Here is a 116,163-nt window from a genome sequence, read left to right as displayed (position 1 = left end):
CAATGGTTAACAAATTATTCATAAGTAGGGGTATAGCTACTGCCATAAAGAATATTTGCCAGGCTTGTACTCTTTGTGCCTATAACAACCCTGGGCAAAAGCCATCCCTGCCCCCACTGATAGAACCTATTCAGCGAAGAGGGACCTATCCTGGAAAGGACTGACAGATTGATTTTACCAAAATGCCTCCTTGTAAAGGATACAAATACTTACTAGTCCTGGTAGATACCTTTACTGGGTGGATTGAGGCCTTTCCGACAAGGACAGAGAAGGCCACAGAAGTAGTAAAGACTCTCCTAAAGGAAACAATACCCTGGTTTGGTCTTCCACAATCCCTACAAAGTGATAATGGGCCATCCTTCACTTCTAGGATCACTCAAGCAGTTTCTGGAGCTCTAGGCATAAAATATTATCTTCACTCTGCTTGGAGACCACAGTCCTCTGGAAAGGTAGAACAAACAAATCAAACTTTAAAGAGGACATTAGCAAAACTTCGTCAAGAGACTTCTGAAAATTGGGCTAAGTTGCTACCTATAGCCCTCATGAGAATTAGGGGCTCCCCTAAGGCCAATACTAAGCTCAGCCCATTTGAAATGTTATATGCCCAGCCCTTTCTGACTCTAGATCTAATATTTAATACGGAAACCCATCAAGCAATTAAGTATATAACAAACTTAGGACAAGTGCAGAAAGCTTTACAGGAATATGGAAATAAAGTTTTACCAGCCCCAAAAGGGAATTTTCAAACTACTATATCTCCGGGAGACTGGGTACTCCTGAAAACCTGGAAGGAGGGGTCACCAGCAGACCAACTCAAACCTAAATGGAAAGGGCCTTACCAGGTAGCCCTGAGTACCCCTATGGCTGTGAAACTCTTAGGGGTCGATAGTTGAGTTCATATTTCCAGGGTAAAACTAGCCCCCACGGATCCCAATCTGACTCAGGACCAGCTGGAGACCCAAAGCCCAGACTATACCTGCGAGCCACTGGAGGACCTCAGGTTCCTGTTCAAAAGGAGGAAGCCCTAAAAAGATAAGTAATAATAACAGTGCACTAAAATCACCATTGTTCTGGATAGTTGCACTTCTTGAAAACTTCCTATTCATATTGGTTCTCTGCTTCATATAAAGGCTTACTTACTTCCTTCTGGGTGGAATCATATCTATGATTGTCTAAAATGAAAATATCTTTGTTGTTTCTATTAACCATTCTCTACTCGCCTGCACCCTGCATAACGGAATTGGATGAAAATTTTCTAGTGAATGCTTCTTGAACCTTAGCAGCAGGAGAAAACCTGGCCCAATGTTGGATATGTCATCCTAACCCAGAAACTCCTTCCAGATATAATACTCATATAAAAGCCTACCCAATAGCTAATGAATCCTTAATCAATGCTTTGAATTCCTCCGCCAACTACACACGTTCCTCTTTTTCTTTTTCTTTAAGAGTCAGATGGGAGCAAAACCCTCCTTTGTGTTTCCGTATGACCCCACTAGAATTAAAGCCATTTAATTACTCCAGCACTTCTCTTAAATGCGACAGTATGATAGGATGCACCCCATGTTATAATAATACTCATACAAGGGCCATTAACTCATTTGAAGCCCTGGCCTCTTTCAAGTTCCAGCTTTCTAGAGAATCTTTCTGAGGGAGAAATTTTCAAACATTTAAATTGGTCACATATAGTATGCCACCCGAATTACGATTCTAACTGTATTCCTAATAGTACCCATTGCTGTTTTGACAAAACTCACAATGCAGATACAAATGATACTTCTAAATGTGTTACTTGGAAATTGAACCAATCCCTTCAGGGAGTATTAGCAAAATTTCTACCACCTCCTGCAGGGGGCGAAGATCAGGGAAATAACTTAGGCCCTTTTAAGGACTGCCTTCCCCCCTTGCCATATGCCCTCCTTAACAAATATAACTCCACCGATGCCACAGTTATTGCAGCACCCCCGGGCCTCATCTGGCTATGTGGGACTCCCAATAACTGGCTAATGGATCATTCAGAACTTGAAGAAGCTATTGCTTATACTCATCTCAGCAACTCTAAACATGGGGGTGGCTGTACCTTAGGGACCTTGGCACCCCAAGACCTTACCATTATAAATATAACCATGGGTCCTAGGGAGTCCATCTCTCAGCAGAAAAAAACGAGCTTTTGGTCTAGTAGTGGCTGGAGCTGCTGCCACTATAGCCGCTGCGGCCCCCCTGGGGAGGCTTTGCCTATCATGAGGCCACTCTAAGGGAACTCACTAAGATTATAGAAGAAATCTCCAAAGATACTGCTGGTACTCTAGCTGGACTCTCAAGATCAGTAGACTCATTGGCAAATGTAGTCATGGATAACCGCCTTGCCCTTGACTATCTTCTAGCAGAACAAGGTGGGGTATGTGCTGTTATCAATAAAACCTGCTGCACCTATGTAAATAACTCGAATGGTTGAAACTAACATAAGGAAAATTTATGAACAGGCAGAATGGCTACATAAATATAATCAACAGGACCAAGGGATTAGGGAAGCCCTGACCTCCTGGTTCCCTGGCTTAACATGGTTATTACGTCTTTTTGAGCCCTTAATAACGCTGTTGCTTTTACTGCTTTTAGGACCTTGCTTATTTAATTTACTTGTTAAATTTGTTTCTTCTAGACTTAAGCAGTTCCACGTCAAACTGATGATGCTCCAAGGTTTCCAACCAATCCCTGAGAGCGATGTCGAAGCTGACCAACAAATAGCATCTGCAGTGGCCTCAGGAATTCCTCTTCAACCCCTAGATAGAATAGGGCGAGAGTTCCGTGGTTCTCGATAGGCAGGGTCTACTGTCCCATCCAAGCCTGAAGCAGCTATGGAAGATGGACCTTCACCCTTCAACAACCCCCCAAAAGATTTTTGAGAACCATGTCTCCCAGGGGTAAGTTGAGGCAGGAGATAGTCAGGAAGGAAACTCCAGAGGCCCTACAGGGCTAAGATAAAAAACATCCATACATGACAAAGACCCCCTAAGACTGGTTGTTTCTGTTTTCTGGTATAACTCTGAATCATGGAATGCACCTGCGCAATACCCCTGATTCATTATAATAGCATTATAATGAAATAACATTGTGGGACTCCCTTCTCCAGTAGCCAATCAAGAAAATCATGGGAAACCACACATGCGCAGTAGCTTTGAAATCCAACTCCTTGTACCTGCGCAGGAAAAGCCCGCCAAAGGCTAGCAGGGGGGCTTCTGCCCCTATAAGAATAGAATCCCCCCAGCCCACGTGTTCCTTCTCTGCTCAGAGTTGGCCCACTCCCATGTCCTGTGGAGTGTACTATCGCTTAATAAATCTTCCCTCTTTCTTTATGCTGTAAACTCTGTGCTCGGTTCAATTCTTTGTCCTCGATCACTAAGAACCTGGTTGCCTGTGCATGCCTGTGACACAGCTGGTGGGGTGAGAACCGCCAGCTGTCATCACAATAGCCAAAAGGTGGATGCAACCCAAGTGTCTGTCAGCAGATGAACAGGTAAACAAAATGTGGTCTATCAATACAGTAGAATATATATAATTTGTCCTTAAAAGGGAAGGAAAATTTGACACATGGCTATGATACAGATGAACCTCGAGGACATTATGCTTGTGAAACACGCCAGTCCCAAGATAACAAATACTGTATGATTCCACTTCGGTGAGGAATGTCCTAATTCATAGAGACGTGGAATTGTGGGTGCTGGGGCTGGCAGAAGGAGTCTCGAGGAGTTAGTGCTTAATGGGGCAGAGCTTTAATTTGGAAAGACGAAATGTTCTGAAGATGGCAGGTAGTGATGGCTGCATTACAATGTGAATGTACTTAAGCCCTACTGGATTGTACAACTAAAGATGGTGGTTCTACATTATGAGTATTTTGCCCAATTAAGAATAAAGACAGGTGGTCAGGACCTGGGGCTGGGCACTATAAAGCAAAAGAGGCTCTGTAGAAGGAAGGATGGGGCCAATGGGTCAGCTACTATGGCTGCCATTGCCAAGGCAGTGGGTCCACTTATGGCTGGTCACTAAGGTCTTGGCAGCACCTGCCCAGGCCTCTGAGGGCAAAGAGTGGGCTCCATGCTCCCTCTAATGGCAGCGTAAATAAACAACCTCAGTCCTGGCTGGTGTGGCTCAGTGGGTTGAATGCTGGCCTGGGAACCAAAGGGTCACCAGTTCGATTCCCAGTCAGGGCACATGCCTGGGTTGCCAGCCAGGTCCCCCATAGGGGGTGCACAGGAGGCAACCATACACTGCTCTCTCCCTTCCCCTTAAAAAAAAACAGTCTCAGGCCCACCTCCAGCCAGCCTAGGGCCCTAGGCTCCCTATGGGTCAGTGTCTGTGGGTGCAAGGGAGAGGTTCCTGACAGTGATCTGGTTCAGAAGGGGCACACCTCTGGCTCTGAGCTGTCTCTCCACCAGGCTTCCCCTTCCTGTGCCCCAGACTCCTCTTTGAGGGGTCCAGCAATGATGTAACCTACAGAAGACCCAACCGAACAGGGGCCACCTGTCCTCACACTTGCATATTGTTACAGGTTTGGGTCCTGTTACAGGACAGGGAGCCCAGAAGGCCTTGTCTGGCCTTCAGTGCACCTTGATTGCTGTGGGTGCAGAACCAGACACACTGCAGGTGCCCAGTAAATACCTGAAGAATGAGCGTGTACACCAATGAGTGAATGGTAGTCCAGACCACAGGCAAATCCCCTGGTGTCTATGCTCAGGCTGAGGGCTCCTTTGCACATCCCTGCTCCAGACCCTCAGCGCCCTGACTGACTCTCCATTTCCATACAAAACCTAGGCCCTGGCAAGGGGCTGGCGCTGATACTGGCACAAGCAGCTCTGTCTGAGGTGAGAGCTATGCCCTGAGCAATGCCTGGGACAAGTGGCACCGCCCTCCAGCAGGGGAGGCAACCCCACTGGTTGAAGGGCACCTGCCAGGAAGCCTGTAGTGCTGGGGGTACAGGCAAGGAGCAAGGCAGAGTCTGGTCTGGTCAGGGGCCTAGGGGAGCAACACAAAAGTCAAGCGTGCCCCAAGTGCAGAGAACAGAGGGCAAGGGCCCCAAAGCGAGAACAGAATGCAGGGCAAACCAGGAGCCATAAAGGTAGCCAGTGGGAGGTAGGCTAGGCCAGCCCCATGCCCATTGCCCAGGGGGAGTTTGAACTTGGCTTTGAGAGGACAGCAAACAGGGCCCCTGTGGAAACAGAGAGAGAGCCCAGAGGGATCAAGCCTCCTGCTTGCTCAAGACCTCCGCCTTGGGCACCCACCCCAGGAAAAACAGGGCAGAAGGAGAGATGTGGGCCAAACAGAGGCCAGCCCCACCCATGTCACCAGCTGAACCTGTGGCCACCCAGAACCACGCAACCAGGACCACCTGCACCTCTGGATGGGGCTGGGGGCTAGAGACAACAGGTACCGTTTCCACAGCTGAGGGCTAGGGGGTGCCAGGAGCCTGCCAGGACCTGGGCTGCCCAGTGACCTGCACTGGCAGCACCATGAGCACAGGCCTGGGTCCCCATGCCCAGCCTGACCTCGGGAGCCAAGGGTGCCAAGGTGGTCAGCCCTCCCAGAGACCCTCATCGGGGAGATGGCCTTATCTGCCAACTCCTCTGGGCAGCCTGTGCAACCTCTAGCTGGCTCCCCTCCACCTGCACCCACTCCCCCACATCACTCTGGTCAGAATCTGGCCTCACAACCTATGAGCCTGCACCTTGGGACATGGAGCAAGTTCTGTAGCTGGCATGTGTTCCTCCCTTTGACAAGAAATACATACACACACAGGCACACCTTAGATCTTCTCCGGGAGCCAAAAATGCAGTTGCCATTGATTTGCAACTGAGCTAAAAATAACTGCCAGACTCTAGCCAGGACTGGGAAAATATCCCATTGCTAGGAGACATCTGTTACCAGGAGACTGCCATTGCTAGGCGACAGGGTTGCCTTAGTGACAGCTAGGCCCTGAGTCATCCTCAGCCCTAGCTACTCCGCCCCCTTCCCCTGGTAGGTGGGACCTGGGTCCCAGGAGGAGGGGGAAAGAAGGCCAGGAACAGACTCTAGAAAGCGGCAGAGAGACCCATCACCTGCCATTGTCCACCCAGGGCCACCACGGCCACCCCAGGCAGGGAGGTTCTCATTCTTGTGGGTGCCATTCCGACTGTGGAGTGTGGAGCACAGCCAGACACATCTGAGGCCTGCCCACCCCACAGGGCCCTTCCCCAGGCACTCTGGGGGCGCCTACCTCTGGGCAGGGCCTGAGGCAGTGAGAGCACAGTGTCCATTTCTTGGCTGCATAGTAGGAGGCTTCAGAGACATCCTAATTGCTATCGGGCATGAGGCTCTCACCGTGTGCTGTCCTGGGATCCTCAGGGCACCCCTGAGACCCCAGAGCCATTTCTAAGCAGGGAATACTTGCCTAAGGCCCCACTCAGGGAGAGATTATTTGGGCCTAGGCAGGTGGCTCCAGGACACACGTACCACCCCAGAGCCCCCAAGGAAAGGCCTGATACCCTCCTGTGAGGAGGCTCAGGGTGTTTCAGAGCCACCACCCCAGACCTCAAGAGCCGTGAGGTGTGACCCCATTAATGGCATCCCCATTCCCTGAAGTGACAGTGGCTCCCTCTCCCTTAGTCCCAATGCCTAACGGCAGGACGGGTCAAGAACCTTCAGTCCTCATTTCCCATGATTCCAGAGCTGGAATCCCCCAGCAGCCTGTACTGGGGAGACTCCTTCATGCCCAGGCACCAAGACGAGGGAAGGGTGCTCCAGGTGAGATGTGGTCTAGGTGAGTTCATGCTGTAGATGAGGCACTTAGTACCCTCCTGCCCTGGAGGAAGGCCACATGGCAGAAGCTCCAAGAATAAGGGGTGAGGCTGTGGGCTGGCAGTTCTGGAGACTCAGGGCTTGGCAGTCTGCAGCACAGAGACTCGGGAGAAGGGGGACCGCATGTGCACTATAAAGTGATGCCTCCACGCCACGGGGAGAAGAGGTAGGGGACAACAGGGTAGACCAGTGAGGAGGAAGCTGCCATCAGCCAGGGAGAAGAGGGACACTCGGCACAGGGAGCGGTGACAGAGGTGGAAGGCAAGCCACCCACAGGTGTTCGGGAGGCAGGCCTTCTGCAGCATGTTTCGTGTCCCTCTGAGTAGCTCCTCTTCACTCAGATTTTTCCAAGACAGGAGGACCTCTCTGGTCCCTTTGGGGGCACAGCTTGCTCTCTGCCTGAGGCTCTGACACCTGCTGAGGGGCAAGAGCCACCCTTCCCCCAGCAGTCACTGAAACCCCACCCACCAGGCGGGGCAATGTCCACGAGGGGCTGTGCCAGCCTGCACCCAGGCACGTGGGGTAGAAGCTGAGCTGGAAGGCCAGCTGCCAGACTCGCTCGCATGCTGGAGGTGACTGGGTGGGTTGGACAACTCTCTTTTTCAGTCACCCCAAATGTCCTCAGGCATCCCAGCCTGCCTGCCCACGCCACACTTCCTCCTTCGATTCGTGTCAGCACAGGGACAAGACTGACTCCTCAGTCCCTGCCACACCACACAGCCGCCTGCACCAAAGCCAGCGCTCCACACGCAGCAAGAGCAGCGCCAGCCCCCAGACCAGCCAAGGTCCAGCCAGCCCCGCTCCCCCTGCTGCCTCCCCCATCTTCGCTGGGCCCTGCTTCCCGTTATAACACTGCAAACACCAAACACCAGCTGGCTTCAGTTCTGTGAAGAAATTCTCCCAGGGGGCCACTTTCCCCACCCTGAGGCTCTTTCCCTGATTCGAAGACCCTATTCTGCTCTCCTCACATCTGGCCTCTTCCCTGTCTCTGCTCCCAAGAGACCTCAGGATCCATACTATTAGCTTCCGTCTCCCTCCCCAAGTCTGCTGGGAGGCCTGGCAAGATGGGCCAGACAGTCCTCCACACCTACTTGCCACATCCCACCTCCTCTGCCTTCTCTCTCAGCCTGGTCCTTACAAAGTAGGCACCGCCCGCGCCTCCAGTCTATTCCAGAGGGAGCTTGCCATGCTCCTTAAGGCCTCTGCACTTTCACACCCGGTCCTGTACCACTTCGCTATTTCACCCTTGGGGTCTCAACTCAGGTGGCATGTCCTCAGGAGCCCTACCATCACGTGGCCCTCTTCAACTTCCGTTGCACTCAAAATAAATCACTCAGAAATTATCTGCTGGTCACTTGTTTTTCAGCTCTGTGGGTGTGTGTTCCCCACTAAGGGGTGTTCCTGGGCCTGACGCCCAGCAGGTGCGCACATGTGAGGGCCTTGGAAGGGGACTGACTGCCCACTCTGCAGGAGGTGCGGGAAGAGTAAGGGTCAGACCCTTCTTGTCCCTGCAGGTGGCAGCCAAGGGTTAGGACTATCGGGCGGGCCCTGAGCACCACAGGACCGACCGGGCAGCCCTGAGCCAACCGCTGGTGCCGAAGGGCTTGAGTCTTCTTTGCACCTCAGGATTGGGGGTCCCCACCGCTCCGCGGAGCCAGGGCTAGCTCCAAGTCCGCTTTCCGGCCACACGCCCTGCCCTCCCCTCACCTCCCTTGCTTTCTAGCCCTCCTCTTGCCCTTCCCTCCTGTCCTCGCGCAGCCGCGCGCCCGGGTTTGTTATTGTGAGGGCGCCCGCGGCGAAGGTGGGGGCAGGGTGCGTGCCGGAACTGGCGCGTGCCAGTGGGCGCCGTGGCGGGAGCGCGGTGCGCGCGGCAGGGCGGGGCGGGGCTCGGCATCTTCGTTGCTCCTCCCGGGCTCCCCAGCCCGGATTGGCTCCCGGCACCGGGAACGCGCGAGGGCGCGGCGTGTTGGGCCGGGCGGGGGGCGCGCGAAGCGCGGAGGAGCGTAGGGAGGAGGGTGGAGGAGGAGCGCGGGGAGGAGGGCGAGGGGAGGGAGAAGGCGCCCGCCTGGCTCCCTGCAAAGCGGCCTTATTTATCTGGGCACAGCCTCAGCCTCCCCGGTGGGAGGCTTGGGGTGGCTGATCCTCTCCCACCGGGGAGCTCCTCTCGGGGTGCAGCCGAGGTGGCCGGCCAGGCCGGGGCACCGGGCACGGGGTGCGGCCGGGCCCTGCTGGCCAGGCCAGCACCTCTGCCGCCTTCCCGCTTCGCCAGCGCCCATGCCGGGCTCCCCATGACGGGAGGACACCCGGCAAACAGCGTGGCATGAGCCAGGAGTCCGGGCCGAGGTAAGGTGTGTGCTCCCGGACAGGCTGCGGGGTGGGGAGGGGCTAAGCTACCCCACGGAGGCGGCCACAATGAAAGGATGGGGAGGGGGCTTGAGACGGCGCCTCTGCCACCCCCCTCCCCGGCTTACGTAACCGCAGCCCCTTCTCTGACCGTGGCCGCTGGGCGTGGGGCCCTGCCAGGCCTTGCCACAGCCCCCTTACCCCAATGGAGGGCCTGGTCAAGGCCCACTCCCCATAGCAACTGGACCTAGACTATGGGTCAGTGCCATCTGACCATGTCCCGTGGCAGTGGAATTGCAGGCCCCCAGATGGCCTGGCTAGGTGAAGTCCTGGACTGCCGCTGAGCCCTGTGCTCCCGCCTCAGCACCATGAGCCCCTGGGCCTATGAGAGGTGTTACACTTCGGTTGGAACCTTAGCCTGAGAGGCTGTCTGTCCCCTGGACACCTGACCCTGTATGGAGCTGCCACAGTAGGAGAAGGCAGGGACAGGAGGGGGCTGGGCACATGACTGGTTCTGGAGGAAGGGTCAGGCCATGGCCAAAGCTAGAGGGCCTCACAAGAGGAAATGGGTACCTTGAGATTTGTTGGGGAGGGGTCCTGTACTCCTGGAGTTTGAGTGGGTGGGGAAAATGGCACATCAATCATTCCAGAAGGAGAGAAGTGCTGGCTGTTGGAGCCTTAGGGAGCCCACGGCCCAGTGGCCACTCCTCCAGCCCCTCCCCGCCTCTGCATAGGAAGCCTTCCCTCCAGGGAGAGAGCAGATGGTGGATGCCACCTCACTTGCCCCCTCCATCAGGTCCCTCCCCACAGCAGCCACCTCCTAGGGTCCAGTAACCAGTCAGCTTAGGGCTCCCTGGTGCCAGGTGGGCACAGGACCCCTTCTTCCACCAGAGTTTTCTGAAGGCTGCTGGACAGTTGCCTGGGCACAGAAGGCCTGGTCTGGTTTGGGGTCCCACAGGCCAGGGCAGGAGCCCAATGGAGACCTGCTGCTTCAACAGGGGGTGACCGCAGGGCTGGGCCAGAGCTGTCTGAAAGGAGGAAAAGCCATGGCCCCATTGTGAACACGGGCAGTGCAGGGCAGGCTGTTCAGGCCCCGGGGGACCCCAGGGTGCAGCTGCCCCAGCTCCTGCTCCCCCCACCTCAACCACCCCTCGCCTTGGGCCAAGCCTATGGGTGCCTCTAACACTGGGGAGGTTCATGGGAGAGGTGCCACCCTCTGCTCTGGCTCACACCCACTTCCAGGGCACTTGAGCGAGTCCTATCTCCCACTGATGAGAAGAAAACAAGTGGACCTGAGGTTGGGGGACCTGGCGCCCTCGAAACGGCTGGGCCCGGGCCCAGGACGGCCTGCACTGCTGAAAGCCAGGGAGACATCTCACCCTGAGGTAGGGGAAGGAGCGTCTTGGCTGGCCTGCTCTACTGCCCACAGCCCGTTTTGTGACATGCGTCTCAGAGGCTGGCGTGGGGGAGGAGTGGAGGTGACAGTGAAGGAAGGTCTGTGGGGTCAGTGGGTAGCCCAGAACATTCCCTTCCCACCAGTGGACTTTAGCTTCAATCAGACCAGGCCCAGAGGGTGGGCTTGGACCACCTCTCCCCACTTGGCAGGGAAGAGAGGGAGGGATCGAGGCAGCTGCCCGAGCAGCATGCACTAGACACCCCAGGCCTGGGCCCTGGGGGGACCAGGTCATTTGGAGTAGAGGGTCTGAGACGAGGCCTGGAACCCAACATCCACTCCCCAAGGCACCCAGTCTCACATGGCTGAGCTGCCCTGAGTGTGGCCAAGAGACTGTTGGAGCATGAACCCCAGTCTCTCTTGGGGCCGTGCTCTCCCTTCCCAGAGTCCCTGGTGCCTGGGTGGGGCAGCCTGCACCCCAGCAGCATCTCCAAGCTGGGGGTGGGCGGAGAGCGCTGCTGGCAGGACATGTGCAGAGTGGCAGGGATGTGAATATGCCTGAGTCACGGGCTTGTCATGGAGCGTGTCAGTCCGCACCACGCCCCCAATCCCAGGCTGCCCTGGTCGTCACCCCAGATTGATCTACATGAGCTTCCCTCGCTCCGTGGCCCTCAGAAGGCAGGGGGAGCTGGTCAGCGCGAGCTTTGCTAGGGCCGGGTCAGACTGTCCAGGGCAGGCTGCATCACATGGGGGCATTGGGGATGGAGCAAGAGTCCTCTGAGGTGGGGGTCACGAGGGGTGAAGAGATTTTTTGGAGTGAACAGTCTGGAAGAAGAGTGTCCCCATGGTGGACTTGCAGCTTGCAGCCCCCGGAAGGAGAGCAGGTGTGTGACAGGGACAATTGTGGGATAGAACACCGGCCCCAGGATCCCAAACTGGGAAGGCACAGGGATGGAAGGGCAGAACAGGGCAGAGAACAGAGGCCACAGGGGGTGTGCCTGGCCAGCGATGAGCCAGCCAGGGGCCCTTGGTTGCCCTCTGGACCAGTGTGCTTGGCTTGCACTTTGAGGGTCAGACAGATGGAGATCAAATCCCCATTTGGGGTCAAATCCCAGATTTGTGCAACTTCTAAAAATTCACTCTCTGAGCCCTGATTTTCCCATCATGGTCAGGCAGTGCCTGAAGGCTTCAGGCCAGCAGTAAGGGCCGTGGTGCTGGGAAGAGAAAGATCCCTAGCTTCCCTCCCTCCTGGTGGTGCCTGTCCCCTTCTCCTTAGGTCTAGCCAGATTACAGGGGACAGGCAGCCAGCTTCCTTCACACTGCAGCTCCAAAGGGAGTCTCAGCCAAAAAGGAGACTTGAGTTGTCCTCCTCCTGAGGGTCTGAATAACTGCAAGGCCCACCCCAGGCCTCAGGGGGCCTTCTCAAAGGCTCTGACACAAACCCAGTCCCAGTGGCCTCCTTCCCTCGTGGACATTGGCCTCTGTCATATCCAGTATTAATGAACTGAGCTGCAGCTCCCCCACTAACTGCCCTCCTCTTACTCTAACCTGTCCTCCATCAAGCCTCATGGGCCTCGAGAAGCCATACCCTTTCTGTGACCCTGCTGACTAGACCCTGATGCCATTTCTCATTCATTCATTCATTCACTCTTGAAGCACTGGGAGGTCCCTGAGTCATGGTGCCATCTGTCCTCAAGGAGCCCCTTGCCAAGGGGAAAATCCAACAGGTGTACAGTGATGGTAGCACAGCTGATGACTGAGACCCTGGAGATCTTTCTCGGTGCTGGGGTGGGGGGGTACCCCAGGGGAGGCAGGGGTGGTGCTTATACCGAAGAATGGAGGAGAAGGAGCTTGCAGGGTTAAGGAGCAGAGGCCTACTGGGCAAGCAGGAGAAACAGCATGTGCCCAGGCAGAGATGGGACGGGGAGGAGGAATGCAGGACCAGAGGCAGGGCTGGGGAGGTGTTAGGCGAGGCTGTAAGGTAGGCTTGCTGGGTCTGAGGGCCTAGTGAGGAAAAGAGCTGCAAAAGAGGCAGCTCCTTATAAGGCCCCAGCATGGCTCTCTGCAGACTGGCAGACTGCAAGTCACGAAGTTCCAGAGTCCTCCCAGGAGCCCCCAGGACCCCACCATGCTCCCTGAGTCCACTGGCCCCATGCTTCACCATGTGTCTGCTGGGAAAACACAGAGGCTCTCCCAAGTGGCACCCTCAACCAGCTCTGGCTCAGGCTGATGGGGACAAGACAACTAAAGTAGCGGCCACTATCCCCCTCTTTGCCCTGCGGGGAGCCCAGGAGCCCTAAGCCCCCAGGACCTCCCTGGAATTCTACTACACACCGAGAGAACAACCCATGGGGATGAAGCTAATGATGGTGCAAGTGTGGCCACCTTTTCAAAGAGCCTCTTTTCACATCATTAGCTCCTGGTATTTATCCCTAAAGGGGGAGGCAGTCACCAGCGGACTGGCAACTGCCCCTACCCCTTCCTGGCAGGAAACTCCAAGCAGGCCCTCCAAGTCCCACTAAGTGTAGTCACAGGTACCAGGAAGGTAGGTGCCTGCAACCATCTGGCTAGGTGGATGGGGCTTGGGCCAGGCAGAGGGACCCTTGTCCCAGCCCCCTAGGAACTGCTTGCTGAACTGGCAGGGAGACCCACCTCTGACCATGCATGAATTCACCTTTCTCCCAAAGCTCTGGCCCTGGGCCAGCGTGTGGCTATAATTGATTTTGAGCTACAGAGTGGGGGAGTCTCAGGCCGGGTCAATGAGGCTGGATTGTGAGGAGCAGCTGGAACCCATCAGGAAAGACCCCGACAAGGCTGAGGAACAGCAGCAGAGCTGCCTTTGTAAGGAGGGCTGCTGGACAGGCCAGGCAGTACCTTCTGGCCAGGGATGGGGGTGTGGGATGAGGGGCAGACTGGCCTCAGACACTCCCCCCAGGCTGCTGAGGGTCATCTGGGCCTGGCCACTCCTTCCCATGGGCTTTCACCCAGGGGTGAGTTTATTTTCACCAGCTCAGCCTTGAGCCCCAGAGGGTGGCGATGGGGCCATGGATGGGAGTGTACAATGTGAGCTCCAGTTGGGGACAGGAAGGCTGCCGCTCTGTTGCCGGGGCATCCACGTGCATCCCCCACCCATCTCAGGAGCTCCACGTGAACACCCATGGCTAGGAGCATTTTCAGCCTAAATCTGCTCTTGAGTTATTTCTCCCCTGGTGCCGCCTCCGCCGCCTCCTTGGGATCTTAGATGAGCGGGGCAGCTTCTTTCCTTTCCCTTCCACCATCCGCCCCCCTTCCACCTCCAGGGCCCCACCCTGCTAAGATGGGTTTTCCGGATCCATCCCCTACACACCACACCACCAGCCGCTGTCCACGGTGGAGGCGGCTGAGCCTCACCTCAGAGCACGCGCACAGCGGCTGCAGGGGCGCTGTCCATGGTGCTGCGCGCTGAGGCCCGAGCTGGCCGCGCCTCCTCTGTGGGAAGCAGCAGAGATCGGATGGGCAGCGCGCCCTGAGCCGTGAAATCATGGAACCGTGTTCCATGGACACAGGACGTGCTCGAGCTGGGGCTGCCTCTATGTACTCAGCAGCCCAAAAGGAGTTATCGCGACATCCTTTCCCCTGGACAGAGGAGTGAGGGCCAGTTGTGGGCTTCATCCTGTTCCTCCATGAAGCACTGCTAGCCACGATGGTCCCATCCTCCTGTACTGGCATTAAGGGAAGCCCTCATGTTAGATCACCCCCACCACTGTGTGCACACCGTAACTCCTTGGAGCCTCAGGCCCCTAATCTGACCCCCGGAGCTGCTGTGAGGCTGACATCCATGATGATCCCAGTGGGCGATCAGCAGCCGTTATGGATGTCATGTCGGCCTCTGTGAAGTCACGAACTGCAGTGAGGGGCCAGTGCAGGTGTAGGAGCCTCTTCTGGGGAGGGCCCAGGGTTGGGTTGGCAGGCATGACAGCCACATGTCCCAGGTCTGTGCCCCCTCTCTGGATGCGGAGTGCTGGCTAAGGTTGTCCTATCCAGGCTTGGAAACAGTGGAGGGCATGGTGCTAGAAAGAGCAGGGTAGGACTGTCACTTACCTCCCTCATTCCTGGTGGCTCATGTCCCCCTCAACTCTGGCAGGCCATGGTGCTCAGAACCAATGTCCATGTCACTTTCCACATGCTCACTGTAGGCCATGCCCTTTGCACATGTGGTCCAATGACAGGATCATGTCAACTTCTAGGCATCTTTGTGAGGAAAGTGAGGCTTGGAAGGGAAGGCCATGCCCAGGCCACACAGCCAGCATGTGTGGCCATGTGGGTGAACACAGCAGACAGCCTCTTCACGGGCGTCTGGTGGGGGTGGGCAGAACATCTGGAATGTGGAGCAGAGGGTGGCACTGTGACAGACCCACTGCCCCTTCCCTCAAGAGCCATCTGTGGCCTGTGCCCTCTGCCAGCCATTCACAGCTTTGGAGGCTTAAGAGGAGCCAGGTGGTCTTAGCCCCACCACTGACTATGACCTTGGGCAAGCAATTCACACTGCCTCAGCCTTGGTTTCCTCATCTAGTTAATGGCTACAGTCACCAGAGCATCATCCTCAATGAGGTAGGTGGGGGATTAAAGAGAGAGGTGTCCAGGGCTCACTGCTGGCATCACAGTAAACTCTGGGAAGACACCTGCCTTGCCCTTTCTTTGGGTAGATTCTTAGCCACAGAACCTCCTGTAGCCACTGATATTCTTAGGGACTGGTACGTGAATCTCAGAGTACTGGAACTACTCCAGAGAGCCATGCTGGCAGCCCACAGTGGAAGGGCCAGAGACTGCCCCAAACCTTCAGTTATGCAGTGGAGGCAGGCCCAGCTGGCAGTGATAGTGGGCATCAGGGTAGCAAAGGGAGCCATCATGGGTGAGTCTTGCTTCTCTCCCCCTCCGTTCTCTCATCTATAAAGTAGGAACTGTTGTACCTAGGTGTCACAAGCTCTGTGAGTGGGAGCAGGGTGAGCTCAGTACACACAGTAGGCACCAGGGACTCAGACCTGTCCTGCTGCTGCTCTGTGAGGGGGAACCTTGCACTGAGATCCTTTTTGTCGAGTGCTTCTGGAGTACCATAGGAGAGGGCTCCCAGGGACAGGAAGGGGCCTAGCTCTGCCCTGCCCCCCAAAGAGAGCATGGAACTCACTCTGGGCCCCTATCTGCAGAGTGACGGAGGAAGATGTCCAGCCCCGGAGTTGACGGCGACCCCAAGCCCCCATGCTTGCCTCGAAATGGCCTGGTGAAGTTGCCAGGCCAGCCCAATGGCCTGGGTGCAGCTAGTATCACCAAGGGCACACCGGCTGCCAGGAACCGCCCCTGCCAGCCGCTGCCCCCACCCACTCTCCCACCACCCAGCCTGGCTGCCCCACTGCCCCGGGCTGCCCTGGCTGGGGGCCTGTGCCCCACAGCAGGGATCCCTCTTGGTGGACCACCCTCCGCCCCGGCACCTGGGCCCCCAGTGGAGCGGCCGCCGCTGGCCACAGATGAAAAAATCCTCAATGGCCTCTTCTGGTACTTCTCGGCCTGCGAGAAGTGTGTGCTGGCCCAGGTATGCAAGGCCTGGCGACGCGTGCTCTACCAGCCGAAGTTCTGGGCAGGCCTCACGCCTGTGCTGCATGCCAAGGAGCTCTACAACGTGCTGCCTAGTGGTGAGAAGGAGTTCGTGAACCTGCAGGGCTTTGCTGCTCGTGGCTTTGAGGGCTTCTGCCTAGTCGGAGTCTCTGACCTGGATATCTGTGAGTTCATCGACAACTATGCCCTGTCCAAGAAGGGTGTCAAGGCCATGAGCCTCAAGCGTTCCACTATCACTGACGCTGGCCTGGAGGTATGTCCTGCTGCTGGCTCACTGGCTTAGAAGGGACAGGGATGTGGGGCAGGACCAGGCAGCAGCAATGGAGCAGGGGTGAGGGTAAGGGGAGGTGCGGGGGAGGGAGCGATGTAACTGAGGGCTGAGCTGGTGCCCTGAGGGGGCTCATGGCTCCAGGAAAGTGAAGAGGCAGGACTAGTTATATAATTTGAGCACCCCGGCCCAAAACGAAAATGCGGGTCTCTTGTTCAAAGATGATTAAGAATTCTAATACAGCAACAGAAAAGAAGTTCATTACGTGTGAGGCCTTTCTGAGCATGGGCCCTGTGTGCCAGTGGGGAGCATACTGCCAGTAATGGGGGAGCAGGGGCAAAGGGCAGAGGTGCAGGCAGCCCCTTCCCCAGGACCTGGACCATGATCATCAGATCATCGACACAACTGTTCTGGGCACCTGCTGTGGCCAGACCCTGGGTTTCCAGTTCCCCTGTGCCCTGCCTCCTCTTTCAGAGTGTGGCTGAGGTGTAACAGACACACTGCACAGTGAACTTGTCCGAGAGCACAGCTCCGTGTATGTTTACGCACTGGGTTCCTTCCACCCTACCTCCTCCCCACACCCTGTAGGGAGGGCCACACCCGGCAACCTCGGTGTGTTTGAAGGTCAGGTCTCTGACTCCGAACCTGCCTGTCCACAGGTGATGCTGGAGCAGATGCAAGGTGTAGTGCGCCTTGAGCTGTCCGGCTGCAACGACTTCACTGAGGCAGGGCTGTGGTCCAGCTTGAGTGCGCGCATCACCTCGCTGAGTGTGAGTGACTGCATCAACGTGGCCGATGATGCCATCGCAGCCATCTCACAGCTGCTTCCCAACCTGGCTGAGCTGAGCTTGCAAGCCTACCACGTGACGGACACGGCGCTGGCCTACTTCACGGCGCGCCAGGGCCACAGCACGCACACCCTGCGCCTGCTCTCCTGCTGGGAGATCACCAACCATGGAGTGGTCAACGTGGTGCACAGCCTGCCCAACCTCACGGCGCTCAGCCTCTCTGGCTGCTCTAAGGTCACAGATGATGGTGTGGAGCTTGTGGCTGAGAACCTGCGCAAGCTACGCAGCCTTGACCTCTCATGGTGCCCCCGCATCACTGACATGGCTCTGGAGTACGTGGCCTGCGACCTGCACCGGCTGGAGGAGCTGGTGCTGGACAGGTGTGTGCACCCCCACCCCTAGGCCAAGGAGGGAGGGATTGGAGGAGTCCAGGGGAGCCGGTTAAGCAGGCAGCCTTGGTTAGTGAATAGATCTGTAAGTAGAGTGGGGCTGCAGTGAGGGTGGGGAGTGGGTTGAAGGGCAGGCCCTCAAAACTCTGGCCTAGTGTGTGAGGCAGAGCTGTGGAAAGGAAGGAGCTATTATGAGTAGGGCAGGGGGTGAGTTCACACCAGCGGTGCTCCAGGGAAGGAAGTAAGGGGTTGGGGCTGAGAGGCGAGGAGAGGTGTTTTGAAGGTGGGCAATTCCTGCTCTGTTGCAACCACAGGTGTGTACGCATCACAGACACTGGCCTCAGCTATTTATCCACCATGTCGTCCCTCCGCAGCCTCTACCTGCGATGGTGCTGCCAGGTACTGGCCCTTCACGCCTCCGGAGACTGGGGAGTAGGTAGGGGAGGTGGGGGGTGCAGGGAGTGACCTCCCCTGGACAGCCCTCTGATCTGCTCCCGGCCCACTCAGATCCTGTAAGGAAGTCTGGGATTCTTCCATGCCCAGCAGCCAACGTAAGCGGAGTGTGCGGAGTCCCCAGGGCCCTCAACAGCACTCCCCAGCTGCCTCCTGGCTCCCTGGGGAGCTGAGGAACCCCCGTTTTGAACCCCGCTCCCTGCCCCTTCAGCAGCTGCAGGCCAGCAAGAGGCCTGACCCAAGAAGTGGGGCTCCTACAGGGCACAGCGGAAATAGTTAACTCGCTCCGCCCTTCCGCCCAGGTGCAGGACTTCGGGCTGAAGCACCTCCTGGCCATGAGGAGTTTGCGTCTCCTGTCTCTGGCAGGTGAGACTCCCCACTGGCCGCCCTGCTGGACAGTGACACACACACCCCCCTCCCCACACACACTGTTCAAGTCCGCCAAACTTGCGAGGTCCCTTGTGCATCTTTGTACCTGGGGCTGATTAGCTGTCTCAGGTCCAGGTCAGAAAAGAGGTCCGGGTCCACATCAGGCTGGGCCCGCCCCTGCCCCCACCCTTCCCCGGTCCCCGTCCACTCAGCCGCCCCCCTCCCACTCCCGTGTCTCCCAGGATGCCCACTGCTGACCACAACCGGGCTGTCGGGCCTGGTGCAGCTGCAGGAGCTGGAGGAACTGGAGCTGACTAACTGCCCCGGGGCCACCCCCGAACTCTTCAAGTACTTCTCACAGCACCTGCCCCGCTGCCTCGTCATCGAGTAGCGCGGAGTCTACTCGCCCGCGTCGCAGGAACCTGCCAGGCTCTGGGCGGGGACGCGAGGGCGCCACTGAGCCCCCTCTCTCCGCACCCTCTAGCCTAGCGCGAGAGGCGGAGCGAACCAAGGGAAAGCCCTGCCCTGCGCCCGCTCCTCTCCTGGCCGCGCCCAGGCAGGGAGGGGCGACGGGCGGTGCCCGCCCCACGCACGCACGCACACTCGGGGATTTGTGCATGCCCCTCGTGCCCGCCCTGCACGCCCGCCCGCCCCGCCGCAGCCACCTCCCATGATTCGCCTGCCCGCTGGGAGGGTGGGGGGCCGGGCCTGGTCGTGGGGGGCGCTTTAAGCTCGTCAGACAGCCGTCCTTACCGCCTTCCCTGCCACACCCCGCCGTCTCCCGGCTGTTCCCCGTCTCGGGCAGGGCCCAAGGGGATGAAGGGGGGCTGGGTCCCCCAGGACACAGGGGCCTGGAAGAGCCCCATGGGCTGCCCTCATCTTCCACCGCACGGCGCCTGGAGCCCTCCAGAGGTACAAGGGGAAACAGGCCTCCGTCAAAGCCATGGCCCACCGAGGAGCCCAAGTCCCACCCACCCTTCCACCTCACGCCAGCCTGACCCAAGCGATCTCCCCTCTTCCTTGCCACTGTGTGAGACAGTCCCCTGCTCGCCCCACCCCCACCCGCAGGCCTACAAGTCCTTGGGCCCTGGCTAGACTGGGGCTGAATTTGGTTGGGAGAGGAGCAGAGTGTGTAACAATAACCTTGGCATAATCAACGTATCCAGTCCATCTCAGTGCAGAGGTGGTATAGCTACCTTGAGAGACCCCAAGCTGGAGTGACACTTAGGGCCCACAGGCCTTGGGAGAAATCCTGGGTGGACCCTACACTGCAGCCCCTGTAGCCAACTGGGCCCAGGCCCCTCAGCACCATATTTCACCCTGGGCAGTTCTCTGTCAGGCAGAAGCTAGTAAAGTGGGCCCTGGCCAAGGCTCAGGGTCAGCGGCAGCCAGTGACTTAATCTGCCAGCGGCCAGCACATCCTTAGCACCCAGAACAGGGAGGGCTCCTTTCTAGCCACCCCACCCACCCCCTCTCCAGCTTCCCAAACCTGCTTGCCCAACTGGGCTCTGACCATGTTCTGCCCCATCCCAAGACTTGGAAGTCCTAGGGGATGCTGGCACATCTTGGCAATTGCTGAGGAGGGGGCTGGGACCCCTTCCCTTCCCAACCTTGAACCCCAGGAGATACAGTGCCCACATCTAATCTTGGGACACCCCACCCCCATCTGGTTGGAAGAGAGTAACCAGTTTCCAGAGAGAGAGAGAGAGGACGAGAGAGTGAGAGAGAGAGAGAGAGAGATGCTATTGAAGCAGAGAAACAGTTCAACAGCCCAAAGATCTCTCTGCCCCTGGAGTGCCCGCAGGAGACTCCTGGGCTGAAGTGGTCAGGAGCCAGTTTCTTCAGCCTTCCCCACAGCTCCTTAGTGGGGAGGTGGCAGCTGTCCATTTGTCCAAAGTATTAATGCAACTGAAGCTGTGATATTTCCAACGACTGTAGGAGGAAAAAATTAAGGGGAAAGAGGAAAACAAAACCAACCAACCCCTAAAATCATTTTCTTATTGTACATAACGACCTCATTCTCCTGTATATGCGGAAGATATAACCTTATATTTGGTAAGTGTTTCTTGTGCTATTTTATCATGTGACCTGTTTATAAAAATATATATTAAAAAAGTTGTAAAAACACGTGTCTGAGTTGTTTTCAGGTCATCAGGCCCTGGTGGGGAAGGTATATCTGCCCTGAAGGGCCTAAGTCTCTGGATTCTAATGCACCTCTCAACAAATCAAACTTATTGGTTCTCTTAACAAACAGGGACTGGAGGCCACAGTGCCAGACTGGAAACCCAGCAGTGACCAGCAGAGGTCCCTAAGCTCCCTGCTTAAGGGGGAGAGAGATACTGAAGTCATTACACATACTATTCCCTCCAAAATACCTAGGATCTAGCCCATCCTTTTAGAAGGGGAAAATGAGCCCTGTTTCATGCACACGGTAAACGAGGTTAATAGAAGAGCAGGGATGTCCTAAAAGACCACATAGTGCATCAGGGACAGACCAAAACTCACCCAGGAAAAAAAGGGAGATTCACGGAGAAGGGTGGTCACTTGAACAGGGTTGCGTGAACAGGCAGTCAGGCACTGGAGTTTGTGGAGACCAAATAGGTGTGATGACTGCCTGGTGGAGCTCATATTCTTAGGCAATAGAAGATAACGTAAACACAGGAACGGGTTGTGATAAGTAGAGGTGGCAGTGATTGGAGAAGCCACGTTAGACGAGATGGCCAGAGAAAATCTTTAAGAACAGAACACTTAAGCTGAACTCTCAAGGGTGAGAAGATGTGTTCTGGAGGAGAGCCTACCACGAGTGGTTTCGAGACAAGAAAGAGCTTGGCTGGCTGCAAAAAGTAATGGAAAGCGCCGTGGCTGGGGGAACGCGGGGAGCGGAAGAAGCCAGAAGCTTGGGATTTATTCATGATGTGGTGGGGAGCTATGAGGCGTTTTAGTCGAAGAGTAGTAGCTGGCTGCTGTGCGGGGTTCAGATCACGGAGAGCAGGGGCCCGGGAAAACCTGATTTTGAGTTTCAGGGTAGTTGAGGAAGGAGACAGAGACGATTGGAAGGATTCGGGACTCGTTTAGTAATGCATGGACTTGCTGAAAGTCCATGGGGAAAAGATGAGCACTGGTAATAAACACTGCGATAAAAAAAGACCAACCACCAAGGCAGAACTGGGGAAACCCCTCCTCCTCAGCCCTGAACCAAACCTCCGCCTTCACCGGGCCTGGTCCCAGATCCGGAACTGTTGCTGTGTGGGAGCCGGCTTCCGGCGAGGAGCTGACAAGAGAGGACCACTTCTGGCGATGGGCGGGAAAGAGACAGGCTATTTCCGGTGCGTGGGTTCCGGCTCGGCTGGGCAATTTTACTAAATGGTTTGGGTGCTCGCAGAGGAAGAGGGTTCTTCGGTTCCTCTGGCAGTGTTACCGCTGCCGCCGCTCTCCCAGGTCATCGCAACTTCTAGCCACCGGCGCCAGACCCCTCAGGCTCCTTAAACGGCTCGGTCTTAACGCCCCTCCGGGTCCCCTGCGCCTCTGTCCTTCGGGCCTCCCTAGCCCTTCTGCTTCGTCCCCGAACACTCCAGCCGACTGCGTGGATGGTGGTAACCACCTCACTTCTCTGTCGGGATTGACTGATTGAAGGTCCACTGACCGCCTAAATTTGATTGGGGGAGGGGCGGGTGGAGGATGGAAAGGTGGGCTGGGCTGGGACTGACCAGGTAGGGTCTTCCCCAACAAGTCAGACATGGGACTTAGCAGCTTCAGGGCAGCTATAGCACCTTCTGATCGCCTAGCCAGGGTAATGGGACTTGCCTGTCAGACTGACTGACTAGCCCAGGTCTAAGCAGTTTTGGGGTATCCATTCAGGGGGAAGGATTTGAACTGACAGTCCCCCTGCCCTTATGGTGACCAGGCCAGCCAACTTCACTGACCTCCTCCTGTATCCATTACCTGTGCAGCCATGGAGAAGATGTCCCGAGTGACCACAGCCCTGGGTAGCAGTGCACTGACAGGCCATACAATGCACTGCCATCTGGACGCTCCAGCCAACGCCATCAGTGTGTGCCGTGATGCGGCTCAGGTGGTTGTGGCAGGCCGCAGCATCTTCAAGATCTATGCCATTGAGGAAGAACAGTTTGTGGAGAAGTTGAACCTGCGTGTGGGCCGCAAGCCTTCGCTCAATCTGAGCTGCGCTGATGTTGTCTGGCACCAGATGGATGAGAACCTGCTGGCCACAGCGGCCACCAATGGTGTGGTAGTCACGTGGAACCTGGGCCGGCCTTCCCGCAACAAGCAGGACCAGCTGTTTACAGAACATAAGCGCACAGTGAACAAAGTCTGCTTCCACCCCTCTGAGGCCCATGTGCTGCTTAGTGGCTCCCAGGATGGCTTCATGAAGTGCTTCGACCTACGCAGAAAGGACTCTGTCAGCACCTTCTCGGGTGAGGCCCTCAGAGGCGGATTGGGCAGGTGTGAGTCTTTGAAGGTGGCTGGCCTGTGCAGGAGGTTAAGAAGTGCTGCAAGCATCAAAGACACTCAGATGTGCTCCCAGGGGGCTACCTGGAGGACAAACCAGCTGAGCTGAGACTGAAAGAGAGGGTTGAGGAGCAACAGGGGAGGGACCGAGGCTGACCTGGTTGAAGTGTGAACAGTAGCTGAAGTGTGGCTGCAGTTCTCATGCACCCAAAGGGCCAGCAGGTGTTGAGGCTAGGAATGGGATAAGGAAGAGGACAGAGCCTGAGCAAGCCCACAGCCAACGTGGGCGGTTGAGCAGATGGTGTTTCACTGCCTCTTCCCTTACCTCAGAGCTCCAGGCTGCCTCATTGCAGGAAGTCCTCTGGGATTTCCAAGGTCCTCAGCCCAGGGATGCAGAGGAGGTGGGGTGCACTGCCTGATCCCCGCCATGGTTCTTTTCCCAGAATGCCCAGCTCCCTGGCAGTGGTGTTGCGACAGTTCTCCCTTATCCACCTTGATGGAACCAAGTGAAGCACAGGGCAGAGGCCTTGGATAATTGAGGGTGGAGGTCTCTTAAGACAGACCCCGAGCTACCTGTGCTGGGGTAAAGCAGGACACTGTTCTCAAAGGCTCTTGGTGTGGCAGTTTATGGGGGTGAATATGGATCCTCAAAGCTTCCAGTCCTCTGGAATTGACCAGGAGCTCCAGCTCAAGGTGGAGGGACTGGGCAGAAGCTAGGGTACCCTCATCTCTGCCTCCTTTGGGGTCCTCAGTACCACTTATGGAGTGTAGACAGGCGGCCCAGTGAGGCTCCTGTTCACCCAGTGCTCTGATAGCCAGTCCTGAGGCTGGGCCCCAGCTTTGTGCAAGGACTGACATCAGAGGAAGAATCCAGGAAAAAGCAAGGTCCAGGAGTTTGTGTCAGAAACTACCAGATGTCTGGCCCTGGCTGGCATGGATTAGTTGGTTGAGCGAGGTCCTGCAAGCTGAGAGGTCGCCAGTTCGATTCCTGGTCAGGGCACATGTCTGGGTTGCAGGCTCCATGCTCTGTTCCTGGGTGGGACGCTTGCATAAGGCAGCCAATCACATCAATATTCCTCGGTCTCTCTTTCTCCCTCCCTTCCCTTCTCTAAAATAAAATAAAATTAAAATATATTTTTAAAAAGAAACCACTCGATGTCTGGTGTCCTGCTCCCCAGCCCAGGCTGTTGTGTCTGTGAGGCCTCTCCTCTTGGAGGGTCCACAGCCGCTCCAAGGACCCTTTTTTGGCCACTCTCCCTCCTGGAATGCCCAGTGGGCTGTCCCCCTCATCTTCTCTCTCCATTGACATTCTGCCCACAGGCCAGTCTGAGAGTGTGCGGGATGTCCAGTTCAGCATTCGGGACTACTTCACCTTTGCCTCCACCTTTGAGAATGGCAATGTGCAGCTCTGGGACATTCGGCGCCCTGACCGTTGTGAGAGGATGTTTACAGCCCACAATGGGCCTGTTTTCTGCTGCGACTGGCACCCCGAGGACAGGTATGGGGTGCGCTAAGGGCAGGGGCAGCAGGGTGGGATGGGTGGTGCTCATGGAGGGGCTCTCTCACTGCCTCAAGTCCTGTGAGCCAGAGAGTCGGGGAGCCATCTCATCCTAGGAGAGGAAACTGAGGGCTTCACCGGCCTTCCATAGGGGCTGGCTGGCCACAGGTGGGCGTGACAAGATGGTGAAGGTCTGGGACATGACCACGCAACGTGCCAAGGAGGTGCACTGTGTGCAAACCATTGCCTCAGTGGCCAGAGTCAAATGGCGGCCTGAATGCCGCCACCACCTGGCCACGTGCTCTATGATGGTAGACCACAACATCTACGTGTGGGACGTGCGCAGGCCCTTTGTGCCTGCAGCCATGTTTGAGGAGCACCGAGACGTCACAACAGGCATCGCCTGGCGCCATCCACATGACTCCTCCTTCCTGCTCTCTGGCTCCAAGGACAGCACACTGTGCCAGCACCTGTTCCGTGATGCCAGCCAGCCTGTTGAGCGTGCCAACCCTGAGGGCCTCTGTTATGGCCTCTTTGGAGACCTGGCCTTTGCCGCCAAGGAGAGCCTAGTGGCCACTGAGTCTGGGCGCAAACCCTATGCTGGTGATCGGCGCCACCCCATCTTCTTCAAGCGCAAACTGGACGCTGCTGAGCCCTTTGCGGGGCTCGCCTCCAGTGCCCTCAGCGTCTTTGAGACAGAGCCTGGCGGTGGCAGCATGAGCTGGTTTGTGGACACTGCTGAGCGTTACGCCCTGGCCGGCAGGCCACTGGCTGAGCTCTGTGACCACAATTCCAAAGTGGCTCGGGAGCTGGGCCGAAACCAGGTAGGTGGGGCTGGGCTGAGGTGGGCCCAAGAGCCATGACCTTGGGTCAAGGTCAGGGGGCTCTTCCAACTGCTGCGCCTAGACGCTGTCCCAAGTTCAGTCTGTTGACCCTCACTCACCCCAATAACTGATAACTGAGGGTACTTAAGACCGCAGAGCCGGGCAGACACCAGTGCCACCCTGGGGATACAGGTGTGGGGCATCAGAGGGCTTAAGCCCCCATCCTAGCTTTGGACTTCCCAAGGTCCACTTTGTCATCTTCTCCCTGGGACCCCAGGCTCATTTCCATATTGGCCAGCTCCCACATCTGCTTCCCTCTATGCCCTGCAAGATAGGGGCTGGGGCTTTTTTTATCATTCCCATAGGCCTCGGTTTCCCTACCTGGGGTGGGCCAGGACATTGGGTCATTGGGGCAACTGAATGCTGAGAGTTTTGGTTCCATCTAGGGTGGGGACCTGCATGGGGCAATAGGGCCCATGGACCTTGTGAGTGACTGGTGTCCACCCCTAGGTGGCGCAGACGTGGACCATGCTACGGATCATCTACTGTAGCCCTGGCCTGGTGTCTACTACCAATCTCAACCACAGTGTGGGCAAGGGCAGCTCCTGTGGCCTGCCACTCATGAACAGGTAGATCCCTGGTGGCAGCTCTCTCAGAGGGTGGGGCTGCTGGAGCCTACCCACCCATCAGCACTCCCTGCCCCCAGTTTCAATCTGAAGGATATGGCCCAAGGACTGGGTAGTGAGACCCGGCTTGACCGCAGCAAGGGTGACACACGGAGCGACACGGTGCTGCTCGATTCCTCAGCCACGCTCATCACCAATGAGGGTAGGCTGGAGGGCAGCACAGGACATGGCTGGGAGTGGAGCTGGGGCATCCCAGAGCAAGCCAGCAGTGGGAATCCCTCCCTCCCCTGGCAGATAACGAGGAGACTGAGGGCAGTGATGTGCCTGCCGACTACCTGCTGGGCGATGTAGAGGGCGAGGAGGACGAGTTGTATCTGCTGGATCCAGAACATGCACACAGTGAGTCGGGGCTGGGAGGGGCAGAGCTGGGAGGCAGGACCAGAGGCTCATACCTTGCCTTACTGGCCCCTGCTTCGCAGCTGAGGAGCCTGAGTACGTGCTGCCCCAGGAGGCCTTCCCCCTGCGCCATGAGATTGTGGACACGCCACCGGGCCCTGAACACCTACAGGACAAGGCTGACTCGCCCCATGTGAGCGGTAGTGAGGCAGATGTGGCCTCCTTGGCACCTATGGACTCCTCTTTCTCGCTTATTTCTGTCTCACACGCACTCTACGACAGCCGCCTGCCACCTGACTTCTTCAGCGCCCTAGTGTGTGACATGCTACGCTTTTATGCTGAGCAAGGTGATGTGCAGATGGCCGTATCTGTGCTCATCGTGCTGGGTGAACGTGTCCGCAAAGACATCGATGAGCAGACTCAGGTTGGTGATTGGGTGGGGGATGGTCTCCCTGCACACTTGTGTTTGCACCCAGCATGCTGGGGTGAAACGCCTCAATGTGCCCACAACCCTGGCCTCCCGTCTCCCTCCTCCCTTCCTTGCACCACCAGGAGCACTGGTACACGTCCTACATCGACCTGCTGCAGCGCTTCTGCCTCTGGAACGTGTCCAACCAGGTAGTCAAGCTCAGTACCAGCCGCGCCATCAGCTGCCTCAACCAGGCCTCCACCACCCTGCACGTCAACTGCAGCCACTGCAAGCGACCCATGAGCAGTCGTGGCTGGGTGTGTGACAGGTGCCACCGATGTGCCAGCATGTGTGCAGTCTGCCACCACGTAGTTAAGGGTTTGTTTGTGTGGTGCCAGGGCTGCAGTCACGGGGGACACCTGCAGCACATCATGAAATGGCTGGAGGGCAGTTCCCACTGCCCGGCTGGTTGTGGCCACCTGTGCGAGTACTCCTGATCCACTCGTCCCGTGGGGGAGGGAAGAGGCTGGGGCTTGTGAACCAAATAAAGGAAATGGAGCCACAGTATGAAGCCGCCTGTCACCCTGTCGGTAGCGCCACAGGTTACCCAGTTATCACTGGTGGGTGGGGGGCAGTGTACCCATGAGAACTGGCAGAAGTCACTAGCATCTGCCTCATCTTTGCTTTGCTTTCCGGAAATTCCGCCTCTTAGTGGGCGGGCCAAGTGAGGCAGGTTCCGGGAGTCGTACCAGTGCCCGGGCTGTTGCCATAACAACGGAGCTCCCGTCATGCCTCGCTGCCAGGGGCTCATGGCGCCCAAGGTGCGTCCTCTCTTGCTGCTCATGCTCTGGATGCTGCCGGCTCCTGCCCAGCTCGACCCGGCAAACGAGAACAACGGAGGGTGGTGAGCGCGGCACCGGGCAACTGGGGGAGGGGGAGCACCGCCGGATGGCCCGGGTCGTTGACTGGCTATACCCACAGGCAGCAGCGTGGATCCGGGGCGCCGGCAGCCGTGGCGGAAGAAGACCATTGCACAGTAGAGCGACGGGCCGACCTCAGCTATGCCGAGTTCGTTCAGCAGTACGTAAGCCTTCCCACACTGCCATACCTCCCAAGCCCGAAAACCTGTCAAGGAGATCCGTCACCCTGAGTTGATGCTGGCACACCCTTGTTTGCCTGCCGCTTACTGGCTCTTCCCAAGGCTACCTCCCGATGACCTCTTCAAGTGACTACGTGGGGGTGGCAGTGGGTGAGACCCGATCGTGATTCTGCCCTTTCTTCTAGCTACGCCTTCTCGAGACCTGTCATTCTGCTGGGACTCACGGACAACTCAGTGAGTGCTTGTTACCCTCTGGCCAAATTTTACCCCCGTGGAGTCAGGTGCTTAAAGTCTTCTTTCCCCCACTTCCCTGCAGAGGTTCCGGGCTCTGTGCTCCCGCGAAAGGCTGCTGGCCTCATTTGGGAACAATGTCGTGCGCCTGAGCACTGCCAATACCTACTCCTACCAGAAAGGTGAGCTGCCCCACCTCCCTGCCTAGCCTGCTGACCAGCTTCCTAAAGGCAGCATCGGTCAGTCCTGACCAGCCCTTTTCTCACAGTGGACGTACTCTTCCAGGAGTATGTGGAGCAGCTGCTGCACCCCCAGAATCCCAACTCCCTGGGCAATGGTGAGCAGTTGGATTGGTGGTAGTAGGGTGGAAAGGAGGCACTTGGGAGTGCTCAGGTGCCAGGATCCCTGCATCCTCCTGTGTTCTTTCTGGCAGACACCCTGTACTTCTTTGGGGACAACAATTTCACTGAATGGGCATCACTTTTTCGGCACTACATTCCACCCCCATTCAGCCTGCTGGGTACCACTCCTGCTTACAGTTTTGGGATCGCAGGTGGGTGCTTTTAGGACCAAGGGGTTTGGGGGACGGGTCTTGCACTTGAGGTTTTGTCACCAGCTGCTCATAAATGACCCCATAGGAACTGGCTCTGGTGTGCCCTTCCACTGGCATGGGCCTGGCTTCTCAGAAGTGATCTACGGTCGCAAGGTCAGCCCAGGGTGGTAGCTGAGACTTGGGGCTCACTGGCCACAACCCAAAGAGTAACCTTGCTGCTCCCGCCCTTAGCGCTGGTTCCTGTATCCCCCTGAGAAGACACCTGAGTTCCACCCCAACAAGACAACTCTGGCCTGGCTGCAGGATACCTACCCCACCCTGACACCATCTACACGCCCCTTGGAGTGCACCGTCCAGGCTGGTGAGGTCAGTGGCTGGCAGGAGGGAGTCAGCCTGAGTCGGACTGAGGACCCCCCACTAATCCCTGTGCCCCACCCCATCCAGGTTCTATATTTTCCTGACCGATGGTGGCATGCTACATTCAACCTCGACACCAGCGTTTTCATCTCTACCTTTCTCAGCTAGCCAGAGCGGGCAGCTGGCGAGCGCAATCGCACACCAGCACACACCCCTAAACTGCTCACAGGTTTTATTACTGGGACAGTGGTGGCAGCAAGCGCCTCAGCCCAAACCACCCTGGCCTACTATTTCCGGCCCAGAAAGAAGATGGGGGGGGGGGGGATGGGAGCACTCATAGCCTACCAGCAGAACTGATGGAAGACAGGATGGGGACACCAGAGCAGGGATCTAGGTACACAAACTGTGTACAGGGGCTGGGGGCTCCTGCCCCGAGGCTCTCCCAGGCCAGGGTGCCAGGCAATGTGGGACGATTGGCCCTCCCACTTGCCCTGTCTCAGTAGTCCTCCACCCAGCCATTCTCAGAGATGAACGCATCGATGACCTCTTTCATGGCCAGGTTGGGGATGAGCTGTTCCTGGGTCAGAGGGCTCCGGGTCACAGGGTCAAAGTGGCCCACACGCTGCAGTGACAACAGAGTCAGAAGGTGCTTGGTGGGCCCGGGCCCTGCCCCCAGCGCCCATGGCCCTCACCTGCAGGTGCTCCTCAATGTCCTTTCGGTCATAGGTGATGCCGCTAGGTGTGATGCATGGCTCCCGCATCAACTCAAAGCTGATTTTGCCACACAGATAGTCAGGGATATCTCGCTTCTGTATTACATGGGGTGAGGACAGGGATCAGGAACGGGACACCACTCCAGTTCCTACTGCTTGTAGGCCCCAGGCCCAGAGAACAGACAACTCACCTTTCTCTTCTCATCTACCTGGGAGAAGAGCTCGTCCATGTCTGCTAAGTACTTGTCCTGCAAAGAACCAAGCAGCCACCCATGGGCCAGACATCCTGTCTCCCTTCCCCAGTCACAGACCCAACAGAAGCCAGGGACACCCTCATGTCTCGTGCACGCAAACACACAGACCCACACATGGGCTGGGGCACCCTCACGTGCTTGGCCTCGATGCAGGCCTGCTGGGCCCGGATGTGGCCATCATCCTCATCACCGTCGTGATTCCGCTGACACTCCTCCAGTTCCCTGGAGGTTGACCGGGAGCTGGTCAGGGAGGTCTGGCCAGGAAAGGTCAGACTCCACCCCAACCTCAAGCTTGTTCAAACTTTGTTCCCCTGCCTCTTGTTCACCAGGGTTGGCCTTCAATAAACACTTGTGTTCATTCATGACTTAAAGTGGTGACTTGGTGGGAGTGGGGGGGTGTTGTTCCTAGAGGCTGTCACCACAACCCACCTCTCACGCTCGGCCACGATGAGTCGCGTGAGGTAGGAGTGCAGCTCATTCTCCTGGTGGATGCGCCGTTCCTCGATGCTATTCCAGCGCTTCTTCTTGGCAATGCGCAGAGCACTGGGGATGTCATCCCCAAAGTTAAGCCGCTGCTCCTTAGCTAGATTGTAGGCTGGGGGAACAGAGGCTTCAGGTCACCTGGCCAGTCTACCTGTCTGGTCCCAGGTACCCCAATAACCAGTCAGCTTGTAGGCCTACCTCGCTGCAGGTTGGCAATCGCCTCATCGTAGCTCTCCATCTCCAACTGGCATTGCCCCAGGAAGAAGTGTGCCTTCACAGACTGCCCATCCAGCTCCAGGGCACGCCGGCAGTCAGCCAGGGCCTGCTCATGCTGCTGCATCTTCAGGTAGCACAGGGCCCGGTTGGTGTAATATACTGCCACCAGGGGATTCCGGGTCTGGGTGCCAAGGCAGGCCAGTCAGCATGAGAAATGAACTCACCTGCCACCTCTGTCCCAGGCCCTGTCCTGGCTTGGGGTCCACAGTTGGAGTCAAAGACATTAAGGGATTTTATAGCTTCAGAGGCTCTGAACCCTGAGGATGGGTGGAGGATGGTGTCTGGCCCTGATACCTGCCTGTGCCCTCTCGACTCTAGTAAGTTTTGCAAAGGTAAGTTTCCCAAACTTGTGAAGATCAGCTTTTGGACCTGGGCCTCCCTGGTTCCGCAGGCCTCAAGGGCCCTTAAGCTCCCACCCGTCGTAATTCTCCAGCAACCAGCACTAGGTTCAAGAATTGCAGCCTCGGCATCCTTGAAACAAGACCATCACTGAGTCCTGAGAGCCCAAGCGCCCTTCCCCCGTTGAAGCCAAAACACTCCGAAGGTTCCACGAGTGTGGCTGGGCAGGCCCCACCCCCCTCCCCTGGCCCAGACGCCGGTTCCCTCCCCGGCAGGGGTACACTCACGATGGCGCGGCCGTAGCAGGCCGCCGCCTCCGGATACTTGCGGCCCACGAAGAGCCGGTTGCCCTGCTCCTTGAGCTCCTGCGCACTCGGGCTCTTCTCCGGGCTTCCACCAGCGGCGCCCAGCCGCGCGCCGCCCTCCTTCTCCTCTTTGCCCTTCATGGCGCCGCGCGGCACAGCCTGGGCTCTGCTCCCAGACTCCGCTCCCGGCCTGTCCTGCGCCCGCAGCACAAGCTCGCAGCCCGAGCCCGCGATCCGCTCGGGGCCCGGTCCAGCGACCCGCCACCGGAACTTCCGGCCGCGTGGGGGGGAGTAAGCGCGACGGACCGACTGGAGCAGGTGGGCGCGGCCACGCTTGCGCCCCACGCCCTGCGGGGCGGGGCTGAGGAGCTCCTGAGGTGGGACAACACTAACCACGATGTCGGAAGTCTGGAGCATGTCCCAGGGTTACCCTGGCAGCTCCGCCCCTCACATTAGGGAGGTGTCCTTCCAGAAGTCCGCCCCACCCATGCCCCGCTACCCCCCACTCCCACCCAAGGCCCCGCCCGAGAGGGCCGGAGTGGTTAGGCAGCCAGTCTAGCAGGCCGCAGGCAGGTGGTGTGAACTAGCACGGCCCCCAGTAGTAACAGGAAGCCCTGGGCGTACATTAGGGCGGTGGGGGCATCGGTAAGGCGGGCAGTCCCCGTTGCTCAGCCTACCATCACTGCCCTACCACAGGTATCGAGAGGATTTGCAAGAAGCCATCGAGGCCTGAGCGCAGAGAAGCACGTGACACGAGACGAGCTGAAACGGCTGCTGGCTTGGAAGCTGGCGGTGAGGGGTTTCCACATAGCGGGCGGGACCTTGGCGGGTCCCCTGGCGTTGGGGGTGGCCCCTTGCGCCATGGGGTGGGGCTTTCGCCTGGGGGTGGTTCCTCGCTTGTGGGGCAGGCCCCCCTGTTGAAGTCCACTACCAGTGACCACCCACCTAACCCAAGTCTGCTGTAGGGGGGCTCAGTGAGGAGAGCTGATTACATGGACGTGACGGGCGGAACATGTTAGTGTTGTTGTGATACGAACCAATGACCATGTCGGTGACACAGAGGGTCACTGGGAATGGCACCCCACACTGAAGTGGTTCTGATACTGGCGGAGTCTGAGTGCTGGTCCTTCACTTCTTCCAGCAGCCTTCACGTCTGATGCGGCAGTGCCAGGCCTGCCAGCCCTGCAGTATACTCTCAGGTACTACCTTTTGGTACCTGGGCCAGGCGCAGGGCATGCCACAGACCAGAGCTGAGGCGAGGGGGCTATTGGTGGGCCAGGAGGGCATCCAGGACTCCAATCAGGGTGGAATGTGCAGATCTGTCCCGCAGGGCAGAGTGGCCAGTGCCCCGAGCCCCAAACTCCCTGTGCCTTTCCCTAGGCAGCACATTAGGGTTGTGGACCCCTCACCAAGTGGCAACAGCATGATGGACCTGGGCTGTGGGGCAGAAGCTGTGCCCCAACCTGTTCCCTGACCTCAGCCCTAGCCCAGCAACCCCTGAGAATACCAGGCTAGCCAAGAAGTGCAGGACCCAGGCCAACTGAACTTGGCTGTGGCCTGCTCACCTGCCATGTGACTGTCAGAGCTCAGTAAAAGCTTGCTGGACTCACTCAACTATAAGGTTCACAGCCCCTCCCCAGGGGCTCCCACCTCCCACACAGACACACCTCATACAGGTGCAGAGGAGCAAGGAGGAATCCAGGCTGCCCACACGAAGAGAAGAGCCCTCATAGTCTGCTCGGTGAGTTAGGGCCTACCAGCCCCCAGAGGCCCGATACAGCCACTTGGTGCTGTGTAAAATATTTATTTATTCTCCAAAAAGGCTCAGACTGCAAGTCCTGGGGGGGAAAGGCCAAGATAGGGTCACCTCTGAGGCCACCCTTGGGACCTCCACTGCCCAGCCTGGCCCAGCAGTCCTAACCCCCACCCAGGCCTGGCAGGGGGGCCAGAGCTGGTGTAAGGCTTGGCCTGAACTCAGCAGGCCACAGGGGCCATCTGCCCTCATGGAGAAGCAGTCTTGAGATGTACATTCACAGAAGGTGGACATGCAGGCCATGCCCTAGCCCATGAGGCCCCCAGGAACCCCTCAAGGTGGTGGGGGGATGTGGGCACCCAACAGGTCGTAGGCGAAGATGTTCCAGAAGATGGCGAAGAGCAGGAAGGTGCCATAGGCAAGCAGTACCACCCACCAGCCGCACTGGTCCCGGAGGCGCTCCTCATAGCTGCGCAGGATGGTCAGGCCCATGCTGACCCCCACCACTGCACCAGCCAGGTGCGCCATGAAGCTGGGCTGTGGGCCCGAGGCAGGCAGTGGTGGGGAGAAGCGCAGCCACACAGCCCGGCCCACCTCGGAGCTCACTGCAGAGGGAGTTGGCACATGGGGAGGTGCCCTGGCCCTGGGCTCAGCCCTCCCTCCATCCCCCTGCCCTGACACTCTTTGCCCCTACTTACTGCACACCAGGGCCAGCACCATTCTCAGCAGCTTGTAGGGACACCTCATCCCAGCCCAGTTCTGATGGGGCATGAGACAGGCCATGAGGCTAGCCTCGTGGGCCCCTCCCACACCCGCCCAGGCTGTCTCATTACCATGACGACGTTGGCCAGGTGTGCAGAGCACAGGGCGTAGACTCCGCCAGAGCCCCCCACCACAGGGGCCCGCATGTCAGTAATGGAGACAGTCAGGGAACCTGTGTGAAGCAAGGGGACAGCTATGAGGGTGAGGCCTGTCAGTGAGGTGGCCAGGGGCTATGTGCCTGCCTCACCTGCCAGCACGCCAGCCAGGTAGAGCAGGCTGATGCGGAGCAGGCCGTGCACCATCTCCAGGGGCACCCCAATCATTAGCTGTAGGAGTGCGTTGAACCCCAGCTGCTCCAGCCTGGCCATGTGGGGGCAAATGGGTATGAGGGGTGGGAACAGCCATAAGGCCCCCAGCCACAGCCACTTCTAAGTCTGGGTGCCAGAAGTGGGCCCTCACTCACCCGACGTGCATGAACATGTAGGTGAGGAAGCGCCAGGCCCGGGCACGGTGGCCAGGATGGTATACGAGGGGGCTCTTCATGTACTCAGGGTGGTAGGTCTGCAGCACCCACTTGTTGAGGCGGGCCCCATAGCACAGGAACACGATGATCTAAGAGAAAATGACTTTAGGACTGGGCCAGGCCAGGGATGTGGGTGGCGGACAGGCGGGCAGGCTCACCTGGGCCAGGGTGACCGAGGCCATAAACACAGGGGGTGGGCAGCTGCGGTGCCGGTAGAAATACCAATGGCGGTCCACCTCTCGGGGCAAGATCTCGTAGGCCACGTAGCGCACAAACCGCTTATAGACACCCAGGCCTGGCTCATCTAGCATCCCATCCCGGGGCAGTGCCCGCTGTCCATTGGCGATGGCCCGTTTAAAACTGCTGGAACGCTTGCTGCTGATCTGGGGGGCGGGGGACAGTGTACCACCCTCATGACCTCCATGCCCGCCTGCTCTGCCCAGCTCCTCACAGGGTGTGAGGCCCCGCCCCATGGGAAGGGGAGGGAAGAGGAGCCACCTGCCCACCCAACTCCAGCCAGGGCACTATGCTGGCCAAGTCCTGGGCCCCCACCCTGCTGCCTACCCACTGTAGCACTGACCAGGTCCACCAGCTCCTGGTAGCAGACCTGGCCCCGCTCGTTGCTCTGGGCCAGGGCCACCAGCATGTCCAGCTTGGCTGGATCCAGGGGCAGCTCATGGCTGTGCACCAAGCCAGTGAAGGTGTCCGCACCGATGAAGCCTGTGTTCTCAGGGTCCAGCTGCTGGGGTGGGGGTGGGGGGTGGGAGGTGGCGCTGGCCAAGGCCTGAGGGTGGACCGAGCCCACAGACCTAAGGGCTGTGGCAGGCCAGCTGGAAGAAGCAGTCTCCCAACACCCTTGGGCTAGATCCCTGTGCCCACATGGTTCTAGGAGCTGCCAGAGAACTGGTGCCTGGGTCCCAAGCCTCCAGTGGGCTCCCTATCTCATTTTGGCCCTGCCCATCCTGACAGGGTAGGGCTATGGTCTGAGGACAGTCGCCCTCCCTCCTGCTCCTCCCCAGGCACCCTGGCCTGGCTCACCCTCTCCTAGGGGGGTCTCAGACTGCGGGCCGAGGTCATGCAAGAAGGGGTTTGAGGAGTGGACACGAGTGGGGGGCTGGGCTGGGGCTCTGCGAGATCCGTTTGCTCAGCCGAACCCAGTGACGGAGGGGCGCGGCAGGGGCGGTGCCGGCGCCCCTCTTCCCCAACGCACCTGCTCCTGAATAAGCTGCAGCAGCGAGCTTCTGTCCATAGAGCCGGGGCCGGGGGCCGGGGTCGACGGCCACGGCCGGGAGGGGCTGCTCTGCGGATGACTCCGCTCCGCCCCGGCCCGTGCGCTCCGCCCGCTCCGCCTGGTGCAGCGTCACGGAGCCGCCCGCCCCTGCCGCACGCGTGGCCGAAACACAGGCGTGCCCTGCACGCGGATAGACGCACTCCCAGGATGGGGACAGATTAGCCACAGCGCCTTGTACCCTTCGCCTACTCACCGCATCCCAGTTCCCCCAACCCTGACTCCCTCCCTGGCGGCATAGCTGCTCCTCCTGAAGGGACAGCAGCTGGGAAACAGCCACAGGCAGCACACAAGCTCCTCCTGCGCTCGCCCTTTTCCTGGAGTTGAGGCTTCAGCACCCATGCCCTCTCTTTGGGGAAGCCCCTGCCTGCCACACATGCTGGTCCATCCGCAGTAGGGCAGCCTAAAAGGCGCCAGGGCCCCACCTATGGATGCCAAGGCCAACGGGGCAATCAGCCAAGGGCGGAGGAGGCTCCTGCAGCCACAACGCCGGCCAGTGACAGTGGGGGCTGCAGCCCCAGGAGGGCACTGTGGAGCCCAGGTAGAACCTTGGGTATTGGGGCAGAGCCCCCAAGAGGCAAGGCTGCAGCTGAGATAGAAAGGGGCCCTATTTCCTGGGGTGAGCAGGTAGACCCCCTTCAACAGAGGTTACAGACTAGGGATGTTACCACAGCAACCCTTACACTGGCTACTCTGAAGCCCAGAACCATGGAGCCATTAATCCTGGCAGCTAGGCCTCAGAAGGATAAAGGCCCAAAGAGCAGGAACACCTCAGTAGCTGTGAAGATGGCAGGATGTTGGAGGTACAACTTCAAAAGTCTGACCCCAGACCTTTCACCCCTATAGGGCATGTAGTCCCCTCCCCACCTGTAGTAAACAGCACTTCAGAGGCTCCAGGAAAGACCCTCGTGTGGAAGGAGCTGTCCTGCAGGGAATGACCAATGGCAAGAGGGGCACCTGTCTGCGTAGCCAGGGCTTTTCACCCAGTTCCACCACGGGCTGTTTCTGCTCCAGGCCCCACAACACTAGCAAAGCAAGCTCCTGGGACAGATGCTGAAACATAACCCCAAGTAGGACCTCCTCCTCACCAAGAAGGGTTTTGTCCCTCTCTTCTTAGGCTGGGGCCTCTTGCTGACCCCAGCCAGCATGATTGAGGCCTCTGGTCAGTGTGAGGAGGACAGGGCAGCTCCTCCACACCAGCAGACACCCCACACACGGGGAGCAGGGCGTTTTGGCACACGTCAGAATCCCGGATCCTCCCCCCAGCTCAGGCAGGCCGCCAGGGTAGATGCTGGGGCTTGGGGAAGAGGCAGGTATCAGGAGGCCCTCGGGAATCAGGGCCCCAGGAAAGCATGGACCTTGGTGTGGAGGCTCCCAGGCTGCAGCTGGGCCACAAGTATACCTCATATAGGACCTGGAGGGGGGCCGTGGGGGTGATGTCCACACCGAGATAAAGGACATGATTGAAGAAAAGCCGCCTTCAGAAAGTATGGTCCAAGATGGAAAAGACTTAAGTTTAATCAGGAAATCCAACCTCACATCTTCCGCAAGGGGTGCAGCCCTGGACCAGTCTTCCAGTGGTGGGGGGAGGGAGCAGCACAACGGTCCAGCCACTTCCTGCCCACACCTCCTTTGGCTCAATGCTGTGCTCTCTGACCCCCCTCATACCCACTGGCTGCCTGGGACCAGGAAGGGTGGAGCACTGAGAATTCAGGTCTGGGTCACTGGCTTCCTCACCCCACAGTCTCTGCAACACCATGCCCACAAAGGCACCTGGGAGCCCACCAGTGGGGCTCGGCAGTGGGCAGTCTGCCCTCAGAAGCAACGTTTAGACGGAAGGAAACGCCTCGAGGTGGCCTGACGGCAGCACCCTGGGGCCCTGAGACCGGACTGCAGGGTACCAGGGCCTCATCGGCTCTTCACCAGGACCCTGTACAGTGAAAAGCTGAGGACGGCAGCAACGGCAGCCCCGACAGCCCCCAGTGTCAGCCGGAGCCAGAAGGAGGTGGGGTGCAGCTCCCCATGGACCAGGCACCTGCAGGAGAGAGGCGCTGGCTGGAGATACACTCAGGATGCTGCTTCGATGCCTGCTGCTATACCCCCTCACCTCCTGGAAGGTCACAGAGCTCCACAGAGCTGCTCCCTGTCAGTGGCCAGCGGGCAGAACCACGGGGCAGCCGGTGAGACCAGGCCCCAGAGGGCCCTGCTACAGCATCAGCACCTAACCCGGGCCCACCCTGCAACCCTGGCCGACTCCCCAACCGTTCCCCTCTCCTGGTGCCGGAGACCGTCAGTGCCCTGGGACAGGCCTCCCACCGCAGGGGCTGTGGTGCTGGTACCCACGGGAAGGCGGCCATGGTAGCAAGCTGGGTGAAGATGGCTGTGTTGGGTTCTCCTGGGCTGGCACAGGAGAACACAGTAGGGGCAGGCAGCCGGTGCCTGCGGCAGAACTCAGCTGGAGACAGGCCAGGCAGTGAGACACCCTCAGGCAGGTCAGCCTTGGAGGAAACGAAGAGGCAGGGGGTCTGCCCATCCATGTAATGGCGCTATGGGGGGAGAGGCCACATGAGGCACAGTCCTGAGGTAGGCAATGTGAGGTGCTGGGGGACCCCCACCCATAGCCGCGCTGTCCAGGGGACCCTGGGGTAGGCGGGGGCTTGCCTTGTAGACGTGGGTACAGAGCGCAAAGGACTGGAGATCACTACCATCAAACATCAAGCAGGCGACATCACAGGCTGCATCAGTCTCGGAAGACAGCAGGCTCTCTGCATCCATCTCACACAGCTGGACAAAGGGTGGCCTCAGGGGCAAGCCCGGGGCTCCGTTCCCCAGGCTGCACCGGGACAGACCTGCCCACATGTACCTGGGGTCCACCCCAGAGACCCCCGCCCCAGCACTCACTATGAGGTACTTCTCCTGCCCGTTGGCCCGCACCGTGTTGACAGCATAGACGGCAGGCGGCCTGTGGAGCTGCCCGGGGTCCTGATGCTAAGGAGGGAGTTACCTCAGCTCACCGGCCCCGATGCTGCCCAAGCCCCTAACCTGAGAGACCCCAGATAGGAGCTGGGGCCCCTCACCCAGCACACAGTGAAGCTCACCGCTAGGCCACGGCCGAGAAAGGCCTGCAGGAAGGCAGACTTGCCCACTCCGCGGGCCCCTACCACCTTGCAAAGGAGGACGTTCCTCTGCGTCTGTCCCTTCTCCTGGTCCAGCCACTTCTCACGGGTGACTGTGGGAGGGTGGAAAGGATAAATGAGAGTGAGGGGCTGCAAGGGAGGAGCTGGGCCAGGACACTGTGAGGGTGGGCGCCCACCTGTGATGGCATGGGCCTGGGAGTCCTGCTTGCAGAGGGTGGGGTAGCCCAGGTAGCCAAGGTGCTCCAGACAGCGCCAGACGTCCAGGTAAGTCACCAGGCTGGGGCGTTAGGGGGAGGGAGCAGCATCACGAGAGGGCGACATTGTTTGGCGTGTGGGGGCAGGTGGGGGCAGTGCTTACGTCCACTTGCAGAGGTACCCGTGCAAGGGCAGACGGCCTGCTTTGGTTGGGACCTCTTGCAGGAGCTGAGGGCCCCAGGGGGCTGCTGGGAACACACTGAACAGGCCCTCCAGCTCCTCCGGGGAGAGGGCACCATCATGGTCCTGCAGGCAGAGGGTCTGCGGTGACAATGGCTGGGGGACAGGATGGGAAACCAGGACAAGTAGTACACCAGGGTGACAGCGCCCTCACCTGGTCATACTTCTCAAACACCCTCTGCACAAACTGGTAGCCAAAGTGGTTGAGCTCCGTGCTGCAGCCAGGGGGCACGTGGAGCCTGTGGGGTTGCCGTAGGGTTGCTGCCACGCTCCACACACCTCCCACCTGTGCGGCTGGACCCCCCTACAAGCTGGACTGAACCCCCGAGGTTCCTGCATCCATGCCTCTCCTTTGGCTAAACACCACCGGCTCAGCATGAGTCCAAGTTTGCCTGCCCACAGGCCATCCTCTGCCCAAGCACGGGCTCCAACCCCACCCTGGCACCATCGGACAAGAAGAGCCCCCTCCACCACTCACGGAGGGGAGAGGTAGTCAGTGGACAGCTCGAGCGTGTCGCCATAGCCAAAGCGTCGCAGGATGGTCCACGTGGTCTCGTGGCGGCCACGCTGGATGAAGAGCGTATTCAGGAAGAGAAAGCCTGCTCAGAAAGGGGCAGAAAGGGTGGCAGTGGGTGCTACCCAAGCCCCTCCCCACACCGGGAGGACAGGCAGGGTCCCAGGCCTCACCGTCCAGGGTCAGCCGGTCGTCCCGCACGCCTCCTGCCACATGCTTGCGCACCACCATCTTCACATCCTCCAGGGCCTGCGGGGCCAGGGGATGCCCAAAACAGGACTTCTGCCTCCAAGACAAGGTTGCTGTTAGCCAGCCGTGCCATTGACTGCCTGGCCTGGTCATTAATGTCATGGAGCCTGGCTGCAGCCCAAGAAGAGTGGGCTCCACCAGGAGGTGGATGGGAACCCCACCTGGAAAGCGTTGAGCTCCTCATCACTGAGCGCCTGGTCCAGATCCTGGTCTGAGAGCCTGAAGATGCGCGTGAGGGCCTGGGTGCACGCAGGCCTCAACTGTGGGGACAGCCAGCTCAGCAGCCCCCCTCACTTCCACCCGTTAGCCACCCCCATCCTCGTCAGCCACCCACCTGCTTGGTCTCAGGGTCATAAAGCGGAGCTGTGGGGTGCAGCACGGCCTTCTGGGCGTAGTAGAACAGCTCCGAGATGTTCCTCAGATTCTTGGCTGAGCACTGGGAACCACCCGGACAGACTCAGAGAGGTGCCCGATGCCAGGAGACTCAAAGGAGCCCCAACAAAGATTCAGGCAGAGGTGGTCAGCGGCCCCCACCCCAAGGAAGGCCTCAAAAAGACAGCTAGTCTGTCCCAATGTCCCAGGCCACAAGCACCAAGTGCCCACTGGGCGGCCTGGCGCTGCCCCTTCTCTTCTCTACCACAGTGCCCCCTGCCTGGCCCTGCATGCACGCCTGCTCACCTCCACACAGGTCTCGATCTCAGGGAACTGGCTCATGATGGGCAGCACAGCCTCCATGGAGCTTCCTGGCCGCAGGTCTGACTTGTTGCCCACGAGGATGATGGGGACCCTGGAGGGAGGCCCATGGTCATCTAGGATGAGGGAGCTGGAGGAGAACAGTCCCCCTGGGTCCTACTCATTACCTGGGCCCCTGCTCAGTCCCTCCATTCACCAGTGGGATCCATTTGGTTCGGATCTGAAAGGCAAGGGCTGGCATGAGGTGAGGGGGCTTGCCCAGCCCACAGCTCCTGATGGAACTTAAGCCCACCCAAGGGAGATAGAGGGAAGTCGAGGCCCACTGAGGGCCAAAGTCACAGCCACTGAGAACAGGTGAAGAGCGCAGCTGATAGATACGACCTCATCTCATCCTAGCAATTCCCAAATATCCAAAAAGGACCTGGGGTCAGCAGCTCAGAATAGCCCCCACTGCAAGCCTAAGTGGTTCAGACTTGTGGCTGTCTGTACTTTCTGCAGGAAGATGGGATCACAGGGGGTCCCCGGGGAAGCTGTAGGGCCCTGGCCACAAGTCCCCTGCACCCACAGTGGCTCCAGGAGGCTCCTTGAAGCACTAGTTAGAGGTGGGGCTAGCCATGGGTTGGTCACCCCAGAGCCTGCATCAGGTGGGCATCTGTCTGGGGTCTGTGCTGGAGACAAGTGGATGACCCAGTTGGGCACCAATGGCAGGGACCCAGGACAAACAGGCACTCTCGCTCACCTTCTCGATGGTGACCTCCTTAGACACATCATACACCACACACACCACATTTGCCTGCAAGGGAGAGAGCATGGCACAGCATTACCAGAGGCTTCCTGTCCACACCACCCCGACACTCAGACAGGGCAGGGCAGGGCAGGGCTGGGCCCAGAGACCAGGAAGCCATCTTTCACTGGTACTCCTCAGCTAGTGCTCCTTGGCCATGTCTCTGGGACTGGTGGTCTGCTGTGCAAAGTTCACACAAGCCCTTCCCTGCTCACTTCCAGGTCCCAGAATTGCAACTTTGGTCCATGAGTCCCCTAAAGGGCTCAGGACAGACACAGCCACCCCCAAAACTTGGCACACCAGCTCTAGCCTTGATCTTCTACTTCTATGTCACTGTGGCCAGAGAAGATGAAGAGGACAACAGCACAACAGGCAATGGTGGCAAGAAGGCTGCTTCTCAGTAGCTGTGGCCTAAACCCTGGCCCAGTGGCACCCTTTGGACACAGTAGAAGCTGCAGAGGAACGGGGCAAGGCTGCAGGTGCACCTTCCTCCCAGGGTCTTGCTCAGGCACATGTCCTCCTGGTGACAGGTGAACAGGGGCTGTGCAGCCTGCAGCCCAGGCCATGGCACTGTGGCCCAAAGCCCAGGACAGTGAACTGTACTACAAAGGGGGCAGGGCAGGTAGGTGGCCGGGGCACATAACTACTCAAGGGGTCACTCTGAAGGATAAGATCTGTTCCCCAGTGTCCACTGAAAGAATAAATGCTGGGTGGAGAGAGCTATGGGGTTGGCCAGCCGCGGGGGCAGGAGGGAGGGATGGTCCCCTTCTCCCCAGCTCCCAGCAGGGTGCATCACAGGAACCCCAAAGACTCAGTACTGAGACAGAAGAATTAGTGAAGCTGCGGAGCCCTGAGCAATTTAATCCAATCCCACAGAAAGAGAAGCAGGATCAGACCTAGGCAGCAGACCACCCCCAGGGCATAAGTACTGAACCCATCCCTCCCCCTTTTCCTGAGACCTCAGCACACATGTACCTTATGAATCTCATCCTGGAGTTCCTCCACCGTCTGCTCAGCTTCTGGACGGAAGAAGAGATGACACTGCAGACCTCCTGCCCGAAATGCGGCTGCTGGGCAGAACCCTGGGGCGGGGGGCGGGGGGCTCTACCTGAAGAATCCACGATGTGAGTGGGCACCTTCTCTGGGGTGACATCTGCGGGAATTGTGATCTCTTCTGCTCGGGGTGGGACCTGAAGCAGACCAGCCGTGAGGGTGGTCCAGGGAAGTCCGCCCCTTCCTCTGCGCAACCACAAGAGGGGCGCTGAGAACCACCATCCTCACCTCTTCGGGGAACTCCTCGCTCACCAGCGACAGGATCAGGGACGTCTTCCCCACCTGGGCTGCGCGGGGTGACAGGTCAGCGCCACAGCCAAGGTCGCGGCACCCCCACAGGCTAGGCCCAGCCCCGCTCCCGGTGCCTACCCTCACGCAGTCCCGCCCCCAGCGCCTACCCTCGCCCAGCAGCAGGATGCGCACGTCCCGCTTCATAGCAGCCAGCAAAACCTGCAGCCGGACCCCTGCCCCAGCCCCGACTCCCGTGGAGCCCGCTTTGGGTTCTTTGCCCACGCTCTCCCCTGCCCGCACTTCCGGCCTCTTCCGTACGCCGCACTAAGTACTAGCGAGTCTACAGGGCCAGAGCGGCTGGGCTACGCGGTGGCGCCGCTGTGTGGGCACGCCGGGAACTGCTGGCACCGCACCGGACAGAAGGGCGGAGCGGCGGAATGGGGTGCCACGATGCTTTAGCAGCTTTCCGCTAGACCAGGACTAGCCCAAGGGGCAGGATAGCCCTTGCAGGTGGACAGGCCAGGGCCTCAGTTCTTGGCAGGGAGCAGGAGGTCTAGGGTTGGGGCAGAGGCTGAGCTCCAGCCAGGTGGGAGAGCCAGGTCCAGGGCAGGAGGAGCCTGAAGTGACCAGCAGACAAGGCCGAAATGCAGTGCCCATGCCCACATTTATTTCAACTGTACAGGTGGAAACACAGAAAAGCACTGCGATGCCAACAAGCACTTTATACATGTTCAGGGTCTTGACAATTTACAGAGTCCTGAGCCCATCCAGTGTGAGGGGGCCAAGCCTCCTCAGCCTTCCTGGCCTTGTGCAAGGTTCTCCACTAACCCAGCTTCTCAGCAGAGCCTCTGCCCAGGCCAGGTATCCAGCATGACCAGCCCCGCATACTTGACCCCGAGGTCTCCACTTCGGCTCAGTAGTCTGTGACTTCCCACACCAAGATCTGGTTGTGGGCCACTGTGAAGAGCAGGCTGGCAGATGGGGCAAACCTACAGAGCTGTACCCCGTCATCATGGCCTGGAAAGTCCTGTGCCGCTCCTGACACACAATCCACCAGCCTCAGCACTCGCTCTGCGGGCAAAAGGTACGGGGTGGGTCCTGTGCCTGAGCCTGCAAGTCCAGGGCCCAGGTGTTCCCACCCACCCTGGCTCTGTCTCCAGCTGGACGCTGGTGCAGTTTAAGAGAATCAGTGTTGGATGGCCTGTGTCTTCCACACCCAGCGCCACCTGTCACTGGGACTGGGGCAGCAGAACCAAGAAAGAGCCCATCATTGTCAGGGTGTTCAACAGTATGTAGCTTCTAAGGCCCCAAGCTGAGCTGCTGAGTCCCTCTGCTCAGTGCCGGGTGCTGTACTCAGTACCTCACTTCAGAGATGCAGAGCCAGGGTGCAGATGTGAGGGGCATGTCTCAGTGTGGGGGCACAGGCAGTCTACTCAACCCCACTCAAGACAGGCTGAGTCAACGCCCACCAGCACTCACCAGCAAAGCCGACGGCCATGAGGCAGGCCCTGGAGGACAGGCTCAGGGACACAGCAAAAAAAGGCAGTGGGATCTTCTCTACCACCTGCAGGCAGTGAGTGTGAGAAACCAGGTAGGGGTTCCCACGGCCCAGGACTCTCCCTTCCCAGGGTCTCGGGGGCGTGCACATGCCTGCTTCTGACAGAGGCTGTAGAAGACCACTTCTGGATGTGGGCCGAGACCTGAACATGCCAGCAGTGCCCTGTCCCAGGGGCAGAAAGCAGCGAGGGAGGGTGGAGAGCAGTCTGGAGCCTGAGGAGAGGCACAGCGTGCTGTGGTGGGGCAGACAGGCACCATCCCCACCTGAGGTGCCACTGGGACCCTCACCTTCATGAGCGAGGGTGCTGGGAAGGTCAGCCAGTCCACAAGCTCACAGTGGTCCCTCAGCCAGTCAGAGGCCCAGATGCTGACCCGCTGGTCCCTGCTGGCGGCCAACCACAAGTCTGTGCCCTTCACCCCGAAGTCTCCATACTGGGGGAGAAGGTAAGGACAGGTGGGTAACTCCTGCCCCACTTTGCCCAAACCCCTTCCCAGCCAGTACCCCCCAGATGGGGCCCTGCTGGTTCACAATGCCACTTTACCTCCTTGCTCGTGCTCTGGATGGTAGAGATGGGAGTGCCCCAATGCTCTCTCAGTACTCGGAAGGTCATCCCTGTGCAGGGGCGGCTCACAGCCACGAGTCCGTCCTTGTCTCCAGAGAGGATGGTCTGACCTGTGCCAGGCAGGGGACACTCTGTTACCCTGTGACCTGCCAGCCCAAAGGTGTGACCTAGGCCAGGCCAGGACCATGCCATCACCCTGTGAGACCCTGGCCCCTCACCATCAGCAGAGAAGGCAATGGCCGTCAGTGCAGTCAAGTGCAGATGCATCTTGAGCTCCATTGAGATTTGGGAAATGCTGAAGACCCGCAGCGTGCCATCACTGTAACCCGCCGCCAAGCGCTGCTGCTCTGGGCGCCCACAGGATGGTGGGCTCCAAGCCAAGCAGAGACAGCTCTGGGGGTCCCCAGCGAGGAAACATTAGCACTCCCCTGGGGATCGAGACGGTGGCCCGACCCCAAGGCTGAGGACAGACACAGGCTGAAGGGAGGATGCAGCTCCCAGATCCCTGCAGTAGACAGGCAGGGCCCCACCCCAAGCACACTACCCCAGCCCCTGGTGCCCCGAGTACCTGGTTCAGCACCTGGAACTGGATCACCAGCTCCATGGTGGCCAAAGACCACACCCTCACGCTCCCATCGTCTCCGCATGTGGCACAGTGGGACTCGCTGGGACTGAAGACCACCTCGTGCACCTGCAGGGAGCCAGGCAGCTCCACCTGGGGCCACTTGGCCCTCGGGCAGAAACAGGACACAGCGGGGCCACGTGCCTCCTCCCCAAGCCCACCTGGCCGCAGCCGCCCCCACGTAAAGAAACGTCCTGACCCTCCTCCTGAGCCCCCCACACAAGACCCAGATGGAATTCGAGTCACAAGGAGCCTGTCAGCCATTGAACCTGACTGTCCTCTCGCTGGGGCAACAGAGACTTATTCTGAAAGGACCTAAAACGTGAAGGGACAACACATCCCCAGAGGGAGGCACAAAACACACTCCAGGACATTCCAAGACTCCAGGGCCACACCCCTGGGGGTGCTTTTCCTGAGACTGTCCTATGTGCACTGAGGGAGAACAGAGGCGTGTGGTCGCTGAGGATCAGAATGTTTGGTGTGGAAGGAAAAAGGGAACACAGAAACCATATGCCAATGAAATGGCCTAGTCCTGCATTAAAATTTCAAATGTAAGTATGAATTCATGATATATTTTATCTTTAAAAATAGTAATTTAACTCTGGCTGGCGGAGAAGCGATGGACCCCTCTGGGAAGAAACAGCCAGTCCATGAGGGAGCTGCGGAGGAGAGCCTGGACGCCTCTGTATGTCACTCCCTAGGAGGGAGATCACCAGTGACCAGCAGCTGAGGTCACGACACAGGACCCATGTGCTCCCAACCTGATGGATGGACAAACAGTGTGTTCTGCCCATGCCATGGAATGGCGTCTGGCCATAAAAAGGAGGCACTGACACATGCTACAACGCAGATGACCCTGGAGAACATGATGCTCAGTGGAAGAAGCCAGGCAGAAAGGACCTCAGTGTGTGATTCTGTTTATGTGCAAAGTCTAGAACAGGCAAATTCATAGTTCGTGGTTGTCAGGGAATGAGAGGTGAGTGCTTAATTGATATGAGGTTTCCTTTTGGGGTGATGAAAATGCTCTAAAGTTGATTGTGGTCCCCTGGCTGGTGTGGCTCAGGTGGTTGGAGCATCATCCTGTACACTGAAGGGTTACGGGTTCAGTACCCAGTCAGGACACACACCGAGGTTGTGGGTTCAGTTGGGGTAGGAGGCAACCAATCAATATTTCTCTGTCTCTCTGAAATCAATGAATATATCCTCATGTAAGGATTAAAAAAAGCCCTAGCTGGTGTGGCTCACTGGATTGAGCACCAGCCTGCGAACCGAAGTGTCGCTGGTTCAATTCCCAGTCAGGGCACATGTCTGGGTTGCGAGCCAGGTCCCCACTAGGGGGCACAGGAGGGGCAACCACACATTGATGTTTCCCTCTCTCCCACCCTTCCTCTCTGTCTAAAAATAAATAAAATCTTGAAGAAACAAACTAAAAAAAAAAAATCTTTCATCCTGGCTGGTGTGGCTCAGTGGCCTGCAAACCAAAGGGTTGGCAGTTCCATTCCCAGTCAGGGCACATGCCTGGGCTGCGGGCCAGGTACCCAGTAGCAGGTTCTCGAGAGGCAACCACATACTGATATTTCCCTTTCTTTCTCCCTTTCCCTCTCTAAAAATAAATAAAGTCTTAAAAAGTAAAAATTTAAAAAATCTCTCTTTTAAAAAATAAATAGCATATTTTTAGGACCATAGATGCACCTAGGTTTTAGAGGAATAGGAAAAAAATTTTGAAGCAAAAAATGTGGTAAAGTATTTAAGAACCTGTGACCCCGCTCCACTGCCACCCCCCCCCCCCACCACAGTGAGCCAGGTAAGCTACATTCAGACTATAAGACACACACGCCTTTTCCTCCAAAATTTGGGGGGAAGTGCATCTTATAGTCCGAAAAATGTGGTAAATAATAAAATTGATTGTGGTGATAGTTGTATAAACCTGTGAATATATTGAAAACAACTGACTCCTTTAAAAAAAAGGAAAACTTTATTTATTTTTAGAAAGAGGGCAAAGGAAGGAGAGAGGGAGAGAATTAACCATGTGTGAGAGAAACATTGACTGGTTGTCTCACGTGCGCCCCCAACTGGGGACCCAGCCCACAACCCAGGCATGTGTCCTGACTGGGAGTCGAACCAGCAACCTTTCAGTTCGCAGGCCAGTGCTCAGTTCACCGAGCCACACCAGTCAAGGCTGAAAACCACTGACTTTAAACAGCTTAAGCTTATGGTGTGTAAATTATACATCAATATAAAACTGTTACAAAAAAAAAAACCAACAGAAAAAATATATAGTCCTTACTCCTCTCAAACTTAATTTCTTTGATGGCCACCATTATCTCCAAACAAATAAATATTACCGAAAAAATAAGAACTTGGTAGCCAACTCAAAGAACCTGCCAGTAGCCACAGCCTGGGCTCAGGGAGCAGTGACCAGGGGTGGGGGTGGGGGGCCCAATCTACATATACACCCACCTGCTCTTAAAGACTTGAAAAGCAGCCCTGACTGCTGTAGCTCAGTGGCTTGAGCATGGGCTACAAACCAGAGTTGTGGTTCAATTCCCAGTCAGGGCACATGCCTGGGTTTCCAGCCAGGTCCCCAGTAGGGGCCATGTGAGAGGCAACCACACACCGATGTTTCTCTTCCTCTTTCTCCTTCCCATCCCCTCTCTCTAAAAAATAAATAAATAAAACATTTAAAATTAAATTTAAAAAAAAAAAGGAAGACCTGAAGTAAACACTGGCTGTTTTGTCGACAAAACCAACCCAATCTCGGAAACCTGCCCGCAGGGGACAGGACCAGCTACCCACCCAGGTGACCGGTCACTCGGGACTAGAGCAGCCCTGAAAGGCAAGCAGCCCCCATTAGCTTCCTGGTGGGAGACACGGCTTCCAACCGGCCCTGACCCTGACCACATTCTGGCTTAAACTCCAGATTCTCAGACCCCAGGCAACAGGGAGTAGAAAGGCAGGCCCAGCTCTGTCTGTGGGAGGCTTGGGGATGGACGACCTGGTTTCTTCACCAAGTAAATTACGAGGGAAAAAGGCAACAGAAAAAAGGAAGGACCGAAAAGAGGCCAGGGCCGTGGCGCTGACACAAGTGGACACTGCGGACCACGCCAACACGAGATGGACGTGCAGTTCTCCAGTGTGTGGGACCCTTATTCCAAGAACCTGAGATGTTTATGTGAGAACCGCTTCAACAGCTGGGCTTGACTCAGAACAACTGGGGGCAGGGGGACACAACACAGAGGAGGGGAGACTGTGCGGCTCACAGCCCTGCCTCGGTCCAGGGTGGAAACCCCCTCGGACATCTCTGACAAGGAGCCAGTGACCCGGTGGCCTCACCTTGCTTCTGTGGCCGCTGATGAGGCGGGTACTGGTGCCTTCAGCCCAGCTGACATACCAGAGTGTGCCTGCCGTGGTGCCCACCACACCCATGTCCATGCTGTCGTGGAAGACGGCACTCACGATGGCCCCATCCAGGGTCAGCTCGTGCTCCATGAACACGGAGCTAGACCTAGTGGGGAGCAGTGGGTCCTAAGAATGGTGGCAATGAGAGCCCAGGGAGCCGGGTGCATCTGTGTTCTTGCCCTGGCCTCATGAAGCATGTCCCCACAGAAGGCAGGCCCAGCGGGCAACAGAGTGCTGGCTTACAGCCCAAGGGCACCAGCTTGACACACAGGCTCACCTGGCTCCAGAGCCCTTGCGCCTCAGCTCTGGCACAGCTCCCACGGCCCATAGGCGCAGTCGCCTGGTGTTGCTGCCACTGACCAGCCGCGATCCTGAGCACAGCAGTACTCCTGGGAGGCAGGAGGTGGCATGAGCTGCTTCCCCAGACGCCCAGGACTCCAGACAGGGTCCGACTGCCCCAGCACTGGGGCTCTCGGGGAGAGGCCAAGTCCCTAGTTGAGGGGGGTCATAGGGGCTCCTCAGACACCCACCGATCTCACCGTCGTCAGCCTCCCAGGCCAGGAAGCAACGGCTGGCACTCGTGTCCCAGACACAGACTTGGCCAGCATTGGAGCCGCAGTACAGCAGGGGCGCAGCCCCGTAGCACAGCGATGTCAGCTCGCCTGCCTCCACAGCCTCAGGGATGGGCTCCCGGTGCACCTGGAGGGACTCAGGGCAGTGTGGGTCAGTGACGTCCCAGGGCCCAGCCAGATCCCATCCCAAACCGCCTCTGCACCCTGGCACCTGGAAGCTGATGTCATCTCCACACAGCTGTAAGCGCCACAAGGTGAGGGTGCCCTGGCCCACACAGGCGAGCTCACTGGCGTCCCAGGGGCTGAAGGCCACGCCATGCACCGGCTCAGGGAGGCGGGTGGAGGAAATGAGCTCGTAGGTGTCCATGTTCCACAGGGCCAGGGTTCGGTCACCATAGTCCCCTGGGGAGATGCATGGTGGTCACATCGGCTGCGCAGGGGTCTTAGAACAGGCTGGGGAGTCCAGACGCCACTGGTCTCCACCCCCAGCCCCAGCCCCAGCTGACCTAGTGTGACAAGGAGCCTGTCATCCAGTGAGAAAGCCAGGGCTTGCACAGCGGTACAGTGGTGAGAAAGGAGCTGCTGGCAGCGACCCCCAGGCACGTCCCAGATGCGGATCTGGCAGCCAGAGGCGGCGCCTCCGCATCCTGAGGCAGAGGCCAGGACCTGGCGGGCCAGGCGAGGGAGAGGGGTGTCAGTGGGATGGGGGCAGTCCAGGGGCCTATCTGGCTCTGGGTGGATGGGAAGCCAGAAGAGCATTCCCCGTGCTGCTCCGGAGGCCCCTAGAAGCCACACCATAATGCGCATGACCAGCACCTGGGCGTCATGGCTGAGAGCCAGCGTAGAGATCTCCTCGGAGTGGCTGAGCCAGTGCTGCTGGGCGCCAGAGTGCAGGTCCTCCACCACCACCAGGCAGCCGTGCGTGTAGGCGAAGAAGCCTGCAGGGAGGGGGGACGCCCCAGAGCAGGCATCTGTCACCCACCCTGCCAGTTTCAGTAGCCAAGGGGGTCACATTGATCCCTTCCAGGAAAATGCTTTGAGAGGGTACAGAGAGCATGGCTAGAGTAACAGGAGGTGTGACAGGGAGATGCCCCCGCAGCCCAAACCACCCTCCATGTGCGTGCTCACTCGCCCTCCTGGGCTCTGCCCTGCATCTTCGGGGCTGGGAGCCAGGGTGGGTTGTGGCCCCTACCTGTGTCTGGCCGCCAGATCACATTGGCCCGCCCGTTCCCATTGTAGCCCACGACAGCCTTCAGGTGCAGCCACTCGCCCCCAGCAGCGGGGAAGGAGACATTCTGTGAGGAAGTGGTCCCAGGACACTGGTGTACGACCCAGCACCCAGCACCCAGCCACCCCACCTCCACCTCAGGCTGTGTCCCATCTGGCTAGAGCCCGGGAAGTACACATTCCCGGGATGGGACAACAGCAGGAGCCTCAGGAGACACATTCTCCTGGAATGGGACAAATGGCAATGGCATGGGCTTCAAAGCCTACAAGGGAGGCGGTCTGGGCGTGGCAGGATGGGAGCTGCGAGTGCAAACAGGGAAGCGGGAGTGGGAGAAGTGGGAGGTCCCTGGCGTCCCGGGAGGCCAGGCAGGGGCAGCAAGATCCAGGGGGCTCTTAGGGACAGAACACTCAAGGAGGTGGGAGGGAGGCAGGACCATCAGGCACAGTGTGGCTTAGCAGAACACTGCCCAGGTCCAGTCTGAGTGTCAGCGTGGCCGCAATGGCACAGCGTGCAGGGGGGATGGGAACCTGTGTGGTGGCTACTGTTGAGGTAGGGACTGCCATCAGCTTTGGGAGCAGCCCCAAGGAGACCCTGGGGGACCCATGTATTAGGGAGAAAAAATGCTCCCAGAAACCACAGCGTTGTGCCACCCTCAGCCCCAAGCCTCCAGAGTGTCCACCTGTGGCACAGTCTGTGAGAATCCCACCCCCGGCCAACCTTGGCCATCAGGGAGGCCTTGTAGCGCGCTGTGAAGTGCACGTAGGAGTCCGGGCGGGCAGCGGCCTGGGTCCTGGCTCTCCTAGTGCCCTGGACACCTGACAGAGAGGAAGAAGAGCTCACAGGAAGTTGAACTCAGAGATACCTTCCCTGACATTCTCCTGACCCAGGAGACGCTCAGTCAGAGAGCACAGGTGAGCCACACCCCTCCGCTGGGCCCAGCAGGGGCCTCAGGCCCATGCACTTGTTCTTTAAATGACCAGGCCTCATCTCCTGGGGTAGACTCCAGTCTGGGCCCATGGGCACCTGCGCCTAGGCCAGGCCCGGCCACGGGTGTCCCCACCCTACCCTGCTTACTGGGCTGGCCACAGGGGTGGGGCAGCATGCTGAGGCCCCAAGGGCCCCCTGTAGCCCCCTGGGCCCTGTCTCCGGCCCTACAGGCCTTCTTCTGCACCAGCATGGGTGGGCCTGAGGCCTGGCAGAGCCCCGTGGTGCCACAGCTCTCTTCAGAGGGTCGTTCTTCATCCGACACAGAGAAAGTACCTGGGGAGGAGGGGGAGCAATGAGAAGAGGGCACTGAACCCCCTGCACCCCTGCCCCTCCCCCATAGGCCTGGAGCAGCACCCAAGCATGCCAGACAGGAGCAGTACAAACAAGCCTGCCCAGGTGCTCCGGGACCCCTGCCCTTACCATCACCGCCCTCCAAGGGCCCAGCACAGATGCTCAGCTGGGGCGGGGTTGCCTGGGATGGCACGGGCACCTGCTGCCGAGGAAGTCCCTTGGCCCCAGACACCGCATCCTCCAGCTGCGTTGCATTCTGGCCTGAGGACAGAAGAGGCCAGGCTGTGCTCAGAACCTGGGAAGGCAAAGCGCAGAGGGGGAGGTGTGCCTAGTCCCCGCACCCCATGCACTGGGACCCCCAGGAGAGGAAGTGGCACCATGCCACTCCCAGTGTCTACAGTGCCGGCACCAGATGTCACCATAGACGTTCCATCGTGGTGGGACCACTCACCAGCCTCACAGGGTGGGGGGGCCCCAGGTGAGCCTCGGGCACTGCAGAGGCAGTAAGAGAGGGTGTCAGGCGGGGAAGGTGCAGCAGGAAGCCTGGCAGACGCATGTCAAGGGCACTTGCCTTCCTGGGGGCGACCTCTCAGCAGAGGCCAGGATATCCCAGAGGAAGATGGCATCGCCCACACTGAGAAGGTGCTGCTGGTCAGGGGTGAAGGCCACAGCCTGCACGGGCTCTGAGTGGCCGATGTACACCTGGGGACAGCACATGTCACATACAGAGACCTCTGAGGCCTGGTCAGAGACCTCACTATCTTCCCATGCCCAGGCCTAGCCAGGCTGCTAACTGGGCAAGAGGTCCTCATGAGGTGTACGGCCATGCAGGTCACCTTACACCCTCCCTCCAATGCACCTGCCTGTGCCCACCTGCGCCCACCTGCGGCACACACCTGGCAGCTGGGGTTGGACAGCGTCAGGTAATCCCACACCTTGATGGCTCGGTCGGCAGCTGTCAGCAGGAAGTGGGCATCTCTACTGAGAGCTAGGGAGGGGCAGACCACAGGGTGGACGCCACAGAGCTGCAAAAGAGCATTCTCATGGGAGAGATCAGAGCACATGAGTTCCCTGAACTGGGGAAGCTTCCCTTCTGAAAATGCACGTCTTAGGAGTGGAAGGTGGCCCAGCGCCTTCCCTCCTCGAGGCCCTGTGGACACTAAGATGGGCACCAAAGGAAGGCCGAGCGCCAGCCAGGACCCTGGACTCACCTCTCGGACCACTCGGACCACTCGGCCCGAGGTGGCATCTAGCACCACAATCTTGTTGGATGAGGTAGAGACCAGCAGGTGGCTGGGGGTTGCGGGACTGAAGCAGACAGCCACAGCCGAGTCCACGTGGTCACTGGCCAGGTCCGGGGCGCTGATATCAACCCGCAGCAACTGGGTGAGAGCAGCAAATAGCCACTGGCCATAACCTCTGGGCAGAGTTCACACCCCCAGAGACAGGGCACAGGAGGCAGGCAGCCTAGGGCGACCTCCACACGTGCCCTGGCCAGCCCACACTGGGCACACACATCCTCTGTGCCTGCAAGTGAGGGCAGCAGGGTCTGGGCCTTCTCTGGAGTCAGCATGGCCTCCCACCCCCTGATGCCCTCGCAGTCCACAGGGGGCCAAGGAGAGGCCCCGAGTCTTGGCAGAACCCAGGGGAACCATGTGGCAGCTAACTGAGAGACCCACAGGTCTGCCAGTGAGGCCGGTGCCACCCGCCCACACAGGACACATGGAAGGTTCTGGCTGACTCACATCGTCCAGTGAGGCTGCATCCATGATGGTCACCGTGTACTTAAAGGGACCCGCGAAGGCCAGCAGGCGGCTGTCCCCACTGACTGCCAGGGCATTGGCACTGGGGCGGGCATCCCGGCATACCACGTTAGCTGCCAGCAGCACAGGAGCAGGTGGTCAGCTAGGTGGGGATGGGGCGCCCACAGCAGACACAAAATCTGCCCGTAACCTCGGGAAGCAGCCCAGGGGCCTGGGCATCGGAGAGCCAAGAAACCTGGGCCCCGGGGACTGCCAGGATAGCTGGGGTTCTCCTGGGCCAGGAGTGACCTGAAAATGACCACCTGGCTGGCTATGGGAGGGGCAGATGCCCTTGGGTGGACTGACCCCCGTGAGCCTCATGCCCAGGCTGCCCGTCTCCTTCTTGGGTGGAGCAGGTGCAGAACCTCAGACCTTCAGTTCTGAGGGCCTGGTGTGCCCTAGCACCATACTTGTTCTGGGGGTCTGTGAGGCCCCAGCGGGCAGTTTACTGCTGTCAATGGACACTAGGCAAGCCCTACCCCCCAGGTAAGGCCGGGAAGGTTGGGAAGCTGGGATGGGACTGGGCACAGGGGCCTGACCTGCAACACGCAGGACGCGGCAGCAGGTGGCAGCACAGCGGTACTGAGCCAGGGTGCCCTGGGAGCAGGCACTGAAGAGGAGGCTGCCGTCAGGGCTGGCGACCAGGCCGGTGATGGTTCCTCGGTGACACCTGCCCACACAGGGATGCCCACTGCCTTAGCCCTGAGCTGCACCATCCCTGACCTCCCGCAGCGGGGCCTGGCGGAAGCGTCCTGTAGACACCCCTCCTGCACTCCACCTGCCACCCACACCCCAGGGGGCCCCACCAGTTTCCACCAAGGCGTCCGCGGGGCCGGGGGCCAACTGGGCACCCACCTGTGCTCCACCAGAGCCACGGCAGCCTCCAGGCTGAAGGAGCGGAGGGCCCCCCTGCTGAAGCCACAGAAGAGGACTGGCTGCGTGGGATGGAAGGTGACTGCACACGGGGCTTCCTCAGGTGACACGAAGTCGTAGAGCTGGAGGGTAGGGCCGTGTGAGGGTGGGCAGGGTGGCGGCTGCCAGCTGGCCAGGGGAACCTGAGAGCTAGCCTCTCTTTAGGTGACCCAAACCTGAGGGTGCCCAACTCAGGACACAAAGCATGCCAAAGGCCCTCCCCACCCCCTGCCTGCCTGAGCCCTGTCCCCTGGGCCTCCGAGTCAGTGGCCTGTGGCCCTCTAGTCCTTCCCTCCTGGCTATACTCTACCTGTTGCAGGGTCGCCAGATCCCAGACTCGGACGGTGTGGTCCTGGGACACAGTGGCCAGCTGCCCCTGGTTGTACTCGGTGGCAAGGGCCAGCACCGGGGCCATGTGGGAACGCATCAGCACACTATACTCCCGGGTCGGTATGTCCAGGAAGCCCAGGTGGCCCGAGGAGGTGGTGGACAGCACACGCAGGCCGTCAGGGCTCAGGCGGACTGAACTGATAGGGCCTTCATGCTCTGCAGGTAAGGTGGGTGGGTGACCTCACAGGCCCGAAGCGGAGTGGGCTGGGAACCGGGGCAGGCTGGCCACATCCAGGCTGCACCTCCCACCCAGCCCCGCAGACACAAACCCGCTTCCTTACTGCCAGAGCCCCATCTTCCTGTGGACAGGAACATGCAGCTCCCCCCACTCCCCACTCCCGGGCTCAGCAATGGTGGAGGTCAGGATGCAGCCCCTCAGAGCCCGGTGACTGCCATCCAGCCCAGGGGTGGCCCGGGGATGTGTCCCCCCATGGTGACCGCAATGGTGAGGTGCCGTCTTGCTCCTACCCGCCTCCAGGAGCACAGAGGAGAAGTCCAGGGGCCAGAGGCGCAGGTAGCCATCCTCCGAGCCCACGGCACACTCAGCTTGGGAGACACTGAGGCTGCTGATGGCAACACCAGGACCTGGGGGACAGGCAGTGTCAGCGTAAGCATCGGGACCGCTCCTCCCACACAGCAGAGGCCACCTACCTGAGCTGAAGGTCTGCTTTTGTGGGAGGGGGCTGCTGGGGGTGTGCGTGGACAGGAGACGGCGGGTGTGCCGCACAACCATGCGCTGGTGGTCCATCTCCAGGATGTGGCCACTGCGGCTGCAAACGTACCTGCCCAGGAAGGTGACAGGTGAGGGCCAAAGGGGCAGACAGGGCAGGGCCTGACTAGTTAGGGGAGGAGAGCGGCACTCACAGCGTGCGGTCATCCCGGGCCTTCCCAAAGGCCAGGTCAGTGAACTCCAGAGCATGATGCTCCCCCAAGTCCACAGGGCAGGAGCGCAGGGCCCCACCTCGAAGTCGCCACAGCCGCACACTGCCTCGCCCGCACGATGCCATCCTGCAAAGGTGTGTGAGGGCGAGTGACTTCCAATCCCTTTAAGGAGACTGGGCTGCTGTGCACAGGGGCCCAGAGCCAGAGAAGGGCACAGGCTCGGTGGTCTGGCCCCCATCCAGGCCCAGGTGCTGTCAGGCCCTCATCCAAGCACTGCAGGTGGGCAGGAGGGCCCGTTACCTGGTTTCATTAAAAAAGGCAATCTCAAACGCCTGGATGTCGACGTCGGTGTTCACCTTCGCAAGAATGATGGCCTCACCGCCTCGCCCCACCTGGTCGGTGCCCCATGCCACCACCATCTGCAACAAGCCCCTGCTGAGCTCCTGCTGTACCTGCCAGCCCCGCTGGGCCCTGCTAGGCTTCTCTCTCCTACGGGAGCCGGCCTGAGCACTCGGCTGGGGAGGACGTGGGGAGGGTGGCCCCCATGGGCCATGGGGACCTACATTTGCCCAACCGGCTTCTGCAGACATGTGAAGCTGACTCACTCGCAAAAATGAACAGAAAACACTGACCCACAGGTAGAGAGGTCCAGTCATGAAACACCACTCAGACATAGAACCCGGCTGCCCTATGACACGAGAACATCCCGCCCAAGAGAGTAAGGCGAGTTGTTTAGACACTGACTCTGTCCACAAGGAGTGTAAACACAAGACACCCTGCAGTGTGCTGGGGGCGGGGCCTCCCGCTGGGGCCAGGGTAACGCCACTTCCTAAGTGGTTTGGATCGACCCCCGGCCCACCATTACCGTTTTCCCGTGGTGGTCCTTGCCCACACAGCAGAGCAGCGCCCCGCTGTCGGAGAAGCTGTGAACGTGGAGGAGACAGTCAGTGCTAGCAGGGCGGGCTCCCACCCCCCTCAGAGGTCCCTCGCCCACCTGAGGGAGCAGACAGTGTGGACGGGGCTCCGGAACAGGGACAGGCAGCCCCTGGTCTGGAAGTCCCAGAGGCGCAGCACATTGGGGGCCCGTGCCTGGGCTGAGGCCAGCAGCGAGCTGCTCCCATCCAATGCCAGGGCAGAGACCTGGGGGGCGGCAGGTTAAGAGAAGCTGTGTGGCCTGCAGGCACAAGCCTCCCCTGGGCCAGGCGGTGCCCACCTTGTCTGTGTGGCCGAGGAAGAAGCGCTGCTCCCGGGTGTCAATACGCAGGACCACGATGACTGCGTGGCAGGGGTACACGACGGCAGCCCCATCCTTCGTCCACAGGGCCTGTGCATGGGGGCCCATGGCTAAAGTCACAGGTTGGCTGGCTGTCTCCCCACCCTGGTACACCCCTCCCTGTGTAATGTCCACAGGAACTAATGGGATGCACACACCAAAAGGACAGAGAAAACTTACAGACTTGTGAACATGCATGCATGCACACTCACACACACGCAGACCTTCCTTTGAGCCCTGTCTGCAGGACAAGAAATGTTGGGATTCAGGCAATGATAAACCAGAAAGCCCACAAAGTCTTAGAACCTGCGTCCAGGAGAGCCTAATAATCCCAGGGCCCCCTCCCACACTGCCTCCCACCCCACCGGGACCCACAAGCCATGCCCACACTGGCCCCACATGGCTGCAGCAAAGCTCTAAAGGGTGATAGTTCGAGGGTCTCTGGAAGCTCAAACACTTAGACCAACACTGACCCAGCCAGCAATAGTGAGAACAAAGGGACGCCTGGGAATGAAGGTCACTGAGGAAGCACTGAGCCACGGTGCAGATGTGAGCAGGGCTGGGTATCCTCACAGCAACCTGAGGGGGTCAGGGCCTTTCCACCACTGTCTCCCTCTGTGTATGTGGTACTTGTCCAACCCAGCAGGACCACAGGACCCCTCACCCATTTGGTGCTGTGGCCCCCAAGGCCAATGACTCCCTTGAGCCTCAGAACAGGATCCGGTAGGAAGCTCTGAAACAGGCCAAGTCACAGTGAGGCCCCAGAAGGCAAGACCCCATCCAGCCAGGGCTGCCCCACTGGGCTGGTTCCCGCCTCTCAAGAAGCTGCTTGGTCCTAGGTGGCTTCTGTTGGCTGCTCTGCAGCAGGAAGCAAAGATTCTGGCCACATTGCCAGACCTTCCAGGGACCCCAGGTGCTGCCCGAGGCCCCCATAGACCTCTCGGAGCTGGGAGTTGGGGGCTAGGAACCACCAGCCCCTCCTCCTTATTCTTTGCTGAAAGGGATTTTTTCCTGCTCTGCTCTGCTCTCTGCCAGGGGGCTGGATAAGAGGGGGCACTCAGAGGCCCATCTGCCCCCCACACACAGTCCATGGTGGGCACAGACCAACTGCCCTTACCCACACCTCACCAAGGCCCACCCACCTCTATGGCTTGGTCAACCGCTGCCTTCCACAAAACGTGCACTCACCTTGTGCTTGGTCACATTCTCTGGGGCTGTGGGCACCACAGCCAACTTGCAGACAGACATCTGAAGGCCATTGCCAGCAGCATGTTTGTCAGTGGCCTTCATGCAGGCCAGGGGCTCTTGGCTATTGCCATTGGGACCACCCACAACGGAGACTTCTGAGCACTCACAGGATAGGCCATCCTCTGGAAGGAGCCCCAAGGACTGTAGGGAGATGGTGGCCGTCAGACCCTGGGGCCGCCTCCCCTACCCCCATCTCTGAGAGCACAGGCACTTACGGCTGTGGGGCCAAGCAGTGGAACCACAGAGGACGGGCTGTCCTGCCTGGACTTGGTGAAGGCCACCAGGCGAGGGGGAAGAAGCTGTGGCACGTGCTTTGGGAAGACTGCAACAAAGCAAAGAGACACAGAACCTTCTGAGCAGAGTGCAGAGGCCTGAGGAGGATGAGCCGAAAGGCACCGGGCAGGGCAGCACTGCACCCAGGCTCCAGAGCCCTTCCCAGCTGGAGAGCTTGAGGCCCCTGGTATCCTACCCACAGCCTCAGGATGACTTTCAGGGTGACCTTCAGGCTAGCCCCGGCCCCTGCAGGCACTCCACCTCCAGGTTCACCAGCCCAGACCCAGTGCCAGGACCCCTCCCGCTGAACTCTGCACACCCCACAGGCCCACCTGCATCAGGAGGGGAACAGCTCCTCTGAACCGGCTCGGAGGCTGCTGAGCTGCCGCTTGGAAACCTCAGGTGGGTGGAGGGAGTCAGTGTAGGGGCCACCCTACCCTCCCCCGCCAGCCTCCCTGGAACAGGCACAGCTGCTTACCAGATGTGGATGTAGTGGTCGTGCCAGCTCTCCCCCTTTGGCACTGGGAATGACATTTCTCGAGGCATGGGGGTAACAGGCAGCTTTGCCCGCCTGGCCTCACCAACAGTAACAGCTACAAAGAGCAGAGTTGCTCCAGGTCCAGGGAAGCCCATCCAGCAACCTCTCCCAGCTCAGGTGAGATTCAGCAGTAAGCGCCTACAGGGTATCGCCCAACCACCTGCCCAGCTACCACCTCCCTGGGTGGGGAGTTAGGGGCTCAGAGAGCATGGCACAGGCATCTTTACCAAGTGACAAAGCCTCTCCTGGGCAGAGAATCTGGGGGCAGTGAAAGGATTGGAGCAGCCCACATGTAAGCTGAGTGCAGGGCATGGGGTGCAGCCCTCACCTGGGTCGAAGCACAGGTCACTGGTGTAAAGGCTTCGGACCAGCAGGTTGGCACACAGTCGAACACTCTTGAGGTGGCTGTAGCACCGGTTCAGGTAGACAAGGAGGATGTCATGGAGGTCCAGCTGCAGGCAGGTCCAGCGGGCACCAAGAGGAGCCACACCTGTCAGGTCTGCAGGAGGCAAGCCAAGGTCAGCAGTGCCCATCCTCTCACCAGGCAGCCTACGATGCCTTCTGTCCTAGGCCTGCCCCCATTCCCATGGCCAAAACCATGTGCCCCCACCCAGGCCACAGAGGAGCCTGTCTGGGCCTGCCCCACCTGCCTCTGGGCCTGCCCTATCTTCCTGTCCACCTTCAGGCTGCCTCTCCTGGACCATCCCTATGCCATTCATGCCCCATCTTTGTGTCACCTTTCCTGGATGTCTCAGCCTCACAGATGAAGGGGAACTGAAGCCATGTGGCTGTGGACTTGAACTCCTTGAACAGGTTGGAAAGGGACACACGGATGACTTGTTTGTCCTGTGGTGGCAATGGGTGGCCATAAGGAGACAAAAGAGGACACCAGGGGTGCAGTGCCCCTACCACAGACTGCTCCTGAGCTCAGCACCTCGGTGGACAAGTCCAGGTGGATGACAAAATGCTTGGTGGACAGGGGTCGGAAAAGCAAGTACAGGAATCGTCCAGTCAGGCCCAGGGACTGGGTGCTGGTTTTGGGGAGCTGGATGTAATTGCTGGCACAGACAGAGCCTCGAATACGATACACAGTGCACTTTAGGGTCTTGTCCTGGAGAAGCAAAATGAGTCAGTGTCCTCCACAGAGTCAGAGAGCACCAGGAGAGGCGCTGCCCGCATGACCCTTGGGTGGTGGGGCTAAGTGTCTCAGGTAGAGAAGAGGGCCCTCACCCATCCTGCTGCCAGGTCCCCCCCCCCCCCACTTACCATCACTGTGGCCACATCACCCTCCTTAGTGGACCGTTTCCACTCATCTACCTTGAAGTGTCTGAAGACGTTGAGGAATGGGTGCTGCCACACTGGAGGGACAGGGAAGAGTGGGGACCTGCCCCAGGTGCCAGACCCAGGGAGGGGCCGCGGACCTGGTCTGCACGCCCCCAGCAGTCGACATCAATAAAAGCGTGCGTACTAGGTTCTGTCCCATTCTCAGCACCAACCCGCCCAATGCTGCAGGCTCAGTGCGCGCCAGCCGCAGGACCCCGCCCGCCCCTCGGGCTGCTTGCCCCCGAGACCCCGGACCCCCACCCCAGGTCCGCAGGCCGCGAGTTTACCTCGCGCCATGACACTGCCACTCGCACTTCCCGCCTCGGCCGCCGCGCCCCCACGCAGGGCACGCAGCGCGCGCCTAGCAACGGCCGCCTGGCAACGGCGTCACTTCCGCTTTCTGTAAGGCGACGCCGCGCGACCGCGGGGCCACAGCCCTCACCCCAGCGGCACCGGAATCTGTTCCTGCAGTCGTTTGGGTCTACCAAACGCCCTGCACCTCCTGCTCTGGCCACCCCTCCGCAGTCGTACCCTGGGGCAAGAGCCTTCGCCCCCAAGTTCCTGCGGCCACTCCTAAGTCAGGACCCTATTGGGGATTCTGGCACAACCAGCTACGGGATCCAGGGAGGTTCCTAACTAGTTATGGGGCCCATCTCTGTACCTGAAGTGAAACGCAACCCCAGGGGCGGTCCACACCCACTGACAGCCCAACCCTCTCAAGGGACGTGCACATCTGGGTACTCCATTGCATCCTCTCAGCTGCCCAACAGGCTAAGCAGTGCCCCAGAAGCCCCTAGAACCGAGCAACCCCCGCTCCCACACTCAAGCCCAGGTCTCCCCCAAATCTGTGGTGCACCTTTGTCCACTGTCCCATACCAGATCTGGGAAACAGGACCATGGGTCCTGAGACCTGGCCCCAATCCTAGGGCTCTGGGACCCCACCCCAGGACCAGTTATGTACAATAACATCTCTGGGCCTCCAAGCTGGGCTTAGGCACCTGCCAACACCAAGGAGAGAAAATAGGAATGGGGGTCAGGTGGGGTAGGGTGAGGTTCACAGATCTCCAAGGAAGATGAGCTGGCCCCAGCACCACTGTTAGGACACAGGAGGGCACCCAGGCACAGCCAAGAGGACACTCTACCCGCGCCCCCCCGCCCCGCCCCAAATAAGAGCCACTCTGAAAAGACAGTTTCTTGACTTTATTAGTCTGGAGCTCCACCATGCCAGCCCCAGGGGCTGGTCCCCAGGCACAGTGAGCAGGATTGAGGTCAGACAGGTTCAGCCCCTGGCACCAGGCAGCCTGGGACAGCTGGGCCAAGGGGTCAGAAGGTACAAAAGTCCAAAGCTGGCACTTCAGGTGTGGCCGGCATCCAGCCCGGCCCAGGGGAAACACGACCCGCAGCAGTGGGTATACAGGGTGCCACGGTCCTCTCCTTGCAGAGGGCCTGCCACAGGGCAAAGCCAGGCCTGCACAGACAGTGTTCCTTCCAAGGCAGCAGCTAGGAGCAGTTAGTGATTCTAGCCAGAAACTGCTGTGCCCACCACTCGTCCAGGTCGATAGGCACAAAGTCTGTGGGCAGAGCAGAGGGCTGAGCAGTGACGGTGCCTCCCAACCTGTCAGCATCTCTCCCCTCAAGCCCCTCACCCCAACTCCAAATGAGGCAGGTAACTGTGAAGATGTGACTCAGGTTCAAGTCCCCTCTGCCCCTCTGCTATCCCCTGGGGCTAGGACATGGCAGGGACCGGGTCAGGGTGGGAGGGAGTGGAGGGGACTTCCTGAGGGTGGGGAAGGGCTCACTCTGCAGCCTGGGGTTGGGGGTCCTCTCCACATACTGCACAGGCCTCGGACTGCTGTCACCGGCTGGGCCACCACCCAGTTGCTGCTCCACTTGCTGCCAGGCTGTAGGGAGAGGGCAGACAGACTAAACTAGGCCCCTGGGGCCCTATCTACCCCCTCAGAACCTAGTGGCCACTCTGGACCACAGCCCAGAAGTGGGAGTGGGCAGCCTGCTGGATGGTCACAGGATAAACAGGCCCAGAGTCCAGAAAGAATCCAGCCCTCTGGCAGCTGCCAAGTCAGGTTACAGTGGGGAAGAGGACCAGTGGCCCAGGTCATACCCTTGGGCCTCAAAACTACCTTCGGACACAAAACGGACGTTTTCCTCGTGAGCCAGTGTGTAGGTCTCCTGGGTTGCCTCGATGGATGGGGATGTGGTGGGGGGCCGCCGGCCATTCACTCGATTGAACACGAGCCTCGGCCCTGGGCTGTGGAAAGAGGGAGGAGATGGTTAGTGACTGTTCAAGCCCAGGTAATGCCTGGCAGAGTCCCAGGAGTGGCTACAGGCTGCACCCACCACCCCCAGGCAAGGCCCAGCCTTGGCCCTTCCTCAAACCACAGCCTTCCTACAGCTGGTGGCCAAGGCTTCTCTCCTGCCAGCCTGCACCCCCAGCAGCTCAGCTCACATCTGCAGCCCCTGGTCATGACACACCTGTGTCCTGGTCCTCCAGCAGGGCTCCATGCTCAAGGCTCAGAGGCACCCCTCCAGAGGTCTCTCAGGCACTCCCTGCCACCTGCCTCCCACCTCTCCTGGACTAGCCAGGCCTCCGACAGCCCAGATTCTGACTAGAGCTGTGACCAGGTCACTCTGTCCCAACCCCACCCACCAGGCACGGTTCTTGGTCATCTTTTCACAGAAGCTTCTCCATCTTGCCGATGCCCCAGCATGGGAAGAAGAGCCCAGAGAAGAGCCCAGTGGCTTCTGCTCCAGGATCCATAGGGATGAGCCCCAAGGGATGGCACCCAGTATGGGGTGGGCCATCCTGCATGGGGAGGGTGTGACTGCAGCCCTAACCCATCCCTGCAGGCCCCAGACAAGAGCAAGGCTCTTGCCCACAGGGGTGGGAATGCTGAATGAGGAGAATGCCCCCAGGTGCTGCAGCTTGGCCCAGTGGGCATACTATGCGCAGTGGTCCATTGGCCCCATCCTTGCCAGCTGGACCCAGGGCAGTGATGGGCCCTGGAGGGAGCAGGGCCACACCTACAGCAGGAGGTGGGAGCCAGGAGTCCTGGGTTGCATGTGCCACTCCGCCAGGCACTCGCCTGCTCGCCATCCTGGGCTCAGGTGCCCCACCGCCGCTCGGACTTCCTCCTCGGCCAAGAGGGGCACTAAAATAAAGAGGAGCGTCTTGAGGGGGCACCAGTCCTGCCAGCTCCAGGCTGCAGGGAATCTAGAAGGGCAGAGCTCCTCCCAGTCTGAGCTGCACAAACCAGAAGGCGTGGCTTGGACAGCCTCCTGCCTGCCCTGCCCCGCCCCCAACCCCCTGCAAGGCTGCAAACTTCAGGTAAGTTCGCAGGCTGGTAATTAAAGAAGCAAACACAGGAGGGACTTGCAGCCCTGAGCTTCAAATCACAGGGACCAAGGTGGTGGCTGGCACCCGCCTGCCCCTCCAGCCTGGCTGCCCCTTGCCCCCTGCGTGCAGTTACAGTGGTTATATAAAGCCCATACTCAGTCCCTCTGGGGGAAAGGGCTCGGACTCCCACGTGCTCCTGTGGATGAGGCCACCCCGTGCCTGCTCTCAGGGACACTGCCAACAGGCAAGCTCCAGCCTACAGCACTCAAGTCTCTGCTCAGCACCAACAGGGGCATCCTTTCACCTAATCCCCTCCATGACCCCCAAGGTAGACCACCTGCTGGTTTGCAGCCCAAGAACCTGGGCTCAAGAGGGAAGTGGCCTATCCGAGGTCACATGCTGTGAGTGGGTGGCAGCATCGGGACTTAACTGCACATCTGTCTGACCTCAAGACCCACTGCTCAGCACAGGCCCCAAGCCCCCTTTACTACCTGCCTGATGTCTGTCCCTGGACTTCTGGTGGTCACTTGGCCCCATTTTATCTTCTCCCAAGAGTTTCTATCACGTCCATTGATCTAATTCTCTCCCCTGTCTGTCTCTGGCTGGGAGGAAGAGCTGTCAGAGGTACAGACCCATGAGGCCTGTTCACCACCATGGGCAGCACCCAGGCCCCATGACCAGATAGAACCCAAGCCCATCCATTTAGCAGGTCAGACACTGTGCATCTGCAGAGCACTCGGCCTGCAGGGTGGACGTAGCAGTGGGCCAGACAGCCCCCTCCTCTTGGGCAAATCGGGTGAGGGATGGGGGTTAGTGAAAAGGCTCTGCAGAGAAAAGAGAAAAAAGCAGGGAAGGTGGGCAGGAAGTCAGGGTGGTTAGCAAGTGGCCCTGTGAGAAGGTGCCGGAGTGGAGGAGAGCTGGCTATTCTGGCCTCCCAGTGGGGTCTCTTTAAGGCCAAAGGGACTGGGAGGGGGCAGTTCAGGGAAGGGGGAGTGACCTAGGAAAGAGGGGCAACCAGTACAGCCAGCACACGCTCTTCCTGCTCCCCACTTCTCTGTACCTGGCAGGACACAGGGTTACCCTAGATAGGCAGCCCAGCTTCCTCAGGTCCAGCTTGGCAGAACCCTACTGACCCGGGACCTGTCCCAGCAGGCTGTATGTGCCTGGCTGGCTCAGGGAATGCTGAAAGACAGGTCAGGCCTCTTTGGGAGTTTGTTTGTTTGTTTGCTTGTTTGTTTGTTTTTAATTAATTAATTTATTTATAGAAAGGGAAGAGAGGGAAACATCAATGTGTACTTGCTTCTCATGTGCCCCCTACTGGGGACCTGGCCCAAAAGCCAGACCTGTGCCCTGACTGGGAATCGAACCTGTGACTCTGGTTCACAGGCCGGCACTCAATCCACTGAGCTACACCAGCCAGGGCAGGAGTTTTAAGGCCTCTGTACTATCTTTCCCACATCCTTTGTCAGCACTCCCAGCCCTGCCACATGGCCTTCCTCAGCAGGGGGGCCATGGAGAGGAAGGCAATGAGTTTCTCTAGGTAAGAATGTAGGAAGCACCCCGGGCCATTCCAGCCCCAAGCTCCCTGACTGGGTGACCAATGATAGCTCACACCCATGCCTAACTTCCACCTCTGGGAGGTAGGGTGGCTGTGATGACTGAGGTCCAGGACACGGAGCAGTGTCACAGCACAGCCTGGGTCCCAGGAAGCAGGCCTGAAGGCCTGCTCACCTCCCTCCCCAGGAGGTACTTGTGGTTAGCCTAGAACATTCTCCTCACCAGGATTGTACCCCAAATTATCAAAATATCCCTAGCAGAAGACCCCTGGAAGGAACTCAGCCCAGAAGGGCCCACACAGGGTGCCCCCACCTGTGGCATTGGAGGCTTGTAACTGAGGGAGAGGAGCAGGCTGAAGGCCAACCCAACCCTCCCCCTTCCTGCATGTGCGCCTACATATCCCTGACCTCCTGGCCAACCTTGGAGGCTGTTTGTCCTCAACTTGGGAAGACCCCTCGCCAGCACCCTCCCCATCAGGCCTTCCTCAGCACTGCCTCTGGGGGCCCTGAGTGTGCTGCTGTCACCCACAGCCTAGGCCAGGAGCCCTCAGCCTGTGCAGGCCTAGACCAAAGCCAAGAGCCCAAGAAACGCATAGATTACTTGAAGCCAAGGCCAGGACTTGAGCCAAGTAAAAACTTCAGCTGGGGGTGGGGTGAGGCAATGTGACCTCCAGGTCCCAGTAGTGTGGAGGCCAAAGCGTCTAGCACCGAGCCTCCTGTGACTGGCCTCAGGCTCTTGGCACCAGCAAAACTGCTGGTCAGAAAGAGCAAAAACTGCTGTCTCCAGCAAGCCCTGATCATCTGCAGAGCAGCCCAGTATGTTTGGGGTGAAAGGCAGAGGAGGGCAGTGGTTTGGCAGGGCCAGAGGGAACCACGTGCACCCTTCACCCAGTGAGCTCTGCAAGTAGGAAGCTGGTAGCCCCAGAGACAGCATCCTTGAGGGCCAGCGCCCTGGCCCTGCTGTACCCGCGGAGTCCTGAGCAGCTCGCCTTAAACCCTGGCCTCTAAAAGCCCAAGGTCGCCGGGACATCTGACTCAGACGCCTCAAGTCCCTCTGATCTTGGAGTTAGTCGGATTTCTTCCGGGGTCCCACAGGTACCGCAGTAGGGGTGTCTAGCACACCGAGCCCAGCCCCCTTGGGCACAGCTAGGTGCCAAGTGAGGCAGAAACGCTGAGGTGTGGGGGCCAAAGAAGCTCTCGAGGGCGGGACGGACCGGGTCTTTCTGCCCCGCCTCTCTGTGCCCGCCCACCCCCAGCACGTGGTCGGGTCTCCACTAACCTTTCTCCAAGGTCACCCTCCCGGCCCCAGGACGGCCAAGGGGGAAGGGAAAGTTGGACTCCGGCCCAGGCTGCACGAGTCTTACCTTGACAGGGGCCAGGGGCCTGGTGGCTGCGCCCGCGTGGGTGGAGGAGTGGGCGGCGTGGGCTGCCGGCATTTCAAGAGCTCGCCGAGCCTGCTTTCCACTTGCTGCTGCGTGGGCCCTGCGGATACAGGGAGGGCAAGTCAGCCGCCACTGCGCCTGGAGCTTGGGCTGTCCAGGCTCACAGACCCCTATCTGGCCCAACCCGCCGCCTGCCCCTGGGCACCTGTGCGGCGCTGCGCAACCAACTTGCTGGGCCCCTTAGTAATGGTGTACATTGTGCGGAGGGCTGCGCCCGCGCGTAGCTCGGACGCACGCCCTCGCCTTCCTGGCCCGCGGGCAGGTCCCGCGCCCTCCACCCGAGCTCGCGCTAGGCGAGCGCAGTGGCGCTGCCCCTTTAACTGACGTCCAGGCGCTGCAGGGAGGGGGCGGGCCCGCTACACGCCCCCTGGCTCTTAAAGGGCCCACGCGCGCTTTGATTTGGCTCCGGCTCTTTGCCGGAGTTGACCAGAACTGACCCCGGGGAGGGCACAGAGCAGGCAGCAAGAACAAGCGTCCCGCCCCACATGGCCAAGGGCCAAGGCAGAGGTAGTGTCATGGGACCTGAAATGCGAGTCCACTGAGCTGCCCGGAGGCCAGGTGAGCCAAGGGGTGAGCCTCAGAGAGTGGATGAGTCTCTCACCCAAAGGCCCTTGCTGGGTCAACAGTGATGTCCAAGAAGCCGGTGTCCCTGCCGTTGACAGGCGCTGCGGTGGTTTGTGTGCACCCTGGAAGGGAGGGTGCTCCCACTCTTGTCGGTGGCCTCAACCAAGGCGCCTGGGTGGGCGGAGCCAGTGTGAGGGGTCCTTCTTGGCTTGGTGTTGGGACTGGGGGTTAGAGAGGAGAAAAGGGGGTTGGCCCACTGGGTTTGGACAGTTAACAGATGCCCTGGGAACCTTCCTTCCTCCTCACAGGACAAGAGCAGTGGGTGCATTCTGCTCTGTGTCTAAACCTCCATGCACACGTGCACCCCCAGCTCCAGGGTTGGGGAGGCCATTTACCAATCCAAGAGCCAAGTGGGACATGGCATGTGGCAAGAGAGAAGGTGGGTGAGGCCACCCAGTTTTCCTTTCATTTTGCAGGGAGAGAGCAGTTACCCTCCTACCCTCTCCAAGGCAGTGAGGTCTGCCACAAGACCCATTGCACTGACATAGCCTCAAGGCCCAGGAACCAGGCCCTGGGAGGAGGGGATGGTGCTGCACCCTTACCCACCTGGCAGATCTATCAGGGAGAGTTCTACCCCACAGGGTTCTTTCCTGAGAATCAGATAAAGGTGACCTTCCTCCCAGCTCACAGGCTGCTCAGGGCTGTCCCAGCCTGTGAATTGGGGACCTAGTGCGGGGAGGAGGAGCCAGAGCACTCTGGGTTCCAGGTTTGTGAGCCAGAGGGCTTAGTTGTTCTGCATTTGTTCCATATTCAATCCTTAATATCCTCTCACCCAAGAAAACAAACTCTGCCCTGTATTGTCCAGGGGTGGTGGAATCTGGCCCCAGGCTTATGCAACCACTTCAGGCCTCCTGCACGGCTCCTACAAATATTTGAGGAGGCTATGGACAATTGGTACCAGGGCCTGGGTTGTCCAATGGGGCCTTGCCACAACCTTGGAGTAGCTGCCCCTGGGGAAAGGGGGCTTGCCCTCAGCACAGTGAACCAGTGGGTTTCTGGAGCAAACCCAGCCCTTTACCCTACACCCCCACCTTCAGAGCAGAATGGTTTGAAGCCTCCCTGCCAAGCAGAGCTGAGAAGCCAGGGCAGACAATAGGCAGAGGCCACAGCGGAAGAGGAAAGGGATGTAAAAGAGAAAAGACCAGCAGGAGGGACCCCTCGCCCCACATGCTCTGTGCTGAGTCCCTCCCAGGCCACCCCAGGTGCCTGTGTAGGGTAACCAAGCCTGCTCAGAGACCCTCAAGGGAGCTTACTTGCATCCCAGGGCTGACTGGGCTGTCTTTCCTGTCATGCCTGCCCCCCACACCCCCCACATACACACAGCCCTTTAACCCTGCATCTTCTCCTAAGCAAGGCTCAAAGATAAATGCAACCCCCCCACCCCTGCCCCCACCCCCAGCTGCCTCCTCAGGCTGAGCTAGGCCTGTGACCCTGAGGGGCAACATGGGGCTGGGCCTCTCAGACAAGAGTGTGGACAGGGAGCCCAGGATTCCCTTTCCACCCCTGCAGTGCCCACCCCTCCCCACAAAACATCAAGGCCATGGTGTTCCTGCGTCATCTGTGCTGGCCTTTGTGGTGGTCTGCAGCACACTGCTTACTCACACTCTGGGAAAGACACCACAGGGTGAGGGTCTGAGGGGGCCTTGTCCTGAGGGTTTGTGTTCCTGGAAGAGGGAGCAACCCGTACAGCACATCCCCACCTGACTCATGGGTTCTCTGAGAGCTCCTCCTCCCCAGGCACCTCCTCAGGCTGGCCTGGATGAGGGGAAGGACAGGGCCCACTAACGAGCAGACAGTCCCAGCCTTTGCTGAAGCTGGTGGCCAAGGCCCCAAGGCTGTAATGTCTCGGCCCTGCCCACAGGCCTTGTCTGAGGTCCAGGTTTGGTTCAGAGCCCTGGGAAGGGCCCTGGGGAAACCAGCTCGACTGGAATGATCCTGACAAGTGGGAGGGGAGGGGGTGCAGGTCAAGCAGGGTGCTGGAAGGGTGTGAGAGAGCCCAGTGGTGTCCAAGAGACCCTAAGCCAAGAGGACAGGGGAAAACAAGGAAAGAGGAAGGCCAGGTTGTGCGGGGCACCTGCCGGGGGGCCCAGGCCTCCCCCAGAGGGGCCTTACCAGCTTCATTGCTCCCAGAACCTTATGAGCCCTGTGTCCCCCAAGACACGCCCTGGCCTGGGGACAATACCTGGCATCCTAGGGGCACGGCACAGGATGGGTCTGGCCAGAACCACCAAGAACTCAGCTGGGTTCTCCTGAACCAATAGGAATCCCAGTCAGCACAAGGTTCTGCCCTTTCCTGCCCCACCCCCACCTCCCTGGCCTTCCCCTGTGTAGAGAGACTGTTCAGTGACTTCACTACCATGGGACCCTTACACTAGATCCACTGAAAGAGAAATTTCTTCCCCTAAATCCCTTCAGACATTGTACAACAAACCCTTCTCCTGTGCTCCAGGCATGCTGGGTTGTGCTGGTTCCCAGGACAGGCCATCATCGCCCTTCCCCAGGCAAGCACGTGTTTCTTCCCTTAGCTTGGGCAGACTGCACACCAGTACCCCCACCCACCTTCCACTGTCCCATATAACCCCTTACCCTGCCACATTAATTGTTAACCTCTCTCTTTGCTCTTTCAGCCCTGGGAAATTTTATGTAATACTGGATCATCCCATCTGTAACGTTGGGTTCTGCCGAGGCAGCGTTCTGCAGCCAGCAACTTTCCCCTATTAGACATGTTAGAAACCCATCCTGGAGTTGGACAGGGAGGGGCCTCAGCCAGCATGCAGAAAAATGGTTGTCGGAGTAAAAAAAGGCCTTTGCCTCACAGACCCTGGTTATTGTGATAAAAACAAGTACCGCTTTTCTCTTTACAAAGATGCTAGGGGGCTCTCTCTGGAGCACACCCCCACCTTTCCCTCTCAGGCCTGCATCTTCACTTTTCTTCTAAACTCCAAGGGTCTCCTCGAGACTTGCAACCAGGAGAGCAAACAGGCAGCAGCAGCAGCTCGTCCCAGGCTAACCCTCCCCCGCCCCAAACCTGTCCCCAAGGCCCCCTTTCCTCTGACTTTCCAGTGAGCTAGCAGCAGCCCTGTCTTGCCTCACTTCTTTCCTATTAACATTTCTACAAAAGCCAAAGCAGAGCACCACCTAGGCTCTCTCCCGTTGCATCTTCTACCCTAAAAAAGTTTCTAGAGCCCTGGCTGGCTGGTATAGTTCAGTGGATTGAGGACGGGCTGTGAACCAAAGGGTCACTGGTTCGATTTCCAGTCAGGGCACCTGCCTGGGTTGCAGGCTGGGTGCCTAATGGGAGGCACGTGAGAGACAACCATACATTTATGTTTCTCTCCCTCACTTTCTCCCTTCCTTCCCCTCTCTCTAAAAATAAATAAAATCTTAAAAAAAGTTTCTAGATACAATACTAAAATTTTATGTAAAAGAAGAAAGAAGTTTACCTTTTCAGTCATCCTTAATCACTTTCCAGCTCTGAAAGCCATGCCCTCACCAACCCAGACTAGAGAATGGACTCCTGCCAGCAGAGGAGTGGCCAGTAGCCCCCAGGAAAAGGCTCTGGCTGGATGCTCCCACATTCACTGCCCAGCTTCTAGGGACTGCCCAGTCCATTCCCAAACCCGAGTGCAGTGGGTTGAACGGTGGCCCCCAAAAGACATGTGCACCACAAACCTCAGAATGTGAACTTACTTGGAATAAATAAGGTAAAGTTTGTGAGATACAGTCATCCTAGATTAGGGTGTGCCCTAAATCCAGTAAGTGTCCGTGTAAGAGAAAGGAGAGGGTTATTTGGTCACAGAAACACACAAGGCAATGGCCAGGTGAAGATGGAGGCAATCTGGAGTGAGGTGGCCACAAGCCCAGGAATGCTGGGAGCCCCTAGGAAGTGGTGAGGAAGGAAACTCCTATGGGCTTTGCGGGAGTTGACACCTTTAAAAAAATTTTTTTAAAGATTTTATTTATTTATTTTTAGAGAGGGAAGGGAGGGAGATAGAGAAACACCAATGTGCAGTTGCTGGGGGTCATGGTCTACAACCCAGGCATGTACCCTGACTGGGAATCGAACCTGCGACACTTTGGTTTGCAGCCCGCACTCAATCCACTGAGCTACGCCAGCCAGGTGAGTTGACACCTTTATTTTATTATTAGTTTTTATCCTAACCTGAGCACATTTTTTCATTGCTTTTAGAGAGGGGTGGGGAGAGAGAGAAACATCCATCGGTTGTCTTCTGGTACACGCCCCATTGAACCCGCAGCCTTTAGGTCTACAGGATGACACTCCAACCAAATGAGACACATCAGCCAGGGCTAACATCTTTATTTTGGATTTCTGGTGTCCAGAACTGAGAAAATAAATAAGTATTGTTTTAAGCCACCAAGTTTTAGGGTAATTTGTTACAGCAGATATACCAAGGACAATGAGAGTGGGCAAGGAAACTGGAGGGGAAGCACCCAGGGTATGTGGAGGGCCTGGGAGGAAGCGAGGACTCCAACTGGGGTGGTGAAGGGGGCTCAATGAATGGTGGGCACATAGGCTTGGGCCCTGCTGTTGGCTCTGGCTATCTTGGGGCCAGCACTGAGGGTTGCTTCCTCCACAGCCCCTTTGTGGGTGAGTGTGATAGAGGAGGTAGGCGACCTTGCCCGGGAACCTCTTGGTCACTGGGCACCTCCTGAGCACCTCCCGTGCACAGCCCCCAAGACAGGCCTGGAGGTGAAAGTGCAGTACCGGATGTGCCTCCTTTGAAGGAGGAAGTGAGGCCGGGCCCTGGGCTGAGGCCTGAGGCCAACACCAGAGGGAGGTGCTGCACTGTGGGCACTCCGAGTCTGATGCACATCCAAGATGACTCAGAAAACGTGTGCTCACATGTGTTCACATAAGCTCATCCATGCACACATTCACACTCTCCAGCAAAGGCGGCCACTCAGCCTCGTCCAGCTGCATCTGTCCCAAGCTGAGTTTGGTGAGTACTGAGGGCAGATATTAGCTCACACAGTATCCAGCCTAGAGTGATGGACAAGACAGGTAGTTATCAACCTGAGATCAAGTACTATTAAGCCAAAATTACTGATGGGCATTTGAGCAGTTTCTTAAAGCAGCCCATATGACATGGGGGAAACAGGCAGATGGGTCAGTCTCAGGGTCCCCCCCCCCGCCCAATGGGCATGGGGTATAAAGGAAAACTTTTTCTATATAATGCTTCTGACATCAAATGTGTCGTCACCAAGCAGTTCTCCAGTTCTCTGTGCTTTTGACAGGCCAGCTATAAAGTGGGGTTCCCACAACTGACCTGCTTCAGAAGGGCTCCCAGAACTCAGGGAAACACTTTCATTCTGTTTACTGACCTGTCATAGAGGACACACCTGGGGAAGCGCAGACGGTAGATGCACGGGGAAGGTGTGGGAAGGGTGTGGAGCGTGTGTCCTCTCCAGGAGCGCTGCCTGCCCAGCACTTCACATTTACTAACCCAGGTTCCCAAACCCCTTCATGTAGGGTTTTTATGGATGTTCCATTACACAGTACGGTTGACTAAGTCATTGGTCATTGGTGATCAGTTCAGTCTCCAGCCCCTCAACCTCCAGCGAGGTCAGGAGCCCAGCTGAAAGTTCCCACCCCCTGGCAAGGTGTATCCCCCTGGCAACCAGTCCTCATCCTCTAAGAGTAGCGCGTCAGCAGTATAAACCCAAGGTACAGCTGAAAGGGGCTCATTAATAACAGAAGCTCCCCTCACTCCATCACTCGGGAAATCTCAATGTTTTAGGAGCTCTGTGCCAGGAACTGGAACAAAGACGGAATACATATTTATTATTTGACGATATCACGAGGTGGCCGGTGCCCAGGGAATCCCAGGTGAAGCCAGCAGGAAGATGGTGCCTCCAGGTGGACTAGGAATGTTGAGGGGCCTGGGTGGTGAGAGTTGCAGGCAGTGGGACCACCGGAGACCGTCACTGGTCACGGGTGAGGGGAAGGGATGTGCATTGAGAGACACCTCTCTCCACCCTGAGACACGCAAAATGCTCAGCCCACAAACCGGGAGAAAGTGAGGCAAAAAACGAGTCAAGATTGTTAAATGGGAAAGAACACACTTCAAGTCTAGTGGTCACAACGCAGAATGCCAGCGGGTCTTCCGGGAGGGCGGGAGGCCCGCGCGCCCGCTAAGTGGGACTCTCCCAGGGGGCCTGCCAGGGCCGGCCAACCCCGCACCACTCAGCTCCCTCCACGTCTGACCGGACCCACACCCGGGCCCCTGCTCAGACCCAGCACGCCCCCTGGCGGGAAATCCCAGGCTCGGGTCTGGGCTAGGGTCTGAGAGCCGTCGATTAGAGGGTATCGCTCGTGAAAATCTTCCCATCAAAGGAGATAAGCTCGTCTTGACTTGCAGGGCACGGCACTCAGCCTGCGAAAAAGGGCTTCTGTGAAACACAAACCCCAAGCTGAAACCGAGGAAGGACTCTGGACACAAATCAGCCTCCAATTTGATTTAGGGGTCATAGACCCCTCAGAACATCCCCCGACCCCGGGCTAGCGATGGTCACCTCAGTGTCACACACAAACCGTGACACAGAAACCCCTCCCTCAGGCCTGACCAGTTCCTGCAAACTAGGACTACCCGCCCAGCCGCAACCTTGCCCACCGGAAGCTCCGCCCCAATAGGAACCCGCCGTGAACCCCCGCCCCCTTCGGCTCCGGAAACCCCCCGGTTGCCATGGTTTCCAGAGCATAGGTCAGAATTCCGGCAGACCACAGTCCCTGTCTCTCATCCCCTCTCCTTCCCCTCGAGCGCCGCGCGCCCAAGCGACACTGCCACTGCGAGAACTCCCACTACCGTAGACGCCAGCTGAACGAGGCTCCTACCCTAGTTGAGGGCTGCGGCACACTAGGCTCTGCAGCGACGTAGCGGTGTTGCGGCGCGCGTGTTTGAATGTTAATGAGCACGAGGAGGTTGCATCATAACCTCCTAAGTATCGCGAGCGATGAGCAATGCAACAGGCGCCGCTGGTGTAGTGGTATCATGCAAGATTCCCATTCTTGCGACCCGGGTTCGATTCCCGGGCGGCGCACTTGTTCACTTTTAGCTTTTTTCCTGCCCATCTCAAAAAAAAAAAAAACCCCCCACAAAACAAAACCAACTATGGGAGACATCAGAAATTTCGAGAAGAGAAAATTGGAAGTATATGGGAACCATTCATTCCGGAGCAGCACGAACAACAGTTTCAGGGTCACAAGTCCTCTGAAAATGTTGGGGTAGCCGTGGCGAGAGGGTGCTGAGCCGAGGAGCGTCTACACTCCAGCGGCCCAAACTCTCCACCCGGTGCCCCACTAAAGATGCCACTCCCGGCACACCTCCAGAGGATTGTCTGCCCTTTAAGCCGCTGCATGTGTCCTGCTGGGAACTGTAGTCCATGGAGGCGAGTTTCGAGGCCGCCGGACTACAACTCCCGGCGGGCCTCGCAGCGAGCGGACTACAGCTCCTGGCCTACTAGCTGCGTGGTCATGATGGTAGCAGCGGCCGCCGAGCGGAACAAGGAACCTATCTTGCGTGTGCTGCGACAGTACATGGACCCAGCCCAGCGCGGCGTCCGCGTACTTGAAGTGGCCTCCGGCTCCGGCCAGCACGCGGCCCACTTCGCTCGGGCCTTCCCCTATGCTGAGTGGCAGCCGTCCGACGTGGACCAGCGCTGCCTGGAAAGGTGCAGGGGAGGGCGGGCCCCCGCGTGGTGAAAGTGGGCCCAGTTCCCGAACCCCGGCCTCCGACGCCACTGTGACCTCTGTGAGCTGGGCTGCAGGTGGTGTCGGGAACGGGTGTGCAGGCCACTCCCACAGTCGGGCTTCCCTCCGACAGCATCTCGGCCACCACTCAAGCCCAGGGGCTGTCCAACGTGAAGGCCCCGCTGTACCTGGACGTGACCTGGGATTGGGAGCACTGGGGCGGGATCCTGCCGCAGTCGCTGGATCTGCTGCTCTGCATTAACATGATCCACATCAGCCCCCTGAACTGCACCAAGGTCTGTGGGAGCATGGACCAGCCACCCAAGGGCCAGCTACCTGCCCCATGCGTCACCCTTTTCTTTGCGTTGGAAGGGAGCGGGGTGCTAGGCTTGCCCGCTTTCATAAGGCACTGAGGCCTGGAGAGATCAGGTTGAGTCTCCAGCCCCAGACAAGTGCTCTTTTGGAGGCCTGGGGAAAGTTCCTCACCGCCACCCTGCCTCTCCCCTCCCCAGGGGCTCTTCAGAGCAGCAGGACGCCTGCTCAAACCCAAGGCGCTGCTCATCACCTATGGGGTGAGTGCTCCTGCCTCAGATGGAACTCCCCTGGCCAGATGATTCCAGCCAGCCTCAGCTGTCCCCTCCTTTCTGGACTCCTGTCTCAGTATTTTCAGTTACTTTCTCTCCCACTACCTGTCACCATTGAAACAGACCCAGATCTTCCCCTCTCTGACAGTCTCCTTGGCCCTGGCTGGTGTGGCTCAGTTGGTTGGAGTATTGTTCAGTAGACCAATCTAGAGCCATCCAAATTCACTTCCAGTCAGGGCACATGCTGGGAGGCAGCCACCGATGTCCACCCCCCCCCCTTCCTTTCTCTATGGAATTTACAAAAAAAAAAAAAAGTCTCTGTGCACCCCCTGGACATCCAGGGGGAGCAGTGTGTCCTTTTCATCCTCTGGGCACCAGTCTGCCAGTCTGCCCAGTGGCCGACTGAAGAATATCTGACCCTGGGGCGGTGGACAGAGCTGTGCCCTGTCTCCACAGCCCTATGCTGTCAACGGGAAGATCTCTCCACAGAGTAACGTGGACTTTGACCTCACCCTCAGAAGCAGGTTAGAGCTGGGAAGGGGAGGGGCCTGTCTGGGAGGGCAGGTGAGCAGGGTGACCCCCCTAACTCTACCTCTTCCCCCCCTGCAGGAACCCAGAGTGGGGACTTCGGGATACAGCCTTCTTGGAGGACCTGGGCTGTGCCAGTGGCCTGCTCCTGGAGAAGATGGTAGGTGGGAGGGCTGGTGGGGCCTGGGTGGCCACCCTGGGCAGCTTCTCCAGCCAAGCATCTCTCCCAGGTGGATATGCCAGCCAACAACAAGTGCTTGATTTTTCGGAAAGAATAACCCCTCCTTCTCTCGCATGCCTGTGTCCCCAGTGGGCCTCTTCTGGGACAGACCCAGACAGCCAGCCCCTGCCTCCCCAGACCAGGTCATGGGGACTAACCCTGCCCATTTGGGGGCTCTTGATCAGTGTCCACAGGGCTGCTGAGAGCCTGGGAATAAAGTCCTTCCTGCTGTCCTATGAGTCTACTCTGCCTCCTGGGAGCACCTCTGGTGGTGCTAGGTGGGCAGGCTGTGTCTCTAAGGCCTCCATTTCTGGGGCAGGAGGAGTCTAGCCTGTGGGGTCAGGGCTTGGGGACGTCTTGGGCCCTGCTGTTCCACTCAGGCAACAGAGAAGGAAGGGAGAGGACCCAGGGACTGCTGAGGCAGGACTGAACTGACTGCATGGCCCTACCACCAGAAGTGGTGCCCACCCCCAGACCTGGTGCAGGTCTATACTTCTGCAGGGAGACAGGAGGCTCCCCAGGAGGGAGTCTCTGGTGATTTTGGACTGGAGCCAAAGCCCCAGTTTGGTGGCAGGACCCCAGCTGGATTACAGACTGAAAGAGGGAAAAATAGTAACCCTGGGAGGCTCAGCACCGGCACCCACAAGTTCCCTCCTGAGAAACATTTTTATTTGAGGGGGCTGGGAGGACTGAATGACAGGGACAGGTAGGTGGGGCTAGTCCTGGAAGCGGTTGAGTAACTCGCAGGCCCTCTTCTCTAGCAGCTCTGAGATCTTCTTGATGCGCTTCTCGCTGGCAATGCGGATGTAGCTGCCAGCGTCCAGGACGGCCACACCGTCTCGCACTTCACCCATAATAACCAGCGGGCCATCACCCGCTGTCACATTGGGGCAGGGGCAGGCCCGGTCCATGCCACTCAGCGTTACCTCCAGATACTTGGTGCCCAAGAACCTGAGGCCCATCTTGTCATCCTTGAGCACATCATCTAGAGCCACGCGGGCAATGCTACTGCTGCCCGCCTCGGACTCCTCCACTACCTCTGTGAGCCGCCCTACGATGGCAAAATCACTGCGGCACAGGCTCAGCGCCAGCTTGCTTCTGAGACGGCAGGCCCGGCAGGGCGGCATGCGCGGCACAGGGCAGGCATCCTCACAGCTCTCTTGGCTCTCGAAGTTGTTGCCGTTGCCTTCACAGCCACCATACACGAAGGGGTGGCACTGCTGCAACAGCGGGCTGTAGGCCCAGCGTGGCTCCCAGCCCTGGCAGGGGCCCTGCACGGCCGGCAGCACGCAGTTATCCCCGGGTCCGTGGGCACAGGCTTGCTGGCACTCCTCGTAGGTCTCAAAGCCCTGGGCATCTCCATCACAGCTGCCAGTTGGGAAGGTCATGCAGCCACCCCGCTGTGGGTCAAAGTGCCAGAGGACACGGCCAGAGAGGGGGCCAGCACAGGCCTGTGTGTTGGGCAGGCACTCAGCAGGGGTGCTGGGGGCCCTGTCCCTGGCTGGATCCCGCTGGACCACGGAGAGTGGGAAGTCAGCCCGCAGCAGGCCGGCAGCGTTGCGTGCAGTGCAGGTGTAGAGACCAGCATCCTCAGGCCGGGCATTGTAAAGCACCAGCTGCCCAATGCTGGTGACTACCACGTTGCCATACATCTGGTCTGGCCGCATGATCAGGTTCTCCCGCTGATCACTCTGCTTCTCCCAGGTCACAGCGGGTGGTGGACGGCCACTGACATCGCAGTGGAGGCTGGCAGTGCCCCCTACATACACCACCTGTGGGGAAGGGCTGCTATAGAGGGCAGGTGGCACAGGGGTGTCCCCAGGTGTCGGGCGGACAGTGGTCTCAGGTGGCCCTGGGCTGCTGGGTGGCCAGCTGAGGATGTGTTTGCAGGGCACGACATGCAGGCGGAGGCCACGTAGGCAGGCCTCCGCATCCATGTAGCAGCGATTGTAGTAGGTGAGGCCATCTGAGGCACAGGTGAAGCTGGGCTCCTTCTCACAGCGATCACGGCAGCGGCACACAGGCTGCCCGTCCCAGATGTCGCAGTCAGAGCCCTGCTGTGGGCACGAGAAGCCCTCGCACGAGGCCACCAGCGCAGGCGTCGCCAGGCCACCCTCTGGGAAGCGGGCAGCCACACAGCTCTGCAGCCCGCACACGTTGGTGCAGCACTTCTCAGTGGCCAAGCAGTCCTGGGGGGTGGGGGGCAGCTCAGCAGGTGCCCAAATGCCACCCCCCAGCCCCGCCCAGGGTACTGGCTTTGCCAGTTAGGGTGTGCCCCTAGTGTGTCTACCTGAGCCTCCGTTTCCCCTCTGGAAAGCTGAGGTTTGTACAAATGTGCTTTATATCCAGTGCTACAGCTGCCTCACTGACCAGTCCTGTGTGTCATCTCAGTGAGCCCTCGGACCATCCTCCAGAGCAGGCTCCGTTATTACTCTCAGTACAGATGAGAACCCTGAGGCCCAGGGAAGGCAGGCAGCATGTTCAAGGCCCCTTCAGGGGACGCATGGCCAGGCTGTGAAGGTGGGACTTCAAAATGTGGCTCCTGCCTTTCTACCTGGCTAGTCCTGAGACTGAATATGCATAACCTAATGGTGGTATCTGATTAACTCAATTAAAAACAATACACACAGAGGGGAAAAGACACTCAGAGACTATTCTTATTGATTAGTAGGGATGGGCAGGTTTTGGAGTGATGAGGACAAAGACTGGGGGTCCTTGAGACCCTCATAGGAAGCATGGCCTAAAACCCCTGCAGGAGTGTAGGAGGAAGTGGACTGCAAGGGCTGGGGGCAAGGGTGCAGTCTGGGTTCCCCCCAGGTCACTCTCGTTTCCTGGAACCCCCACCCTGTGGGTGGGTATGGTGCCCACACTCACCTGGTCCCCGACGCACTGGCGCTCACATGTGCTCTGGGCATCCACCCACAGGTTGGGGCTGAGCTGGTTGGGGCACACGCCTGGGTGGCTTCCAGGCCCCTGCAGCAGGCTGGCCTCCGAGGTCAGCCCAACCACGAGGAGTAGCGGCAGGAGCAGCCTCGGGGCTGACATGGGGACCACTGGCCCAGGGGCAGGGGTGTGTGGCTACCAGTGCTTCAGGCCCCGCTTTACCTGATCCTTTCAGGCATCCACCCTCCCAGGTCTGTGGTCAGCGCCCCTGACCGTGGGCCCCTAGTCGATCCTCTGGGCTCTTCTTTGGACCCCCAGGTCTGAGCCCAAAGCAGATGCTCTCAACGCCCTTATATGAAGGGCTGGCTAGGTTCCAAATCTCTCTGAGCTCTGGCTCGACCCCTTTCCCAGCCTGGCCCCTCCGATCAACCTAGGGCAGGGGCGTTGGTGGGGGGAGGGGCTGAGGCCCCGGAGCAAGGAGGCACTGGCCACGAGGGTTACTGAGGGGCGGAGAAGGGCCGGCTGTGGCCGGAGTGGGGAGGGGAGGGGACACTGTAACCCGAGGCCCTCCTCCATCCAGGCCTTGGGCTCTGGGGATCAAAGCAGTCTCATAGACCCTCCCAGCCCGGGTTCAGGACCCGGAAGGAGGGGGAAGGGAGATCAAACACAGGGGCCGCCAGAATCGGCCCTTCCAAACCCTTCCCTGGGGTCTGGGGCCCCAGGAGCATCTGCTTTGAGATGGAAAACATCCCCGAGACCCTGTGTCTGACCTTCTGATCCAGGAAGCAGGGTGGTAAGAGCTTGGTCTGGTCAGAATTAAGACCAAGAGACACCCCAGATGCAGAGGACACCACTGGTCTGCCCTGAGAGGGGCCTCAGGCATGGGGGTGGGGGGCACCCCGCCAGATTTTGGACAGAGCTCAAGGCTCAGAACCCTCCCACAAAGCTGTAGCCTGAGTAGGCCCCAAGTGTGGGGGTAACATTCAAGTACAACGGTGTCCCTATTCCCACTGACCTCCAGGGTGTCCAGCGTAGCCCAGGGCCCCACTCCTCAGGGCTGAAGATTCAGGGCCGGCCTACCGCCTGCATCTCTGGGTCTGTGTTCACCACCCTCTCGGGCAGCAGTGAACTCACTGGTTAGGCCCTGCCAGGCCCTCAGCAAGGGTTCAAGGTCCCAGGCTCCAGCCCTTGGGGAATAAGGAAGCAGGTGGTACCCTGAGCCATCTGCTTCGCTACTGAACAGGGAGGAACAGGCTGGGAGGGATGCCTGCCTGGCCCACTGAGAAACATAGCTCGCCTGTAACTTGGGAGGCTGAAGCAGCCACACTTAGGCCTCACGGCCAGGGTGTGTACCCTGTCAGCAAGACCGGTAACAGGCAATGGAGGGATCCACAAAGCAGCCCCGGACCCGACCCATCCTGTGAGAATACAAACCCACTCCACCACATCACACCTCCAACCCACCAGCCAGGTAAAACCAGAAACTTTAATTCACATAAAATGTAGCCTGGAGGTCAGAGCTGAGTTACATTTACTGTACAAAGAAAAAAAAAAATGTCCCAAATGAGCTCAGGAATGGTGCCAGTGTCAGCAGCAAAGGGTAGTGTTTATGTGGTGAACGCAGGACCGTCCACACCCTCAAAATAAAGTCCAGGTTATTTGGTTCAAAGTCCACAGAAGGGGCTCCACTGGCAGGACAGGACAGCCGGAGCGCCTCTGTCTGACCCTGCTGGTGGCCAGGCCTTGGTCAGGGTCCCCAGGCGCCCTGGCTCTCGTGGGCCACAGCCCCTGCCCAACTTGCCTCCCGGAACAGCAGGGGAGGGCTCCCCCAGGGCACCCACTGCAGAGGAGTCCCAGAGTGAGGGCGTCGCAGGCCCAGGGAGAGCCCAGCAGGAGGTAGAGTTGAGCACCAGTGACCAGCAGCCATGTCACGAGCCAGGCAGGCAGAAGGAGGTCAGGCCCCCAGCTCAGGGCTGGCTGCCTCGTCAGGAGGAGGGCCCCTGCTGTGACTGCTCCAGGTGGCCTAAGAACTGGGTCAGAATGGTTCTGGTGACATGTGACCTCAAGGAGGGGCAATCCTGGGCGAGGAGCAGCTATGGGTGACACCCAAGGTCAGGGAACAGAAGCTAGCGAGCCTGCGAAGCCCGGAAGGCAAGTGGGCTGTGACTCAGTCCGAACCTGCAGAGTGCCTGGCGGCCCCTCGAGTGTTTGTCACCTACAGACGGCTCTGCATCTCTCTACACAGCGAGGCTGAGCCTGTCTCACATAGCGACACATGTAAAAGTGACCAAAGGTGCATCCACACGGGGAGGGATGTGGGGTGCACCCCACTTATCCTCTCCCAGAAAACACTGACACCCTGCTTGGAGTCCACGGCTCCGCTACACTCAGGGACGCCACCCAGGAAGCTGCAGCCCCAACTGTGCGGACTGTTGAGCCCATACCCCCACCACTGCCCGCACACTAGCCACCATGCTCAGAGGCCAGCACGGGTAGTGGGGTCCAAGATTGCTGCCCAAAGCTCCATGTGTCCCCACTGGCCCCTACATAGCCCACATCCCATGTGAAGTGTATGTGACAGCAGATTCCTTCCCATCTTTGCCTCCAGTCGCACCATCTCATATGTCCCCAAGCTCATGCCCACAAGTGAACATGAGCTCACCCCGTGGCTGCATTAAGGCTTCCCTGTCGGCCCTTAAAAAAGGTATAAAAGTGGTGAAGTATCTTCTATATAAATAAGAAAGTGAGCAAGGCCCGCAGGACCTTGAGGTGGGACCGGCAGAGCATGTGGGGACTTGGGCTTGTTTCAGAGCTCGGCCTCTGCTGTCCTACGGGCCTGTCTGGCCAAGACCACCTGCCTCCTAGGTGTGCCCCACGCTCCCGGGAGGGGTCGTGTGGCCAAAGTCTTCCCTGCACACGGTGAGTCCCAGCGCCCTGGCAAGGAGCTTCCCCAAGCCTGAGACCTTGCTCCCCGAGCACGTCCAGATGGGCAGCGCCTGCTTGCCCTGCTAGGAGATCTTGCAGTTGCTCCTGGAGCAGTTCTGGGGGGGACTTTGTGGGGGGCGGATAGACTTAGACCTCTTGAGGCTGTTGCCCTTGCTGCTGCTACCCCCCGCCCCGCTGGCCAGCGAGTAGGAGCGCCCGTGCATCATGACGGCGTTCATGCCATTGGCCATTGAGAAGGACTTGAGGTGGCTCTTGATGGTGACGGGCAGCGGGAGCTTGTCGATGAGGTGCACAGGGGTGCAGGAGACGATGGCTCGGCAACAGAGGTCCTGCAGGCTGAACACTGTGGGGGGATCAGAGAGGGGGAGTCAGATGACAAGGGTCAAACCATGGGGGAAGGGGGTCAGTGATGGGGAAGGTATCAGGCGGCGGGAGGATCCGACTATGGTGGGGGTCAGACCACGGGGAGGGTGGGCAGAAGAGGGGGGTTCAGACTGGAGGGAAAGGCAGTGAGATGTTAAGAGATCTCGGAGCCTAAGGACCTAAGGTGGGAAGAACACTGAGGAACCAACTGCCACCTGTCCAGATGAGCACAAATGATGCTCAGTGGGGTCTGGAGGTTTCTAGACCAAGAGTCTGGATGCTCCACTACTCCACTCCATGCCAGGCACCATCGGGAGCAGCCCCTAGATGGCGCCCTGCTCATGCTTTCTCCCTAGAGCTGCCTACTGAGAAGTGTCTTTTGGGACCTCACTTCTGAGGGCTTAGCCAGCCCACACCCACACCTAGAGACAGCCTCAGCACCTCGCAGGAGGCTGAAGCTTCCAGGAACACTAGCACCTCTGCGGGATGTGGCTTGAGCCTGAGGGACAGAGTAGTACACAGGGATTAGAAACCATCCCCCTGCTTGCTCTAGGACACAGTAGGGCCCACAGCACCCACCCCACAGCACAAGGGCATCATCGTGATGCAATGCACAGTTCCCTCTCATAACTCCGGGGCCCCCATTCAAAGCACATACAGGATGGAAGCTGGTTCAGCTGCAGTGCATTGTGGAAGTTCTACATCTGGGGAGCCTGGACACCTGGCAGGGACCACAACCTCTGAAGGTCACCTGTCCACTGCCTGCAACACTCAGGTCTCAGGCGCAGCGGCCCCCCTGGCTGCACCTCACCTCGGTTGGGCCTCCAGATCTTCTCCATGCCATGCCGCATGAGCACGATACGGGACAGCTCAGTGAAGGACTCGGTGACATTGAAGTTGCACAATGGGCTGACCTCGAAGAAGGTCATGCAGTTCTTCTCTGCGTAGGCACGTGCCTGCTCTGTTGGAACTTGCCGCTTGAAGGCCAGGTGCAGCCGGTTCCCGACCAGGATCCGGGGGACCCCAGGTGCATGCTTGAGGGGGCAGAGGACTCAGCATAGACATGAATGCAGAGTGCCCCCCCTCTGAGCTGTCCCCATCCCCTGATTCAATGACAAGGTAGGGCTCAGACCATGAACCATGACTTTTTGAGGCATGAGACCCTGACCTTCAAGTACAATGGTGATCAGTGTAAGGAAGGACAGGCAGCACATGGGAGCCAGAGAGGCTCCAGTGGGGGATGGGAATACACGTGCCCTGGGAAGGGGGTGCCCATGGAAGGGGTGTCTTCAGGGATACCTACCTCATCTATCTCCTTGATCCACCGGTCAATGCCATCAAAGGACCAGCGGTTGGTGATGTCATACACCAGGAGGATCCCCTGCAAGGAAGACACGGGTGTCACCAGGCTGAGGGGTCAGCCAGATGGAGGCCTCTTGTTCCGGCATAGACTCCCTCGGGGACACACACCCTTACTCCTAGCAGAGACAGGGTGCAGACACCTGGCACAGCCAGACAGCTTTCAGGAGATCATGTGGGTTACTTAACACATGGCAGTGTGGACCACACACTGAGGTGTCCGGTCATATTTAAGAGGGGTCTCTGGTATTGGGCAGTGTGTCTCCTCACCATAGCCGGGCCCACGTGACCCTGGACACCCTCATGTGGGATGGCAGCAATGTCACAGATGGTCAAGAATGTCACAGGCTCGATGCTGTCTCCTCCCTCTCCTTGGTGACTTGGCTAGAGCAGAACTGACAGTTTTTTCAACTTTTTTCCTCTAAGCACACCATAAGCACTATCCTGTGACCATGCAGAAGTCACGGGAGCTGAAAGAGGCGCAGCAGATCTTGGGTGACAGGCAGACCCTGTGGACAATCCTGGCAGGTGGGTGTGGACCGTGCCCCTGACACTTTGTCCAGCAGCATACTGTTTTGGGGGCACCGGGGCAGCCAAGCAAAGGGGTTTGAGTTTCCTGCCCAGACTTGCAGAGCAGGACATCAGTCACTCAGGCAGCTGCATGTGCAGCCCCACTGGCCAGCAGAGGGTTTGCTATGGGACTTTTTTGTCGCATCCCTTAGAGATTAGTAACTCAGAACTCAGCTCTGGGCTGTCTCCAACTGCCCTGAATGTCTCAACAGTGACCTGTCACAGGCACGCTTCAGACCGCAAGGTGGGAACGCCGGCCCCAGACAGCACACACAGTGTGTGCTATAAAACAGAAAGATCAACACCCAGCGTACAGCACAGAAAACGTTTCCAGGACATAACCACATTTTGAAAGGTTGGATGAAGGTTTATCTTCTTGCTTATGCTTACCTATTAACATTTAAAAGCTTAAACTAGCCCTGGCTGGTATGGCTCAGTGGATCGAGTGCCAGCCTTCGAATCAGGACGCTGGTTCCACTCCCGGTCAGGGCACAGGCCTGAGTTGTGGACCAGGTCCCCAGCTGGGGGTGTGTGAGAGGCAACTAATTGGTGTATCTCTTGCGCATAGATGTTTCTCTTCCTCTCACCCTCCCTTCCCATCTCTCTAAAATAAATAAAGAAAATCTTAAAAAGGGCCCAGGCTTCAGTTGCACCCTGGCTGCCCCTCTGGGCTGCCACAAACCAGGGCGGGGTTATGACAGAGGAAGACCCCACCCCCCAACCCACCAGTCCCAGGAAGGGACTGGTGTACCCAGGAAGGAAGGGTACAGAGCTCATCACATGCAACAGGGACCACAGTGACCGTGCAGTTAGCAGGGAATCGATGAGGGTCTTAGGTATCAGAACCACACCCCCATGGGGGTCACTCGTGTGTCTCAGAGAGGCAGAAGGAGGAGGGCAAACAGATTCTCACTATACTCCACTTTTTAACTAATATAAGGAATACATGCTCACATTTTAAAAAATCGGTATTCTTGGGGTAAAAATAACAGCTCACCCACTCACCCAGGCCCCCCACCCCTCCAGGAATAACCCGCCATTGTTTCTTGACATTTCTACACAGTGCTGCTCATTTCTAAAATGGACAGGTCACAGAGCAAAGCGCTCAGCCCCTCCTGCACGGCCCCTAGCCCAGGCCCCTCCCCACAGGTGAGCCTCCTGCCAAGCTGGTCAGTCAATGCTGCCGTTGGCTCTCAATTAATTTCACCTTATTCTCATATAAACCTCTGAGTATATATAGCTCGACCTGTAAGAAGTAGAACTGCTGGGCCTAGAAGTTCTAGGTATTCTTGTTGTCAAAGTTACTTATGAAAATGCTATGTCAATGTACAGAGGGTCAACAAGAACCTCCAGGATTAAAGTGAGGGCAACGACAAGCACAACCGACTGGATGGATGCTTTGGAGAGAACCAGGATGTGATGACACAGCGTTTGGGTCCCCCAAACACTCACACGGGGTGTCCAACCTGTGGCCTGCAGGCTGCATGCAGCCCAGGATGGCTGTGAATGTGGCTCAACACAAAATCATAAACTTACTTAAAAACATTACAGTTTTTTTTGTGATTACATGCTACAATGTATTTAATGTGTGGCCTGAGACTTGCAGTGTGGCCCCGAGACGCCAGAAGTCCGGACGCCCCTGCTCTGGCGGACGCCCTAGCTGGTTGGGTGCCCTTAATTAGCCGAGCACGAGCGAGCGCCCGTGCCCTGCTCCTGTCCCTGCCCCGGGCGCGCGGGCAGCCGAGCTTCTCAGGGTTGGTCTCAGTGCCCTCTGATGTTTCCTGATGGCCTTTCATTCCTGCCCCCCTATCGCTCCATTTTCTTTTTTTATCACAAAGTCATCTTGTGTTTGTCATAGAAAAATGAGGAGATATTCTAAAGCAAAAGGAAGACAACAGAACTCAGTCGCCCTGTTGTTTGGGGCGACCAACACTGCCACTTGGAACGCAGCTTTCTCATCCTGTATGCAGAAAATCTTTCTTTTTAAATCCTCACCCAAGGATATGTTTATTGATTTTAGAGGCAGAGACAGAGAGAGAGAGAAACAGACAGACAGACAGACAGAGACAGAGGGAAACATTGATGTGAGAGAAATATTGATCGGCTGCCTCCTGTATGCACGACCCGACCGGGGATAGAACCCACAACCCTCGGGTGTACAGGATGACGCTCCAACCAACTGAGCCACCTTGGCCAGGGCTGCAGTCACTCCTTTAAAAATAAAGAGGGACCCACATTACACGCTCATTTGAAGGGAAGTGGGTTCTGCAGGCAGTTCTTGCGACTGAAGCCCACCTCTGGTGCAGAAGTGGGGTGCTGACAGATGCCTCCAAGCTGTGACCCATGTCCTGATTGTTTAGGGTCAGCTGCTCCAGGTGGAACTGTTCGGTGAATCATCATCACTCCTGCAGGACTCCCAACACCAGCACAAATGGGGGGACCGTCAAGCTAGGGCTCCAGGTGCCACCATGCACACCTGTGCAGGAGCTCCCAGGACAAGAGCCGCCAAGCCCAGCCTGGGGTCCTTGGCACCCCCCTTCAGCAGAGAGGAAGGCCGCACTCAGCTTCCTCCTGCCTCCCACCATGTCTGAAAGGCCCCTTCAAAGGCAGGCCCTGGAGGAAGATGCAGGTCAGAGTCCCCAACACCTAAGCAGATTCAGCCAGGCCACTGCCTAAGCCCCTCGGGTCTCACACAGCAGAAAGATCAGCAGGAGTGCAGAGTGCCAAGGTGGCTGCAGACTTCACCAGTCCTGACTAACAAAGCAAAAGGGAGCCCAAGCCCAAGTGAGGGGGTGACAGGAAGCCCCATCTCCTGCTGACTGCAGACCCACCTGGAGTCACACCCCACACAACGAGAGGCCCTAAAACATGCCCAGGGGCCCTGTCTAACACCAGTACATGCTCTGGTGGAGAACTGCACCTGGTGTGTAGAGCAGGGCTGGGTAGGTCTGAATTTGGGGGTCTCCTAGGTAATTCCAGAAGTCTGAGGGCATCATGGCCTGCTCTACGACGTTACAGACAGGACCAATCAGACCCCTCATGCTGACACAGCAGCGACAGCCTACAGCTGGCCTGTCCATGCAATGACGTCTCCCCTCTCCTTTGAGCTTCAGGTCATACACTGATCCACTCAGCACATAGGCATACTCAGGGTGCCCCGAGGACACAGAGAGGTGCAAGCGAACCCTCACGTTCTCCCCTAGAGTGCCCCTGCATGTTCCCCCCCCGAATGCCCCTGCACAGCTTCCAGGGTGCCCTCCCACCCCTGCACACCCACCCAAACTTGGGTGCACTTCCATGGCAGCCCTGGGATAGCCCTCATCTCCTGCTCTTTACTGACACCCTGCCTCTATGAGCAGCCCCTCCCACAATGGCTCCAATGCTTAGGCCCCACAGTCCTGTGTGGGAATCCAGCCCAGCCTGCCCGGGGAGCCCCAGCCCTGAGATAGACCTGGCTGCCCCAAGAGCTTCCTCACTCCACACATGGAGGTCCTGGGTGACCAGGAACTCACTTTGGGTTCCTGGTGAACCAGATGACCAAGTGGTGTCCCCACAGACAGGGTCTCAGCACCAGTCACAGGAACTGGTGGGGACACAGAGCAGAAAACAGTGTGAGGTCACAGGGACCTGGTGCCCTCTGACACCTGTGGCCACTCACTCAGAGGGCAGCCTAGTGGAAGGCTGATGTCCCAACATCAAAGCTTCTTAGAAGGAGCCACGCAGGTGGGGTCTGACAGCACAGAAACATGACCTGTCTCTCTGGAGGGCAGCACCCGCAGTGTCGCTGGTCTTACCTGTGCACCCCTGGAGTAGGACCTGAAGATGGTGCAGAACCTGCCCTGGCCCGATGTGTCCCTGAAACAAGGGATAGTCAGTGAGATGCGATGCTGGAACCATGGCTTGTGCAGCGCGATCCCTGCAAGGCACTATCCCTCCCCCACAGCTTACACCAGCCAGCCCTGGTGGGCTTGAGTGCCCTGGGAGACCACTCTGTCAGGCTGGAGAACCCCAAACCTATGGGAATTTACATCTAGATTTCAAGGTTCTGGAAAATGCTCCTTAATGTGTAGCCCCGTAAAGGGAAAGAGGAGAGGGGCCATGGCTACTGTGGAAACGAGTCTTTGTGGGCAGAGGGAGCAGGGCTATATCAGAACAAACAAACAGCCCTGGGTCTTCCGGCTTCTGCAACACAGAGCAGAATCCATTCCACATAAAGAAAACAGGATCTCTTTAAACAACCATTCCACATAAAATGTACACAGGACTCCTACCTTCCTGTTCCTTTAAGGGTTCTTGACCTGCTTCATTTAGCTTCCAAAGCTCTAGCAATAACCCTGAAGTGCTGTGGCCTCCCACCCCAAGGCACCTCAACCCCAACCAGCCCAACTCACCAGAGCTCCAGCTTGACCCGTCGGCCATCCAGCAGGATGGTGGTCGTCTTGTAGTCGATCCCTGCAAGGAAGCAAAGAGCAGCTGGAGACGACGCCTGGAGATGAGCCTGCCAGGACCCACCTCTCCAGGGCTCAGTTTCTATAGTGATGTCAGATGGAAGGGCATGTTACCCCCAGCTGGAGCCTTTCTGGTGGCTCCAGCCCAGGAACCAGGCATTCTGGGCACCACAGCACTTCCGGACAGGAAGCTGGCACAGAAGTGGAGTCAGGCAGGTCCATCTCAAACTGACCTGCTTTGTGTAGATCTCAAGTTGATACGTTTCTGGGTTCTTGGGTTCACCATAGCCCCCAGGTACTGACAACTAGAGTGTACTTGGAGCATTATTAAAGGTAATTTCTAGCCCTGGCCAGTGTGGCTCAGTAGACAGAGTGCCATCCTACAAACCAAAGGGTTACTGGTTCGATTTCCAATCAGGGCACATGCCTGGGTTGTGGGCCAGGTCCCCAATAGGGGGCGCACGAAAGGCAACCACACATTGATGTTTTTCTCCCTTTCTCCCTTCCCCTCTCTCTAAAAATAAATAAATAAAATCTTTAGTAAATAAAGGTAATTTCTAAAATGCCATCTCTCTGAAGAGCTAGGGAGCTCTCCTATGCAGAACCTATGCATGCTATAGTTTTTAGTTTTTTACACTTTTATGGGAGAAAATTAGTCCAAAAGAAGTTCGTAGGATCAGTGCTGGATATACTACCTAACATGTTAAGATCTTCAACTGGTTTACGGACCATCCAGAAACTTCCTAAAAGCCCAGTGTTGCCTCCTCCCTTCTTAAGCTTTAAAAAGGTCATCGGTTTTGTGACTTTTTGTAAGAGGGCTTGGAAATGAGCATTTAACACAGGTGTTTCTCTCACACAGTGTGCGTGTGTGCATGCGTGCGTGAAAGCCAACCTCAGTCTGCGCAGAGCACCTCCCGGTGCCCCAGGCATCGGTGCCTCTACCCCCACTGTGCTTCTGCCAGCCAACTCCTAACTGCAAGTCCGAACCTGGCTCCCATGTCCCAAATGACACTCAGCAGAAAGAAAATGCAACTCCTGAAATGAGAGAAAATATCTGGAAATCACCTATCTGACAAGGGATTGCTATCCAGAATATACAAAGAAATCCTACAACTCAACAACAACAAAACAATTAAAAATTGGGCAAAAGATTTGAATAGACATTTCTCCAAAGAAGATATGCAAATGACCAGAAACACACGAGAAAATGCTCAACACCACGGATCACCAGAAAAATGCAAATCAAACCACAATGAGAGATCACCTCATACCCACTGGATGGTTCTTATCAAGAAAAACGGAAAATGCCAAAGGCTGGTGAGGATGTGGAGAATTCGGAATCCCCGTGCACTGCTGGTGGGAAAGTAAATGATGTAGTCACTATGGAAAACAGCACGGTAGTTCCTCAAAGAATTAAACACAGAGCTACCACACGATCCAGAAATTCCACTTCTGGGTTAATGTCCAAAAGAAACGAGAGCTGGAAATCGAACATGTATGTATTTGTACACCCAGGTTCCTAGCAGCGTCACTCACAACAGTCAAAGGTGGAAACAACCCAAGTGTCTGCTGAGGGTGAATGGACTAACAAAGTAGTCCATACATGCAGTGGGGTACAATTCATCCGTAAAAAGGGATGAAGTTCTGACACATGCTACGGCACGGATGAACCTCGAGGACACTAGGCTCAGGGAAACACGCCAGTCAGAGAAGAGCAAATACTGTGTGACTCCACTTCTGTGGGGTCCCTAGAGTCGTCAGTTTCATAGAGACAGAAAGTAGATTAGAGGTTACTAGGGGCTGAGGGGTGGCAGTATTTTAAAAAGATTTTATTTACTTATTTTTAAAGAGAGAGGAAGGGAGGGAGAAAGAGAGAGAAACATTGATGTGAAAGAGATACTTTGATCGGTTGCTTCTCATATGCACCCCAACCAGGGACTGAACCTGCACCCCAGGCATGTGCCCTGACCAGGAATTGAACTGGTGACCTTTGGCTTTGCAGAACGACTCCCAGCCAACTAAGCCAGACTGGTCAGGGCTGGGAGTCAGTGTTTAATGAAGACAGAGTTTCAATTTGGGAAGATGAAAAGTTCTGGAGATGGAGGGTGGTGACGGTCACACAAGCGTAAATGTACTTATGCCTCTAACCTGTACACCTAAAAATAATTGATATGGTAAATTTCATGTTATGTATATTTCACCACAATATTTTTTTAAAAGTGAAAGAAGACTGCTATGGGAGTAAAAGGCAGAAAACTGTACTTGAACAACAGTTAAATTAAAAAAGAAAAGAAAAAGAAAAAAAGCAAGAGAAGATTCTCTTACACATATTCTCACGTGAAAGAACTATTTTTCAGGAAGAAACAAAACTCAGGCCTGTCTCTACTGTACCTCCTCTGCATTTGCCCTTCACCCAGCTCTCAGCTACTGATAACCAGCTTCTTTGGCTGAAAGCTCCTGGAATTCTGTCAAACAGGAAGCACAGATTTGGTCCAGGACTCCCCTCTTCTTGGTCCTGTCTTCACAGCCTCTGTGAGACGGGGCCCTATGAGAGTAATTTCAGGAAGGCTGTGGATGTGGATGCCCATCCTCTAGGCAACATCAGATCTGCCTCCATGTGGCAGAGCAGCCCCCAGACCGCTCTGCTCCACTCCCGCAGGCCAGCCCCTTTGAAAGGAGCCGCCCTACAGCCAAGCAGCCCAGAGGTGGCACTGTGGCCCAGCGGCCTGGCAGGGAACTGGGCCACTGGGACGAGAGGAAACTCAGGAAGGGCTCAGGGATGAGAGGGAACCCAGGTAGGGCTCAGGAGGAAACAGGGTCCAAGGAACTGGCTCCACCCTCCACCCACCTCTAAGCTTCCTCCCATAACCCACATCGTAAATGTTGTATGTCCTGGACAGCCTGCTGACCCATCTGCCTGAATCCCACCCAGGACAACAGGATGTGAACTTTGGTCAGAGTCAGAAAGGACACCCAGTCTGTGCTCTCCAGCAGCTCTGCCAAACACACCCGTGGGATGTGGGGACAAGCACTCAGAGCTGGGAACTGGTAATGAGATGGGGCCGCTGTCATCCTGACAGCCCTCCTGCTGCACAGTCCTCTACCCCCACGCCTGCTCGTCAGAGGGTTCATTAGAGAAGAAGCTTTCTCAGCGAACACTGCAGAGGAGAAGCTGGAGTTCAGCTGGATGTTTGAGCAACATCACCACTGAAGCGATTTAGACTGAAAGACAGTGACTGCTCTCTGGAGCCCTCTGCTGCTGGCCCTGGCTTCAAGGAAAAGGTGGTCCCCGTGCCTGGCACCAGCATAAGCATCCCCAGGAAGGCTGAGACCTGTGTGAGAGGACTAAGGAAAGTGGGCATTAGGTCCCTAAAGGAGAGAGCAGGGTCCCGCTGAAAGCTGCAGACAGCCCCATAGCAAAGAGGTCAAAAGGGGAGGGGATGGTGAGAAGATGGCATGGGTGGAGAACCCCTCAGCTGACATACTCACTTGGATATCGAAAATTCAAATTCAAACATATTCTTCATGCTTACTTTGCTCCTCACCTTGCCACATCCCACATCTGGGTAAAAACTGTTTTTTAATTATATTTTATTGCTTGTGGTATTATAGTTATCCCAATTTTTTCCCCTTTGTCTCTCTCTACCCAGCACCCCCACTCCCTCAGGCAGTCCTGACACCATTGTTCATGTCCATGGGTCATGCTTATAAATTCTTTGGCTACTCCATTTCCTGTACTGCACTTTACATCCCCATGGCTATTCTGTAACAACTTCTGTAAGTACTTTGTACTTCTTTAAAAGATTTCATTTGTTTTTAGATAGAGGGGAAAGGAGGGAGAAAGAGAGGTACAGAAACATGGAATGGTTGCCTCTTGCATGCCTCCAGCTGGGGACTTGGCCCACAAACCAGGCATCTGCCCTGACTGGGAATCCAACTGGTGACCCTGCAGTTCACAGACTGGCACTCAATCCACTGGGCCACACCAGCTGGGGCTATCTGTACTCTTTAATCCCAACCTCTTACCCATTCTCCCACACCCACTCCCATCTGAAAACCATCAAAATACTCTCTAAATCCATAATTGTCTCTGTTCTTCTGGTTTACTTTGTTTTTTAGATTCAACTGTTGATAGATATGTATTTATTGTCATTTTATTTTTCATAGTTTTGATCTTCCCTTTCTTAAATAAGTCCCTTTAACAGTTCATATCATAATGGTTTGGTGAGGATAAACTCCTTTAGTTTTTTCTTGTGTGGGAAGCTCTGTATCTGCTCTCTGATTCTAAATAAGTTTGCTGGGTCGAACAATCTTGGCTGTAGGTCCCTGCTTTCCATGACTTTGAATATTTACTGCCAATCCCTTCTATCTGATGAAGTTTTTTTTAGAGAAATCAGCTGACAGTCTTATGGGAACTCCCCTGTAGGTAACTAATTGCTTTTCTCTTGCTGCTTTTAAGAGTTTCTCTTTATCTTTGGCATTTTGATTATGATGTATATTGGACTAGGCCTCTTTGCATCCATATTGTGTGGGATTCTATGTGCTTCCTGGACTTGCATATCTATTTCCGTTACCAAATTAAGGAAGTTTTCTTTCATTATTTTTTCAGATAGATTTCCAATTTCTTGCTTTTTTTCTTCTCCGTCCAGCACCCCTATGATGTGAATGTTGGACCTCTTGAAGTTGTCCCAGAGACTTCTTACACTGTCCTTGTTTTTTTTGGATTTTTTCTTTCTTGTTTTTCTGATTGTTGCTTTTGGCTTCCTTATATTCCCAGTCATTGATTTGATTCTCAGCTTTACCCACTCTACTGTTGTTTCTCTGTAACTTGTTCTTTATTTAATTTGTGCATCCTTCATTTCTGACTGGATCTTTTTCATGCTGTTGAGGCCCTCAGTAAGTTCCTTGAGCATCCTTATAACCAGTGTTTTGAACTCTGCATCTGATAGATTGCTTATCTCCATCTCCTTCAGCTCTTTTTCTGGAGTTTTGATCCGTTCTTTCATTTGGGCCATGTTTTCTTTGTCTCCTCATTCTGGCAGCCTCCCTGTGTTTGTGTCTATGTATTAGGTAGAGCTGCTTAGACTCCCTGTCTTGGTAGTGTGGCCTAAAATGTAGTGGGTGTCCTGTAGGGTCAAGTGGCACAGCCTCCCCTATCACCCAAGCTGGGTACTTGAGGTGCACCCTTTGTGTGGGCTGAGTACACCCTCCTCTAGTAATTGAGCTTTTGTTGCTGTTGGCAGGTCAATGGAAGTGATTTGCCCCAGCCAGTCAGCTGCAAGGACTGGCTATGACTACAGACCACCAACCTCTGCCCTCCATGTAGGATCAGCTGTGCAGAGCAACACTGCTCTAATGTGGTCTGTCACTGTCCATTGGGCCACTGTCACTGTGCAGGCTTTGGGGTTTCCCTCGGTGATACAGGTCAAAGTCAGCCCCCACCTGTGTCCTGCCTCAGGCCACCCTGCCTGAGTTATAGAGCAATCTGAGATGGCTGCTACTTGTGCTGGGCTTGGAGATTCCCAGGGGAAGCCAAGCTGTGAATCTAGGCTGGCTACTGTCAGTGACAGGCCTGGGGCCACTTAGCTGTTGCTTGTTTGTTAGGATTTAGGAAGTTGTGAAGCATAAGCCAAGACCAGCCATGCATATGGAAAAGTCATGGTTAACAGCCTGCATGAGTCCATTAGTTGGGTGAGATGGAGTCTCAAGTGATATCCAGGGCAGGGCAATCAGTGTTAGCCAGGTTGACAGAGTCTCAGATATGGCACCCGCCTGCCAGCTCTGTGGCTCCAAGAGGGGGGAGGGCTCAGAAAAGTGACAACGGCTTCTGCCTGCCTTTCTGTCTGGGAGAAAGCTGTCTCCCAGCCCCTTCCTTGATGCCAGACTCTTCAGTTCCTCCCTGTATGCCACTGTTGCCTTTCAAGCTGCTACCCTGGTGGTGCTGGAGCTCAGAGGGAATGAGTCTGTGTAAGTCCATGTGTGGGTTCTTTAAGAGGAATTGCTTACAGCTCCAGAGTTTCTTCCACTGACTCAATCCCTGCTGCCAGAAGTTATGGGGATTTACCTTCCTGGCACTGGAACCCTGGGCTGGGGCTGGGACTCCTCACTCCCAAGATAGCCCTCCTGAATTCTTACACACCACATGCAGATGTGGGACCAGCTCATTCCGCATCTGCACGCCTCCTAGCAGTCTGGATGGGTGTGGTTTCTTTAATTCAGTAGTTTGGTCAGACTCCCATTCAGTTTGATTTCTGATGGTTCTAACTGATGGTTGTTCTATATTTTAGTTGCAATTTTGATGTGGTTGTTTCAGGAGGTGAGCCGTGTTTATCTAAGCCGCCATCTTGACCAGAAGTTGTTCTTCAATTGGATAAAAACTTACAGTGTGCTTTTAAAGCCATAGAAAATATAGACATAGCAAGTCCATAGAGAGGCCTGTAGGCACAATCTCCCTGTGGTAAAAAAGATAGGGTCCAACCAAACTTCACTATGAATCAGTCCTGACAATTGTTTTGTCTGAAGATTTGTTGCTAAAGAATTTCAATCACCTACTCCAGAGGTGTCAAACTCATTTTCACCAGGGGCCACATCAGCCTCGAGGTTGCCTTTGAAGGGCCGAAATAATTTTAGAACTGTATAAATGGAACTACTCCTTAGCTGTTAAGGAGCTGAATTACATTTGGCCCTTTGAAGGCAACTGGGGAACTGATAGGGCCCCCAGTGAAAATGAGTTTGACACCCCTGACCTACTCCCTCACTTCACCCTCTCAGTCCTTAAATATAGAGCAGCTCTTTGAAAAATTGATGACCAGAGATGTCCTTCACAACATTTAATGGCTTGTACAGCACCGTTGTGACCATTCAGAACAGAAATCGGCCATCGGGTGCCAGAACCGCTGCTGGCGCACAGGGCTTGACCAGGCCTTGACCAGGCCTCTTGGGGACTAAAGCAGCTCACAGATGGGGAGGGGTCACATGGGATGACCAGGTCTCAGACCCTAGGACAGTAGACACTCCTTGGATGGACAAAGGGCTTGCACAGTGGCAGGTGACCAGAGGCTCTCAGAGGAAATGGTATTCTGCTTCTTAGCCCTTCTTACAGGACCTTTTACTCTGAAAGTTCTCAGGACTTTATCTGTCCAGTGTTCCGGGGGTTATTTTTCACTTTCTATGCTGGGAGCCCAGGAGTCCTTCAGGTCACCAGTTCACCTCTGTTCCACATTCTGGCCTCCCATTAGCTAGGGAGTGACCTGTGGGCTAAAAAGCTTTCTCATCTTTTCCATCATCACTCTCTTTTTTATTTTATTCATTTATTTTTAGAGAGAGGGGAAGGGAAGGAGAAGGAGAAAGAGAGGGAGAGAAACATTGATGTGCGAGATACCCAGATCAGTTGCCTCTCACAAGCCCACCAAGGGGGACCTGGCCCGCGACCCAGGCATGTGCCCTGACTGAGAATTGAACTGGCGATCCTTTGGTTCACAGGCCCGCACTCAATCCATTGAGCCACACCAGCCAGGGCTGGAATATTCCTTTCTAATAGCATCTTGTCCTTGGTTCTTGGATGCAGTAATCTCCGTCAACATTAATTATTAAATTGTTAAGGTTCTTCAATATCTTTCCTCACCTTGTGGTGGCCCTTGGTTGTCCATTCACCCGAGGAATCTTAAAAACCCATAGGAAGTTCTGAGTGACTTGGTCTTGTGAACTGGGCTCACAGTGAACCTGTCAGGTACCTCGGGGAGTGTGGAGCTCATGTATCTTGGACTGATAACTGTTTCAGCAAAGACTGTTTGCTGCCACAGGGCTCCTATCTCAGCACTAGGGGTGAGAGGCAGTCAGGATCTCCCCATTTGGAATGGACTTACACTCAGCCCTCTATTCTGCCTGATCCTCCCAGAGGGGAAACTGCCTATGTACTTGTGGGCCATCCAGCCATTCAGCCCCTGCCCTGATTTCAGCCTATCCTCCTTACACTGTGTGCAGAGGGGCCTGGGGATGTGGGGTCCAGGGTCTGGAGCTGCAGAATCCCTGCTGGCCCCTCACAGCCCAGGCTTTAGTGCTGCACTCAGGTGTGCAGTGGCACCTGCTTCCCAAATTGTCAATTTCTCTCACCTGATGGGTTCACAAGTTTTCTATTGTTCCACAGGGCTCTGAAGGGAGTGGTAATCCAACACCAGGCACTGTTCCAGGAGCTAACGGGCCCATGATGCCCAGCGGCCCTGTGCCATGTTTTGCAGAGCTGCCAGCACCTTGCAAACCACAGAAGACTAGGTTTTGTTTGTTCAGAATCTTACCAAGAGTTGTTTAACAGCCCTGACTGGTGTGGCACAGTGGGTTGGGCATCATCCCACAAACCAAAAGGTCACAGTTCGATTCCCAGTCAGGATACATGCCTGGGTTGCGGGCCAGATCCCCAGCTGGGGGCGTGCGAGAGGCAACCGATCAATAATCCTCTCCCATGTCGATGTTTCTCCCCTTCTCTTTCTCACTTCCTTCCTTTTGCTCTAAAAATAAATAAAAATCTTTTAAAAGCTAAGGAGTTGTCATCATTTTAGAAAAAAATCTCATCACCCACAGTGACACCTACACCAGATACATTTTTATTGTCACCTATGAGCATCTAGTACGAGCAATGACCTACTGAAATTCAAATGATCTTATGACACCTTGCACTGCTTTCACTCTCCTTTATACTGCAGATACATGTATATGTGCATGTCTGTTTAGTTCTGAGTGTAAGTAGAATTGATTAGCTATGAATTTCATTCCCTTTTTTTTAAATCCTCACCTGAGGACACGTTTATTAATTTTAGAGAGAGGGGAAGAGAGGGAGAAAGAGAGGGAAAGAAATATCAACATGAGAGAGAAACTTCAATCAGTTGCCTCTTGTACATGCCCTGACCAGGACAGAACCTATGACCTAGGCATGTGCCCCAACTGGGAATCGAACTTGCAACCTTTCAGTTCACAAGATGATGCTCTGACCAACTGAGCCACACCGGCCAGGGATGAACTTCATTCCTTTTCAGCACAGTGAAGGGGATTAGCAAAGCACTGGTCCAGAAGGACATGCCTGGGCTCAGCATAGCATGTGGTGGAGGCCTCCCCACGCTGTGCCCATGCACCACTGGCCTTGTAGCCTAGTGAAGTCCCTCATGATCCTGTTGTCCCCTGACAACAGCCAAGGCAGGGAAAAGCACAAAGCAGCTCACCCACTCCAAAAAGTCGGTGATGGAGGCTGGAGTTGCAGGAACATTGTAATTACCTGTCTGTTGACTGCCATCCTTCAAAGAGGTATTTCAAATTCAGAGAAAGGAGGTAGAGGAAGGAAGGATGTATCAAAATGATAATTAAAGTCTCAATTTTCTGGAATGGCACTTCATTTTCTGACAGTCGCCACATCCTGGTGATCTGGGGAGTTTACCAGGGCAGCCCCTCCTGCCTGCTGGGACCCACTTCATCAGGAGCTGTAGGCAGAGTTGTGGGGACACAGAGGAGGAAGGCTGAGAGCTGGGTAGCACTGACGAACATGACATCAGCTGTCTTCACCTGGCCACCCGTACTCAGGAGTGGGGCATCCACGGCCACGTGGCCAGACTGTCAAGGACAATCTGGTGCCCAGTCCAGTCTTCCTGGGCCAGCCACTCTCCAGCACAGCACAGCAGCCGCTCTGCAGGCTGAAGTCAAGGCACAGTATTCCATCAGAAGTCTCGGGGCAGAGCAGGCCTGAAGTCACGAGTCTCTCCTGCACATCCCTTCTTTCAGAGTTTCCAGATGCTCTCATCTCTGTTAGCACTGATGCAGGACAACAGACCCCCCGGAACCCACGCTCACCACGGCCCTAGGACGTTATGAGGTAATCAGGGCAAGGGACCGACACAGGTGAACAGGAACCAAAAGTTCTCAGCTGTCGGTTGAGATCCTCCCTCTCGGCTCTGTTTTGGGTGCATGAATCAAGATTGTTGGATGTTTTTAAGTTCAATGTTCCAGTGTTCAGTGGGAGCAGGGGCCAGTCAGAATAGGGACTGCTACTGATGCCCTGGCAGTCCTCTCAGTGAAGGCACTTCCCACACACCTGCCCAGGTTCCACTTGGACTGACTGGAGGGGCCGGCTGGAGAGACGCTGCCTGCCTGGACAGCACGTTTGCAACCCCCTCTTTTCCAGCAATGGCGACCCCCAGTGTGTAATTATGCAACTATTTTCCAACATGATTAAAAGTTACAGGAAGACTTTTTAAAAATCCCTAACAATGAACAAAAAATGAGTAATAAAAGACTGGATTTAAGAGTGAAACAGAAAATGCTAACCAATGTCTTCCCCTGCAGTGTTTAAAGCAACCACCAGAAACTACAATGCTGGCTAGTGGCTGAAGGAAAGGAAACCATTCCCAGTAGGCTTCCCCACTGCAAGGCTCTACGATGGGCTGGGAGCATCCCCGGGCCAGGGGAACCGTGAACATCATGCCCTCTCGGCAAGGCAGGTGACCCAGCGGAGCCTAAGCCACCTAGTGACTTCGGGGAAGGCTCCGTGCAGCGTTGCCCCTCCACACTGGCAGGAGGTGCTGCTGGGCTGAAAGCCCAGGCTGTTCATAGTTCCCAGATCTCACCTCCTGGGAAACACAGCCCCAGCCAGTAGTCTGAATGAAGTGCACTCCTGTGTTTTCAAGATGACATCCAACGCCCAGAGTGAGGGTACCACCCCCAAACCCAAGACAGGCAGATGCTGTTTCTTAGTGTTACTCCTTAGGCAGGGAAAATAAGCTCCCAAAGGCACACAAAAGGCAAAAAAGGAACCAGAAAAAGCTTTTCATAACACAGGGAGACACAGGGAAGTGTCCTAGGATCCACACACCAGCCATCCAGGCAGGCTCGGGTGGCCATCCTGTATGTGCATGCAGCCCAAGACACGTGACCAGCCTTCACCTTCATGTGCTGTGGCCAAGGAAATGTGACTCACACCATAGGGCGTGCTTGGGGACAGAAAAGGCAATTCCACAAGTCCCAGTGGGCACACAACTTGGTGTAACCCCAAGGAGGCAATACTAAGCAGTGTGGTGGACACTCTCAGTGGGTCCAGGATCCTGCCTCCTGGCAGTCATGCCTCTGGGTACCTCCCCTTAAGGGTAGTAGGAGCTGATACTTGCTTTTGATCCTAAGTAGGGCCAAGTAATAGATGCCCCCTCTGTGATCACATTACATGAGACTCCTGTAGGCTGATTCTCTCACTTGATGGCTCTATGAACAAGCTGCCATGTAGAAAGGGCCATGTGGCCAGGAACAGAGGGTGGCCAGGTGCTGCCAACAGCCATGTGGGTTTAGAAGGGATTCTGTCCCACGCTGCAAGTGACTACAGCCTGTGAAAACCCCCGAGGCCCTGTAAGGACCTAGCTAAGTTGTGCCCAGATTTCTGACCCCAAAAAACTATACACTAATAAGTGGGTGTTGTTTTAAGGTAGTCAATTTGTGGTAATTTCTTAGCTGGCTTGGGATGCTGTAACAGAATATTACAGATCGGGGAGCCTATAAATGACAGAAACTTACTTTGCACCGTTCTGGATCCTGGAAATCCAAGACCGAGGTACCAGCAAAGTCAGTGTCTAGTGAGATCCCACTTCCTAGTTCACAGACGGTCAGCCTCTTGCTGTGTCCTCACATGGCAGAAAGGGCAAGGGAACCCTGTGGGGTCTCTTGTAAGGTACTGTTCCAATTCACAAGGTTCTCCACCCTCAAGACCCAGTCACCTCTCCAAGGCCCCAACTCCTAATACCACTGCCTTGGGGGTTAGGTTTCTACATATGAATTTGCGGGGGGGGGGGGGCAGGTCCCAAACATATGGTCCATAGCAATAACTAATACCAGTTATTGCAAACATACACTCCTCTGAACAGCCACTATACCTATGAAAACCCATCAGAACAAAACAACAAAAGAACTTTTTATAAAGGTGTGGTGTTGGAGTAACAGTCTAGAGATGCCCACACCCTAATCCCTGGGACCTGTGAACACGCTTCCTACAGGGCCGAGGTACTTTGCAGGTACCACCGAGGCCATGGATCTTGAGAGGGAAGAGGATCCCGGCTTATCCTGGTGGACCCAATACCATCACATTTGTCCTTAAAGGTGGGGACCCTTTCCCGCCTGAGTCAGAATGATGAGTTTGAAGGCAGGAGAGACTCAAAGCCCGGGAGGGATCTTGATCTGGCTTTGAAGATGGAGGAAGGGGAACACAAGTGAGGAATGTGGGCAATCTCTAGAAGCTGGCATGGCTCTCAGTTCACAGCTAGCAAAGAACGGGGACCTTGGTCATACAGCACAAAGAACTAAATTCTACCAATAACTCAATGAGCAAGGAAGAAGACCTGCAGAAAGGAACACGGCTTGTCAACACCGTGACTGTTGACCTAGGGCCCACATACAGAACTGTCAGACAATGTTATAGCAGTAACAAAAAATGAGTATCTAGGTATAAAAGTAAGTAAAGGCTATTTACTACTTACATAAGTCTTTTATGATAAGTAAACTGGATACAAACTAAAAAAATCCATCCACTGTGGAATGTTTAAATAACAGAAGGTGACCCACAGAGCAGAGCATGCACAGCCCTTATAGAGAAACAGGCAGCTGCTGAAATGAAAGCAGGATGTGGGGCAAACAGAACTTTTACACCCTCCTGATGGGACAGAAGTTGTTCGGCTGCTTTGGAAAACTGTTTGGTGGCATCAACTAAGGCTAAACATATACATACCCTACAGCCCAGCAATCCCACTCCTCAGAGGACCCCCTGCCAGAAACGTGTGCATATATCCATCAAAAACACATACAGGCAGACTTTGTATTATTGTTCTACACAGTGTATATTTTGTTTTTTTTTAGATTTTATTTATTTTTAGGGAGAGGAGAAGAGAGGGAGAGAAGAGAGGGAGGGAAACATCAGTGTGTGGTTGCCTCTCATATACCCCTTACTGGGGACCTGGCCCACAACCCAGGCCTGTGTTTTGACTGGGAATTGAACCCACGACCCTTTGGTTCGCAGGCTGGCGGCAATCAATCAATCCATTGAGCCACACCAGCCAGGGCTGGTATGCCTTTTTTACAAACTAAGGCAACACTTTCCACCCGCAAAAAGATTACAACTTGCTCTACGAAGGCGATCTGGAACTGACCCCGAAATATTCCCGAGGTGTGCCTGTGTGAGAATTTCCATAAGAGCACTATTCAGAATAACCCCAAACCCCCCTGTAGAAAGTGTGAAGTCTACACAACACAACTGAGTGAACTACAACCACACATGATAACGTGGCCAAATCCCACAAAAAATGGAGACACAAAGAAGCCAGAGACACAAGAGTACAAATGGTGGGATTCCATTTACAGAAAAGCTCTAGAAATGCAAGCCAGTCTATAACACAGAGGTCAGCGGCTGTCAGGTTTGGGGCCAGAGGGGCTGGCATGCAAAGAGCACAAGAATGGCGTGTGCACACCTGTCAACACTCCTTCTACTTCTAACTTTAAATGCATACAGGTTTTTGGTACATAAATTATACCTCAATAAAGTTTATCAAAAGAAAGAAAGGCTGACAATATCAAACGGCGGCCAAGGTGTAGAGCACGGAACCCTCATGCCTTGCTAGTGGGAACTCCCAGTGACAGAGTGACTTTAGGACACAGTCTGGTGAGTTCTTGTAAGTTAGCAGACACACAAGGACTTGTGCATTATGAATGTGCTTCAAGAACCTGAATCATACACTCAGAAGTGGCCAATGTGATAAATATGCATATTTTACCACAAAAACTAAATTTTAAAAAGTGTTTAAAGGACTTATACAAGAATGTTCATAGCAGCATTATTTACAATACCCAATAGCAGTACCGACAGGTAAATAGAAAAACAGATTGGAATATATTTATGCAAAGGAATGTAGGAACAAAAAGAAAGGAACGTGAAAACTTCACATACATTATGCTGAGTGAAACAAACCAAAGATAAGGAAAACCTCATTGCATGATTCAATTTACAGGAAGTTCTGGAGAGGCAAAAGTACTGTAGAGGGACAGGAAGCGGACCGGTGGGGGCTGGGGCTGGGGGCCAGACTTTCAAGGGGCAGGAGAGAACCTGCAGGGTGGGGGAGGTGGACACGTTCTAGGTCTCTATTCCAGCAGTAGTTATGTAGGCGAATACACTTGTCACACTCACCCGACTTACACGTGCACTCTGAATAGGTACATTTTATTGTATGTCAGTTATGCCAATAAAATCTATTTTAAAAAAAGTAAACCCACTGGATATTGACCTGCTCAGAGTTTAGATTAGTAGGCCTTTTGACCACAAGGGCCTGAATCACTCCACAAGATAGGTCTGAATACAGAACAGAGCAAGGTGTGAACACCTGCCCCTAACGTGCTGACCACGTAGGCATTCTAGGGAAAAGGACAATCCTCGGGTGACCCATGCCTGCCCTTCTACAGGCGAGGGTCTACCACCACAGGCGCATGTACAAGCCGGTCGCTCGGGACAAAAGAAAGGGAGCTGCCTGGTGAAGGACGAAAAGAAAGCGGAAGTTACCTAATAAATTTCAAAATGCCTTTGTGTCTCCACTGGCATGCTGGGTTTCCAGAAAAATGCTAGGGCAGTGAAGAGTTTTCCTTAATGCCTTAAAAACCACACCAGACCAATTCAAACCAAAGCTTTCTGTTGTCCATAAAGGAAAACAAGCACGTCTGTACACAAAACCAGGGGAAATACAGGACAGCTGCAATTAGTCATAACCCCCAAATACACAGATAACCACCATTTATGTTTTCGTGTATTTCACTGCACGATTCTCTTTCATCTGACACTCACTGATACACTATATAATTAAGCATACTTCTTTCCCACTTAAGATTTCAGAGACTACCCCGTATCACTGAATATGCATTAAATATTCTTCCAAATTAGCATTTTAAAAGGCTATATAATAATCTCACCCTATGACTGACTATACCATATTTCCACTCTTGAATGCTTAGGCTGTTTCAGGGTTTTCATTTTTAATAAAAAAAACAAACCACAAAGCCTAGATTTTCCCTAGCTGTGTCCCCTATCATTCCCCAGGAGAGATCCTAATTACTCAGTCAAAAGGGAAGACTTCTTCAGGCTCTGGGTACAGGCCATGGAGTCCCTTACTGAGAGCACCCCACACGCGCCTCTGCGGCCCTCTGTGAGCGCCGTCAGTGCTGAGTGTTAGCGGACTCACTCTGTGACTGACTTGCAGGCGATTGTTCCATCCTGTTTAATTTTAAGGTTACACATCTTTCCATGTATTTTTCATCACAGCGATTTCCACCCGGTGCACTGTGGCAGGCAGGGTGGTGTGCCACGGGAATCTTTACAACATGTGGTACCTGACTACTGAGTCAGCCTCCCTTAGACTGTCCAATCCAAAAAGGATGATGGCCAACACAACAATAACAACCCGGTATGAGTGAATCAAAATTATACCTATTTTTTGGTTACACTGGCACAATATATAATATAGTTTTTGGTGCACTGTAGAATTTTAGTAGTTTATGTGTGCCATGAGATGGAGAAGGTTGGAAACTGCTGTTCCATTGTAATCTCCTCTCTTCAACTCTTTGTGTGGCCAAGTGACTTAAAATAAGGAAAATACTCCTACTGGCAACACCACCACTGAGGGGCCGGGTCATCTCTGATCTGGCCCCACTCAAGTCACTGCCAGCTCCAGTGACCAAGAGTGCATGCCGGCATGAGTGTGTGTGTCAGCCCGGGACCGCCGACTCCTGCGGGAGATCTGTATCATGGACCAGTGCAGCAGCTTCTGCAAGCTGCTCTGTCATCCGCACTGCTCCTGAGATCTGCACCAGGGACAGGCCTTCCCCTGCCCAAATGGTGACTTTAAGAAAACCGGACTCAGCTCCTGAAGCCTTCCAGCAGTTTGAGGACTGACAACAGTGGACCAGAAGAGAGAGGACCAAACAACGGAAGGCAGAAATCAATACAAAGTGATTACATAACAGTGCAAACACGAGTGCTAAGTGTGCATCTGTAATAGCCACGCAGGGCCCAGAGGCTTTGAGGCGGGTACCAGCGATGGTGCACGTGCTGGGTGGACGGTCATCGCTGCTGCCAAGTTGCAGCAACCGACTCCTGTGCAGTGATTCTTGGGCCTGCACACAGAGCCTCGGCACCCCGTTAGATGGCACCATGTTCCTTCAGTCACTCAAGGCTGTAGAAAGCATCGAAGTCCCGAAAACATCACTTCACCTGTCATCCATCCCTCCCAGCAGAGACCTGAGTGGCAGGCACTTACCCTACCTTGGCCCCATGGACAGGCAACTGCTTCCTGGGAAGGTCCAGGCTGGCAAGACCCAGCTTATGACCCCAAAAAGTGCCAGATGGAACACAGGCCCACCTCAGCCACAGTGCTGCCACCCAACCTAGGAAGCACCTGGTGGCTTCTTGGGCTCACAAACACACAGTCCTCACCCAGCTGAGATCGCTGTCTAGGGCTGACACTAATGTACTTGCCCAGAGATCTGGCACCTGTCTGCCTGTACTTTGACACTTTTCAAAATCTGTAAAGTGCCTGCCTTTCCACCCTTGGGCTTTCTTCATTCTCTGCTCTTCCTCAAGGATGCTGGGATGCCTTCTTTCAGTGGTGGACTCCCTCTCTCAGGATGCCGGCCTCCTGATACCACACCCTCTGCACTACTTGGTTAGGCCACTCCTCACTTTCCCTCCCTCTTTGCAACCCCGAAGGCCTGTCTTTCCTAGCAACCCCCAGCTCCACATGAATCGCTTCCCTCTTGTGAGTTTAGACAAGGGGCCACACCCCTCTGCCACGTCAGCACCAGCACCTTGAGGGGGCAAAGCTTGTCTGGTCCCACCCACCATCCTGCTCAGGTCCTTGGGTCTTTCCCTTCTCCATCAATGCTGAGTTTACCAGTCCCCTGTCCCTCTTCTACCCTCTGAAGGGCATGTGGCCACAGCCGGTGAGATTATCTTCCCGTTTTGGCAAAAGACAATCGCTGTGGATATCAGAGTTTCCCCGTCACTATTGGCCCTATAAGAGCACAATCATAGCCAGGAAACCTCAGAAACCTTGGTTAAAAGTTCAAGTTCACTTTACTCACTTGTATTTACCCTCATGTCCCATCCTAACGATGAACCCACATACCTGGTGTTGGCTCAGCCCCTCCCCTGGTCTCTGAGGCCTGTGCTCACAGTCCCAACATCCTGCTCCTGAGGGCCCAGGGCAGGAAACCCTGCCCCACAGGCCAGCTCCCCTCCCTCTCCCATTCTTTCTGCAGCTTGCTTCAGGCCAGGGTCCCACACACTGACACTTTTCCCCACTTTCTCCAAAACACCCAATGCAGGACACCCTAACTGATACAGCCCCAGGCCCCACAACACCCCATCGAGGGAGGGGCATGCCACCTAACTAGGTGCCGCCCACAACTCTGGCCTGGTTACACTCCATCCCTTCTCCTCCCCGTCACCCAGAGCAGCTCAGTGGCCAGGTTCTCAGGAACCAACAATGTCACATCTTGCCAATGGCAATTCATCCAGAACAAGTGGCAAAAGTGCCTGCAAGACCCTCTCGCTTTCTTCTTCACTTCCTGTAACATGTTTCTATTTAATTCATCATCCAAGCCACAAACATTCTTGGTAATGGGAATGGTGATGTTAGACATACACAACACAACAAAGCAGTGTCACTGCAACCACACAACCTTGAAAGAGTGACCTAACTCTGCACATCAGTGTGCCTGCCATGGAAGCACTTGCCTGTTACCTGTTTAGCTTATGGAAAGTGCTAAAGATTGGGAGAAACTTCACATTGAAAACATTCTACCTACTCAAATGTTTTCTGAAAATTTAGGAATGGTCACGCCAGTCCAAATTACACATCAGCCCAGTTAGCATAACCTGAAGGAGATAAGGACATCTGTCTCCCCCTGCGCCCCAGCCTGCCACCATCTCAGGCGGGGCGAGTTGATCTTGACACCACACACAGCAGCTGAGTGCCTCTGGCAACAGGGCCAACAGACACAGACGGATCTGGAATGGCCCTTCACAGTCTTCTGGAAACCCATGGTTTGCTGTACTGGCCAGCGGCTGACCTGGGAGCTCTTGGGGCTCTACTGCTCTGCTAGATGCAGGCAGAAGGGAGGCAGAAGGGCAGAAGCAGTGCAGTGAAAGGAGAACAAATGAACCTCAGTGACTGATCCCGGGCCCCAGAGCAGAGGGAGGAGGCAGCCCCAAGACCAGGACAGAGGTGCCAGGAGAAGAAAAGAGTTCAGTTTGGGATGCACTGAAAACACACGCCAAATGCACAGGAGGCGCCAGGGAGGAGGGCTATGATCACCAGAGAGAGGAGCCAGGCCCAGGCCCAGGGTGGAGGTGAGGGCAAGGGCACAAGGAGAGCGCCCAGCGAAGAGGGTCACTTTCACTACTCGAAGCACCGAGTTCCTGAAGAAGGGGGTCAGACAGCCCACACGAAAGAAGACAGGGGTTCCAGGCTGCGTGCTGCCCGAGAGCTGCAGGCTCTCAGTGTGCCGACCCTTGGCTCCTCATCCACAGAATGGAATGGTGAGGACACCTCCACCGCAAGGTGTCAGTGAGAACCGGATGAGGAACAGCACCGAGGGACTCGGCCCCACCTCAGACCCTGGCATCTGACAAAGAAAAGGCAAAGCCCAATAAACTGCCCAGAAAATGGATGAAGGCCAGACATGCGAGCCCAGCCAAGCACAGAAAGAGAGAGGGACTGTCAGAATGGGGACGCTGCACACAAGCTGCACCTTCATTCAGAACACATTCAATTAGCGCCTCCTGTGTGCAGCTCTCACGCCAGGAGTGTCGAGGACAACACCATATCGACTACACCAAATCTTCCTGTTGACCCTTGTCATGAAGACGTGTGGGAACCAAGGCGCAGAGGACACAGCTGTCTTAGTCAGGACCTTCACCACCCTGGGAAAACAGGACCTGCGCACCAGGGTGTGCCCAGCACACCGCCTCAGGGAACAACAGCCTTGGAGCAGAGTCAGATCTGGCAGTGCACTCGGGAGCAGAAGCTGCTCGTGGAACACTCTGCCTTCTTCCTGCCAGCTTCCACAACCCAGACTCTTTAGGGCTCATGTTCTGGAGCACATTTCCCTAGCAGATGGCCCAGTGGAACCTCTACACAAAGTGTTCTGCTCTGTTGAGGAGAGCACAGGCACTCTAAAATCACTCCTGTGCAGTTAAGAAAAAGGGAAAGCAAACCTCCTGAGAGGAAGGTCTCCAGATCTACGGAAACCGATAAGCCCAGAGCACATTAGCATCACCAGACTCCAAGAGCCACTGTATGCTCCTGCATGGTTGGCACATTGTCACGTGTGGCTCATCACTACTGCAGGCACCAGTTCTAATAAAGGCTGTTTGGATGACTCATATGTTTATAAAGCAAGGAGAGCAACATGCACTCATGTACATGTCTGAGGAACAAGCAAGACAAGACTTCCATGCGGGTAAGTCATCTGAGTGGCCCAATAAAAGGGGTTTGGTTGCATGCCTGTCACTAGTGGGGACCTCACTGCCATGGGTCACCTGCTCCTAGTCAGAAGAACCATGAAACTTTAGGCTGAAAACAAGAAGGCTAGAGACGTGCTGAGGGATTTTAACAACACAGGGGAAAAAGAAATAGCGTGTATATCCATTGTAAGAGGATCAGAAATTTTTAAAAACTCTTGAATATTACAACTTTTTTAAAAAAAGGTTTTATTTATTTACTTTTAGAGAGAAAGAAAGGGAGGGAGAAAGAGAGGGAGAGAAACATTGATCAGTTGTCTCTCACATGCCCCACACTGGGGACCTGGCCTATAACCCAGGCATGTGCCCTGACTGGGAACTGAACCAGTGACCCTTTGGTTCGAAGGCCAGTGCTCAATCCACTGAGCCACACCAGCCAGACCATGGATATTACAACGTTTTTAAAGGAAAAATTCCCATGTTGCTGAATCCTGAGAACCAGTTGCTGCAGAGCTTCCCAAACCCCCAACAGGTTCCCTTAGGAAGCCTTAGGAGGAGCAGAGAGTATGCACATGCCCACCAACTTCACCCTGATAAAAAACAGGGGGCCCTGAGATCAGTGAGTGGAGGCCCTGAGCACAAAGGCCCACTTGTCATATTGTATACATCTCAACCTCAGGGACCCCCAGACACAGGGGCCAGGCACTCTGCCTTCTCTTCTCTGCTTACTGCTATGGGGAACTCGCAGTAACCTGTGAGTGTGTCCTGGCCCTAACGGCACATGGAACCTTTCTAAGAGTGGTTTCTTCTCCATTTCTGGCAGGTGGTCCTGGGTGGGACCAAACATCTCCGCTATCCCAGGCAGGTCTCTAGGTTTTACTCAGTCAGCATGTCATAGGAAGTGTGGCAATGCACTGCAATCTGACAGAGGGGACAGAAGGTGGTTCCTATCTCTCCAGCTAGCCTCTGTGTTCCCTGAATGCTCACTACACCCAACTGGAGTACCTGATGGTGAGGCTACTAAGCTGGATACTAAGCTGACCCTCAGAAGTATAAATCTATGTCCAGGAAAAGATGCCCCTGAAGAAGCCCAACCCCTCTCACACTCTTCTCACATCCCACCAGCAGCCCAGAGGCAGCACTCCAGGAAATAACACTGCCACTGGAAAAGCAACTCAACTACCTACTGATTGAGTCATGAGGGGCACCCCTGACAGTGGCTGCCAAGTGTCCATAAAGGTGGCAGTGGCTGGTAGAAGCCTCAGCAAAAGCCCTCCCTCTCACATCCCTGGCTGGCCTCATATTTTCCTCACCTATAAACAAACCCAGAGTTCCTCCTTTCTTGCCCTTCCAGGTTTCTTCTCTCAGCTAGGGCTGAAAGCACATACTTTGGGAGGTGGCACAGCGTGAATCTGGCACAATTGCCCAATGCTGAAGCTGTTACAGCAGGAAGGGCATCCAGCCAGTTCAGGTGATCCAACAACCTTGACAAGTCCTAAATCGAAAGGGTCGGAAGAGCTGCGTCCGCACTCTCAGCTGCCCAAAGGTAAGCAATTTGGCAAACAGTAAACGCTCAGAGCAGTCAGACAGGACTGACAAGAGCCCAGGAAACAAAGCAACAAAGAGTGTGGAGGGCAAGGACTTGAAGTAAAATTGGTGGGACAAGACAGAACTGCCAGAAAAACAAAAGATCCTTGGAGAGACTGGACACTGACATACTATAGGCAGAGTCCCTGGTTCTCCTAAGGAAACACCCTGTGTGGCCTGGGACAAGGGCCCCATCGCGGAGTGGGGATAGGCCACACTGCTTCTTGACTGAGATAACTATGTTTTTCTATATTAAACATGTGAATTAAGGGGAGCTCAGACAAGTGCTGGTGATGTGTACCTTAGCCATGCAACCAGAAATTTTAATCCTCACCCAAGGATATGTTTTTTTATTGATATTTTTTTTTTAGAGAAACATCGATGTGAGAAACAGGTCAGTTGCCTCCTGTACATGTCCTGACCATGGTTTGAACCCACAATCTAGGTATGTTCCCTGACCAGGAATAGAACCCGCAACCTTTTTGGTGTATAGGATGATGTTCCAACAAGTTGAGCCACCTGGCCAAGGTGCAACAAGAAATTTTAAAAGAAATTTTAATAACACCATGAATGGGGGGGTGTTTTCTTCCAGCACAAAATGTTGATTCCCTGAGCAGTGAGTAAACATTTCAGGGGAAAAGCCTGCCTTTGGGTCCCACACCCCTATCTGTGCACACACCACAGGGTCATGAGACAACCCTGGCCATCCATCACAGAACCACAGCCGCCATGAGACTACTGGATGCTCCCCGCTCAAGTACATCCTTTCTCAAGCCCCTGAACATTTTCTTCACACACCTCCTAGGTCAGTTGTCACCCAGCAGCCACCAAGCTGCTCTGTGATTAAAACCCTTCTCCAGGAAGCTCACAGCAGAATCTCAGCCTCCCATTAAGCCCTTAGCCTCTAAAAAGGCCTCTAGGCCTCGAGCTGATAACTCAAACTGCCAAGTTGATTATACAGAATCCAGCTGCTTTTTCCCAGCCTCAGGCCTTTATTAGAGTTGAAAATAGTGAGAAAGAAAACAGATTGCAAATTGCCACAGGCTTGCTCCTTGCCAGGCAGTGTTAGGCTTTAACCACAGTGAAGAGATGAAGAAAGGCAAGGCGCTGATCCTTGGCTCCTAATTGCAGTCTAACCGGGTAGGGCAAATGGCTGGTTGGCGCAGTTCTCATTACAGACCCGATGTGACAGGAGGTGGCAGCTCAGGTCCACTGGGAGAGGCACCTCCCAAGCCAGCTAACTGTGGGGACTGCGTGGTGCTCACAAGGCTTCCGAGCAGCCTTGGGCCCAGCAGGGAGAGCCCCGCATACGAGGGCCCTGCGCCCATCCCGGGAGGGGACGGGGAGCGGCTCCCCGAGGACAGGCCAGCTGCGGGGCCTCCTTACCGTTGCTGTAGGCGTATGGGGATTCAGCCGCGCCGTCCTGCAGGCTCTCCAGGATCTCGCCCTTGCCCACATCGCTGTCTCCCACCAGCAGGAACTTGAGCAGGTAGTCGTAGCTTTTGACCGGGCTGCCCTGCGTCCCCATCCTCGCTCACGCGCGCGCAGGCCGCACCCGCATGCCCACGGCGCCAGCCGCGGGAGCACGGCGGGGAGGAGGCCTCTGACCGACCTGCGGGTACCAGGGGTGGGTGAGCGGGGGCCGGCGAGGCTCGGTCCGCGAGGGCCCGACCGCCCCGACTGCCGCCCCGACCGCCCGGGGCAAAGCGCCCGGGGCCCGCACCTGCTCCGCCTCCCGCTTCACCTAAGCGCTGCCACCGCCCCGCTGCTTCCCGCACAGCGCCGCGCAGCCCTGCCTCGCCCCCAGACCACGCGCCACCATTGGCTGCCCGCCGCCTACCTGCCCCTACCCATTGGCGCGCGAGCACGTCCTTCGCATCTGCCCGCCCCCACCGTTTCCCACACACCACAGCAAAGCCTCCCATCGCCCCACCCCATCACCGCCCTATTCCACCTCCCTTGGGTCGCCGTTGGTCACCTACCGCCGCTTTCTCGAGATCACTGGCCTCTGTGCACGTCCGTCATGACTGCCCGCCCCCACACTGTTCCCTACACAGCGTTGCAAAGATTCCAGCCGCCTCTACTCGTCGCCGTTGCCGTTGGCCACTCTCCCTTTGCTTTCCCAGAACCACTGGTCCGCCTGCACGTCAGTCAGCACCACTACAGCTCCGGAGAATCCCGGAACCACCCACAACCCCGCCCACTACCTCTACATACCTTGAGTCCTATCCCGCCCCGCCCCTCCCCGCCGCCATTGGCCACCGCCGCGGACCTTCCCAGAGCCACTGGACCATCAGCACGTCGATCAAGGCCTTCTAAGCCCATCTCCTATTTCCCACTGCTTTCCCTATACGCTTACCAATCAGGGGCTTGCAACTCCAGGTTGTTTGCATACGCCCGCTTCCGTCCCGTAGACGGGAGTTGGATAGTGGCTGTCCCCGTGGTGAGGTGATGCAGCTGTGGCCCGGAGGACTAAACCCTCTAGTAAGCTGCGGCCGGCTGCTTCCGCAGAGACCCCAGAGAGCGCAGGGTGGCCCCCTGGAACTGCCGACTTCCCGCGACGGGGGCGTGACCCAGGAGTGGCGGGGCTAAGGCAACCGATCGGCGCTGGGGATCCGGGAGAAACTAGGCTTTCGCCTCCAGAAGGGGACGGGGTCGAGAGGGCTTTGGTTGGGTCCGGGCTGTGGCGGCCCGGGACTGTGGGCGAGGCCACTCTGAGCTAATTAAGCGAGCTTCCCGGGGGTGCAGGCCGGGGCTTATGCCCTTTGCCCCGGGCAAGGCTGTAGGCCACAGCGCGTGGCTGTGAAGTCTTAACGTTCTAGAACCACGGTGGCTCCGCAGGTGGGTGCCGCTTCAGCTGTCAGAGGTGTTGGCAGCACAGGCTTCAGAGGCAGAGTGACAGGGCTCTGCCCCCAAGTGCCCGGGGCGGAGCCTAGATGTCCAGCTGAGTCCGTGTCAGGCTAGGTGAGGAGATTCTGCAGGGCCCACAAGGCGAGTCAGGACGTGGGACTCCAAGCCTTGACCATGGAGGCCTCCAGGAGGAAGTGACTTTGGGGTTGTTTACAGAATGCACGGGTTATTTTTCTTTTTCCTTTTTTAAGTATATTTTATTGATTATGCTATTACAGTTGTCCCAATTTTCCCCCTTTGCCCCCCTCTGCCCGACATCCCCTTCCCTCCAGTAATGCCCCTCCTCCCTTAGTTTATGTCCGTGGGTCATGCATATAAGTTCTTTGGCTTCTCCATTTCCTATACTATTCTTTTTTTTTTTTTTTAGTTTAGTTTAAAAAAATATTTTATTTATTTATTTATTTTTAGAGAGGGGAAGGGAGGGAGAAAGAGAGAGAGAGGCATCAATGTGTGGTTGCCTCTCATGTGGCCCGCACTGGGGACCTGGCCTGCAACCCAGGCATGTGCCCTGACTGGGAATCAAACCTGCGATGCTTTGGTTCACAGCCTGCGCTCAATCCACTGAGTTATGCCAGCCAGGGCTATTTCCTATACTATTCTTAACCTCCCCCTATTTTGCACCTACCAATTATGTTTCTTATTCCCTGTACCATTTCCCCTATTCTCCCCCTTCCCCCTACCCATTGATAATCCTCCAAATGATCTCCATTTCTGGGATTCTGTTCCTGTTCTAGTTGTTTACTTCGTTTTTGATTTTTTAGATTCAGTTGTTGATAGTTGTGAATTTGTTGTCATTTTACTGTTCATAGTTTTGATCTTCTTTTTCTTAAATAAGTCCCTATAACATTTCAAAAAATAAGGGCTTGGTGATGATGAATTCCTTTAGCTTTACACCTTGCCTGGGAAGCATTTTATCTGCCCTTCCATTCTAAATGATAGCTTTGCCGGATAGAGTAATATTGGTTGTAGGTCCTTGCTTTTCATCACTTTGAATACATCCTGTCCCCTGTTGCCTGGCAAGTTTTTTTTGTTTGTTTGTTTTTGTTTTTAGAAATCAGCTGACAATCTTATGGGTGCTCCTTTGTAGGTAAATGTCTCCTTTTCTCTTGCTGCTTTTAAGATACTCTATCTTTAAACTTTGGCATTTTAATTATGATGTGTCTTGGCGTGGTCCTCTTTGTGTCCAACTTGTTTGGGACTCTCTCTGCTTCCCAGACTTGTATGTCTATTTCTTTCACCAAATTAGGGAAGTTTTCTTTCATTATTTTTTCAAATAAGTTTACAATTTCTTGCTCTTCCTTTTCTCCTTCTGGCATCCCTATGATTCAGATGTTGGTACATTTGGAGATGTCCCAGAGGCCCCTTAGACTATCCTCCGTTTTTTGAATTCTTGTTTCTTTATTCTGTTCTGGTTGATTGTTTATTTCTTCCTTATGTTCCAAATCTTTGGTTTGAATCCTGGCTTCCTTCCCTTCACTGTCGGTTCCCTGTGGATTTTTCTGTTTCACTTACTGCAGCCTTCACTTCTTCCCTTATGCTTTTGTCATGCTCCATAAGTTCTCTGAGCATCCCTATTACCAGTGTTTTAAACTCTGCATCTGATAGGCTGGCTATCTCCATTTTGCTTAGTTCTTTTCCTGGGTTTTTGTTCTGTTCTTTAATTTGGGCCATATTTCTTTGTCTCCTCAATTTGGCAGCCTCCCTGTGTTTGTTTCTGTGTACTAGGTAGGGCTGCTTTGACTCTTTGTCTTAGCACACCTGTTAAGTTGTATGGGGCGGAGCCTTAGGTATTTGCCAGGGTAGGTAACGCACTTCACTGCTTTGTGGCTCTGTATGTTGGGGAGGGGTCGGAGAGAGGACAATGCCACTGTCTGGCAGCTAAAGGCTTTCTTGGCATTCATCCTGTTTTCAGTCACTTCATCCTCTTTCCATATGCAACTGCCAACCCTCTAGCTGCTACCCTGGTGGTGGTTCCCAAGAATGGGTGGGTTTCCATACATTCTAGGACTATGCAGACCCTTTAAATGAACTCTCCTGAGAGACCAGCAGTTTCTTCTGCCACCCTAACCCCCACTAGTTTTTATAGCCAGAAGTTACGAGGCTTTATTTCCTGGCGCTGGAACCCTGAGCTGTGTGGTCTGGCCTGGGGCTGGGCTGGGATCACTCACTCCCAAGGTGTCCCTCCCAATTTTTATCTGCCACATGTGAATGTGAGACTGCCTCATCCACCACCAGCTGCCACACCACTTCCTCTCCACCCTGGCTCCTTGGCTCCCTCCTACTCTTCTGGATGAATATGGCTTCTTTAAGTCCTTGGTTTTCAGACTTCCATACAGTTCGATAGTCTAGCAGTTCTGGGTGTTATTTTGAGGTTAGCTGTGATCCACCTTATGGTTGTGCAATGAGGCAAAGCATGTCTACCTATACCTCCATCTTGACTGGAAGCTAGGGTTATTTTTCTCTAATGGGCAAAGAAGTATGAAAAGCCTGTGAACATGTGTGAAGATAAGTTTCACTCTGTGAAATGGAAATTAAAGCAAAATAATATTATTTTCACCCATCAGAGTGGCAAAATCTCTTGTGGGCCAGGATGTGGGGAACAGCTCTCAGGGAGGTAAGTTGGACTGGCTAATAATTTCACATGTGATTTGGCATGGAGAAGTCCTTAGAAGGGAGCTTGAAGAACTCCATTGCAGCATTGTAGTGATGGTGAACATCAGGAAACTGACAGGGAGCTATTCAGTTAACCAGGTGAGCAACATAAGGTGCAGACAGCACCCACATGAGAAGAAGGCACATTAATGGGTGAACAAAATGTGGTTTATCCACACAATTATATCCATCCATAAAAAGGGATGAAATACTGTTAAATGCTACATTCCATTTATATGAAACTTCCAGAATAGGCAAATTCAGAGACAGAAAGTAGATTAGTGGTTGCCAAGGCCTGGGGTAGGGAGAAATGGCGAGTGACTGCTTAAGGGGTATGGGTTTCTTTCTGGGGTGATAAGAATGTTCTAAAATCAATGATGGTCATA

The 116,163-nt window shown here is 56.3% G+C and overlaps 11 protein-coding genes and 1 non-coding gene across 31 annotated transcripts; 5 read left to right on the top strand and 7 right to left on the bottom strand.

The window, feature by feature from the left end:
• Positions 1–8,850: 8,850 nt before the first annotated feature.
• On the top strand, positions 8,851–20,542 carry FBXL16 (F-box and leucine rich repeat protein 16). Of its 4 annotated transcripts, none has more exons than XM_045849304.1 (7): positions 8,851–9,168; positions 10,411–10,553; positions 15,745–16,403; positions 17,078–17,586; positions 17,910–17,994; positions 18,351–18,414; positions 18,660–20,542. In XM_045849304.1, exons 3-7 carry the CDS (start codon positions 15,759–15,761, stop codon positions 18,806–18,808), a joined length of 1,452 nt encoding a protein of 483 aa, XP_045705260.1. In that variant the 5' UTR covers positions 8,851–9,168; positions 10,411–10,553; positions 15,745–15,758; the 3' UTR covers positions 18,809–20,542. The 4 variants fall into 4 exon arrangements, with proteins under 4 accessions (XP_045705260.1, XP_045705261.1, XP_045705262.1 ...); XM_045849305.1 differs by having other exon boundaries at positions 8,851–9,173; XM_045849306.1 differs by lacking the exon at positions 10,411–10,553.
• Positions 20,543–21,695: 1,153 nt separating this feature from the next.
• WDR24 (WD repeat domain 24) lies at positions 21,696–27,204 on the top strand. Of its 3 annotated transcripts, none has more exons than XM_045848960.1 (9): positions 21,696–21,855; positions 22,368–22,850; positions 24,205–24,382; positions 24,534–25,206; positions 25,717–25,835; positions 25,913–26,034; positions 26,127–26,231; positions 26,312–26,652; positions 26,781–27,204. In XM_045848960.1, exons 2-9 carry the CDS (start codon positions 22,370–22,372, stop codon positions 27,132–27,134), a joined length of 2,373 nt encoding a protein of 790 aa, XP_045704916.1. In that variant the 5' UTR covers positions 21,696–21,855; positions 22,368–22,369; the 3' UTR covers positions 27,135–27,204. The 3 variants fall into 3 exon arrangements, with proteins under 3 accessions (XP_045704916.1, XP_045704914.1, XP_045704915.1); XM_045848958.1 differs by having other exon boundaries at positions 21,697–22,050; XM_045848959.1 differs by having other exon boundaries at positions 21,698–22,010.
• A 180-nt stretch (positions 27,205–27,384) lies between these two features.
• On the top strand, positions 27,385–29,272 carry JMJD8 (jumonji domain containing 8). Of its 2 annotated transcripts, none has more exons than XM_045848964.1 (9): positions 27,385–27,541; positions 27,619–27,717; positions 27,922–27,970; positions 28,053–28,149; positions 28,236–28,304; positions 28,401–28,520; positions 28,606–28,673; positions 28,752–28,881; positions 28,965–29,272. In XM_045848964.1, the coding sequence occupies exons 1-9, from the start codon at positions 27,426–27,428 to the stop codon at positions 28,979–28,981; spliced, it is 765 nt and encodes a 254-aa protein (XP_045704920.1). In that variant the 5' UTR covers positions 27,385–27,425; the 3' UTR covers positions 28,982–29,272. The 2 variants fall into 2 exon arrangements, with proteins under 2 accessions (XP_045704920.1, XP_045704919.1); XM_045848963.1 differs by having other exon boundaries at positions 28,752–28,886.
• On the bottom strand, positions 29,158–31,544 carry STUB1 (STIP1 homology and U-box containing protein 1). Its single transcript, XM_045848962.1, has 7 exons — positions 31,230–31,544; positions 30,526–30,724; positions 30,274–30,439; positions 29,979–30,066; positions 29,782–29,838; positions 29,570–29,686; positions 29,158–29,499 (listed from the first exon to the last, which is right to left on the bottom strand). The coding sequence occupies exons 1-7, from the start codon at positions 31,386–31,388 to the stop codon at positions 29,374–29,376; spliced, it is 912 nt and encodes a 303-aa protein (XP_045704918.1). The 5' UTR covers positions 31,389–31,544; the 3' UTR covers positions 29,158–29,373.
• A 241-nt stretch (positions 31,545–31,785) lies between these two features.
• Positions 31,786–35,614, bottom strand: RHBDL1 (rhomboid like 1). Of its 3 annotated transcripts, none has more exons than XM_045849107.1 (9): positions 35,496–35,614; positions 34,866–35,027; positions 34,444–34,668; positions 34,226–34,374; positions 34,010–34,122; positions 33,834–33,934; positions 33,699–33,759; positions 32,915–33,605; positions 31,786–32,429 (listed from the first exon to the last, which is right to left on the bottom strand). In XM_045849107.1, exons 1-8 carry the CDS (start codon positions 35,532–35,534, stop codon positions 33,334–33,336), a joined length of 1,122 nt encoding a protein of 373 aa, XP_045705063.1. In that variant the 5' UTR covers positions 35,535–35,614; the 3' UTR covers positions 31,786–32,429; positions 32,915–33,333. The 3 variants fall into 3 exon arrangements, with proteins under 3 accessions (XP_045705063.1, XP_045705065.1, XP_045705064.1); XM_045849109.1 differs by having other exon boundaries at positions 32,915–33,469; XM_045849108.1 differs by having other exon boundaries at positions 34,866–35,024; positions 35,496–35,613.
• A 1,447-nt stretch (positions 35,615–37,061) lies between these two features.
• On the bottom strand, positions 37,062–42,984 carry RHOT2 (ras homolog family member T2). Of its 4 annotated transcripts, none has more exons than XM_045849238.1 (19): positions 42,837–42,984; positions 42,667–42,725; positions 42,494–42,575; positions 42,361–42,404; positions 41,341–41,394; positions 40,769–40,821; positions 40,587–40,695; positions 40,243–40,344; positions 40,070–40,168; positions 39,833–39,941; positions 39,624–39,744; positions 39,300–39,384; positions 39,069–39,211; positions 38,887–38,987; positions 38,672–38,802; positions 38,475–38,561; positions 38,235–38,357; positions 37,913–38,119; positions 37,062–37,608 (listed from the first exon to the last, which is right to left on the bottom strand). In XM_045849238.1, exons 1-19 carry the CDS (start codon positions 42,871–42,873, stop codon positions 37,402–37,404), a joined length of 1,953 nt encoding a protein of 650 aa, XP_045705194.1. In that variant the 5' UTR covers positions 42,874–42,984; the 3' UTR covers positions 37,062–37,401. The 4 variants fall into 4 exon arrangements, with proteins under 4 accessions (XP_045705194.1, XP_045705197.1, XP_045705196.1 ...); XM_045849241.1 differs by having other exon boundaries at positions 37,917–38,119; XM_045849240.1 differs by having other exon boundaries at positions 42,361–42,401.
• Positions 42,985–43,324: 340 nt separating this feature from the next.
• Positions 43,325–60,855, bottom strand: WDR90 (WD repeat domain 90). Of its 3 annotated transcripts, none has more exons than XM_045849264.1 (42): positions 60,817–60,855; positions 60,473–60,564; positions 60,141–60,317; positions 59,944–60,052; positions 59,535–59,705; positions 59,147–59,261; positions 59,001–59,065; positions 58,611–58,717; positions 58,336–58,536; positions 57,812–57,880; positions 57,088–57,198; positions 56,869–57,014; positions 56,740–56,797; positions 56,175–56,293; positions 55,857–56,000; positions 55,644–55,774; positions 55,461–55,577; positions 54,913–55,148; positions 54,546–54,685; positions 54,230–54,360; positions 53,634–53,764; positions 53,100–53,270; positions 52,785–52,913; positions 52,460–52,590; positions 52,340–52,380; positions 52,018–52,149; positions 51,676–51,870; positions 51,328–51,425; positions 50,575–50,677; positions 50,199–50,320; positions 49,889–50,048; positions 49,594–49,784; positions 49,341–49,509; positions 49,088–49,199; positions 48,745–48,916; positions 45,358–45,480; positions 45,008–45,182; positions 44,769–44,899; positions 44,515–44,658; positions 44,320–44,439; positions 44,149–44,233; positions 43,325–43,740 (listed from the first exon to the last, which is right to left on the bottom strand). In XM_045849264.1, exons 1-42 carry the CDS (start codon positions 60,824–60,826, stop codon positions 43,583–43,585), a joined length of 5,442 nt encoding a protein of 1,813 aa, XP_045705220.1. In that variant the 5' UTR covers positions 60,827–60,855; the 3' UTR covers positions 43,325–43,582. The 3 variants fall into 3 exon arrangements, with proteins under 3 accessions (XP_045705220.1, XP_045705222.1, XP_045705221.1); XM_045849266.1 differs by having other exon boundaries at positions 51,685–51,870; positions 60,817–60,851; XM_045849265.1 differs by having other exon boundaries at positions 53,109–53,270; positions 60,817–60,851.
• An 859-nt stretch (positions 60,856–61,714) lies between these two features.
• MCRIP2 (MAPK regulated corepressor interacting protein 2) lies at positions 61,715–67,206 on the bottom strand. 2 transcript variants are annotated; one of them, XM_045849329.1, is made up of 5 exons: positions 67,025–67,206; positions 66,802–66,919; positions 62,668–62,795; positions 62,364–62,430; positions 61,715–62,100 (listed from the first exon to the last, which is right to left on the bottom strand). In XM_045849329.1, the coding sequence occupies exons 1-5, from the start codon at positions 67,074–67,076 to the stop codon at positions 62,049–62,051; spliced, it is 417 nt and encodes a 138-aa protein (XP_045705285.1). In that variant the 5' UTR covers positions 67,077–67,206; the 3' UTR covers positions 61,715–62,048. The 2 variants fall into 2 exon arrangements, with proteins under 2 accessions (XP_045705285.1, XP_045705284.1); XM_045849328.1 differs by having other exon boundaries at positions 62,329–62,430; positions 67,025–67,202.
• Positions 67,207–74,491: 7,285 nt separating this feature from the next.
• TRNAG-CCC lies at positions 74,492–74,562 on the top strand. Its single transcript has one exon. It is a non-coding gene; the product is annotated as a tRNA-Gly (tRNA).
• Positions 74,563–74,950: 388 nt separating this feature from the next.
• On the top strand, positions 74,951–76,777 carry METTL26 (methyltransferase like 26). Of its 2 annotated transcripts, XM_045849272.1 has the most exons (6): positions 74,951–75,192; positions 75,345–75,507; positions 75,724–75,783; positions 76,252–76,319; positions 76,405–76,483; positions 76,554–76,777. In XM_045849272.1, the coding sequence occupies exons 1-6, from the start codon at positions 74,996–74,998 to the stop codon at positions 76,599–76,601; spliced, it is 615 nt and encodes a 204-aa protein (XP_045705228.1). In that variant the 5' UTR covers positions 74,951–74,995; the 3' UTR covers positions 76,602–76,777. The 2 variants fall into 2 exon arrangements, with proteins under 2 accessions (XP_045705228.1, XP_045705229.1); XM_045849273.1 differs by lacking the exon at positions 75,724–75,783.
• Positions 76,778–77,045: 268 nt separating this feature from the next.
• WFIKKN1 (WAP, follistatin/kazal, immunoglobulin, kunitz and netrin domain containing 1) lies at positions 77,046–80,536 on the bottom strand. 2 transcript variants are annotated; one of them, XM_045849270.1, is made up of 3 exons: positions 80,442–80,536; positions 79,418–79,596; positions 77,046–78,732 (listed from the first exon to the last, which is right to left on the bottom strand). In XM_045849270.1, exons 2-3 carry the CDS (start codon positions 79,586–79,588, stop codon positions 77,260–77,262), a joined length of 1,644 nt encoding a protein of 547 aa, XP_045705226.1. In that variant the 5' UTR covers positions 79,589–79,596; positions 80,442–80,536; the 3' UTR covers positions 77,046–77,259. The 2 variants fall into 2 exon arrangements, with proteins under 2 accessions (XP_045705226.1, XP_045705225.1); XM_045849269.1 differs by having other exon boundaries at positions 79,418–80,535.
• Positions 80,537–80,893: 357 nt separating this feature from the next.
• RAB40C (RAB40C, member RAS oncogene family) lies at positions 80,894–112,362 on the bottom strand. Of its 4 annotated transcripts, none has more exons than XM_045849158.1 (7): positions 112,198–112,362; positions 111,602–111,827; positions 89,056–89,116; positions 88,459–88,519; positions 84,039–84,116; positions 83,547–83,769; positions 80,894–82,715 (listed from the first exon to the last, which is right to left on the bottom strand). In XM_045849158.1, the coding sequence occupies exons 2-7, from the start codon at positions 111,741–111,743 to the stop codon at positions 82,435–82,437; spliced, it is 846 nt and encodes a 281-aa protein (XP_045705114.1). In that variant the 5' UTR covers positions 111,744–111,827; positions 112,198–112,362; the 3' UTR covers positions 80,894–82,434. The 4 variants fall into 4 exon arrangements, with proteins under 4 accessions (XP_045705114.1, XP_045705116.1, XP_045705113.1 ...); XM_045849160.1 differs by lacking the exon at positions 112,198–112,362 and adding an exon at positions 112,056–112,109; XM_045849157.1 differs by lacking the exon at positions 112,198–112,362 and adding an exon at positions 111,939–112,051.
• Between the last annotated feature and the right edge of the window lie 3,801 nt (positions 112,363–116,163).

The sequence above is a fragment of the Phyllostomus hastatus genome, unplaced genomic scaffold, assembly GCF_019186645.2.
Source record: "Phyllostomus hastatus isolate PE091 unplaced genomic scaffold, TTU_PhHast_1.1 phas_contig_64, whole genome shotgun sequence".
Taxonomy (NCBI): Eukaryota; Metazoa; Chordata; class Mammalia; order Chiroptera; family Phyllostomidae; genus Phyllostomus; species Phyllostomus hastatus.
This window is presented reverse-complemented; position numbering and strand designations above follow the sequence as displayed.

Bases quoted from the DNA above. Each gene is read 5' to 3' on its own strand.
- JMJD8 (XM_045848963.1), top strand. From the start codon at position 27,426: ATGCCTCGCTGCCAGGGGCTCATGGCGCCCAAGGTGCGTCCTCTCTTG. The intron at 27,542-27,618 runs GTGAGCGCGGCA...CTATACCCACAG, and splicing joins AACGAGAACAACGGAGGGTG to GCAGCAGCGTGGATCCGGGG. The intron at 28,150-28,235 runs GTGAGCTGCCCC...CTTTTCTCACAG, and splicing joins TACCTACTCCTACCAGAAAG to TGGACGTACTCTTCCAGGAG.
- FBXL16 (XM_045849306.1), top strand. From the start codon at position 15,759: ATGTCCAGCCCCGGAGTTGACGGCGACCCCAAGCCCCCATGCTTGCCT. The intron at 17,995-18,350 runs GTACTGGCCCTT...CCTTCCGCCCAG, and splicing joins ACCTGCGATGGTGCTGCCAG to GTGCAGGACTTCGGGCTGAA. The intron at 18,415-18,659 runs GTGAGACTCCCC...CGTGTCTCCCAG, and splicing joins GCGTCTCCTGTCTCTGGCAG to GATGCCCACTGCTGACCACA.
- WFIKKN1 (XM_045849270.1), bottom strand. From the start codon at position 79,588: ATGTCAGCCCCGAGGCTGCTCCTGCCGCTACTCCTCGTGGTTGGGCTG. The intron at 78,733-79,417 runs GTGAGTGTGGGC...CCCACCCCCCAG, and splicing joins GCCAGTGCGTCGGGGACCAG to GACTGCTTGGCCACTGAGAA.
- RHBDL1 (XM_045849107.1), bottom strand. From the start codon at position 35,534: ATGGACAGAAGCTCGCTGCTGCAGCTTATTCAGGAGCAG. The intron at 33,760-33,833 runs GTAATGAGACAG...ATGCCCCATCAG, and splicing joins ACCTGGCCAACGTCGTCATG to AACTGGGCTGGGATGAGGTG. The intron at 33,606-33,698 runs GTAAGTAGGGGC...CTCCCTCTGCAG, and splicing joins GGTGCTGGCCCTGGTGTGCA to TGAGCTCCGAGGTGGGCCGG.
- RAB40C (XM_045849158.1), bottom strand. From the start codon at position 111,743: ATGGGGACGCAGGGCAGCCCGGTCAAAAGCTACGACTACCTGCTCAAG. The intron at 88,520-89,055 runs GTGAGTTGGGCT...CCCTTGTTTCAG, and splicing joins CGGGTCAAGCTGGAGCTCTG to GGACACATCGGGCCAGGGCA. The intron at 83,770-84,038 runs GTAGGTATCCCT...TGCCCCCTCAAG, and splicing joins GGATCAAGGAGATAGATGAG to CATGCACCTGGGGTCCCCCG.
- WDR24 (XM_045848960.1), top strand. From the start codon at position 22,370: ATGGAGAAGATGTCCCGAGTGACCACAGCCCTGGGTAGCAGTGCACTG. The intron at 26,035-26,126 runs GTAGGCTGGAGG...CTCCCCTGGCAG, and splicing joins CACGCTCATCACCAATGAGG to ATAACGAGGAGACTGAGGGC. The intron at 26,653-26,780 runs GTTGGTGATTGG...TTGCACCACCAG, and splicing joins ACATCGATGAGCAGACTCAG to GAGCACTGGTACACGTCCTA.
- STUB1 (XM_045848962.1), bottom strand. From the start codon at position 31,388: ATGAAGGGCAAAGAGGAGAAGGAGGGCGGCGCGCGGCTGGGCGCCGCT. The intron at 30,067-30,273 runs GTGGGTTGTGGT...GTCAACCTCCAG, and splicing joins ATCGTGGCCGAGCGTGAGAG to GGAACTGGAGGAGTGTCAGC. The intron at 29,839-29,978 runs GTGAGGGTGCCC...GGTTCTTTGCAG, and splicing joins CCTGCATCGAGGCCAAGCAC to GACAAGTACTTAGCAGACAT.
- RHOT2 (XM_045849239.1), bottom strand. From the start codon at position 42,873: ATGAAGCGGGACGTGCGCATCCTGCTGCTGGGCGAGG. The intron at 41,395-42,360 runs GTACATGTGTGC...TCTCCCTTGCAG, and splicing joins TCCAGGATGAGATTCATAAG to GCAAATGTGGTGTGTGTGGT. The intron at 38,358-38,474 runs GTGAGTGCTGGG...CCCTTTGTCCAG, and splicing joins GGCAGGAGAAGTACCTCATA to CTGTGTGAGATGGATGCAGA.
- MCRIP2 (XM_045849328.1), bottom strand. From the start codon at position 67,076: ATGTACACCATTACTAAGGGGCCCAGCAAGTTGGTTGCGCAGCGCCGC. The intron at 62,796-66,801 runs GTAAGACTCGTG...CTCTTTCCACAG, and splicing joins GGCCCCTGGCCCCTGTCAAG to CCCAGGGCCGAGGCTCGTGT. The intron at 62,101-62,328 runs GTGAGCCCTTCC...CTCTGCCCACAG, and splicing joins CCCCAACCCCAGGCTGCAGA to ACTTTGTGCCTATCGACCTG.
- WDR90 (XM_045849264.1), bottom strand. The intron at 57,015-57,087 runs GTGGGCACCGCC...GCCGCCCCCCAG, and splicing joins TCCTCGGCCACACAGACAAG to GTCTCTGCCCTGGCATTGGA. The intron at 45,183-45,357 runs GTACTCGGGGCA...GGGGACCCCCAG, and splicing joins AGTTCCAGGTGCTGAACCAG to AGCTGTCTCTGCTTGGCTTG.
- METTL26 (XM_045849272.1), top strand. From the start codon at position 74,996: ATGATGGTAGCAGCGGCCGCCGAGCGGAACAAGGAACCTATCTTGCGT. The intron at 75,508-75,723 runs GTCTGTGGGAGC...TCCCCTCCCCAG, and splicing joins GCCCCCTGAACTGCACCAAG to GGGCTCTTCAGAGCAGCAGG. The intron at 75,784-76,251 runs GTGAGTGCTCCT...CTGTCTCCACAG, and splicing joins CGCTGCTCATCACCTATGGG to CCCTATGCTGTCAACGGGAA.